This window comes from Lygodium microphyllum, chromosome 6, assembly GCF_053477565.2.
Source record: "Lygodium microphyllum isolate KBCC chromosome 6, Lygodium_microphyllum_v1.1.10, whole genome shotgun sequence".
NCBI lineage: Eukaryota > Viridiplantae > Streptophyta > Polypodiopsida > Schizaeales > Lygodiaceae > Lygodium > Lygodium microphyllum.
The window spans coordinates 104,761,914-104,906,092 of record NC_141140.1 but is presented as its reverse complement, the minus strand read 5'-3'; the positions used below and the strand labels follow the sequence as shown (position 1 = coordinate 104,906,092).

Genomic DNA, 144,179 nt, shown 5'->3' with positions numbered 1-144,179 from the left:
CCACCTTGTGTAAGCTGCATGCACATGGAATGATTGCACTACTTTAGTGGAGAATGCAAAGATTCTTCTCTTTTTGAATTAACATGTGGAGCTTCTACTCAATAGAGTTTCTCTTTTCACATGATCCTTGATTGGACACAAGACTTGAATTTGTGCATATTAAGTTTATATCTTCACTTAAGTTTTTCTAGAACTTATACAACTCAAAGGGCCTAGAGTATGCCACCTTGACATGTTGCAATTCAAAAGAGGCAACACTTTTTGTTGCATTAATATGCTATGACTTTTACATGTCCATAATATATAGAAATACTAGGCTAGTGTTGCATTTATACGAAAGATTTTAATATATCGATTTTAGGTGCAATCTACTACCAAGAATCTAATCATTTCATCGTTCAAGAAAGGATGACCTCAAAAGCTTGCTTACCATGATCAAGGACCCAACTAAAGGTTGTACCTATCAAAAGGCTTGATTCTATTAAGAGTTAGATGCTCCTCCAAACAATTTTCATTACTACACTTTCCAATGCTCATTACAATCTTTTGATACTATACTTTCTAATGCTCATTACAATCAATTGAGGTATAGGTGATTGATCATTATAATGTGCTCACAACTTGCATGATCAAGAAAAGCATCCTCATTTTCATGAAGGTTAGTAATGGTAAAATTATAGTACTCTTCAAGAGTGACAAAAAGTTTGAAGGTTTACAACTATTCATGATATTAGTTTTGTTAGAATAGATTTTCCTTTCCAAGGTTTGTGTTTGAACTTATAATATTTTGATATGCTATGTTATCAAATAAGGATCCATCTTTTCAACAAGACTTAAAGAGATTGTGCAAATCATCTTAATATATTAAGTCATCCTCTATAGATGTTTGAACCCCTAGTTAGCATTCATATGCAACCTTACAAAGTGTTTGGCACCAACACATGAGCATCCTCTCAAGTAAAGGTTAAGGATTGACTAGTCCGCAAATGGCATGTGTAAGTAGTGCTTCCATTTGCTTGATTTTCCATCAAAGTCCTCTACCTTGCATGGAAATATTGGAATGTCTTCATTAGTCTACTACATTTGCTTTATGCTTGGATTTCTTACTCTCTCTTCACTCTTGTAAGATAGGATGCAACTCTCTTTACTCTATTAAGGCAAAAATATCCAATTCTAATCATTAAATGAGAGTTCTCATTGGAGCATTGCCTTATGCTTGCTTTTTTCTTTATCCCTCTCTCGTGCTAAATTCAATGGTTGATAAGGGGTACCAAACTTTGAAAAAAGAAAAAGAAAAGAAAGCCTACAAAATGCTAGTTAAATAGGGGTAATAGAACATGCTAGGTTCCCATAATAAATAATACAATAGCATGCCCTATAGGCAATGCTTATAAAGGAAACTACAACCTCTACTTAATAAAGTCTTATAGCCCATTGCTATTGCTTTGCACTACAAAATTCCTTTTGTTTCTTTTATACTCATAACTATTGGACCCAAATACCATGTCTTATGCAAGCTAAAGTATGAAAAATATTGATTATATTTCTTTGTTGCCTTTGTCAAAGCATCTGTCAAGTAAATAATCTTAATGTAGTGGTTTCCTAATAGTTTTAAAACCAACATGATGATTTGTAAAATGTCATAAAAGGATAAAAAATGTTTAGTTTTAGTTCTAAAGATGGCATACAAAGGGAAAATTGGTGAATAATAGTTAGAAAACTTCAACCTCCATAACTAGTGTGGAAGTATTGTGCTTTAGATCTTTATCTTCACTTTTGCATCCATATGGATTTTGACAAATGTATTAAGGTACAACAGGGAGACAAAAACTTAAATAATTGGTTCTAGAATAAGGACAATAAAGATACAAGAAATAGGACATTTAGATGGTGGTTCTAAAAGGGGGGAAAAAAAAAGGTTTCATCAACAAATGTGTTGTGTTATGATTGCTACCTTCGATAGCACCAAGAATGCCATTTATAAATGTAGGTAGAGCAATTATGAAACAGTTAGGTAAGCCATATTAGGCTTGTAAAATAACAAATCTTTTGTGATGATAGCTTAAATGATTTGCATGAAATTTTAATACTATGTGAAAAGAAATTGACCCCATGTGATTCGGTAAGCATTGCTTATTAAAATGAAAAGACTAAATAGTTACAAAAAGGCAAAGAAATATGTTACTCAAATGGCAATTAGTGTTGCAAGTGTTTCACAAAGTAGTAGTGTGGTTACTGTAACTCATGAAGGGTATCCTATTATTTATTGCTATTATAGAAATTTCTCATGTTCATTCATGTGGACTGGTTCCTAGTTCTCTTAAAAATTTGTAAAGGGCATTTACAAGATTCTCTCAACCTTGTCTTTTAGCCCTTAAAGCTAAAGCTATAAAAAATTTATGAGCAATGTTTAAATATTATTCGAGAAGTTCTTCCAAGTCTCAAGGCCTATCTTTAATGGTAAATTTTTGCCACTCACTTGTCCTATATCCATCAATAGGCATGTAAGACTATGCTTTTGGCACTCACATGCACATAGTGTACCTTTTATGTGTGTCTGGATGTGTAATTAATCACATTAGAAGTTTGAAGATCTAGTTTCACTATTGGCTACATAAAGCATGACATGGGGTTTTGTTATATTTGTATACATGTCTTAAGAAGTGTGCTACAAGCTTGATAAGAGTTCTAGCAACTAATAAAAGATAGGCACCTTTTATGTAGAAGGATGGCAAATGCCTCTACATATGAAGTAGGCTTTGGCTTTGTTGGAGATGATATGCCTCCCAAGTCCTATGAGGATTATCCAAGTTCATTGATGGAGCAACTTGAGAATTTATGAAGTAGTCTTTCATACTAGCACACAACCAACCATTTTCACAAAGCAATCTTACCCTACTAGCAAACATCAAAGTAGAAAAAAGCACATGTTTTTGTGTAGATATGTAAAGTGTGTGTGCACGTGCCTCTTTATGTATGTTTGAGCACTTCATGTATATGTTGGGTTTTCCACCTTGGATCCTATCCTCTTTTGAGATTGAGCTCTTCTTGGCTCTCAATATCTTAAGAAAAATAGTCAATGGAAAAGACTACATGGAATAAATAAAAAATCAATCGAAAAGTGTTTACATATATGTTTACTCTTTGTCTCTTGATTTTCCTTCATGCTTGCTACTCTTTCAACTATTAATTTCTTTCCTACCACGCGCAATGTTTTTAATGCTTAACATCTAGAATCTTGTGCTCTTTAGCAAGAAGCACAAATAGATGCTATTATGATGTTGGAAAGGCCTAGAGTGGAGAAAAAAGCAACTTTTGACAATCTTACATTGAGAGAAGTATGTGGATTGGTTGTGAAAATCTTTCAACATATAGAGGCATATACACCATACCAAGCTCAAATAACTTGATATAGGACTAATGGTAAAGGAAACACACAAAGAAAAGTGTCATCGAGGACCACACATGTAAGCTATTGTGTAATGGCTTACTCACATTGTGAGCATTATTTTGCTACAAGTGGAGTGAAGTTGGTGTGGTACCTCAAGTAACTTTGCTTCACTCAGCAACAAAGAACCCCTTGTGTACGCATGGGATCCAATTTGAATCATATTCAACACATGTGTATCAGTGTGTGCCCACACCTATGTGTATGCACACACAGACACACACTCTCTCTACTTATCATTGTCTTCTTTGCCCTACATCAAAGAGCAATACATTGGATGAATACATGAAAAATCACATGATAGATGCATACATACAATAACCACTTAAGGCATATAAGAAGAATTAAAAAGATCATTACTTTATTCATACACTAGACAGAATTTTAGCGATTTTATTAAACTACATCCAAGCGAGTAAGCTTTAATAACTCTATTAAAGCACGAGTTTATCAATATGTTCATACATAGGCACCTTAAGCTAACACACTCAAATTTGGTCAAGAATGCATCACTAATGGACATTGCATGTGGAAGCATGATGTAGTTTAGATAATCTATGGGCTAGTATGATGAGCTAGAAAGGGATCAATCTCAATGGTTGAAAGAGATCTATAGTAGCATGTTTAATAGAGCCTAGCAAAAAGGTAGCCCAAGCTTAGTGCTACAATGTCAATCTAGGTTAGCCTTTTCCATATCCTCCATATCAATCACTTGAGGAGGTAATGAAAAGTTTGAAATATTTGATAGAGTACCTTTGGATTGGACTCATCCTTGAATTTAAGAGTAGAGCATATGCTACCTACCTACATGGAAAGGAAGAAAAAGATGATACGAAGTGAAGTTGCTAATGTGTTACCAACTAGAAGGAGCTAAATATGAGAGGAATAGAGCCAAGAATCTCTAAAAGAGAGAAATCTAGAGGAAAAGCAATAGTCGCCAACCACAGTGAAGAATCAACTTTGCCATACTATGCGTCTTGGATCGGAGAGCTACTGGTGGATTCATGGGAGGAGGCAACCCGATCGGATTTCGAGATAAGCTCACTACACTTGTGTGAGAGAGAGTGCACATGGCTATGTGAGAGGTGGCCATAGCTCTTGGCTTGAAATGCTTGAAGCAATAAGCGGTCAGTGGGTCTTGGCGGTGTGCTCACAATAGCATTGACAACCCTTCAAGGATGTGAACATATCCTTTACATGTATTTTACTTTGTTTAATATATCTATCTAAAAAGCCTAAAGAGGTAGAACTCATTGTATCCACACATGTTATGTCTGCTCTCCTCTCTCTCTCAGCCTACTGCATCTCCATTGAAGCATAGACGAAGCTCCATCTAGAATCCTTCACTTCAAACTGGTATTAGAGTTGGACATCTACAAGAGCTCACTAGTGGCATTGCTTTAGCAAATAGTTCAATGGCTAGAGGTCCACACTCTTAGTCAGTGTGGCCATAAATTATAGGTAGACATGGTGTGTAAAAAAGGGCAGTCCCTTGTCTTGAAGGTTCCATGCTCGTAGGTGATGCCTACATGATGCTTATTTATGCCCCCGATTGATGCTAGACACTTTGGGAATGTTTGCCTATTGCTTGGCCATCATTTTGACATTGTCTTGAGCATTCATTGGCTTAGTTTTGATAGTGATATAACTGCTAGAATACACAGGGCTGAATGTATCTCACATGGATTATGTTATGCCTAATGCCTATGGATATCATTTTTGGTGCTTTCTATGATGAACTAATGTCTACCATGGATGTTAAGCACTCAAAGGTGATTATGGGGATGTTTTGAGCTTGGATTTAGGTTTGCCAACATTGTTGTTGGTTGTAGCAAAATTGAAGCTTGCATGTACAATATCTAGGAGAGCATTTGGTACAAATTTATGCTTCCTATTGATGTCTTCGAGTACTGATTTTGTGGTGAATCATTGGCATACGCTTGGATGGTGATTGCACATGCTTTGTGTCTCAATTTCAAGTTGAACTATGTTACCTTTTGCAGAGATTTTCATGTTGTATACTGTGGACAACATGTCTTACATGCAGACAAGTCATCCATAATGCTATCAAATGCTATTTGGTAATGTACTAATGTATGGTTTTGAGCCCATATGCCTGGCTATACTTGGACATGATCAGTAGGTGGTACTAAGCCAAAGATTTCAAAAATATTGCTCGTTGGCACTTATCTTTCATCTTGGTCATTTGTGTGATAGATTGGGCTTGTATTTGGTGACATTTGAGTCATCTTTGGGTTGTAATCATGGTTGGCAGTAATGATAACAGCAACCTTTTGCACATCAAGAAGCTTGAGGGTGCACTTAACTTTGCTATATGGCAGAAGTAGTGCTATAATGTCTTGGTGCAGAAGAAACACATGAAGCCCATTAAGACAAGGATTACGACCACAAACATAAAGAAAGAGGACTGGGGAGATCTAGATGAGCTTGTACGCTCTATGATAGAGCTTTCGATTTCAGACTCTTTGTTGTCCAACATAGAGAAGTTGGATTCTACCTATGCTATGTGGACTAGACTTAAGGAGTTGTATGCTCATAAGAATGTTGCTAGCAAGGTTTATTGGTTGAAATTTTTGATGGAACTTTGCATGAAGAAAGGTATAGCCATGTCTGTACATCTCAATGAGTTTAACTTGATTTTTAGCCAGTTGGTTGCTTTGAAGTTTGACATTGATGATGAGTTCAAAGCCACTTTCTTGCTATGCACTTTGCGTGAAAGTTGGGATACATTCGAGAAGCCATGAGTAACTCCAATGCCATGCTGATATACTCTAATGTGGAGAGCTCTTTTCTTATGGAGGAGTCAGAGAGACATAGTAATGTAGCCAACAAGTCTTCTAGTGCATTGCATACTAGGGGTATATCTCAGCAGAAGGGAAAATCTAAAAATAAAGGATGCAACAAGTCTACTAGGGAAGATATAAAGTGCCATCATTGTGGCAAGAAAGGACACTTTAAGTATGATTGCTACAAATGGAAGAAAGAGAAGGGCAAGGGTAAAAATATTGATGATAGCAAGGATGAGAAAAAGGATAGCCAACCTGCAAAGAAGAGCGATGTCAAGATAGAGGAAGTCAATGTAGCCAGTCATGAGAGTGACAACAATAGTGATGTCCTCTTTGCTTCTTCTTTTAGTGCACAATATGTGATTGCAGATTCCAATGATGACATGCACACTTGGATTCTTGATTCAGGTGCTTCATTCCATGTAGCAACACACCATGAGTGGTTCTCTAAATACAATGGTAGCAGACATGGTGTTGTCCACTTGAGGGACAAGTATGCATGCGATATTGCAGGGATTGGTAGTAGTAGTTGAAATTTCAACATGGTTCAATGTTTACCTTGCATGAGGCATGTACCCCAAGATGAGCTTGATAAGCATAGGGAAGCTAGATGAAATAGGCTATCACACTACTTTTGGGGATGAGAAATGGAAGATATGTAAGGGATCTAGAATCATTGCTAGAGGCTCTAAGAGTGATACTCTATATCCATTGCATGTATTTAGTGTGCGTGACCATGGAATTGCCATAACCAAGCAACCAAGTGTTTCTTTGTGGTATGACCAATTTGGGACAACATGAGTCAAATTGGAATGAAAGTGCTTTCTCGTTTGGGTTATTTGCCATGTTTGAGGTATGCTGATTTTGACCATCATGTCATTGTCATTATGAACCTATGATGTGAGGCTTTGTGAAAAATGACTTTGTTTTATGGATACAAAAAGAATTTGTTATATTTAGTTCAAATTAATTTCTATGTGTATACCCTATTATTGCTTCTCTATATCTCTAGTTTAAAACACCAACAAAAAAGACAATATTTGATGGCAAAATTTTGAATTTTTTGTATGAAGCATTGACACATTTCCTATAGCAAGATGATGCAATTCCATCATTCTTACCCTGCATCTCTTATTTCAAAGCCTACTCTAAACATGCCTCTCATTAGGGGGAATAAGTATTGGATTAAGAGAATATTACTTTTTCTTATGTTAGAATTCGTAATTTAGCTTCAATTTTCTTAGTGAATAGTTGAAATTGAACCTTCCTTATATTTTCAATAAAATAAATTCCTTTCCACTAACCTAATCTATTAATTGTCTTTGTTTCCTTGGATCTTAGATGTAACCTTTTAATTGTCTTGGTACAATAAAGGAATGAGTACTTTTGCAATCTATCAAAATTTTGGATGATTCATCCATATAAATTGATGGAGTCTAGATAGTAGAACAATGGTAGTCCAATCTCTTGTTCTTGGCAATTGCATGTATGGATCCTTGTTCAATCTCCTCGCCTCATATGTTTTCTATACACTCATCAATCATAGGGTGGTGTACTAGGACTCCAATGGCTCTTCCATGTTTAGGGCTCAATTGTTATTATCTCTTGGTAGGCAAGTATTCTAAGAATAGTTTGGGCAATTAGCTCTTAGGTGTCATGCCTTTCTAAATTATTAGTATTTTTTGTTACCTAGCCTAATTGTTCCATGAATAATAGCATTACCTGTCTATTTCATCTAGTATTTTTCATATTAGCCACATGGTGTGGATAGTTTCTCCCATGATTGCTGCTTGTTAGGGCAGCTCCTTTGTTGATTTTAAGCAATCTCATTGGCTATAATTTTGCTTGCATGATCGCTTCTTCAAGAGTTGTTGGCCTCATTGATTCTACAAAAGTGTCCATGGGTGGATTCAACCCTTGATAGAACCTCACAATCTCTTGAGCTGTTATTATTAGTAGTGCATGCTTGTGAAGATTCATAAACTATGAGTAACACCCTTATAATATCAAGTTTAATAGATGAAGACTGTACAACTTGTTTATCTTAATGGATTTGAAGGATGGGGGCACATAACATCCTTCCACTACTATGTTAATCTACTCACAAGTTTGGGAAACCTCATGATCTCATAACACTATTGCTTCCAGCAGGGTTTGGCTTTGCTAGTGAGATAAATGCATGCCATTATGGATTGGTTGGAGCAATAATGGATCGATTGTTGGCAATAGTAGTAGAGGTTTCAACATCCATAAAATAATTATTCCTGGCTTCAGTCCAAGCTCCCACATCTTGTTCTGAAATGGATCCTTTTCCATTGAACTTTGATTTTTTCTTCAAAGGGAAAATTTCTCCTAGAGCTCCTTATAAGTGTTATCTAGTTGTAATCCTTAGTGATTTTGGTTAATAAAAGCAATTATTAATATTGAGCTACTCAAGTATCAAATATTTCTCTCTTACACAACCCATTAGTAGTAGTATCATATGTTTTTTATCATGTCAAAAAAGAGAGATATCTAGGTAAAATGAATTTTTACTCATGAACTTTGTGGAATGGCATTTGTACAAAGGAAAGGGGTTTCTCTAGTATTTCTAAGACTCTATAACCAATAGGAAAAGGAGGGTGTCCCCTGATAGCATATCCATTTAGGGCATATCTTGCAAGCATGGCTATATGGTCAAGAGATATAACTTGGATGACTTGACCATACACCCAACAATGCAAGGTTATTATCTCTCCATCTTTAGTTACATTATCATTAGTCCTTTGTTGTTCGAATTGGAAGAAATCGAGTAGCTTTAGTTCTTCCATTCGTTGGATTCTCCTAAGATCCATTTGGAGGTTCCCAACTTGTTTGAGATTGATTGCGAAGAGGTTATGGTAAATTTTCCATGGTGTTTAATGCAACCATCCCTATTGCATTTGGATATAATGCATGTTCAAGAGATTCTCAATGTGTTTCATGGAAAATATTCGAATATTGACAAGTAACCTAATATACTACTTTAAATATGATACATTGATTATGGACATGATCAATACATGTACGACAATACTACCACTATCGCAAAAGATATATTTATTTACCTTGCATAAGTACAAGAGTTCAATAATAAATATCATCAAGTTCTTTTGTTTAATGAAGGTAGGTGGATTAGCCTTAGTTTCTAGAAATTAATGGTGTTTTAGAAGATTGGGGTATTTTCATTTTTCTTGGACTTAGCTCACCCAATGAGAGTAATGCTATTAGGTGGGATAATAGTAAAATAATATTGATCATAGATCCACTTGTTTTTCATTTCAAACTTTCCATTTATGTACTTTGTATTATGTTTATAGAGGCTAGCGGACTTATAGATTTTGATTGGTTTAAGCTTAAAATGGCTTTCCGTGGCTTCATATGTGTGCATATCTAATTAAAAGTAAGGATCATGCCTTCCTTGACTTGGAAAGTCTCTTCATAAACTTAGACAAGTCTAAATACATATCTTCTTTAGGATAGCCACAACAATCTCTCAAAATTTCAACATAGGTGAATGGCAAGTAGTCCCATAAATAATCTCTAAGATCAATCACATATGATTGACCTCATCATTTACATGTCAAAATAATCCAATTATTAATCATATCTCACTTGTAGTGTAGTTAGTAAAAAAGACTAGGTGTTTATCATGGTGCACCTCATATCAGCTTGCTTGTAGATTGTAGTTTTTTGCAAGGTTGTTATTTTATCAAAATTTTTGAAAACTTTTATTAGATTATCTACAAGAAGCGTGATAATAATAATTATCCTACATGGAAGTCCAGGATGAAATTTTTCTTCAAGGGCAAAGGTATTTTGAATTACATTGAAGGAGACATGGCAGTAGCACCTAAACTTCTTGCGCGAAATGCTATTGTAGAACATGTAAAGGCTAGGAAAGATTGAGAGTAGACACAAAGTAAAGTCATTTATTGGCTATTTGTTAGTGTCATAGATAGCATGATGGGCTATTTGAAGGAATTTGATACCCTTGCTATTGCATGGAAGAACCTAGCAAGGCTATTCAAAGTAATGACAAAGGCTAGAAAGCTACAACTCAAGTTAGGAGATGAACTAAGTGAAAAGAGGAAACCTATCTCCATTAATGATTATACCTGAAGATCAAGATTATTGTGGAAGCTCCTAGATCTATTTGTGTGATAGTTGATGATACTTGAGGAGAAAAACCTTGACTTGGATTCCTCTTCTTCTCAAAGTAAGAACACATTTGAATAAGTATTTTTACTCTACTAGTAGAGGCAAAGGTTGTGGAAAAGGCCAAGGTGGTGGTCATGGTCAAAGTTATGATGCACAACAAACTAGAGAAGGACAATCTCAAGGAAGGGGGGAGTCAAAGAGAGGTGGTTTAGAGAGATGCACAATCTAGAGTCTCCAAGCTATGTGGAGATAGAAGATGACACAACTCACCCCATTACTTATATTGGAAATGTTCATTTGAAAATGCAGGATGGTTTAATTAAGTAATTGGCTGATGTGCTACATGTACCAAATATTACAAAAAAAATTGATTTCTTTGGTCAAATGGTAGAATAGGGAGATTGCATGTTGAATTTACATCTGATGGTTGTTATGTGGAAGCTCATAAAAATGATTACAGGTTGATTGCAAAAGGAAAATGTATTGGTATATTATTTACCCTTGATACAAATTTGCTTGAAATGAATGCTACCATGTTTGCATAAGGTTCATGTGTTGTGGTTGATATTGAAATTTAGCATAAAAAATATATGCAATCAAAATAGATTGTGGATGGTTTGCTCATCTTTAGAGTTGATGGGATACATAAAATATATGAAGCCTATCAATTTAGAAAGTAAGCAAGGTGAGTGTTTCCACATGAAAAGTATATATGAAAGAAGCCACTTGAATTGATACATTTTGATGTGTGGGGTCCAAAGATTCCAACTTTGAGTGGTTGCAAGTATTATGTTTCCTTCATTAATGATTATACTCGCAAAGTATGGCTTTACTTTATGCGTGAGAAAAGTGAGGTGTTTACTCACATTAAAAGCTTTAAGGCTTTGGTTGCAAGGCTATATGTATTAAATACCTAAGGTCAAATGGAGGGGGATAATATCTCTCCAATGTTGAGATATCGAGCTCCACTCGTGATATGCCAGAGTGACCATTGTGCATTTATGTCACCGACTTGTCAGTTTGCAGATGCGGTTGGTACACCGCCCATGAATAATAGCTAGATGACAGCTATCCTTATCTACTCTAGTTCATGGCTCATTTAGTATGCCACCTTAGTTAGTTGAGTTTGGTTTGAGACCCATATATAGGATTCTTCTATTTCTATGTACTAGACTTTTTTTGGCTTACACAACTAAGAAGAGGAAAACTGTTTTCAGCCTCCACCTTTGTGTGTATTCCCCCATTGTGCAAGCAAGAAAGCTACAAGTGAGACTCCTTCCTTCTCTCCCACAATCTTGACATGGTATCAGAGCCTTGTTCGTGGTAAGGAGCTCAAGAAAGAAAGCCAAGTTCGCGGTGTTTTGGTAAGAGGATCAGTGTTGCTTTCATTTTTCTGTTCTGGGAGCAAGTCTCTGCAGGTAGCACAGCCGGAAAGTGCAAGAGTGCATTGTCTCAGATTGAGACACCCTTCGCGGTGTAGGAGGAGGGCAGTATATGCTGCGGTAAGGGCTTTAGCTCTTGGTTGCTCTGTTTTTTTGATTTGAGGCCATTTCGGGGCCCGTTTTGGAGGCGAAAGTTTTATGCACGCACTCAGGAAAAGGCCCAGTTTTATGCTGTGCGACCACTATTCTACAGGTCAGTGAAAAATTACTGTAGAAATTGCATCGTATGCCTGTGCGCAGAGACATTGGGAGTTACAGAATCATCCTTGTTGCCTGTTGATGCAAAATCGTCACTAGGAAGTGACTGTGTGTCAAAAATGTATAGCACAAATACGCAAGCCAGAAAAATGCAGCTCAAGCAAGAGTTGCACAATGTGCAAAGAGAGAGCATGAGCATCAATGACTATCACATGAAGGTGAAGAAGATTGCAGATGCACTTGCTTCCATTGGGTCGCCAGTGGAAGATGATGATTTAGTTTCTGTGACCTTGAATGGTCTAGGAAAGGATTATACACAGTTCCAAATATCCATTTCCGTCCGTGAAAGATTTCCTGATTTTGAGGAGCTGATTACTCTTCTAGTTTCTGAGGAGCAGAGAAATGGTGGTGCATCTTCTTCAGGAGGAACTTTAAAAGAAGCTGCATTCTACTCAAATGCTGGAAGAGGTAGAGGAGGTTGATCTGGAGGCCGTGGTAGAAATCAGAATATGCAGCAAACTCAAGAAAACCAGTCCTATGGAGGAGGACCTGGTAACTTTAGATGTAGGGGGAGCCAAAGAGGTCGTGGTGGATGGCAAAGAGACCAAAATGCAAACAGTAATGTTGAATGCTACTACTGTGGTAAAATGGGTCATATGGCTAAAGACTGCTATAAAAAGCAGAATGACATCATGAATGGAAAATTGCAACAAGGGAATTATGCATCTTCTAGTAGACAGGGTGATGACATAAATGAGCATTTGTTTATGGTGCAGCACATGAACAATTCTGTGACAAGTGCAGAAGAAAGCAATGATGTATGGTATGTTGACTCAGGTGCATCAAACCACATGACAGGTCATGCAGAATGGATGGAGGATGCAAGGAAAATGGAAAAACCAGGATTTGTGGAGACAGGTGATGATACTGCACACCCTATTGTGCAAAATTGAAAAAATTCATTTGTCTATGCAGGATGGGAAAAAGAAATACATGTTCGATGTATTTCATGTCCCGAATATCACCAAGAATTTGGTTTCTGTTGGTCAAATGGTTGAGCAGGGCTTGCAGCTCAGATTTAATCCTCATGGATGCTTTGTTGAGGATATGAAAAATAAAGGTCGCTTGATAGCAAAAGGAAAGAAGAAGAGCAGAATGTTTACGTTGGATGCAGACATGCCTGAATTGAGTGCAGCAATGTTTGCACATGGGACCGGTGTAGTTGCAGATATTGATATATGGCATAAACGCATTGGTCATGTTAATGTACAATGACTTAAATCAATGCAGGCCCAAAATATTGTTGCAGGATTGCCTAAATTCAAGGTTACAGAAATGCATAAGGTATGTGAAGCCTGTCAATTTGGAAAACAGGCAAGGAAACCATTTTCTAGACATGTTCAAGAGAGTAAGAAGCCATTGGAATTAATTCACTCTGATGTGTGGACTACTAAAGCTGCATCTCTTGGAGGCTGTTATTATTTTTTCACTTTTATTGATGTCTATAGCAGAAAAATTTGGGTGTATTTTATGAAAAAGAAAAGTGAAGTTTTTGGGCATTTCAAAACTCTTAAAGCTATGGTTAAAAAAGAAACAGGCCTGCAAATAAAATGCCTAAGGTCAGATGGAGGGGGAGAGTACCTCTCAAATGAGTTTGCAAGGTTCTTGCAGGAGCATGGCATAAAGCAGCAATATTCATGCAGTCATACCCCACAACAAAATGGAATTGCAGAAAGGAAAAACATGCATATTGGAGAGGTATCTCGTGCCATGCTCAATGAAAAAGACTTGCCAGATTTTTACTGGGCTGAAGCAGTTACTACAACAGTCTACATAATGAACAGGACTCCTACTGCAGTAATACATGGGATGACTCCAGAGGAGAGGTATACTGGTAGGAAACCAGATATTTCTCATTTGAAGATTTTTGGTTGCATTGCCTATGTTCATGTGCCAGATGAGTTGAGATCCAAGTTGGATCCAAAAGCTGAGAAGTGCATCTACTCTCTGCAGCAGCAGAAAGGGTATAGATGCTATAACCCTTCTACTCGTAAGTTTACAATGAGCAGAGATGTTGTTTTTGATGAGATGAGTAGCTGGTATAAACCAGTAAATGTGATTGATGATGTAGATGCACAAAATGGTAATGCTGCACAGAATTCACAGCAGCAGTCACAAAATATTAGTGGACCTGGAGCGTCCTCTAGCAGTGGTTCACATTCTTTGCCATGGATAGGCAGATTGAGATCAGGAGAATCTTCTCAAAGCAATGCAGATAGTGGTATTCAGGTATCACGAAAAGGAAAAGAGAAGGTAGATCAACCCATGTTTGATGTGAATGCAAGTCACTCTTATGTGGATGGTGAATCTAGTGGCTCGGAACAGAGCATTGATGATGAGTTGGGTATTCCTTCTATTGTTATACCTGGAGTAAGGAAGATCAGGGATGTTTTGAGAGCACCTGGGAGCGAACCTACTTTGCACAGGTCTACCAGATCTAGGTATCCTGTGGATAGGCTGAAATATGATGGATTTACAGCCATTCACTATGCATATATGGTCAAAGTGATACATGAACAAGAACCCACTTCTTTTGAACAAGCCATGGGAAAAGAAAAATGGGAGAAAGCCATGGATGAAGAAATGGATGCCTTGGAAGCAAATGCTACATGGTAATTGGTACCTTTGCCTAAAGGTAAGAATGCAATTTGTTGTAAGTGGGTTTATAAGATGAAGCACAATGCAGATGGTTCTGTGAACAGATACAAGGCAAGATTAGTAGTCAAGGGGTATGCACAAACATATGGCATTGATTATGAAGAAACATTCAGTCCAGTTGCAAGGATGGCAACCGTAAGAGCAGTCATTGCTATGGCTACATCAAAGGAATGGTCTTTACATCAGATGGATGTAAAGAATGCCTTCTTGCATGGTGATTTGCAAGAAGAGGTATATATGGAGCAGCCACCAGGTTATGTGTATGCTGTTCATCCCGAGTTTGTTTGCAGGTTGAAGAAAGCCTTGTATGGCTTGAAGCAAGAACCTAGAGCATGGTTTGACAAGATAGGACAGTATCTTGTCACTATTGGCTTTCAGATTTCCAAGGTAGATTTCTCACTTTATGTGAGTAAAACAGAGAAAGGTATTATGCTACTTGTCATTTATGTTGATGATTTGATTATGACAGGTGACAGTGATGAAGATATCCTTCATGTGAAAATGCTATTGAAGCAGAAGTTTGAGATGAAGGATTTGGGAGAGCTGCGTTATTTCTTGGTCATTGAGGTGATTAGATCACCAAGTGGGATACGGCTCTTGCAGAGGCAGTATGGATTGGACATGCTGTCTAAATATGGGATGACAGGCTGTAAGCCTATTTCAGTTCCTTTGGAGCAGAATGTGAAGCTGAGCGCAGATGCAGGTGAGCTTCTAGAAGACCCTACTATGTACAGACGCATAGTAGGAAGTTTGATTTATATGACTATTACTAGGCCAGATTTGAGCTATGCTGTTGGATTGGTAAGTCAGTTTATGCAGGCTCCAAGGAAACCGCATTTGGATGCGGCTAGACGCATACTTAGGTATGTGAAGTCCACATTGCAGTATGGACTATTTTATGAGATTGGGGTTCAAATACAGTTGCATGGATACACTGATGCTGATTGGGCTAGTAGTATTTCTGATAGACGATCTACCAGTGGATATGTGTTCTCTTTTGGGAGTGCTGCAGTCACTTGGAGCAGTAAGAAACAACCTACAATTGCCTTGTCGAGCACAGAGGCTGAGTACAGGGGTGCAGCAATGGCTGCATGTGAGGTAGCTTGGTTGCATAAGCTACTTTATGATATGCATCAGCCTATAGATGGGCCAGTTGTCATTTATTGTGAAAGCATCAGCAGTATATACTTGGCAAATAACCCAGTCTATCATGCTAGAACAAAGCACATTGAGGTGCATTATCACTATGTGCGGGAGAGGGTTTTACTCGGTCTTATTGATCTAGTTTATGTCAGCACAGAGGATCAGGTAGTTGACATATTTACGAAGGCATTGGGCGTAGAGAAGTTGCGCAAGTTCAGAGACCTGCTTGGTGTGCAGGAATTGGGATTGAGCTCGAGGGGGAGTGTTGAGATATCGAGCTCCACTCGTGATATACCAGGGTGACTATTGTGCATTTATGGCACCGACTTGTCAGTTGCAGATGCGGTTGGTACACCGCCCATGAATAATAGCTAGATGACAGCTATCCTTATCTACTCTAGTTCGTGGCTCAGTTAGTATGCCACCTTAGTTAGTTGAGTTTGGTTTAAGACCCATATATAGGGTTCTTCTATTTCTATGTACTAGACTTTTTCTGGCTTACACAAGTAAGAAGAGGAAAACTGTTTTCAGCCTCCACCTTTGTGTGTATTCCCCCATTGTGCAAGCAAGAACGCTACAAGTGAGACTCCTTCCTTCTCTCCCACAATCTTGACATCCAATGACTTATGATTTCTTATAGAAAAATGGTATACAAAGACAGTATACATGTAGATATACTCCATAGCAAAATGGAGTTACTGTGAGCAGAAAAATAGGCTTATTGCAAAGGTGACTTGTACATTGATGTAAAAAAGAAACTTGCTTCATTACTATTAGGCGGGAGCAGTTTTTCTGATGTATATATTATGAATAGTACACCCAATGGAGACTCACCTACTACCACATAACTACCACACTATCAAGAAAAAACATGAATTTGCCTAGTAGATATTTTATTAAACATGCTAGCAGCCTGATTTGCATCTATATATCCAAACACACCTTGCTGTCTTTTAAAAAAGTTCATAATGCAAAGTGGATTTCACATACATCAATATGCAACTAATTGCATCCAAATGAGGGTTTCTAGACATTTGCATAAATTGATTGACAAGGCCAATGATATAGCTCAAGTTTAGCCTTGTGATAGTCATGTAAATCAAACTCCCTAATGTCCTCTCAATCATAGTAGGGTCTTCTATCTCATCTCCAACATTAGCATTGAACTTCACATTTTTTTCCAATAGCATTGTGAAAGAGGCTTATATGCTGTCATACCATACTTGGACAACATATCCAAGCCATATTGCCTTTGAGATAGCCATATACCATCATCACATTTGATCATCTCGATACTAAGAAAGTATCTCAACTCACCCAAATCCTTCATCCCAAACTTCTTTTTCAAAAGGTCCTTGGCTTTAGTAATTCCACTATCATCGTCACCTTAATAATCAAGTCATCTACATAGATAACTATGATGACCAAACTTGCATCTTCCTTTCTTACATAAAATGAGTAAGCAACATTAGAAACATAATAGTAGCATAGGTTCCTTTTATCAAAAAATGAGCCAAAAGACTATGTGAAGCCTCGAGTTGTGCCCACCAAAATTACATTTTAAAATATTCCATATATACTCTCTTATTTTTCAAAAGCAACTTCACAAGCAACACATTGGATGGTGTGGAGTCAATAGGGATGGCTATGACCAAATCAACACAAAAATTGGAAATGACTTGAGTGGAATCAACAAGGATGGCTATGGTGGAATCAACATCACAAATGGAGATAGCTAGGGTGGAATCAACATCACAAATAGACAAGGCGGTACCCCACTCATGATCAAAGAGATACAAGAGAGAGGTATATCACTTTCATGTTGAGCTTGACCATGACTATGAGACACTATCTAAGAAAAACAAACCCCATCTAATGTCTTCTACATTTAAAGAATTGTGTAGGTCACAAGGAAATAGGAATATAGATCTATGTGTAGATGGAAAATTGTATCCAAGAGATCATTTGATTGATTCTACGACTTCATTCAGGGACATTACATCTTATAGTGAGCTTTGTTGGAGATGGGTATAATGGTCTCTTGGGATACACACAACATTTAGATGCCATTAGCAATGTACATAAGTTGAAAAGAGATTTGTTAGAGAAGGAAAATAATTCCTTGAGACTAACATTAGAGCAATGTAAGTACAAACTATAGTAAAATAAATGGACTATTTTAGAGTTGGAGAAACAAAGAGATCAATTGAGGCTTAAAGAAATAGTATTGGGAGTTTGCAAATGGTGTAGGAAACTTCAAACTTTTTGAGATAAAAACTTATGAAGTAGTGGCATTAAGAAAAGTATACAAGCAATGAAGTAAGTAAGTTACTTGCTACATCTTTCTCTATTTCATAAAGTATTTGCAAACTATTTTAAATTAATGACTTACTATCTAATTATGAATGTAGAGATATCTTACAACCTAATGAAGAAAATAGTTCAAGCATGCAGGCATCACTTGCACACATTAAAATGCTTTTAAATAAGAAAGCTCTCAAAGTGATTCTGAAAGATCCAAAGTATCAAAAGATCACAAAAGAAGAGATTGAGGCCTTCTTGAAAGGAAACCAAGTTAGGTCAAGTGATATGCAAGTCTTGTGGATGAGACAGGTATATCCAGCAAGGGATACATAGTTGTTTACAAAGCCCTTGAATTGAAGATAAAGGAATCCAAACTATATAGATCAATATTGCTAAACACAACATCACTCAAAAGAATGTGAAAAAAAGTTAATGATGAAGTTCTACATGTCCTAGGATTTCCATTCCACATAGAGGATACATACTATGGAGCAAAAGGTGAGGCAATGGTTTATGACAAATACAATAATACATTTTACAGCTTGGAGGCCTTACAATCATATTATATTCAATTATTTGAGGTGAATCTAGATGAATGCAATGGTATTCTAAAATTTGTACTTAAGCTTGATGAGTGTCAGATTGTGAAGGATACAAAGTTGGAATGGATTACCATCAACCTAATGAATAGGGCATTTGATCCGAAACTTTCAAGGTAAAATCCAAAATGGTTTAGTGTCCAATCTAAGAATAATATATTCTCTCTAGGGTCCTTTGAGACAAGCAATGTACTCATATTGAAAGTTTACTTATGCTAATGGTGTGGTTGTGTCACATGTTTGTAACATATATGTGTGTATTCTAGGTTATGTCTAAGAATTTTGAAAACATTGCATTGGATTTTCCACAACATAAGTATACCCCAAATTATTAGTAAATAAAGGAACATGAGAATCTTAGACATGGAAGGGTTCGAAAGATTTAATGTAGAGTGGCATCTAATAGTTGATTTGAAGACCTGAAGTGCATGTATAATGTCTCTAAAAAGGAGCCAATTGGAAGAGCCTATGCACATATTGCATGAGTGCTGCAAAGGAACTTGATAAAAAGAATTGGAAAAGGGTGCTTGAGAGGCACCTCAAAGATCCAAATTTCAAAGCAATTGTGGATATTTCCTTCTTTAGATTCCATATTTGTACAATGCATGTCATATGCAAAATCGTTGAGAAATTAGTTTTCTTGTGTATATGTTTTGCCTAAATAATGCGACCTATGTCTGTGCAAGTCAAGGAATTCACAGATCTTGAGAAGGCATTATCAGACACTAGTTTGCATGGTGGAAATGTGAATATTGAAAAGGATAAGAAAAGTCTAAAGACAATCGAGATATGCCAAAGAAACTTTCCATTGGAGGTGTGAAAGCAAGAAGATTTATATATGCACCACCCTTTGATAATCCTTGTCAAGCAACGCAATTCACTTAGAGAATTTAATTCAATAAATGGAAGTGCACCGATAATGTGGTTATTGACCATACCGATAGTGGTGGAGCATGATCACGCAAGGCGAACACTTGGAAGTCTTTAGATACGATCATTAAGCTTTGTGATATGTGGGTGTGGAACTCATATGACTATTAGGCCTTTGAAACAACATTGGAGGAGTTTAAAAAGTCAATGGTTAGTATATGCACATATCAACACATTACCCAATATATGGTACATTGTCTTCCTAATGCTTAATAAAGTATGATCACTTAATTGAGAGTGCAACACTAATTTGGTATCCTTTTTAATTATTTGATAGCAAATTATATATAATCACACCCCTTGGTTTACCAAGGAATACGATAGTCTATTAGTGTGGTCAATTCAAGGTATGGAGAAAACCCATAATCAAGCTTGTACTACCTATTTCAACCATACAAGACATGGTTGAGGAGTGGAGAAAGCCAATAATTTGGAAGAATTACACCAATGGACATATAAAAAGCTTATCCATTTGAGCGAATAGAAAAGAAACGCTGAGAGCATTTGAAATCAATCAAATAATGTGACATTTGGAGAGATTGAGAAGAAAGTAATCATGGGAGAATTCTAATGCAACAATGAAACATGTTATGTGGTAACAAACTAGACAAAGACAATGAAAGGTTTAGATATCCATAAACAATAGTTCCTCATAAGCCCATACACAATGGAATGAATACTTGAGGCATTGTGGATAAATATCACCACAAAGGAACACTTATCAATCTTTGTATGAAATAATGATATTTTACATAATAGAATACATCTCATTTTAAAAAAAGGAACACTGTTTCTTGATTAAGTAACAAGACAATGCTCAATTTCACTAATCTACTTGTGGCCTCTTTGAAGATGGCCCAACTTCATCATGTAGTTGTTATTCTAGTTCTTTTAAAGCTTGCTTATTAAATTTTGGAACTAATCTACTTCCAAGTAGGTGCCTTTTTCTATATCATACAAGCATATTTGGATCCTTAATACCATTCATCAAGCCAAATATTGGATACTTCAAGTGGTATTTATCATGTCATGCCTAGTAACCACGGCCTTGGTTGAAAACTTGTAGAGCTTCTTACTTCTCCAAAAATATTATTTTCCTTGCATTCCATTGTTACACCCTTGGAAGATCAAGACAGAAAATCCAAAAAATCGAAAATGGAAGACAATCCCGAGGCAAGAGGAAAACAAAGAAGAAAGGCACACTCAGAAAAAAATGTGAAGACATGAAGTGTAGGAAAAAGTCTCAGATGTAAAAGGAAGCACATAATAATAAGCGCTCTATGATATGCTAGCAAGAAAAGCATTGGACATATTGCAATTCATTTTGCAAAAGAGTGTCGTGCTCTCTCCCATGCAAATTGTAAAGAATGAGAGGTGCAGGTTGATGCCTACGCTAATAGGAAGGAGAAGAAAAGAAAATAGAGGTGCAGGTTGATGCCTACGCTAATAGGAAGGAGAAGAAAAGAAAGTAGAGGAATGGAGAAAAACCGAGCAAAAAATGAGATGGCTGCCCAAGGGAGGGATAAGGGCATGTATAAAAGCCGAGAAATGAATAAAGAAGCTCATTCTTGTGTGTGGCCAAGCTTGTTCTCTTCTTGGTTCTTGCTCTTCTTCCTTCTTGTGCATGAGAGAGGGAGAGAGGGAGTGTGAGAGAGGGAGTGTGAGAGAGGGAGTGTGAGAGAGGGAGAGAGTGTGTGTGAGAGAGTGAGGGATCGTGGAGAATCTCTTCTTCTCCTCTTGCCATCGTCTTCTTCTCACTTTCCCTTTCTTGCATGCATGACTATGGAGGTCAAAGCTCGGAGCTTGGAGATGAAGCTTGCTTGAGGGTGCATCTTGAATCGTGGAGCCATCGGCAATAGATTCGTGGGAGGAGGTACTCAATTGGATTTGAAGGTAAGCTCACTACATTGGTGTGTGGAAGGGTGCGCACGGCTATACGAGAGGAGGTGGCCATAGCTCTTGACTTGAAATGCTTGAAGCAATAAGTGGTTTGTGGGTCTTGGTGGTTTGCTGCGAGAGTGAGACGTACAGACCACTTATTGCTTCAAACATTTCAAGGCGAGAGCTATGGCCACCTCTTGCATAGCTGTGTTCACTCTTTTATATACCAATGTAGTGAGCTTACCTTCGAATCAAATTGAGTATCTCCTCTCACAAATCTATCGATGGCTCCACTATTCAAGATGCACCCTTAAGTAAGCTCCATCTCTAAGCTTCGAGCTTCGACCTCTATAGCTGTGCGCACAAGAAGGGGGAAGAGAGAAGAAGAAGTTGAAGAGAGGAGAAGAAGAGCTTCTCTAGAGTTCCTCATTCTCACACACACACACTCCCTCCCTCTCTCACACTATCTCTCTCCCTCTCTCATGTACAAGAAGGAAGAAGAGCAAGAAGCAAAAAGAGAACACTTTTGTTAGAACACTCATCAATATCTTATTCATGGATTCGACTTGATTGTTGGCTTGAGGATAATATGGTGAGGAATTTCAATGGATTATTAAGAAGGTGGATAACAAGTGAGTGATCACTTCATTGATGAAGTGTGTGCATTGGTCATTAACCAACTCTATGGGGCAACCAATCCATGAGATTACTTGCTCCCAAAGGAACTTGGCCATGGTCCTAACATCATTTTTTGCGAGTTGCTCGAGCTTTCGCTCACTTGGTAAGGTAGTCTATGGCAACAATGATGTACTTGGCTTGGCTGTATTGTGCTACAGGGCTAATTGGACCAAAGAAGTCAATTCCCCACTTCTCGAATGGCTAGCAATGCGATCATCAGGGTCAACTCCATTTTGTCCTTATGAGTAGAGACTTTGGTCCCTTAGTACTCATCATATTGCTTCACCAACTTAGTTGCATTGCAAAATGGCATTGGCCACCGCAATTGAGATTGGAGCACCTTGCATGTTGTAGTATCTCCATTGAAATTTCCTCTAACAATCCCGCCATGTGCTTCCTTGAGCACATCATATATTTCATTTTGGTAATCCATTCTCAAGGATGTGGACTATGTCATCATATGGTGTGAGGTTTGGTCTAGACAAATCTCATTCATTGGACATTCTAAAAAGATATACATCTGGTAAATCATCACAGATTCCCTATCTAGTAGCTTTTCTTGTGGGTATGCAAGACATAAGATCCCCCATATAATGTTGTTTGTCCTTGTTTATGACCACAGAGAAGTCCAATTCCAAATGTAGGAGTAACCATTGAGCAATGCATCTTGTTGCATAGGGTTTGTTCACAAGATAAAGCAATGCTTGATGATCCACAAAGAAGGTAAAGGATATCGCTAGAAGATAGTGTCTAAACTTCTTTACAATGAACACCATGACTAACCCTTCTCTCTTTGTTGTGGAGTAGGTCTATATGAGTGAGTTGTTTGCTAGCAAAGCTCACTAGATAGTCTAGGTTATGTTCATTAGGTTGGCACAACACTGCCCCCGTGGTAAATTTTGATGCATCAATGTGTGCACATGAAAGGTAATGGACTAATCTGATGCTCTTAAGATAGAAGCTGAAGTTAGAGCCTTTTTAAGCCTTTCATAGGCCTTTTGACATTCTTCGGTCCACTCAAATATTATTCATAACTTGTACAAAGATCTAGCAATCAATGCATAGTTCAGCACAAATTGTCGGTAGTAGTATCTTATGTGACCTAAGAAATATTGAACCCCCTTGAAGTTGGTCGGAGGGGGAAGGCCTATAATCACCTTGACTTTAGAGAAGTCTGTGGCTATCCCAGTCCTTGACACAACGTACCCTAAAATACAACCATGCTTCACTCAAAATTGGCACTTTAAGGGGTTCAGTGAGAGACTATATTGTCGACATCGTTCAAAGACTATTCACAACTTTTCCAAGAGCTCTTCCCAATTGGTGTAGACGCATGGGCCATCAACGAAGACTTCCAACCATTTTCTGAGCATGTCCTTGAAGTTGGCACACATGAGGCACTAGAGGATGGAAAGAGCATTGGTTAGTCCAAATGGCATAATTATGTAGGCAAACATCCCCCATTCGGTAGTGAATGCTGTCTTGTGCTGGATGGACTTGCACTTGGTTATAGCCTGAGAAGCTATCCAAAAAATTGTAGTCTTTCTTTCCTACCACTCTCTCTAGCATGTGTTCCATGTATGATAACAAGTAGTTGTCTCTCTTTGTAGTTGCACAGACTTTATTATAGTTTATGCACACTTGAATCTTCCCATTCTTTTTCATGACTATGACTATGGTTGATACCCAGTCGAATATGCCCATTAGTTTTCATGATTATAACTATGGGTGATACCCAATATGTGTGCTCTATCTTCTAGATGAATCTTTCCCTCAATAGCTTATCAATCTATTTCTTTATTTCATGTTCATGCTTAGGATTCATTGCGTATGGTCATTGCTTGATTGGTAGTACTGCTTCACGGATCATGAGAATATTGTGAGTCACCATACTTGGATCTATTCCCTTCAGCTCACCCATGCAAACACATCAGGAAATTCCTGTAAGAGATTTATGAGATTGTTCTCTTCCTCCTCGGTTAGGTCATCTGCTATGTACATGGGTCAAGGCTTGTCCTCCTCTCTTGCCGAGTTGACCTACTTAATCTTGGCTGATGGGTTCACTTGCTTGCCCTTTTTGTTTGGCTCCTACTAGCACTACTATTTGATCACCCTTTTCGTACTTCGTGAAGTGCATGGGTAGTTCCTAGGGTTTCTTTGAAGACCTTTATGGTTTCTTTTTCTCCTCCTTTAGCCTCTTGCACCTTAGGTGGACTGGAAGGTTCCCTTTGGTGCATTGGGTCCCAGGTGGTCAAGGTATTTTAGGATCACTATCAGAGTTCACCCCTCCGACTTGGAGTTGTACTTGTCATCCTCACTAGAAGAGGTTGTGTCCCCTCATGGTTGCAACTTTGAAGCTGACTCCACTCTAAATAATGGTGTGGTGCAAAGTTAAAATAATCTTGCTCGCTCATAATCTACCACCTCTAGGCATTCTAGCCAAGCTCGATTGCAATCTACCTTGGAAACTCCTTTGCTCACTCGAAATGTGTTGACCTCTCAGGGTTTAGTGTGTGCTCTAATTTGCTCAATCACTCTTCCATCCATGTCACATTCTATGGTCTCTACTTCCTCTTTGCTCTCCTTACTAATGAAACAATAGTGTTCATTTGCATCATCGGAATCTTCATACTAGGATTGTGTGTCGCTTGTAGTGTTTCTATTCTCAAGCTCTATCTCATTTGTTATGAGAGTCCAATTATATGACAGGTTTAGGTCGTGCACCTTAGTCCATTGCCATTCCTTGCTTTCCATAAGATCCTTGAGAGGCTTTAAATTGGCAGGCTAGGTCACAAGATAGCTTACTTGAGAGGTACTCGAGGATTTTGTGGAGTTCCAATTTGTTTGCTAGGACACGATAGGTGATTGGCCTTGGTTGGATGATGAGAATCCTGGCCATCATGCATGGGGGCACTATGATTAGGTTAGAAGTGATGGCATTGTTAGGTTTGCTAAGCTGAGTCTACAACTTGCCTATATTCATCCTCATCCTCTGAGAATGTGAGATCAATGGTTGCCAATACATGCATCCATGCATGCTCATCCTTAGGGCAAGGAATGTACCTTGTTAGAGGTTCACAATCACTTCTAGTCCTCAAGTCACCCTTTAACAGGATAGAGATGGCATCTAAGTCCACTTGTGAGGTTTTCTAAGTGTCCATCTCTACACTACTTCTGATCTATTGCCTAAGAATATTAGGCCATTATCCTAGTCCTCTATCACTCTGGCATTCCTCATCCAAGGCTTGCCTAGTAGGATATCATAATCCACTCCCTTCATAACTATGAAGTTTACAAAGAATTGAATTCCCGCTATCTTTAGAGGCCAATCCTTCATGACTCTGAAAGGTCTAACCTTCATCCCATTCATTAGAGTGACATTGAATTGTGCAGTTTCCCTAAGCTTGTAGGATTATGTGACTATGTACACTAACCCTTGCTTCTGTGTCTACTATTGCCTTTCATGTAGTAACTCCCAAGGCAATGACAGGTAAGACTACGTGCATCTCAGTGCCTTCCCAAAAGGCATTCACTTGTGGGGACTTAGATATTGAATTCATCGTTAGGCTTGGTATGTGTGTCATGGCATTGTGATTTGGGAAGTCTTGCAATTTATGTTCACTATTGTGTTTTAGCCATCGCTTCAACTCTTGCCATAGTGCAGAGTTTTGCCTAAGCAATTCTCCCAATGACAATGTCATAGGAGTTGTTATTAGTGTGGCTATCAATTTTCCATCCATCTTTTCCTCAGCTTCATGGGCTTCCTGCCAATGCTCTTAAGCCGTTTGCCTAGTCATTGCCTATGCAACTGTTCATGCGGTGGTATTGTCTCTCATGCTCTTAAATATGTGGGAGAGATTGGTGGGCTTGAGAGTTCATTGATCTCATCCTCAATGATAGGCTTAGCTTCTTGCAAGTGAGTTTGTGCTTCCTTTATCCATTTCTTGACCTTATCCAAAGTCGTTAGCTATTGGTTGGGGTCAGGGTACTCTCCAACCCTATTGCTTTCCTTCCCTCTCATCTTAGGAGTAGATGTTTTTGCTTCAACATCAGTGACCTATTTTCCTTTTGTTAATGTGGTCTCACTCTTTGTGTTGAGCATTATTTTTTTCTCAGTCCTCTTTTTCCTCTGTTATCGTCTCTTATTCCCTATAGAGAATGCATCTAGGTTGTTAGGTCTAGGGAATGAGATATCAACTTGCTTTGTTTGAGCTTGTGTAATGACATTTATGGGGATAGGTGTGGCATTTTTGCTAGGTGACTCGACACAAAAGAGTCTACGTGGCACATATGGTATGATTGCTAAGCTAGTGGAGGGTTTTTGCCTAGGGAAATCGGCAAATAGGTGTGTGACTCGACATTCGAGGCCCCTCAAGTCAAGCCTTTTCTATATTTTCTTGCTTCTTTTCAGAGCAGCAAGATGATACATGCCTTGGATGGCCACACATCCAACATGCTATGGGCTCCTAGTTCTAAGTTCCTCCTAGACCTTTACCTCTCCCTCTACCTAAGGTCATAATCAACACAAATCTATAGTCCATCAATATGGGATTACCCTCTTTATCATAAGAGACATAAGGGTTCACGTATGAATCTTCCTCTAGTGGTTCCCCCACAAAGTACACTAGAGCATTGCTTGGTGGATGGGTCACAATCTTCCACAATTGGCACAAGGCCTTGATTTGTGATTGTGAGATTCAGATGGTTGATGGCTCCTCCACAGTGCACAGACTGCATATGAGGTCGTACTACTGGCCTTTGCATTAACTCTTGCAGTCTGGCCAACTCCTATTTTAGATTGGCTATAGATTGGATCTGGTCAACACTCTTTTCTTTTTCTTGTTGGTTGGGGGCTGCTCATTCACTAGTTGTTCTAGCTCTCTTGGCATTTCTAAATGTATTGCACCCTTGCTGTGTAGCCTGAGAGCTTCTCTCCTTGAGTAAGTCATCTATCCATATGGGTTCCTCAAAGACTCTTGCAAGCATATCCCTTTACATGTTTGAGTTTCTCACTAGGGCCTTATAAAGTTTTTCATTGTGCATCCCGTTAATGAATATGGTAGAGGCTGCTCTCTCATCGGGTCACTCAACTCTGGAGGTATCTTCTTATAGAGACTCCTCACATGTGTGATGTAGTCTCATATGTCCTCTTTGTCTTTTTGACTGACATTCATCAACTTAACAATGAGGTTATCAGAGTATCCTACCTCCGAGAATCTCTTGATGAAGAGATCCTTCAACTAAGTGAAGTTATTGCATTCAACATTATCTAGATTGGTAAACCAAATCCTTTCCCTATCTCTCAAGCAAAGACTGAATGTTTGTGCTCATTGAGTGGGGTCTATGAGGTTGTTAGCCTTACACACCTTCTCAAATTGCTCTACAAAGTTGTAGGGGTCATCACCGACTTGGTATTTATTGAGTTACTTTACAACTATGGGTATTTTTGTTTGGCTCTTGGTGTTTGGGGTAACTCCCATGGTTAGCAACACTGATGTTGCCAAGGTTGCTCACTTTGCTTAGTGATGGTATTGTTCAGCAATCTTTTTGTGAGTAGCTCAATAATTGTAAGGTTGGCTTCTAGGGCTCTATTCCTAAGCGGTATTACCTCCCATTTTGTTCCTTTGGCTAGGATCTTATGAACCTCATTGAGCTCTCTCTCTCGATGCAACCTCTAAGTCCTTTTCTCTTGGCTATAACTCACCATGAGTTGCAATGCTATCGTTCCTAGTGTCCTTGTGAGGTGCCTCATCTAACAGACCCAGAGGAGTCCTCTTAGTAGTTGATAGAAATTCATATCCATGCACATCACCATCCCGTCTCCCCATGGAAAACCTCGGACTTAGTTGAACATGGGAATCTCAGTTCTACTTCACATGGGAAGCATAGACAAGTCACCCCTAACAATAATCTAATGCCCACCTAAGAAAGAGCACTTTGTAATCAATCAAAGGCAGGAGTGAGGTTAACATCGCACTTGGTTTAAAGAGAGTGAGAGATGAGGGAGAGTGTAACTTGATCCCCCTACCCATAAGATAAAATCTCAGCTCCGGCCCCTTAAAATAATGTTAAATCTGGTAACTAATCCTACTGATATTGGGTGGATCACAATTTAATCAGCTCTATCTAGTGTTGGAAAGTTACTCGACTTATCGGGTTCACCTTGCCATAGGCGTCCAATTGTTAGGATCGAAGCCTCCCACTTTCCTCGATGGGGTTTGCTTAGTTTTCTAATTAGCAGAGCATACTACCACACTATTTGGACACATAAAATCAACTTCCTTTTATTACCTACATTAAACTGGGTTCGTTAAACTCAATCTTTAGCACATAACAAACAACTTGAAAATCAGATACTTTATTTCATAAGAACATCCAGAATCATCGGAGTGATATAAAACCATATTTCCACAGAAAGACACAGTCCAACCTAGGATAGGACATTCCAATCCCTCGGGTTTGGGTTGTATGTGATTGTACTCCATTCGTGGTCAACATGGAATTTATTGGCTCAGAGCCCCTCTAAGATTCCTTGAGCCTTCAGAGTCATCCTACATAATAGGGGCACTTACCACTCGGCCCTTTTCCCTCTTAGGTGCTTGAGTGATCAAAAACCAAAAACACCTACCTACCTTGGGAGCGTAGGACCCCTACCCATAGGTGAGTTTTTCCACACTACTCCACAGAGTGTAAGGGAGCATTGGGTTGGGGACCCCAATGTCCCGAACCACCACAATCCACAACTCCTCCGGTTGTGCAAGCCCGGAATCATAATAGCCATAACTCATCATTCACAAATCCAAAAGCTGTCATAACTATAATACATTTTAACACAGTTGTCAATGTGATGCATAGAATCTATCCCCTTCACTAATTTATGTGTTCCTTCCTAAAAAGCATTTGATAATGCTAACATGCTTTTACAAGTCTAAGTAAGTTCTAACTAATCGTGATCCTTTTCTTATGTATTAACCTGATTATCCCCATTTGGCCATCCATCGTGATTACAGTTTATAGCCGTGACCTCAATTTGTTGTGGGATGACTAGCTCTTCAGTTTGAATGGGTTTGGGGTTAACTTTCGCTTGTGCTTCTGCATCGTGTTGAGTTCCCTCAGCAGCAGTGGCGACCACTTTCTTGTGTTGGAGAGCTCTCTAAGCATGACCTCGCTCAGCATCTCGACATCTCTTGGGAGTCATGGAAGAAGCTTGATGGGTTTGGGCAGTGCTTCCGCGTAGGGGTGGAGAGAAATGAGAAATGATAGATTAACGTCTATAAAAGGCCAAAATGACCTATGAGACCATGAGTTACAATCATGTGTATGATGGTACAATTGTGTGGGCAAAATATGTATGTAGCACAAAGCAAAATAAGAAAGGAAACTAACTATGGCTATGTGTAAAAGATAGAGCTCTATCTAGTAACAATGAGCTCCAAATGGTACAATCTCATGTGGGTATGGAGGACCTAGCTCTAGCCTTAAGCAATAATCCCATGTATTCTCATATGAAGGTGTCATCGGTGTATGTCTCGAGAGAGAGAAAGAGAGGCTCGGCTGATTGTAGTAGAGCTTCCTTGCATCAATAGCAGCAGAGAGACATCTGCATGGATCATTGTGTGTGTTCTTGACGTGATGCTCTACCCCTGTTTATATAGAAACCCGAGGGGGGGGGGGGGGTAAAAGAGAGGGTGCCTATTTTTTAGCATTTTTGATGACATCATCGACGACAAAGAGAGAATGCTTTCTTTTAGTGTTTTTTGACGACATCATTGATGACATCAGGGAGGGGCTCCATTTTCATAGCGCGAATATATGGGCGAGCACTGCATTGTGTGCCGCGTGGCCGGGCGGGCGTCACTCCAAGGCAGCGACCAAGGCATAGACCTTGGCATACTTGGCAACAAGCTACAAAGATTTCGTTGGCGCCATTGGCTGCACGGTGAGAAGCTCAGTAGAGAGACATTTGAATGGATCGTTGTGTGTCTGTGTGTGTTCCTGACGTGACGCTCTACCCCTGTTTATATAGTAACTGAGGGGAAGGGTAAAGGAGAGGGCACTTGCTTTTTAGCATTTTTGATGACATCATTGACGACAAAGAGAAAACGCTTTCTTTTAGTGTTTTTTGACGACGTCAAGGAGGGGCTCCATTTTCATAGCACGAATATATGGGCGAGCACCGCAGTGCGCACTACGTGGTTGGGGCGAGCACCGCACTGTGCACTGTGTGATTGGGGCGGGCATCACTCCAAGGCAGCGACCAAGGCATAGACCTTAGTGTACTTGGCAATGAGCTACAAAGACTTCGTTGGCGCACTTGGCTGTGCGTGAGAAGCTCCCACTAGCTTGTAGGAAAATATTATCATCAGGAGGTCACCCATCCCGATAGTGTCGCCACCCGAGTGCACTTAATTGCCAAGTGACTATCCACTAGGCTAGTTCTTTTTGTTGTTCTATACTACAAATACAGTTTTAATGAGCTAGTCTTGGGAGGGAATTCCAAGTCTTTTTTTCTATGAAGTGGCATATAATACCTTATTAATAATAAAAATTATCTTCATAAGTAGAGCCAGTTTCATAATTTTTTTAAAAAAATATGCAACATAAATCAAATTTCTTTGGAATGTATACACACATTGTTTATTAAAATAAACTAAGTAATGGGGACATTACACTCATCTCCTCCTCAAGGTTGGCTATGATATTGGCTATTGTCTTCCATGATGTGCTATCCTTGTCTGCTAGTCGTACTGTGTGATAAGTCGTCGGATGTCGTCTAGGTACTTTGCCATGTTAAGGTTCACATCAAGGTCGTTCTCATTAGAGCTGGTACCTGCCATGATGGTTGTCTCTTGACCCATTGGTGCTTCTACGAGGTTAACTAGGCCGGCTAAAGATATATCCCTAATCTTGACTGGTCTATTTGCTAAAGAAGAGATCTAGACTATAGATACATTCCTTGATACTAGATTGTTTGCATGAAGCTACAAAAGACTTTATGGTGGAGTTCTTCTTGGATTTCTATATTCTTGCAGCTCATGCACATAGAATTACAATAATATAGAGGGACTTCACGTTCCTTCCCCTATATTGAGGTTCGGATACAACAAATTATTGAGCCTAGATGACATTTTTGATAGAATAATAAAGGGAATTTTGGAAATCCCTCCTCTTACAAAAGGAGCAGGAAGGTGAAGGTGACTGAGGTAACAGGAGAACCCTCACACTCCCACCAGACAAGGTTAAATGCTTAGAGGGTAACCAACCAAGAAGGAAGGGAGACATATGAGACAGAGGCCAGGGAGACCAATGCTAGCAATGTGATCAATGAGATTCATGAGAGACACACTAGTTTGCACAAGCAGAGTTGTGAGGTGCTTGATATGCTTGGTCCCTCTTTTGAAGCTCTTATTGAATTTGTTATAATGACAAATTGCTCCTAGAGCATTCGCTTGGGATGCAAACCAACAATGTAAGTTTATTTTTTCTTAAATTAGCATAGCATAGTATTTTTGTTAATGACTATATGATTATCCTCATTTTATACAATTTATTGTAGGGTGATCATTTGACAAATTACATGGATGATGACCTTCTTCTCTTTAGAGAAGAGATGGTTGAGAATCTAATTAATTGTGCAATGCATAGGAATGTCTCAATACCACTTGCATATGCATCTCTACTACCTTGCATATCTCTTAGTGCCAACCTTTGAGGTTTGATGGATATATATGTGCAAACATAGACACAATTTAACAAATTTGTGAAACATAAAATCGAGTTTAAAGCTTATTGAAATATTCTAGTAAACTTAAAGTTTGGTATATGGCATGGCATGCCAATGGGCTAGCTTTGCAAAGCACAAATTTGAGTGCATATATGCATGTGGTATAAGCACCTCCATTTTTTTCTCAGCCTTTTGAGCTTGAAATCCTTAACTCGCCTCTTGTAAGTGTCAATGAATTTATTTCCATGTTTTCTCCTCTTCTTTGTTTGTAACATGACCCAAGAACCAACATCAATGGTAGTAGAAATCCACCTATTGTTGTCAATGCCAAAATTGTTATATATTATGATTGCTTTGATAGAAGACGAAGAACATCGAGGATGTGAAGCTTCCATTGGAATAGAAGATGAAGAAGAAGAGGACATCAAGTGAAAAGAGAGAATAGAAAATCCTCTGCAAAAATAAAGGGAGGGCATAGAATTTCTTGAACCCTTTGAGATTTTTGAGAAAGAGAGAGGAATACTACAATGGAGGGAACATGTTTGGGTGTATTACTCAAGAATTTTGAAAAAATGACTGGGACACAATAAGGTTATATTGGACTAATAAGAAATGTCTCTATCTAATGTCTTTAATTGTACTAATACCTCCTATAGTTTGTCTCCATGAATTTTTGCTCCAAAAATACCTAAGAATTCCTTATTTTAAAAATGTCTAAATATGAGATAAAAACTTTAAAATTGAAACACCCTTATTTTACCATAACTTTAGCTCTTGCCCTATTTGTTGAGAGGCTTTCTCCCTCTAAGACTAAAAGGCCCAAACTTGAGTCCAAATCTCCCCTAATGGGCACTTGAATGGGGATGACAAAGGGAATATTCCTTGGATGAGTAGGGAAAGTTTATAATATACTAGATTAGAGAGGCCAATCTCATCACCTTCTTGGGCTATAAAAGTGACCCCTTGAAAGCCATCATCTATCTATCTTTCATGTAGTCTAAGTTATTAATGTTGGCCTTAATTTCTTCATCTATTATCTATCTAGATCACCACCTAAGCTTTACAATCAAAGTGCATGGGTGGATAGAACCATCTTCGATTTAATTTTTTGTAATTAAAGAAGTTTCTTTTCTAATCTTATTTGTTATATACTCTCTATTTCTCATTCAGATTCTGAATACTATATCATGTAATTTTTACACACTAACAAATCCTAGGGACCTCTAGGGATCACAAAGTATATGAGAGACATGGGCTTCAATAGAATGTCATTATTTGAAAGTAGTTTTGGCACATCAAGAGATGGTGTTGTTGCAATCACAATCAACACATTGAGGATTTGTCTACTAGCCTTCACTAAAATTAAGTTAGATGGTACATCAAGAGATGGTGTTGTTGTAATCGCAATCAACATATTGAAGATTTGTCTACCAGCCTTCACTAAAATTAAGTTAGATGGTAGAAACTATAGTTTGTGGAAGTTTAAAATCACAAATATTCTTAATTTTTATGAGCTCTTAGACATAGTGTTGGGGATGGACCCAAAACCACAACCTACTCCTAATCCATCAAATTTGAGTGTAATGATTCCTCCAAATTTTGATGTCTTATAGTCTTTGAAATGAGGATTGCTAATGCACTCTGTGTCTTAGTTACAAGATGTTTTGATAGTGTTTTACCTTGATTCAACATACAATAAAGGTATGAGAGGCTTGGCACATACTAAAGATCCAACACAAAATGTGAAACCAAACAAGAATTCAGACTTGAAGAGCGCTACAGTAGTGGGGAAGTTTGTTGAAGGAGAGTGAAGCATTCATCACTTGAATTAGAATTTGCACGATCAAATGGCTGGCATACTCACACTCAACTCACAACTTACCATGGAGGGATGGAGAAGAAGTAGAGAAGAAAGAGAGCTTCTCATTGCACATCCCTCATTCTCTCACAATCACAATCTCACATATTCACACTCAACTCACAACTCACCATGGAGGGATGGAGTAGAAGTACAGAAGAAGCATAGAAGAATAGTAGAGATTCACTCCTTATCCTTCACCCTCACCCTCACACACTCTCACTCTTCTCTATAACTCTCATACAATGAGGCAAGAGTAGCAAGAAGGTAGGAAGCTTGAGTTTGTAGACACATCAATAGTCTTTTCCATTAGATATCATCCTTTTTATATACATTTCCAAGGTTTCTCACCCTCGTGGATAACCTATCCATTTTCATGGACTGAGCGGTCATCTCAAGTTGTTGCACCATACATTGCATAAACCTTATCCCTAATGAATATTCTAACTAGTATATCTTCTAACATCCAAAGGATATACAACTTGCATTTGACCCTCAATTTTACATCAAAAAATTGTGCTAAAAATCACATCACAATAATAATAATATAATCCATTGCTGCATAGAAATTATCCATGAAAAACATAGTGTATTCATAGCCTAATCTCACATCTTGTTGCATATTGTAGCTAATATTATTCCCCTCTTGGATAAGTGCCAATCTCATGGAACCCATGTCAATGGTGGCATTTATTGCTTGCACCAAAGATGAGGAATGCTAGGATAGTTAATAAAGAAGTCATAATAGAGGAGGGATGTGTGGCTGATGAAGGAATGTTATTGATGATGGGGTGGATCATATGAAGATGAAGCTAACTAGTATACTATAAAATGATAAATGAAGAAGATGTGGCTTAAGGGTGGAGATATGATGGCTACTTGGAGGTAGTTGCACCATGGAAGAAAAAAACATAGATCATGACAATAAAGGGGTCATTGAGGTTGAGGAGCTTTTAGTGGAATTTGCACAAAACCCCTAAGTCAACTTGTGTTCTTCGTAACTGTGTGTCTAATTTACTTGTGTAGTGACTAGTATGCATGCAAGTGCAACTAGGAGATGGGTTGATTGTAGTTGATTGATTCTTAGTAAACTTGAAATCTTGTCACACACTTTAGGACCTACTTGGTGGAAGCTTTTATTATACAATGCACATCTTAGGGTGATAAGTTATTATAGCAAGCCCATGATTTCCTACCCTTGACATGTCTTGAGGTTGTGTACTAGGAGCAAGGTCTAGAGGGTCAAAAAAAAAAAGATTGATATTATCTAGTTTAAGAAGGAAGGATTTATAGGAGAGTCTTAAAGAGAGACTTATGATCACAATCAACCAAGGCCATCAACTGTGTCTAGCTTAGGGATCCCTAAGTATAGTAAATGTCTAGGTAGCATTAATCATCCAAAAAATGGTTTGGATATGGATAATATACCATCATTGGAATTTTAATGAATATATATCCAAACAAAAGTCTTTTCAAATGTATATTTGAAACCATTTCGACCACTCTAAAAACTCTAATATTTGAAGTGATATCTAGTTTATATACAAATTTTATCTAAAATTTTTAAGCTAACTTATGTTTATCTCTTATCAAAAAATCCTAAAATAATTTAGATTTATAATTAATTAATTAAGTAAATTATCTAACTAATTTAAACTAGTTTATCTATTTTTACTAATTTAACTCATCTAAGTATTTTAACCAATTTAACTATTTAACTTTTTTTCTAAAGTGTTAGATAATCTCTAAGACACAAAAACAAAAAATCCATTTTGAAATTTCCAAACTTTTAAGACCTTGCAAGTTTCATGCTAGTTGAGGCTAGATACTTGAAGCTTCATGCTAGTTGAGGCTAGATACTTGAAGACAAATGCTTGCAAGCTTGTGACAACATGATGATTTCTTCGGTATGTAAACATAGTTTGTTGATCAAAGAGCTTTCAATTTAAAATCCATCGATAGAATCGTAAGTAGTATTTGATAATTTCCTCAAATCTTGATGTGCCACCATATAATATGCTCAAGTCGATGTGAATTTGACCGTTATTTAGGTTAAGGATGCTCTTCGAATGCAACCTAGGTGAATGTATGGTGTGCCTATCTAAGTTGAGATCCTTGACTTTTTCCCTCTCTCTCTCTCTCTCTTTTCCTCCTTTCTTGGGTTACAAGTAGAGCTTAAGACCATCAAGGGAGAAAAGCATTTAATTGAAGGCAAATTTTATTAAAAAGATAATCTTTGACATCCTCATGGAGTTAGAATGAGGGGGTCTAAATAGAAGGGATGTGTGTACATGGAAAATCTATTGTCTACTATACATCCTTATCATTTTTCTATAAGCCTCTCTTTACTCTTGGGTGTCTTCCTCGATTTTCTATGCCTATTATTGTTCCACTATTCCTTCTACATCATAGTCCAAGGGCTTTGGTGGCTCTATGGGGTGCCATAACAATAGGTGGCTCAAGAGCTACAAGTATGTCTTGCCTTCATGTCTCTAATCACCATAACTTGACTACCTTCAATTCTTGGTCACCATAGCCTTTGTTTCATAAGTGGTAAACTAAAGCTTCCTTTGTGTGCTCAAGAGATATCAAGTTGTCTCACAAATTTGTTATGTGCTCTCTAGGGTGGAGGTGACCAACACCAATTGAGCCTTTTGGTCTTCAAGAACTTGTGTGTGTGGTGTATAAACTAGTAGGATTGCCTCTCGAAAAAGCTCTTACTACTTGGCCATTAAATATTTGCAAGTATCAACCTAGACCTTGAGCTTACTCTCATTATATAATGCTACACTTAAATTAATAGCTATTTTTGTTAGTATTTCTTCATAAAGTCTTTTGGCCTCATTCTTGACTAGGCCAGTGGCTCCTATTAGGCTTGTCTTCTCTTGTGCAAGTTGGAATGTGACTTGTGCTAGTCAATCCTTGATCTCTTCCTACTATTTTTATAGCCATTACACTTCTTCCTCCTTAGCTTTAGCTACTAAGTCACACTTTTTGTGTTGTGTGTGGAGGCTCTACATCTGCTAATCTAATTGTAAAATGAATTTCTTATAAGGGTTTGTGAGTTTCATCTAAACAATCCTGAAGTCCTTGTTTTTGCTTTGATAAACAAGAATATGATTTCTTCATGAACTCTTTGGGTCTCATTCTCCACTAGGCCAATGGCTCTTTCTAGGTTTGCTACAATGGTTTGTTATAAGCTTATGCATGCAACTCTCCATTGTCCTTGCACCTATTCATGCTTCCATTTCTCTCACTCATGTAGAGTTTGTCTTTGCTTTCTCTTGTGCAAGTTTAAGCATGACTTATGCTAGTTAACCCTTGATCTCTTCCTATTGTTTTTGTAGCATTTCACTTCTTTCAACTACTAAGTTACACTCTTTGAGCTGTGTCTGGAAATCCTACATCTAGTAATCTAATTGTAAAAGTAATTTCTTATGGGATTCTTGAGTTTCATCTAGACAATTCTGAAGTTCTTGTTTGGCTATGATAATTTTTCCTTTATCTATTCCAAAGTTCTTCATGAAGTTTCTCTAGGGATCATAGTCTTCTTGCTCTGTTTTGCCCTATGGGGTGCTCTAATGGATCCTTGGTGATCTCAACAAGACATTGTTCCTCCTTTTGAGTCTTTTCAATGGTCTCTTTAACTGCCTTAGCCGTGGGTAATTTAAAATTTTTTGTTAGCATCCTTTCAATTGGTGCTATTAAGATTTGAATGGTTACCATGTCAACTATTTGCAAGTTTTCTATTATTTTCTCTTTACATTTACATGAGCTTGAACTTCCTTTTTCCTCTTGGCCATGATCTCTTCTACATTTTGGGAGAGACTTCATAATCCTTTCTTCTAACTTTTCATGTCCTTCTTGGATCTCTTCTTTGCTAATCAACATGTAGCTTTTTACTCTTTCCCCCCCCCTTCAATAGATGTTTTAGAGGATAAAATTGATTTTCCCTCCTCTCTCTCTCTCTTTTTTTTGCTTTCTTTGTGGAGGACCTTATGGGCTTTTGCTAGGAGGGGCTGGATGATGCATTGCAACCATAGGGTATTCATGACAAAGTTCCCCATCATGATATCCTCCATTAACCATTTGGGTACCCTTTCCAAAATGGTTGTCGCCTTGTTTTATGTGAACAAGTGATGGAACACCTATGTTGTGGCCTTTGATTCTTCTTCTAGTATTACCTTTCGTCATTTCTTAGCTCTTGATAGTTCTAGTGTAGATGAAAAGTAGATTGCATAGTTACACCCTTTGGTCAAGGAGAAAATCACATTTCAAAGACTATTATTCCCAAGTATGAATTCTCTTCAATACCAAAATGAAACAAAAATTAGCAATGTTGGTAGTACCCTAGTTATTGTCATGTACCAAAGCATCACAAACCCTTATGGTATTGCCAAGCTTATATGACAACAATAGCTTGATTATGATTATGATAGCTCCACCTTTATCAAATCCTTTTGGTTCATAAACTCATTGCTAGCTTCATCCAAGGCTTCATCAAGGTTTAAAACTCATAAGAGAATGTAGTATATGTGTTTTTAGCAAAGGTACGTTGCATGTTTTGCCTCTTATTTGAAAATCTTGCTAGAAGCAACTCACAAACCTTGATAATGTTAGTCAATAATGCACCCCTTCTTCCCAAAGTCCCTATGTGCTCACATGACGTGTGTGAGACTCATTGCAAAATGACAATTTCCTCCCTTACACAAGAGGTAGCAATACACTGTCCTTTTTGTGTATTGTATCTAAACTCCTTATGAGTTTCCAATGCCAACAAAAAAACTTTTACACTTTGATACTTATTATTGAAGGAAGTTATTATCTTTGAGAAGAGCATATCCCCACTAAAACACATGAGCTCCTGGGAGACATTATATCTAACTTCAACAAGAATCCCAACCTTTGTAGATCTTTTGCCTCTTCCAATGATATACGTGTATCCTTATCAATAGACCATGCACCAAGATTTGGTCAAGGTGCTGTAATGACTCAATTGGTGTCTACACTCTAATGATGTAAAATATTAGGAGCACAAAACCATATGAATCCTTCACCAACACTACCAAGGAAACTTGTAGATCTAGGATAGGTAAACAAATCTAAAGCAACTTGGAATGACACTACTCAAAGTTTGTAACACTTCTAGAGTATGCACTATCTAAGGATATTGCGTAACAAGTATCCAAGTTTTTCCACAGATTGGATAATCCCTTGAACACACGGCTTGAAGGAATGTGTCCATCCGACCTCCAAGACGCATTGATAAGAGCAAGACCGATTGTACATGAACTCCAGTCCAAACTAAGAAACAATAAGCCTTGGAATAATAAGTTCCAAAACAGAAATATAACTAGGGGCTATGCAAAAAGAGCCCAAGGTCAATTCCAATCTGCTAATAGCAAGAAAGCTAAGACGTCGGTGGTGGAGAACTTTACTAGTGGTAATAAGAAAACTTTCAGGTGGTATTATTGTAACGAACCTGGCCACATCCAAAGGCGATGCCCAAAACTCAGACATAATGAATGCCAAAGCAAGTTTCGTAATGACTGGAGCCGGATAGCCACAGCTAGAATAAGAGTTGTCGGCATAACCCTCAAGGAAGTAGAAGATGATGAAGATCCCACCTTGGAAACCCACATGGAGAGAGCGAGAATTCACACCTCTCTCAACAAGAAGGGGCTGAATCGATAGTTCTTAGTGATTCAAACACAATCAACCTATAACGGTAAACCCTTTAAAATTTTGATTGATTGTGGAAGCACACATTCATTCATATCACCAAGGTGTGCTAGAAAACTAGGCATATACACAATGCATGCACCTTGCCTGATAGTTGAGTTAGTTGATGGAAAAGAAGTTTCCTCAACAGAGTAGACAAGTAAGGTGGAGTTTAATTTGGGTGGAAATTAGACCAATATGCAATTTAGAGTGATGAACTTGGGAACCTATGAGTGCTTGTTAGGAATGTACCAATTAATTCCCAGGGATGCTCATATTCATTGTGAAAAGGGCCAAGTCACATTCTTGAATATTCTAGGACAACAAGTGACGACACCAGGAGAAGCACGGAAACCAAAGATTCAATTAATGAAAGCTTCTCGAATTGCTAAAGGTTTAAGAAAAGGGTCACCTATATACCTAATCAAATTAAATAAGATTGAATAGGATAAATAAGCTGAAGATGAACCATCATGGCTTAGGAAATTTGCTGATGTATTTCTTGAAGAATTAACTAAACTTCAACCACAGAGAGAAGACTACGAAATCAAGCTAGTACCAAAAGCTGCACAAGTTGCAAAGCAACCATATCAAATGTCCATTCCGAAAGCCATAGAACTAAAGGAACAACTCAAACAACTCTTAGATGAGGGATACATTAGACCCAGTAACTCACCCTGGGGAGCTCTGGTGTTATTTCAAAAAAAGAAGGATGGGACTCTACGTCTTTGCATTGATTATTGAGGGCAAAATCAGGTAACAATCAAGAATAAGTATCTGATTCCAAGGATCGACGAACTGCTTGATCGACTACAAGGAGTGAAGTTTTTCTCCAAGATTGATCTCAGATCAAGGTACTACGAGATCTGAATCAAGCAAGAAGATATCCCAAAAACTGCTTTTAGCACAATGTATGGTCAATACGAGTTTATTGTAATGCGATTTGGATTAACAAATGCCCTTGCTACCTTCAATAGATTAATGCAAGATATATTCAGACCTTATCTTGATGATTTCGTCCTTGTATTCTTTGACGACATCTTAACATATTCCAAGGATGAAGGAAGTCATGAGTCACAACTGTAGACAATTCTTGAGACAATGCGGACTTACAAGCTGTATGCTAAGAAGAAGAAGTGTGCGTTCTTCAAGAAGCAAATCGAGTATTTAGGGTTTATAGTTTCACCAGAGAAAATTTCAGTAGATCAAGGATGTACAAGATTGGCCACCTCCAACCATTGTAAGTGAAGTTTGTAGCTTTTTGGGTTTAACATGATGGTATCGGATCTTTATCAAGAATTATGCTTTGATTGCTGCACCCCTCACCGACCTACTCAAGAAGCGAGTTGCCATTAAATGGAACCAAGTTGAACAGTCTAGCTTTGATAGGCTCAAGCTAAGTTTAGTCACAGCCGCGATCCTCAAACTACCCGATCTTAGCAAAGGATTCAAAGTGGTGAGACCAATGCGAGCTCTCTTGCTTTGGGATTTGTACTCATGCAAGAAGGACATCCAATAGCATATTCCTCTAGAAAATTGAAGACTCACGAGAGAAATTATGCTACTCATGACCTGGAATTACTTGCAATTATCCGTGCTCTTAAGTTATGGAGACATGATCTACTTGGGAAGAAATTCTCACTGGTAATCAACCATAAAAGTCTTAAATGGATCTTCACTCAACCAGATGTAAATATGAGGCAACGTCAGTGATCGAAGTCTTGAAAGAATATGATTTTGAGATCAAATGTAGACCATGCAAAGAGAATGCAGTTGCAGATACTTTAAGCCGCAAATCATTTCTCAATATAGTTATCTTAGAAGAGCCTCTTAGAGCTCAAACACTAACTACAATAATATCAATGCCTAGCAATCCCATCATCGAGCTAGCCAAGGAGAAGGCAAATAATAATCCCAAATATCAGCAAAATGTTGAAGGAAATTCAGAATAAAGAACAAAATTCTAAGCTTAAGAAAAAGTATCTTAACTTCTCTGTTGACAAAGGACTTGTCTACTTCAGGACAAGATTATGTATCCCTTCAGGTTAAAAACTTAAGAAGAAGATACTATGGGAAGCTCATGATTCCCCATTTTCAGGATATCCTGGCTATGCTAAAACTCTCAATGTAGTTAGGAAAAGCTATCATTGGGAGAAGCTCAAAAGTGACGTACTTAAATATGTAACCAAATGCTTGAGTTGCCAACGAATAAAAGCCGAACGAGTTAAGCTACAAGGAAAGCTATAACCACTTGATATTCCTACCATGAAATGGAAATTTATTAGTATGGATTTTGTAGTTGGATTATCCTCAATTCAAGGAGGATACAACTCGATCATCGTAATTGTGGACATGGTGACTAAGGTTACCCACATTATTCCAGTCAAAACTAGCTACAAAGCCTAAGATATTGCCAGGTTATTTGTCAAAGAAATCTTTAGACTTCATGGATTGCCAAAAAGAATTATCAGTGATCGTGATTCTCTATTCACTTTACATTTTTGGAAGGGATTATCTAAAGCTCTTGGTACACAACTTTGTTTTAGTACAACTTATTATCCTCAAACTGATGGATAGATAGAGCGTGTGAATCAAGTCATTGAAGATATACTTACGGCAAATTGTTGCAAAGAACCCATATGGTGGATACGATATCTACCTTTGGTGGACTTTTCTTACAATGCGTCCTATCATCAGAGCATTCAGATGACCCCATTTCAAGCTCTATATGGGCAAGAATGCCTAACTCAGCTAAACTTCTCCAACCCTACCTTGAAGGTTGAAGCTTCTAAGAAGATGCTTGAAGAGATGGACGAACAAGTCAAAACCATCAAGCAAGATATACAAGTTGCCAAGGATCGACCGAAAGCCTATATTGACCTAGGGAGAAAAGAGCGAATCTTCCAAGAAGGAGACAAGGTTTTTTATCTGTGTATGCCCAAAGAGGAGTTCTTTATCCTTAGAAAAATTCAGGAAGCTAAGCCCAAGATACTGTGGACCTTACAAAGTCATAAAGGCTCTTGGACCTAATGCTGCAACTTTCTGAAACCCTAAAAGTTCATGATGTATTCCATGTTAGTCTCTTGAAGCCCTATGTACCTAACGCAGATCATATTCTTGATGATCAACAAGTTATAATGCCGAGCCAAGTTTTACTTAAACTTTAACCTGATAGAATCTTGGATGTAAAAGAAAGAATCCTTAGGAATAGGACCCTTAGAGAATATCTCATCTCCAGTGGAAGGATTATCCTGAAGAGGATGCCACTTGGGTCGATGAGGTAACCCTTATGAAAGAATACCCCTAGTTTCTCTCAAGATGTGGATATCTCGATTTCTCTAAAGAAAGAAGAATGTAATGTCCCCATTACTTAGTTTATTTTAATGTGCATATACATTCCAAAGAAAATTCATTTATGAAACTGACTCTCATTATGAAGATAATAATTATTATTAATGAGGTATTATATACCAGTTCATGGAAGAAAGACTTGGGAGACCCTCCAAGGCTAGCTTATTAAAACTATGTTTATAGTATAGAACAACAAAAAGAACTAGCCTAGTGGATAGTCACTTGGTAGTTAAGTGCACTTCGGTGACGACACTGCTGAAATGGGTGACCTCTCAGAAAGTTTTTCCTACAAGTTAGTGGGAGCTTCTCACATGCAACCAACGACACCAATGAAGCCTTCGTATCCTATTTCCAAGTATGCCAAGGCCAAGATGCCAAGGTCTATGCCTTGGTCACCGCCTTGGAGTGACAATTGCCCAACGATGCGCCATGCGTTGCTGGCCCATAGATTTGCAAATTTTTATCTTCACACTGCAAAAATGGAGCTCTCTCTTTGATGTCATCAATGATGTCATTAGAAGCGCTAAAAGAAAGTGTTTTTTCTTTGTCATCGATGATGTCATTGAAAAATGCTAAAAAAGTAAGCACCCTCTCTTCCCCCTTGGCGAGCAAAACTATAAATTGAGGGTTTGGGGATGACCAGGAAGGGGAAGAAGAGCAATATTGACGAGGGCAAGATGCTGATCGAGAAGAAGGAGACTCTATTCCATAAGACAAAGAGACATCATTCCATTCAACCCAAGGAAGGGGATATGTAGAAGGTCTCTCATCCTCTTCTACTCTAATTCGAGAAGAGAAGACATTGAAGAACTTTATCCTATTCTATCAGTCCAGTTAGAAGTCATACCTCTACTCTTGTCCCTATTCCGTCTACTAGAGAGAGATAAGTATTGCTCTGCACTAGGAAAGAAGAACCATTTGTGAGGCCTACACCATTGAATCCCGCAATAACCATCATCATCATCGAGACTCTTACACCCTTGCCAACTGGTATTACTGCCATGTTTTTCTTCTTCTACGAATCATATTTCCGTCACGGCCCTGAAGAAAAAGAATTCAAAAGCGAAAATTGCAAATGACCCTACTAACATGCAAGCAACAGTTGGAGTTGCGAGTACGGGAGTCACTAACGGAGTCACATGCACGGATAACAACCCTTTACTAATTTCGATACCACAGGTTTTTCAAAAAAAAAAAATCTATCCAAATTCAATAGAAATAAAATAAGTCTATTGAGAAATACTGCGATTTTAGAGTATTCACTCGGTAAATTATTAGAGCATCTTATAGGCTAGAAACTGTTAGGAAAACCATGAAAACCTAGAACTCAAGAGAAATCATGAGGAATTTTAATGTTAACCCCATAGAAAAGAAGACTAGTGAATTAAAGATGAATTTACTAAGAACGAAACACTGAAGAAACTAGACAAGGATATAGTTTTAATCTAGAAGCTCTGTTAGAAGATTAAAATAAAAAACGAAAATAGCTCTAAGTTAAAGAAACTGACCTAAGGCCAAGAAACTTGGTTACAAGAATAAACTTTAAACTAGGAAGTTAGAGACCCCAAAATCTAGATACCCTTAGTTAAATTCAAAGGGGAAGAGTTGATGATGTGAAATTCAAGTATCGATTGCTACTAGATTAATCATCACTTGAAAATTGCATGATTGATTGAAGTCATAACTGCTTGAATACATCAATCTTGTTTGTGATTTTCTAGATTAGATCATGATTGAATTAAGTATTGGAACAAATAAAAATGGAGGAGCCCTATACCTCCCCTAAGGATAGGTGTTGAATTCCCATACCAAGAGGGGATGTTTTTACCGTCGCGGAAGCATGGATCGTCCTTTGATGGTGGCGAGAGGTCTCCCAGCAGGGATCGTATTAAGTAAGAGGTGGTTAAGGTGCTAGGGGGACATTTGGGATACCAAAAAATGCTAGCTAGAGGCAGATTTGATCTTGGTGGAGTGCAGATGCGTCGGATGAGGCAGTAAGTGAAATTGTAAATTTTCTCTTGTATGGAGAAAGGAGAACACACATTATGGAACATAATCAATGAATTTTTTTAATTCTCATTGTATGTCCGTGAGTAAATTACGCAAACGAATAGTTGCGCATAAAAAGATCATACCCTTGAGCATGTAGCAATGCTTTGGATATCCATCGCAGCATTGTGCTGGCTCTCCATCGATACCTTCGTCTATAAGGCTTGGGCTTCTTTTCTGGTCTTCTACGATATTTGTAAGTCCAAAGCCTGTGCTTGGCATTGTCTCCTAACCTTCTTGTTTCAAGCATGGCCTCACTCACTGGTTCTCTTTGTCCAACATGCGCTTGTATCAACTCTTTCAACAAGTCCTTGCTCTCGTTACAAGGCTTGCTTGATATGTTAGAATGTTCCTTGTCTTTCCCTCGAGGTTTAATGAGGTCACTCTTGCTAAAGCTTGTGATTACCCTCACACCCGGTAGTGTCAAGTGTATCCTCTGTGCTACATAATCAGCCTCACACTTCATCGCCCTTTTGAAGGGTCTTCCTTTTCACAATTAGCACTATTTTGAGGAACATGGAATAGGATATGCAAGCTTTCTGTTTCAATAGTTACAAGGATTTTGCACTTCCCTTTGAGTGCTTGTGAGTGTCCCTCGTAAGGACTAAGAGTTGCATTATTTGGAGGAACATGGAATATGATAGGCAAGCTTTCTGTTTCAATAGTTACAAGGATTTTGCACTTCCCTATGAGTGCTTGTAAGTGTCCCTCGTAAGGACTAAGAGTTGCATTAGTTAATGTGAGCTCTGGTTGGCCTAGTAGGGTCCATGCTTCATAGGTTAGATATAAAATCAACTCCTTCATCGATGAGAGTATAGACGCTATACTCTCTTTTTGCGGTGAGTTTGACCCTAAGATAAGCAAGCAGTACTATGTCTTCATCTTCTGGGTCTTGGCTTATAGATTCAAGCCTTTTGATACATGCCCTTGAGTCCCCAACTATACAACCAGATGTGGATTCTCCACTGATGTCTTGGGTCATCTGTGTAGTGCCGTTCAAGGTGCATCTATCTTCAAGATTGTCATGTCTAGTCATTCTCCTAGTTGTAGCTTGATGTTGTTCCGTTCCGCTTTGACTAGATGCAATATATACATGTTTTTGTGGTGTGGCCTTTTTGCCCTTGTTGGCTAGATTGGCCCGTTGAGGTTCTAGGGTCTCTGTTTGTCTTTGTTCGAGTATGGGCTTTTGGTTGCTGTTTTGCAAGTGAGAACTTATGCCTATGCAGAGCCCTTACTACACTAAGATCTAATTTGGAGGACCTGTTAGTGCATGTTTTCTCTCCAACCTACTTGGGGGAGGTACGCTAAATACCATGTGTGATTGGAAGGACCGTTCATAGCCAAGTTTTGAACTACTTGCTCTAGATTTCATCCCAGTGATAAGTCTATGATGTGATTTCGGCTCTATATAGTCTTTGAATCGGTTTCAGGGGTTAGATGTGTCAAATTTGTATTCTGTTCAACTGTCCAATTTTGACAGTTTTCTGTCTGATTCTCAATGGTCTGATTCTCCGGAGTTCGATTATCAGAATTGAATGTCCCATTCTAGGTTGGTCCGATTGATCGATCGGACGGTTGAGTGGTCCTTGGTGTTTTTATGTGTCCAATTTTTGTGCATTTGATTTAAGGAATTAGATTCCAAGAATAGGACGTCCGATTTAACAGGTGTTTGATCATGGAATGTTTGATTTTCAAAATCGGACAGGGCCTGTCCAATTGGACAAGATGGGTTTGTCCCCTTTTGTGATCTGATCATCGCGATCGGACGGTTCGAGTTCGAGTGGTTCGATTTTGGGTTGTCTGATTTTCAAAATTAGACAGTGCCTTCGATTGAACTAGGTGGGTTTGTCCAAGTGTCCGATTCTGGGAATTGAACGGTTCGCTTGGTTCAATTTTGGAAATCGGACACTATGGTGGGCGCCCTATTTCACATAGAGCGAAACGCGTGCCAATCACTTATTTGCCAAAAATCTAAATATAGATGTTGCTAGTAGCTATTAGAACTTCCAGGAATCAAGGAGGAGAGTGGGCCAAGGGTATTGGGCCAAGGGCATTCCATACCTGAATCTCACTGAAAGTCACGATATACACCGATCGATCTGATGTAGGCTTGGACCTGCAAGCTCTTCCTCTCTCTCTAGCTCTTCCTAATCATTGAAAAGCAAAATGAAGTCTCCCTTACCACTCCTGGCCTCTTGTTGCCCTACCTAGGTTTGCATTCACTTTAATCTTGCTCCTCTTACCAACATTTACTCCAAAATTTCATTTTTTGCTCTTCTTTTCCCTATTTTGGCATGTTATACATAGCAACAGAAACCCTACTGTGTGCTCACACTGTTTTGCTCCTATCCTACCTAAATGTAAACAAAAATCATAAAGAAAACACCTACACTACAACCTGCTTTTCCAAATCCAAAAAACCAAAAACCTACTCACTAAGGAAATCGAATACCTCTTCAAACTCCCTCGCTTCTTACCTATCTACCTCAAGTACCAGTTTGGGAACAACCCTACTTCAATACTCGATTTGACGCACGTAAATACTCAAGGCTTGAATCCGTTGGTCCCAGCACGAAACCAAAATGTAGAGGCGATCAATCGCCGAGACCCACAGACCACTTATTGTTTCAAGAGTTCCAAGCCGAGCACTAATGGCTATCTCTCACATAGCCGATGCGATATCCATCTCTATGAGTGTAGTGAGCTTACCTCCATGCCTGATCGAGTTTTCTCCTCTCCCGAGCACTCCGGCAGCTCCACTATCCAAGTGCAAGCTTCAAGCAAGCTCCATCCTCAAGCTCCACGCTCCAAGCTCCATTGGCGCGAGCAAGAGAAGAGAAGAGAAGAGAAGAAGAGAGGAGAAGATGTAGAGCTTCTCTACCATGATCCCTCACCCTCACACACTCACTCCCTCACACTCTCACACACTCTCTCTCAAGTACAAGCTCAAGCAAGCATGCAAGAAGAAGAAGAAGAAAAAGAAGAAGAAGAAGAAGAAGAAGAAGAAGAGGAAGAAGAAGAAGAAGAAGAAGAAGAGGAAGAAGAAGAAGAATGAGCTTCTCATTCACTTTTCAACTTTATATACAAAACCCTAAATCCCTTTTGGGCAGTCATCCCCTTATCCCCTTTTTTACATGGCCGGCCCTTTTTCCCATTGTCCTCCTATCTTCATAGCTAACTTCCTACCACCTATCTACCTTTACAAATTGCAGGGGTGAGAGCCCGGCACTTTAAAAATAAATCATGGTGCACCTTTCACCTTTTTACAAAAGTATTGACTTGCACTTTTTCTTGTGCGTCTTTCTCCTTGATTTAGGACTTTTTTACACTTCTTGTGTTTGCAGATTCTTCTTGGCACACCTTCCTCTTTTGTTTCACTTTTTCCTTGGCCTTGTGTTTTGCTTTAAATTTTCTAGATTCTCCACCTTGTTCTTCTAAGGGTTAACAAGAAGTGCAAAAGAAATAGAGCTTGTTAGTTTATGTCCCTCATTGTCTCACACTCTCAACCTCGCACACTCATACTTAGCCCATAGCTCACCATGGAGGGATGGAGAAGAAGTAGAGAAGAATGGTAGATATTTAATCCTTGTTCCTCACTCTTACTTATTCTCACTTTCTTCCTCTCCCTTGCTCTCACACAATGAGACAATATTGTAGCAAAAACATAGGAGGCAATAGTGTAGCAAAAACATAGGAAGCTTGAGTTTTAAACACACATGAATAGGCTTTTCCATTAGACCTCATCATTTTTATATTCAAGATTTTGTCACCCTCATGGGCATCCTATCATTTTCGTGAACCAATTCTATTCATCTCAAGTTGTATGCACCATATATGGCCTAAACCTTATCTCTAATGTACATTTTTTGGAATCTTCTAGCCTTATGGATCTATGAAAAAGATGTACAACTCACATAGAAGGGAGTTTGGGTCTTGATTCTACATAAAAAATTAATTGTCATAACGCATATTTGAAAGGTGAGAAGGATCAAAGATTGCTTGGAAGAGCTATGGTAGGAGAGTAAGAGCAAGAAAGAGAGAGAGATCAAATGGAAACTCCAACAGTCACAATGTGTGACCGGGCTTTCTTTATTCAAACAGTCACTAAAAGAATAAAGAATAAAGTGAAGGTGATGGGTGTTTGCCACCTATAGTGTGCAGTGGCTAGTACTCTAAGCAGAGGTGCTCGTATATTACTACAAGAGAATAGAGGTTGCTAGCCTTGGTACCTCTAGCAAGTACAAGTTTGCCATGTGTGATCTTTCATGCAGAATCCCCAAAAGAGACATGAAACCCAGCATCATCAAGCTGTCGATAGACATAAGCCTGTGTGTAATTGCATGTACACGACGTACATCCTGTAACAAAAAAGTACTGCCAGTAGAGAACTGCAGTCGTACATCCCCAATGCCAACAATAGTAAGTGACCTGTCATCACCCAAGCAAACTGAACCAGAGACAAGGCGGTAGGAGTGGAACCACTCACACCATGGTGTAACATGAAGCAAAGCACTAGAATCCAAAAGCTAGCATTGTGCATACATAGAGTGAACCATGGTCAATGGCATAGCATCACAAGAACTAGCTGTAAGTATGCACTCCCCATCGGAGTTCTCAGTCTTCATGACATTTATTTCCTCGATTTTCACACTGGATTTCGTAGGTACCATGCCGCGATCAGAGGACTTTTCTTGTACTTTGTCTTTCCCCTTTTCTTTGTGCTTCTCATTGTGCAATTCATGACACTGTGGGTATATATGACCCTTCTTGTTGCAATGATGACATGTCACATTAGCATTTTTCCCACAATATTTGTTGCGTGACTTACCACGCGACTTAGACCTAGACTTTTGCGAGTCTCTGTCATGGCCATTTTCACGATCATTCTTTCAATTACCATCTCTGTCTCTAATAGTCAAAGCATGCGACACATGGGAGGCATCCAAGTTTTTATGGTTGATCTCTTCCTACGGAAGAGCACTCTCTACATCAGGCAAGTCAAAGTAGTTGTAGGAGCACATAAGGCAGTGCAGAATACATCCCATGACTCACTCGGAGTTCCAAGAAAAAAAAATGGAGTAACCTTATCATTGAAGGTAATGCCTTGCAAAGTCAAGTTCTTGAGAATAGCATGGAACTGGCTCGAATGAGCAGACATTGTCATATTCTCCTTCATGCACAGGTCCATAAGTTGCTTCAGCCAATACATCTGACTTGCTGGACTTTTCTTGTCATAGAGGTTCTTAATCTTATCCCAAAGCTGCCAAGCACTCTGTGCTTTCTCAACCACATTGTAATGCACCTGTTTAGTGAGAGACAAGATGAGGGTGGACTTGCATAACTCATCAAGCTCCATCCATTCGTCATCAATCATAGTTTAAGGCTGCTCTCCATGTAATCTTAGTGGTTTTATGTGTAATTTCTGCACCAATACTTGCCAAGATTGACTCTTCCAATAGGCACAATTCGTACCATCAAGCTTAGTGATGTTGAAGATAGCACTATCAGCAGAAGAAGATGCCATACTGCAAGTTGAAACAATGCAGACAATTCAAAACTGCTTGTTGTTTTCTACACTAAATAACCAAAACCAAGGCAAAATGACCATGAATTGATAGCTAATGATACAACAATACATAAAATTAGAATGATTCAATATGAAAATTCCACATCAGTCCATACATAAATGCTTGCTGTAATAAATTACACCTAGGTACAAAGAGAGCAAGTTGTAGGCAAAATGAATACACCAAGTCAAACAATGACTGTCAAAGCATAACCACTATCAAGCGGGCATAAATCATCATGTGACAATCATATGGACATTGAGCAAACACCCAAGCATGTCAAACGAATCTGCTAGTAATCTGGCACACCCCTTGTGTAATAGGGAAAAGTGTACACAACACTGGCAAGACCTCACACAAATAGGTGTATGCTCAGAGAGTGCAAACCCCAAATCAGCCCAAGTACATCTGTGAGGAGCACGGGATATCAACCATGCAACATCCAAGTGAAGATCCCAGACTCAAGTATCCAAATGCTCAAGTAGCATAAACCCACATGCTCTATGTCTGTCAAGTGTATCAAGACGCTCCCACTGGCACAAAAGCTGTAAATGTCAAGCAAGAAAGCTCAAACAGAGCATGTAAGAGTGCACCAGTGACAAGTGTCCAAGATCAAGCATCAATGAGTCATCCTGAGCATATAGGCTCCGTAGCATCCATAGACATCACGTACATCCAAAGTGTAACTTTGATAAGCCAATGAATCACCAAGCTAAGCTCCAAACGTGTTAAGCCCAAGTAAGCCACAGTAGCAATCAACTCTAAGACAATGTAACTAGCACGTGTAGAGATAGCATAATCTAAGCATGTCAAGACCCGGTCGGACATAAGCAAAGTACATGCCATAAGTACATCAAAGATGGAGATCCAAATTCTATGCGAAGCAAGCTCAAGCTCAACCAATGATCTGAGAGCAAATCCAAGCTCTATGTCGATTCCCGAGAGTCACTACATCAATGTATACAGCCAAGACATAGCCCGAATCCAATAGGCATATCCAAACATAAGAAAATGAGCTTCCTGAATATTCTAGTTGCAAATAAATGTCCAAACTAAGCAAAAAATAGCTCAATCCAAGCTCAAAACCATAGGCATACTTTCCCATATATGTATAGGCATCGACCTAGCATAATCGAGCATCAAATGACTATGTAGTGTAAGCATAAAATGTAATGACAGGGGGCTGCCCTATTTTGGGTTGCTTGTGGACTTGTAAAACAGTCAATGATTGAGGAAATTCAGCCCCAAAAGCATCTCATATCATAGGCATACATTTCCCTAGCATTCGGGGAGCATTTGAGACCAAACCAAGCAACCAATGTCAATGTGCCAAAGTTGTCCAAACATAAAATGCTAATGTAGCACCGCTATGGGCTGCATGTAAAATGTATATTTCCCAAACCTAAAGTAAATCACATCAATGCTCAATGCCAAGGCTTGGGATCAAATGCCAAACATAAACCTAGTGTATAGTGCCCAAATGAGGCTGCAAATAATTGGGATGAGCTATCTAGGGGCTGCCATGAATTGGCATGAATTCACACTGATTTTCCTGGGTTGTTGCTCATGTTTTGGGGCTAGTCAGGGCGGTAGGAAGCTCAAGGGGGTGCCAAAGAAGACACACAACAAGCCTCAAGTAGCCACAAGAGGTCTGTACCAAGATATGGAGTCAGCAAGATACAATGGTGTTGGCCCCCTTCTTCTTAGACTTATAGACATGTAACCAGCATGAAGCCTTGAAGAAGATGAATGAATATCTTTGTTGGAATGCCCTGAGGGTGCCCAAAGGGGCCGGATAGGTGCTCGGGAAGCTGGGGAGTGATGGGAGCTCGAGAGAGTCGGCTATGGCTAATGGGAAGGAGACCCAATGAGTGTAGGTAATCAATAGGAAGTTGAAGGAGTCATGAACCAAGATCGAGTAGTATTAAATCCATGCTCTGATTCTAGTTGAAAGGTGAGAAGGATCGAAGCTTTCTTGGAAGAGCTATGGTGGAAGAGCAATATCAAGAAAGAGAGAGAGACCAAATGGGAACTCCAACAATCACAATGTGTGACCGAGCCTTCCTTTATTCAAATTGTCACCAAAAGAATAAAGAATAGAGTGATGGTGATGGGCGCTCACCACCTGCAGTGTGTAGTGGCAGGTACTATCAGTGTAGTAATACATAGGCAGCTAGATAGAGGCACCTTTACCCCCAACAATCTCATTACAAATCTCATGCACAATTCCTTGTTACACATTATAGACAATAATTCTCATAGCTCAAAAATCATTTGTTGAAAATCATAGGGCATTCTTTGCCTAATCTTACATTTTGTTGAATGTTGCAATTAATAAAGGAAATTTTAGTGCCAACAATGAATTCCTTGATGTAGCCCCTTATCATCTCGAGTCTTAAATAAAAGCAAGTACTCCAATCACAAGCATCACAACCACAACAACCTGTAGTTGTGGTCAAAGCCCCAACTATGAAAGAAAAGGCACCACTATATAAAAGAGAAGATCTACAAGGAGCAACAACTATTACCAATTACCATTATTCTTCTCATTCTTCAATTACCACTTCCTCTAGAAGTTGCGAACCATTGATCTTGGAACTACTCTTATTGTCATGTGCCTCAAATGGCTCGATAATACATTCACTTACTTTGCTCATAACTATGATCGAATGGATTTAAGTCTTTTAGCAAAATAACTGAAGAAGTTAAGTATTTCCATGTTTCTAGGAGAATTAAGATACAACATGCCTACCTAAATGAACATTGATAGGATGTATTTTAGTAGCCCATCAAGGAGCAATTAATACTACTACCATCCAAAAATTTTAGTATAACTAGCCATTCATAATCTTGAGCTACTTGAGTCTACATTACAAGGGAAGCTTCACCTCGACTCCACAAGGATTGACAAAAAAATAGGAACCTGAGTTATCTGCTTTAGTCTCCTATCCCAATCCAACAATATATGTCATCTGCATGAAAAAGAAAACTAGCATTCCCCTAGAAGAGAATGCATACAAGGATTTACTTTACAAGTATAGAAATTCATGGAGAACATTGAACCATTACCTCTACTCTAATATTGAATCTCCCATCTTCTACAACCTCCAATCCATTCCTCATGCCCATTCAAGTTCTTTTAGACAACAAGGTACCATCAATCAAATGTACCAACATCATCCATGCCATCCTTTGCAAGTCTTGTTAACAACAACTTCAATCCGATAACTATCACATACTCCAAAGAATTCTTCACATTAACCAACAATGAGAACTATCACTCCCCCAAAGGATCACCTCATAATTGTCCCAAGTATTTCACATCTATGATGCATACTATAACATGCTACCTTGATAATGAATGCCAAGGGATTGATAGTCAATAGTGAGAGGTAAATCCTAAACCTTTACATGGCTACTTTAAAAAGAAAAAAACAATGAATGTATAAGGACCAAAATTAAAAAGTAACCGCATCTAAGAAATAAAATTTGAAGCTGACAGTAAAAAAACACTTCAAAATGCAAAAAATCTATAAGTAGCATGAGGGCATCAAGTGCTCTAAAATAACTTAGGATATTAAATCTAACGTCTAGGATCCTTGAACATTCATTGTAATATTACTTTTGAGTTCTAGGATCACTCTTGTACAAGTTTTAAATTAAATTCACATAGACATAAAGGTGTCACATGTATATGAGTCGGTGGAACTAATTCCAAACATGCCTCAAGGGTCAAAAACCCTAGGATCGTATGCAATGGAGTGTCCAACCATGATGTTTAAGAGTAAGTGGCACTACCCACGTGTAAATTTGTCATTTCTAGCTACGTTTAGAAACTATGTGTCTTAGTGGTGTTTTCCTATGTGCTCCAAAATGCATTTGTATGGATTGAGACAAACTCTTGTCTCTCTACACATTTCATATATCTTCTTGAGACATTTTAGGTATTTAAATATGGCTAAATAGATAGTGAAGGCATGGACAAATATTGCCAAAAGGTTTCAAAGGAAATTTGTAAAGCTTACCATCACTGTTCTCTAGAAAGTGGATAGAGTATAATAAAGGCCAAAGGGCATTACTATATACATGAACATACCTCATTCTAGTATAAGCTTTCTTTTCTCTTGGTCCTCCAATGAAAGCAATTCCCTTGTATCCTTTCTAACCATCCAAGAAGCTATACATTTCATGGCATGCCACCTCATCCAATATTACATCTATAAATTGAAAATGGGTCCTTAGCCTCGTATTGCTTGATTGCATAAGCAATGAGAGAATACACATGGATATAGATGGATTTTATTTGAAAATTCACTTAAGCAAACCGTCTTCAATAGTCTTCCTAATTCTATCACATTTTTACATGTACTCTCCATTTAATGATGAAAGGCAATCCTAATTCTATCACATTTTTGCAATCCTAATTCTACTCTACATTTAATGATGAAAGGCAATCCTAATTCTATCACATTTTTGCAATCCTAATTCTACTCTACATTTAATGATGAAAGGCAATCCTAATTCTACTCTCCATTTAATGATGAAAGGCAATCCTAATTCTATCACATTTTTGCATCTGCTCTCCATTTGATGATGAAAGGAAATCCTAATGATTTGTCATTTGAGGAGTTAGTTTCTATTTTGCTACTACAAGATCTTGACAAAATAGGTCCATCATGCGTGTTGCACATGAAGCTTTTGTGACTATTCAAAAAGGTCAAGCAAAAGCTATTTTTTCTATTAGTAAGGAAAATTCTACCAGTACCTTTTACACAAAGAAAGATAATAAGGATGAGAAGAAAACTAAGAGTAAAAGCTTTTGTAGATATTATAAGGCTACCATGCCATTAACAACTTTCCTAAACTAGCTACGAAAGAGACTGAAAGCGACTAATGGCTATTGTAGATACCTCTTATTTTAATCCACAATCTACAAATATTATACAAGATATGGAATGGGTATTCAAAACACGATCTGTATATGATTATACAAGATATGGAATGGATATTTAAAACACAATGTAAATATAATTATTTGCTACATGATTCTTACATGTCTACTATGGATTCAAATGTGTGATACTTTGATAGTGGTACCACTTGTTGGAGGTTAAAGGTTGCCTACACCTAGCCACCTACATTTGCTTTGTACACAGTACATGTGCACATGTACACTGCAAGTGGTGGCCATCCATCACTATCACTTTATTCTTTATTCTTTATGTGACAAAAGAATAAGGCAATGAAGGTCACGCATTGTGACTATTGGAGTTCCCACATATCATATTGCTCTCTCTTGCTTGAACATCCATAGCTCTTGCTCCCTCTTACTTCTACTTATGCTCTCACTCCGACTCCACTTTCAACTAGTATTAGCGTAGACATTTGAGGAGCTTCACCAACATTCACTTTAGCCTAGGAAGAGAGCTTCATTCACTATTTTCAATGGTAGCCACTCAATGAGATATGCATCAATCATGTTACTTTCCTAATCACTTCCACCCTCTCCAACATTAGTCATCAAGACCATCTAGGGATTTCTTGGAGCCTTGCCAAATTGTCATTGAGCGCTTAGCCATTGCAACAAACAACCATTAACCTTAGCATGATTTGCACCTAATTTATTGCTCTTGATCTTAACATTCTTCATCTGCTCAAACTCCTGTTGGGATAAAGGCTCATTGCTAACTTAGTTGTTGTAGGCTCCCTCGCATTCACGGCTTCAATTTTGAGTATTAACTTAAGAGTTTGAGGTCAACCATTGATCTATTATTCAAGATGGACTTGCTATTCACTCACTATTTGGACAGCAAGTATTTGCTTATTTTATACTCTATTGATGCTTATGGGCCCCGTTTGTTATGTTCAGATGATATATTGATGCTCAAGAAAGACTTCTGGATTGATTAGAGCTTGTTTAGCTCAACACTTGAAGGGTTCTTTACTATAATACCCTATGACAACAGCAAGCATTCATTGTGGAAGCTTATGTATTGGATGCCTACAGATGCTTTGCGGATGCTACATGGATGTATTGATGCTTGTCATTGATTATTATGCTTGGATATGCTTGTGTTGAGCTCTTAGGTTTGGACTTGAACTTCGTTAGCTATTTGCTTCAATGTTTTCCTACTTACGAGCTTGAAATCTTATTGTTGGTATATGCTCCGAGATATATTACTTCATGTCTTTGGGCACCTGGATGTTATGAGACATATGTATTGAGCTTTGGTTGTGGCTCTTGGACATTCCAGATTTTCTTCCATGGGAGCACTTTGACATTTTCATTATAGAGCTTAGACTCTTGAGTCAATGGGAGACTCTTACATGGTTATTAGTTTATGTATACATTGTCTTTGTTGCAAACATTGATGATTTTGGGCTAATTTAGATTTGATTTGATACCTGGTACTTCCTCCTGTGTTCGATAAGTTTGTCAGCTTTGATGCATTCTTGGTTATGTAGTTGAGCTTCATTACTCATAAATAGTGACTTAGTTGCAGATTGGCAGATCTTCATTGCTTTTGGAGATCTCTTATGCACATTTGGCTTATGTACATGCTCCTCCTACGTTTGGGATTCCATCTATGTCTCTAACATCTTTAGATCTCTTATAGCATTTGGTACATTAGTAGTTTATGCTCTATTTTGCACTATTAGTTGCATTGCATATCCTAGTTGCTACCGAGATATTCCTCATAGTAGGAGCTTTATCTTTTGCTCATTTGCCTATATTGTGCATTCATTTACTGCAGTTTTATGAAAAGCCATGAAAAAATTAGTTTTGAGCTATTTCTTTGAGAGAAAACACTAGTGTTGCGCACTCTACTACTTCCTACTTGTGGATAATAATGTATTGGCTTGGTGTTTTTTGGCTTGGTTTTGGAGCTAATTTATTGTATTATTTTTTGCTGAGTGTTGGGACTGATTTATTATTATTATTGTAGCCCATATTCTCTTTGGTTAGCAGACATAATGGTAGGTTTTTCAAACACTTCGAATCACAATGCTATATTTAACATAGAGGAGCTAGATGGTAATGACTTCCAATAACAAAACAGTGAGATTTGGTAGGTATTAATGCAAAAGAAGCAAGTGTGGTCATTGAAAACCAAGGGAATAAAGTGAGAAGATTGAAATAGACATGATTGGGAAGAGCTTGAGGAGCTATGTAAGTCTACCATTATATTGTTCTTGTCTAAGTAGGTGTACTTCAATGTTATTGTGACTAAAGGTGGTGCTTATGCTTTATGGAAAAAGATATATGATGTTTATGAGAAGCAAAGTCCTTCACATTTCTATTAGTTGAAGAAGCTTGTTATCCTTCACATGAGGGAGGACACCCCCTATGCCACTCATTTGAATGAGTTCCACTTCATTTTCAACCAACTTATCTCAAAAGGCATTCAATTTGAGGATGACATAAGGTCGTTGTTCTTGCTCGTCACACTACCTAAGGCTTAGGATACATTCTGTACTGCTATAAGTGCTAAACCTCCTAAAGATGACTATAAACGCTTTGATATAGAGAGTGTATTGCTTACAAAATAGGTGAACAAGAAAAACATTGATATAGCCCATACTTCTCATGCACTTATAGTTGGAGGAAGACATGATAGTAAAGGGAATGATTGTTGTGGTAGAGACTCACTGCCCAATGGGGACAATTCTAAGTCTCGTGGATAATCACAAAGTAAGTACCATGGTCCTTGGTCCTCTCTTGTCATTATTGTAGGCATTAGAGTCACACAATGACACAATGCCATAAACTGCACAATGATATGAGTGAAAAAGACAAAGAAAAAGTGTATGATAATTCTAAGTCTTCTTATAATCATTGCATTGTTAAGTCCACTATTAAGATTAAGGAGACCACAATTCAGATGATTACATACTTGTTGCTTCTTCACTTGATGCTACTCAATTACTTAACGGTCAGTTTTCTTACTCTCATTATTGTCTTCTTGATTCACGGGCTTCCTTCCATATTACAATGCATCAACATTAATTGTATACCTATCCCACTATTACATGTTCAGTCACGATTGTGTATGTGATATTGTTGGCATGGGTGATGTGAGATTGCACCTTGGTATTGGTGCTCCATTTTTGTTGCATGATGTACGCCACATTGGTGATTTTGCATAGAAGATTATATGTGGCAACCTCATTTTTGCTAGAGATGCTAAGCATGGTAGCTTGTATCCCTTGTATCTAGATCTATCCATCATTTTTTGGCCATGACATAATCTTCCACATGTATCTCCTAGGCACATGTCCCTAAAAGGAATGAAAGTCCTCACTCATTTACAATTTTGTCTTATTCTACACATGTGACTAAACCGTTCACTTTTGTGCATTTAGATGTTTGTGGTCCCATGACCTGTTAGTTATTAGCTATTGCAAAGTACCATTACATTCATTGGATGATTATTTGCATAGGGTCTAGGCCTATCCCATAAAGAAGAATTCAAAAGTTTTGCATATGCTTCAATGCTTTCTTGCTATGGTTGAAAATAAATCTCAAAATAGGCCGAAATGTCTATGATCTAACAATGGGGCAAAATGTCTATGATCTAACAATGGGGCTAAGTATGTCTCTTCGACATTTAAACAATTTTGTGATGAGAGGGGTATTAAGCGCTAGTTGCCCACCCCTTACATCCCACCCCAAAAGTGTTGAAAAGTGCATGAATCGGTCTATTCAAGAATGAGTTCACAACGTGCTTAGTTAGGCAAGCTTAACACATCATTTTTGGACTAAGGTAATTACTACTGTAGTTTATTCACTCCTCTTGGTGGTAGAGTTGTAAAGGAGATATGGTGTGATAAACTCCCTTATATGCACACTTGCAAGTCTTTGGATATGAGTCTTTTTGCCATATTCCCAAAGACAAATGTAACTGCATCTTTCTTTAATATAGTGATATAGATGAGATGGAACATTATCTTGGGGATCCACAAGCTCGAAAGGTTATCTATAGCTAAGATGTTGTGTTTCATGAGGAAAAGATGCATATGAGACCAAAGAAGGTGGTTGAGGTATGCAAGGTGATTTTTTAGGAGGAGCCTCATGTTATAATACAACAAGCCTAGTTAGACAACTTGTAGCTACTAATGTTGTAGTGGCCTATGAACCACCAATTTTGTAGGATCATGATGTTAGATAGAGAGGGTAGGATTTATAAGCCCCAAAGCTAGTTTTGAGACATTTTGGTAGAGTCGTCCTCCTGATCGTTTTGATCCCTCTATACATTATATATTGGTGACAAATTTTGATGAACCCCTTACTTATGAGGAGGCTATGCATGAAGATGATAGTCACACTTGGGAGATGAAGGAAATCTAGCATACCTCTCACATACTTGGCATGCACATTATGCACAATCGCTCCAAGGGACTTCTCTACTTGTCCTAGGAGGAGTACATCCATAGAGTACTTGGGCAATTCCATAAGGATAGTGGTAAGCCTATTGGGTGTTTGTTACCTTCCCATGTAAAGGTTAGACTGGCACATTATCCCGAGTCAAATGATAAGAAGGTTGAGATGGCCAATATCATGTACACATCTACAATCAGTAGCTTGATGTATGTCTTGATAGGCACTAGACTTAACATAGCATTTGTAGTGGGAATTGTGGCTCGTTATATGGTGACACATGGCCAGTGACATTGGGACGCCATGGAATTATGAGATACCTTAAGGACACTACAAATACGTGCATTTATTATGTTGGCCAAGATATTGGAGTCATGGGCTACATAGACTTTGATTATGTCGGGCATGCATATAGTAGGAAGTCCACCTTTGGCTGTGTCTTCAACTTTGTTGGAGGTGATGTTTTATATATGTCCAAGATGCAAAAACGCATAGCCTTGTCTAGTACCAAGGTTGAGTACATTGCAGACCGTTGAGGCTTGCAAGGAGGCGGTTAGGCCATGTAGTTGTAAATGACCTCTAACCATAGGGCCATCTAGTTTGCAAACCTTAGTATGACTATGATTCCTATATTGCATTCAAACTCTATAAGCCATCCAGTTTTGGCATGTAATCTAGTCTTCCATGCAAAGACCAAGCACATTGAGGTCCGTTATCGCTTCATAAGAGAGGTGATTGAAGATAAGAAAATATAGCTTTGTCAAGATCTCAACTGATGAGAATCCTCATAATGGTTAAAATGTGCACCAGTTTAATATTATATATGCATTTTTGAATGGTCAATTCCATGACAAACTATATACATTTTAATATTTTGGTTTTGTTTAGAAAGGGAAAGAAAACAATGTATGCATATTGAAGAAAACATTGTATAGTCTAAAACACTCACCTTGGGTATGGCATCAAAAAACACATTCCTACTTAATTGTGCATAGTTCTCAAAATAGTCAAATTAAAACTACATTGTATATCAAGAATAAGGGTGGCATACCTCTAATTATTATGGGTTTTCTTGATAATATACTACTCAAATGATTTAAATTTTACTTTTGACATGTCAAATTTGGGCTTATTACATTATTCTTTAGGTATTCAACTTTAGTATGATGGAGGAATTTCTTTGTGCTAGACAAGACATATTAAGACATCATTACAAGTATTTGGTTTTGAGAACTGTGAGCCTATTGTTGCTCTTATGGGGACAATTTTGAAGTCGAAACATCATGATGTCAGAGACTATTTTGATATATTTCTCTATCAGCATGTTGTTGGATGATTGATTTATGTGTGTAGTACTAGACCAGAGGCATTCAATTTGTAGTCTTGCAAATAAGCAAGTTTACACATAGCCCAAGCACCAAGTATTGGTAGTTGTCAATGAATCATAATTTTTATTATTTGAGTGATACTCAACACCTTTTTCTCAAAATAGTCAAACTAAAACTATATTATATATCAAGAATAAGGGTGGTGTACTTCTAATTATTATGGTTTGTCTTGATAATACACTACTCAAACGATTTAAAGTTTACTTTTGACATGTCATATTTGGGCTTATTGCATTATTATTTGGGCATTAACTTTAGTATGATGGAGGCATTTCTTTGTGCAAAACAAGATATATTAAGACATCGTTACAAATATTTGGCCTTGAGAACTGTGAGCCTGTTGTTGCTCTTATGGGGACAAGTTTGAAGTCAAAACATCATGATATCAGAGACTACTTTGATATATTTCTCTATCAGCATGTTGTTGGATGATTGATTTATGTGTGGTACTAGACCAAAGGCATTCACTTTGTAATCTTGCAAATAAGCAAGTTTACACATAGCCCAAGCACCAAGTATTGGTAGTAGGCAACAAAGCATAATTTTTATTATTTGAGTGATACACAACACCTAACTATTTTATCCCAAGGGGAGATATATTCTCATTAAATTTATATGCTTTTCAAATTTTAGCTAGAGTAGTCATTATGATACTTATATACCCACAAGTGGATTTTGCTTCATGCTTGATAAGTCATGCATATTGTAGTTGAGCAAGAAGCATCATACTTATGGCTACTTCAAGTTGTGAAGCTAAGTATAGAGCTAATTTTTGCATCTTACCTTGTGCTTGTTTGGCTCAAATACCTTTCAACTAATTTGGATTTTGGATAGTCACCTTCCATTACATCTTCACTAATAGTCTAAATGCATTATTATGAGTTGTGCAAAACACAATGTTCTATGCTCACACTTAGCACATTAAGATGTAGTATCATTACATTAGGGAGGGATGCTTTGTAGGAGAGATCAACTTAGCATGCGTACCAACACAAGTCGACCTTACAAATCTTTCCACTAAGGCTTTGCATCGTGAGAAGTTTGATACTTTTCGTAAAGCATTTAGCACATATTTCACTTTGTGGATTGATCCTAGTCCATTGGACTTGCACTTTCCTATGTATGAATGCCAAGACTTGTTCATTACATCAATCCCATGGGAAAGAGCTATTATATTTTAATAGTGGTGTATGAACGCACTTAAGACCATCATGGCACTCTTTTTTTCTCATTAGGAGATTTTTTGCTTTATACATATGCCCATGCACTTTAGGGAAAATTCGGTCCTATAAATCTTCTACATTAATATTACTCAATACACTTTGTGTTGTATGCTCTCAACTTTCTTTTAATCCAAGGGGTGGGTGTGTGTGTGTTTTTTTTTTTTCTACAACCCTTAATTCAACACATAGAGAAGGTAGTATTTGTTGTGTCTAATCAAAAGAGTATACGCTTGGAAATTTTGTTCACCATTAGAATTGATAAGGAAATGTTTGAAGAAGGTACTCTTAGACTTGAGAATTAAGATGAGAGGAGAAACCCATCCAAAAAGGTCAAAAGGATCAAGGATTGTTAACACATCAACAAGATCAATATCATGGGTAACTTGTTGTATGTAAATCAAAAGTCACATGAATGCATCCACTTTAAACTAGGAAAAACTAACAACTAGAACTAGGTAAGTTAATAGATATAGATTATCTTAACAAAGTAGAAATATACTATATGAATTACATATAAAAGAAACTTTGTGCAAAAAGAGAATATAAGTGCCATTTAGTGGTGCTAAGGCCCAATAACAAATTAGGTACTTAGAGTTTGAAATGGAACCGCAACTAAGAAATTTCACTACATGGAGAAGTCCTCCCCAAATTTTCACATGAGATGAGAACCTTATCTTGCGCTAATTAGAGAAGAGATGTTTTTTTTTTTTTTTTTGAAAGGTAGTGCCATGAATAGCCAAGGATCTAGGAATGGGATTTCTTAGAATTCTATGCAAGAAAGAAACTTTGTAAAGTCTTTCATGATCTCTCTAAAAAGGTACTTTGGCTAATTTGCATTCAACACAAAGAATAGAATACATGAACATATCCAAAAGGGAGCTACATTGTTAGTAGCTTCAAAGAGGAAACTAGAAAAGGTTTAAATTAAGTGATATTATCTTATGACTTGAGAAAGGGTCTATGGGTGCATAAGTTCCACATTAACAATATATGATAGCTTATGCAATAGAAAATACAAGTTTTCAAGGGTAGAACTTTTCCCAAGTCTATGGAGCTATTAGATGTTTAGCTCTTGCAAAGAGAAAGACCATATACACATTAGGAATTTAATAAGCGAAGAGACCAACAAGGTAAAAACACAAGGCTTTTCAAAAATGTATCCATGAGTAATACACACATTATCCATGCATGACTACATACAAAATGGATTGTAACATCAACAAATTGGATGTCAAGATCAAAATCCTTATTATTGTGTGTCGATAAATCTTCCTCATGATATGAGTTGTCCTCACAAGTACACACACACGCACGCACACAGAGTATGATCAATGAGTAGGCATCTTGAATCATCTTCAACATGCACTCCAGCATGCTTCGGAGATGATCTAGAAGAGAATACAAAGATGCTATACGAAGTTTCCTTCCTCTACACTTTGGGATCTCAAATCATCAAGAGTACCATAAGAACTCAGTTTTACAACTCTTTGGCAAACTCAAATTTCTCTATCAATCGCTACCCCTAAAATGCAAGGTCAACCTCTAGTGCTCATCTTTACCCCATCTTTTTTGAAGATTTTGTAAGCATTTCCTACTATGCATGTACTCCTCGAACAAAGATCATTGTGAGTTCATAGTTCACAACAGGGGTGTTTTTTCCAACATAGAATCAAAGTCGATAGCCCCTCTATGTGTGTGTGTTTGTTTGTGTCTCTAGTGAAACCAACATAACCATCATTACAAAGTTGTCATTGCATGACCATCAAACTTTGCTAGCATGTTTTCCACAAAAACAAAAGAATTGTGAGTAGGTTGCGATTACACAAAGCCCATGGGAAAGGAAGAGAAGAGGACTCAAGACTCAAGAGCTTGAGGTGAGAGACACGTCTTCTTCAAGCAAGAGAGCAACCAAAAGTCACATTGCCACACTCCAATACAATCAAGAGAGCAACAAAGAGTCACATTGCCATTATTCCTTTGCTTTGGCAAGTACCTTTACAAACCAAGACAAGTTTATAAGAAATGGTGAAGATTGATGAGAATATTCACATTGCCATTATTCCTTTGCTTTGGCAAGTACCTTTACAAACCAAGACAAGTTTATAAGAAATGGTGAAGATTGATGAGAATATTCACATGCATAAAGTAACATCCAACTCTACATTCTCTGAAATGGGAATGATCAAAGGAGGCTCTTAACAATTTTCCGAGCTATGAGGGTTTTGATTCCATTTAGGTAACGAAAGGAAGCTATAGGTATTCTTTAAACCATGAAGGTTTCCATTTTGTTTATAGCTAGCAAGCGACCTTGCTTGGTTTAATAAAGGATGTAGACTAAGGTGGCTGTAAGCCACGTGTGGATATCAAGCAAAGGTGTAGTTGCTTACCATCACTTTAAGTTGTCCTTCAAATAGCTTGGTGTGCACTAATATATTTGATAGGTTACAAAAGGCCTAGCACATTGTGCAAACTTTTTTCAGCCACAATTCCTCACTTCTTCAACACCACTCAGACCTACCATAAACAATAACATGAGTTCTAATCTAACTTGGCCAATTTCCACTTCTATATCATCCAACATATGTGAATGATCTGTTTATCAACTCATTCATCTACCACCATATTGGCCCTTTTGATCAAATGATGTCTTTCATTCACTTGAGACCTCTAATACAAGCATATATTGAAACCAATAACAAGGATAACCCAAACTTTGAGCCTTAATTAGGGCTAGGCTCTACAATTTCACACAATGCATTGGAACCTTTTGATATTACTCAATTGTAGCAATCTTCGACCCCAACCTTTGATATTACTCAATTGTAGCAATCTTCGACCCCATCTTCTTCCACCTTATCGGACATTTTTAGACTATCAAAATGCTTTGAGAATATTGCTACTACTCACAAAAGAGAGGGCACGTATATTTCCCTTACATAAGGATGAAGAAATCCAATGGAGAGAGAGAGAGAGAGTACACTTTAGCTACCTTAACACAAAGCATGAAGAAACTCAAAGGAGAGGAATAAAGTTGAACTTCATAGGGTGTGAGAGCTTACCAAAATTGGAGGAGAACTTGACCAATCTTAGAAGAGGGACCATCCATGCCAATGACTTAGATGATCCTCAAATGGTTCACTCATAGAATGATGCCATTCAACTCAGTGATTTAACCATCCATTCATATCAAGACCATTCAATATCACGCACTAATTAATTCCTATTAGAGAGGAGGGCAAAAAAGAAAATGTCAACACGAAACTGGGTTTGTGAGTGAATACCTCAAACTTGAGATGCATATACAAGGATAACCTCCACCCCAAGGAATAGGGAACATGACAGTCCCCAGTCCTTACAAATTCCAAAGAGAATATTGCTAACATTATACATTTCGTCCGGCACGCAGTGTAACCTTATGCAAATTCACATTCATGGAACGCTAACCTTTTTGCTTTGCCCTTTATTTTGACAATTTAACCACCTATTCCGACGTTTTCATTTGAAGCAAAGGCATTCGTCCACGATTGGCTGGGTTCTAAGTGCTCATTCGTCATGATAACATTTCCGTGAGACATAATATGTACATGTACAACTCCGCAACTCATAATGAGAGAAAAGGGAGAGGCGATGGCAGAATTGAGTCATGCTCTCTATACTGACTCTCATAAGCAAGTCACACAGTAACACAGGTCAGATCGGTAGTCACATTGGTCACAGAAGTTTGCGAGGTCAAGAGTCCCTGATATCACATCGATCACGTTGGTCGTAGACCATTTTAGCCGCAAACGGTCCTGATTGACCTTGGCCTGATTTGTTTTTATTTGCGTGAAGTTCACCTGCTAAGGGGGGGTTGGAAATAACTACATACATTTAGGCATTTCCGTGAAATGACCAACAGGGAAACTCGGAAAATCCAACCTGATGCAGTCATCCATGTAGCATGGAGTACCAGTGGTTCTGTTGTCACCCTTACACGATAAATAAATAAAAGAATGATAATATTGCTCAAACTATTTACAACTAATGCCGACCGAACCAATGCTATCTACACCAAAAGCAATATAAATCGAATGTGCTCCGTCTGCTCGCATTGGGAATCTATATCTACGTGAAACTCTTGCTCCACAAGCTCTCCTCGCAAAAACTGAGATGTGTGTTTCATATGCCGTATTTGGGATCTATCCGAAGTTGAATCTCTTGTTTGACGAGCTTCGCCACCCGAGTCATCTGCCAGCACAAGGAGTAGTACTATCAGGGCCTGATTCTTATGTTCCTACAGATTATTAAGAGAACCACCAATTGTGAAAAATATGGCCCATATCTAGACATAACATGTTTGTGCTATTACACAGCCAAAGGCCTGCACGATCAATTGCTGATGAAGAAGATATTTGCATTGCAATCACCAAAACCAGATGCTAGTGGATATAGTAAGACAAGGGTAGTGAATTGCAGCATCTCAGATATGTCCTATCGTGCAAGTAAAAGCATGAATCCTAAATCTCAAAATAAAATACAGAATTGTATATCAATGCCAGAGTAAGAAACCAGAAAAAAACTAAATCAGGTATTCTACCCATCCCTAAGTACCATCTCCTTTGTGGGATGAAACCAATAAATAACCTGAAATGATACTACTTGGTGAAAAAACAAATGAGCAGCACTCTGTCAACTAAATAAACAGACCATGAGAAGTGAACAACTAACCCGGGGATGATGCTGAAGAATTGGTGCGTAATCTTCAAATGTGGAGTGTACTTCTTCTAAAACTTCCAAAAGAGATTCAACCTCATCTCCCAGTAAATCAACCTGCTCAATAGTCAAAATTATATCATGCACAATATACTTTGCAATCTGAACATCAAATTGTGTCAACAAGCTTGACTATATGTGATCAACTTATCTTCTACACAATTTCCACAAGAGTTGTGCAACTTGCAAAAGTTCCTCCTTGCTTTTCTTTTGTGCTGCACCGGCAACTGTACTTTGGACAGCAGCTGGTTAAAAATACCAGCAATATACAGCAAGCAATGGCAGCTCAGATTTGGCTTGTTAAACATGTTTGAGGACTCGGATAAAATGGATGGGACCAATTATCCAATGTGAGTGTATATGATGAAGCATATACTAGTTGCAAAGCAGTTGTGGGGTTATGTCTTAAGCACAGAGGTTAGGCCAAGAAACCCAATGGTTCATGGAATTGCAGTTACATCCAATTCATCCACTGTCACTAATAGATCGTCACCAATAGCTACTTCTCCTTCCACAGCTGATTAGCTAAGATGGTAAGAGGAAGGGATGCTCCGGAAAATGCCTTGATGGCATTGTCATGCAAAAAAGCAAATTGTTCCACACACATGGTCATGCACTACAGCCACACGGGCATGGGAGAAGCTTGCTTCTCTCTATCGGCGGCATAACGAGGCATGCCTTGCTTATGTAAGCTGTTAAAGATTAAGCACATGACTACAAGTGACTCTATTGAAGCATACAACATTTGCATCAAAGTTCTCGATGAGATTATACCTGACGCATCGCTTGTATCGACAGTATTGGATGGTTTGTGAGAGTCATCAGAATTTTGCTACTACTATTCATTTATTGGCAAGAATCAATTGTTGAATCATACACTTTTGATGCCATGGTCTCTTTGCTTTTGCAAGAAAAGCAATCTCGAGTTAATTGCTTGAGCATAATTGTGGGTAATCATGCGTTCACAGCCAAGCATAAAGGCAAAGGGGAAACATAGTAGCAGTCAAGTGCAAAGACAAACTAACCCTTTCTTATGATTCTCATATTGGCAAAGATAAGAATTAAAAGAAGAAGGGATGTAATTATTGCAAACAAAAGAGAGAAGAATGCCAGGAGTGCACAGCAAGCAAAAAAGGGAAGCAATTGAACATAACTGTGCTGAAAATTTAGCCAATGTGAAGGATGGAATCGCACACATGGCCCACTTGGGCATACATCCATCATATGCATTTCTGGTGCAATGCTCTTGTGATCCTTCATATGCATAGTGCTTATCCATGGTGGACGCCAAGGATACATGGTATCTTGATAGTCGTGCTTATAACCACATCACTTTCTTCAATGAGTTGTTTCTCTCTTTAGGATGCACCGAAAGGGGGTCAATCATTTGCGCAAATAATGCTTCCAATATGATAAAAGGCATTGGGCACATTCCTTATATTCTAGTGAATGGGGCTACCATCACACTTTGAGATGTATTGTATCATGTGTGCGCATGGCATAAAAAAGAACTTGCTTTCAATTTCATCCATTGCATGTGTGGGTTTCATGGTTAGATTCCTCATAGACAGATGCAATGTGCATGATTGTAGTGATGGAGAAGACCTTGAGGTCATGAGCATGCTATGCAATGGTCTCTATCAGCTTGACATGTATGAAAGAGTATCAAAGGATAAATTAGCCATGGATGGTAAAGTCATGAATGACACCGAACTATGACATGCTTGGTTTGGTCACCTTAATTATGGCGACTTGCTTCATCTTAGAAGCAAGGAGATGGTGCTAGATCTTCCTCCATTGAAAGCACTAATAAAATATGTATGTGAGAGTTGTATTTTGGGGAAAATGCATCATGCTTCCTTTCCTTAAAATTGATCTATCCATGCTGGATAAAAATTGCAGCTCATGCAAAGTGATGTGTGTGATTCCATCCACATCCCATCCATTGAATATACTTGTACTTTGACATCACTAGTTAATTGTATGGATTGAAGCACAAGTCAAAGGTATTTGCATGCTTCAAGACTTTGGCTAGGGCTGAAAATGCAAGTGCATGTAAGTTGGTCACTCTCCATACTGATCGAAGGGAAATCCATGTCAAAAGAATTCAATGCTTTTAGGGTTGAGTGGGGCATTGTCCATCAATCATCAATGACAGATGTACTCCACCTTACAAGCCGCAACAAAATGGTGTGGCTTAAATAGAAAACCAATCTCTCATGGAGATGGCACAATGTACGCTATCAAGCTTCCCCCAAAATTTTGGTTGGGGACATTGTGATGCATTCAGCTTATGTACTTAATCGCACCCTAGAAAAGCCTTAGCTGAATGTACACCTTATGAGGCTTGGAATGGTCAATCGCCACCAATGTTAAATATGCATATCTTTGGTTGTTTGCCATATGCTTTGGTGCAACAGCCACAAAGACACAAGTTACAACACAAAGTTGTCAAATGCATTATTATTGGTTATGTAGTGACGGGTTAGGCACAAAGATCAAGACAATAGGAGTTCCTTAGGCGTGAAGAGACAAAGAGAGTGGGAGAGAGCAAAGCAGAGAGTGTGCACGATTTTAGGTACAAAGACGAGTGTGTACCTTTAGGTTTTAGTTAGATATATATGTGTAAGTACAAGTGCTAAGGGTGTGTTCACACCTGAGCACATGAAAAGGCACAAGGGCCTTTATTCCCAACAACCTCCCACCTAAAGGCAATGTGCCTTAAGAAGAGAAAAGAATCAGCTAAGTCTAGGAATGTACAAAGCTGAAAAACATATATCTATCCAATTCCCATCATCTATCGGCAATGAGCAAACCGCTCCTCTGGGAGACCCTTCGTGAAAAGGTCTGCAGGAATATCATTTGTATGCACTTTGACAAGCTCAATGCTATTGCTATCAAGTACATCTCTAATGAAGTGATACTTCACCTGTATGTGCTTAGTCTTTGCATAAAAGACGCGATTGCGTGCTAGCATGATAGCACTCTGACTATCACAATGGAGAGCAGGTAACTCTGTGATGCCAAGCTCTCCCACTAGATGTGAAAGCCATAAAGCCTCCTTGCATGCCTCAGTGGCAGCCACATACTCTACATCTGTAGTAGACAATGCAACACACTTTTGTAGCCTAGAGATCCAAGAGACTGCTCCTCCTGTGAAAGTAAACATATACCTAGAAGTGGATTTTCTACAATATGTCTGCATGACCAGCATAGTCTGCATCCGTAAAGCCAATGGCAGATGTCTTCTTCTTTCCAAAGCAGATGCACAACTCCTTTGTGCCTTTGAAGTATCTCACAATACCTTTCACTGCTTCCAATGCTTTTTGACAGGGTTTGCCATGTGTCTGCTAACCACTCTCACTGCAAAGGCAATGTCAAGACGTGTAGCAACCATAGCATACATCAAACTGCCAATAGCTGAAGCATATGGTATCTTGGCCATATGCAGCTAAATGTACGCCTTATGCAGCTTGGAATGGCTGCAAGCCAATAGTTATACATGCATGTCTTTCATTGTTTGCCATATGCTTTGGTGCAACAACTACAAAGGCACAAGTTGCAAGATAAAGTTGACAAATGTACTTTTGTTGGCTACAATACAAAAAGTAAATAATATCGCGTATACCAACCATCTCTACAAACAAGGATTTTGTCAATAGAGATGTGATATTGGCTCAACATGCTGGTCAGCCCTTCATGGACTGCAAACATCAACCAAATGAAGGCCCAATGGATATATTTGACAATTTGCTACCATTATTTCAACTAGGTGCACCAGACTTTGGTTGGCTGATGAGAGGGCAGCTACTCGGGAGGCTAAAATAGTCCCTACATGGCTGTTGGATACATTGCTAGCTATTGCATGCAACAAGGAACCTATTTCTTTTCAAGATGCTTTAGAGAATGAGCATAGGATAGCAACCACATGGTCAAAATTGGATTCTATTGATAGTAATGGCACATGGCAGTTGTGCGACTTGCCTTGTCACAAGCATGCTATAAGCACAAAGTGAGTTTACGAGATTAAATTAAAATCTAATTAAAACCATCCTTCCTTCTTGGAATGGGTGGTGATAACCTGATTTAAGAGTTAATTACAGCAATAAATAAATGCACATAAAATGAAGTACACACTTTACCATAACATTCTTGGACAGTACGTACCCTTTGGTCCCAAAATTGGCACCCCTTGCGGTATTTCTTTAGCTTTCATTCAATTGGAAGGAGTACAACTTGGGATTCTACAATCTCCTCCTGCTAACCAATTGCTCTTGCTGTCATAAATGTCCAGCAAGCCATTTAGGTCATTTGCCCCTTGTTTCACCCAGGACTTCTTCTCCAATTTGACCCTTGGCTGACCAAATGCTGCCCCAAATCAATTTGGGATGGGCTGGCTCCTAAAATCCCTTGATAATCTTCAATTATCGGCTGCTAATTTCAGTCCCTTGAGCCTTCAATCTTTGGCAAGGATCCCAAGGTGGCTGCTAAACAATAGGAGCATCAGAGACTGTGATCTTCAGGAGAAAGTGCATCAGCAGCAATTGCCAGCTTCCCAAGGTCAAGAATATGCAATCTCCATAACCAAAATGGTCTCCAATGGCTAGGAAATGGCCCCAAAAGCTGGCAGCAACAGTCCAACACCTCTTCCCAACAGCTCCAAAATGAAAAAACGAGATTTCCCTCTCCCTTCATCCCTATTTAGCCTTTCCCCCACTTGCATGGCAAAGTTTTGCCAAGTGACAACTTTCTTAATCCATTTTCAGCGATTTCCAATCATTTAATTAATTTTCAGAATTAATTAATTCTGAAACTTAAATCAACTCTTAATCCATGCCCAAAACATTAACCTTGCCCATCCAAAAATTAATTGGCTAGGCCATTTGCAACCCAAAGTGGTCCCATGCATTAATTGACCCTTGGACAAGCATTAATCCATTAATTAATGCCTAGTCCCTAGTGTCACCAATGACACTTAATGCCCAATTAATAGTCCTTGGGGCAAACTGACACCAAAATTCACCTAGAATCTAACAAGTGTAACTTGTTACAACTTTTGCCTTTGACACCCATCTTTTTTACAGGGTCCTTCAGCCTTCAACTGTGAAAAAGTAGCTTGCACCTCACATGTGCAACACATGTGTATCTTTTAATTGCACATTTGATTAATCCTTTAATCAAATGTCAATTAAACATAAGCAAAGCATCAAATTTTCACGTCCTCGTGACAGACCACCCCCTTGAAATCCTTGCAATCGTCCTCGATTGCACTGTAATGTATCAAAGCAAATAATACTGCACTGGAATTTTCACAAGGCATCATAGTCAACACAACATTGGCCACTGCCACCATTTGCTGAAAATTTCCAGCCAGCATAAAGCTCAACAATAGTCCAGAACTGTTGCCAGAAACTCATCGGATGCATCCCAAACTCTTGTTTCTAAACAATGCTGACTACACAACCATAGTAAAGCATAAACCGAGCCCAAACTATGGCTGAATTGTCAATGACATTCGTTTACATGCGGCTGTCCATGGAATCAGCTGTAAACTATTAAAAATCTTGTTGTCCATGGAGTCAGCTGTTGCCAGAAACTCATCGGATGCATCCCAAACTCTTGTTTCTAAACAGTGCTGACTACACAACCATAGTAAAGCATAAACCGAGCCCAAACTATGGCTGAATTGTCAATGACATTCGTTTACATGCGGCTCTCCATGGAATCAGCTGTAAACTATTAAAAATGGAGCATGACCTGATCACAAACTGATCATGGACTGATATGAGAACTGATCACAAATGGCTGTAAATGTGACTCCAAACTGATCACGAGGTGATGGTTTTAAAAAAATGATCAGAAACTGATGCAAAACTGATCCCAAAGTGATCATAAACGGTTCTCAAACTGATCAAAAACTGAAATGACACTAATCAGAAATTGATCTCAACATTGAGGCAAAAACTCATGCCAAACTTGTCCAGAAAACTCATGCCAAACTGGTCCAAAAACTCATGCATAAGTATGGTCTCAGAACCGCGGTGACAACCATACTCATACACATGTATCTCACAGTGACAAGTACACCGAGTAGTGACCTCATGGCAGACATATTGTCAGCACAGTACCTTGGATGCATGCTGAATACATCTGAGATCCACTACATACGAGAGCTGTCCAAAACCGGTGGAGTGGAAGTGCTACCTCCCCCCTGAGCATCAGGCAATGCTCCGAACGCCCGCTCTGCTAAACCTGAGTAAGCTTGATCCAAAGTCCGCCCTAACTGAAAGGCATCGAGATAAAGTTGCAACAACTAAGGATGGTCTGACAAGTCATCCTCTTCCATCTATTTTGCATCCATTGGTGAATAACTTTGAAACTTCACCAAATAGCTTATGGAAGCTTTACCTTTGGCATTTTCTCTTTATGTGCCAAAATCTGCTCGGATACCAATATCTCATTCAGCTCCTCTACATTGGATTGAATTTCAGCAAATACATCCTTAGGCACATCAGCATAAAAAGGCCTCAACAAGCTCACATAAAAGGCATAGTGTATCCGCTAGTATAGAGGCAATTTCCATGATAGCCAGCATTAAACGGAGCATTTGTATGACCAACACTCATTCCTTGAGCCCCAGAAGCACGACAGGGTACCGATGCTTGCCCATGTGCGTGATTTTACACACCAAGCATCATACCGATGCCGCCATGCATCAAATTATGCATTCCATGAGCCATACCCGAGTACATTGGGTTAAGCAAGCCATGCATTGGTTGATGAAAGTTATGGGGAGGTGTGCCATACATTCCCACATTCGGTCGCTCACCCACCATAGCATGAAAAATTGTGCTACCACCAAAGTAAGCTGGCTGCCCCAAATTCTGATGCAAACCTTGCTGTCCAAAAACCATAGGATTAGCATTTACATCATGAACTTGCATTTGCATTTCTTACCCAACTAGCACCAACTACTTTTCACCATGAGCATCTTTAGGAGCATCTTGAGAAGGCTTTGGCTTGTTCTTCAATGCATCTTGCTGCCCCGAAGTTCTAGAAGAGGATTTTCTCTTCTTGCCCTTGTTGTCCTTTGTAGGAGTGTTCAAAAACCGAGTGAACTGAGGATCTTTTGCCAATTCAGCAAAGATACTGGCGGCTGCTCTCATTCGATTCTTGAATACATCGTCGAATTCCATTTCCCCTTGTTGATCATCATTCTCTTTCTGCATTGAGGGTCCAAAATCTTGGCCTTCAACCACATTTTCAGCATGCTGTCAATGATTCGTGCCTTGCCCAAGATCACGCACTGCATTTCCTTCTTCCCCATGTGAATGTGCATCATGAGAGGCACCATTACTGCTTGATTGCATCCCATTGTATGAAGACATATTGCTGTAATTTCTCAGCTGAGCACAAAGATCAACAATAGCACAAAGCTTTGGCTTGCAATCAGGTACCTCGAGCCTACCAAATCAAGAGATTTGATGTATCCCAGCAATGGAACCATGAAACCAGCCTTACTTCTTGGAATGGGTGGTGATAACCTGATTTAAGAATTAATTACAGCAATAAATAAATGCATATAAAATGAAATACACACTTTACCATAACATTCTTGGGCAATAGGCACCCTTTAGCCCCAAAATGGGCACCCCTTGCGGTATTTCTTTAGCTTTCATTCAATTGGAAGGAGTACAACTTGAGATTCTACAATCTCCTCTTGCTAACCAATTGCTCTTGCTGTCATAAATGTCCAGCAAGCCTTTTAGGTCATTTGCCCCTTGATTCACCCACGACTTCTTCTCCAATTTGACCCTTGGCTGGCCAAATGCTGCCCCAAATCAATTCGGGATGGGCTGGCCCCTGAAATCCCTTGATAATCTTCAATTACCAGCTGCTCATTTCAGTCCCTTGAGCCTTCAATCTTTGGCACGGATCCCAAGGTGACTGCTAAGCCCTAATTTCTGCTGTAAATTAGGGTTTACTGCAGAAATTACAGATCAGCCCACCTAAAATGGCTGAAATCTCCTCCAAATGGGTAAGAATTGCCGAGAATGGTTGAGCATAGGCTGAAGGAGATGAGAGAATGCTGTAGAGAGAGAATTCTGAGATTTGTCGCGAAGAACTAATCAAAATCAGCTGCTGCCCTGCTGTACCAGCCCCAAACGGATGCACCAAGAACAATAGAAGCATCAGAGACTGTGGTCTTCAGGAGAAAGTGCATCAGCAGCAATTGCCAACTTCCCAAGGTCAAGAATATGTAATCTCCATCACCAAAATGGTCTCCAATGCCTAGGAAATGACCCCGAAAGTTGGCAGCATCAGTCCAACACCTCTTCCCAACAGCTCCAAAATTAAAAAACGAGATTTTCCTCTCCCTTCAGCCCTATTCAGCCCTATTAAGCCCTATTCAGCAATTTCTAGTCATTTAATCAATTTTCAAAATTAATTAATTCTGAAAATTAATTCAGCCCTTAATCCATGCCCAAAAAATTGACCTTGCCCCTCCAGAAATTAATTGGCTAGGCCATTTGCAACCCAAAGTGGTCCCATGCATTAATTGATCCTTGGACAAGCATTAATCCATTAATTAATGCCTAGTCCCTAGTGTCACCAATGACACTTAATGCCCAATTAATGGTCCTAGGGGCAAACTGACACCAAAATTCACCTAGAATCTAACAAGTGTAACTTGTTATAACTTTTGCCTTTGACACCCATCTTTTTCACATAGTCCTTCGGCCTTCAACTGTGAAAAAGTAGCTTGCACCTCACATATGCATCTTTTAATTACACATTTGATTAATCCTTTAATCAAATGTCAATTAAACATAAGCAAAGCATCAAATTTTCACGTCCTCGTGACAGACCACCCCCTTGAAATCCTTGCAATCGTCCTCAATTGCACTCTAATGTGTCAAAGCAAACAATACTGCACTGGAATTTTCACAAGGCATCATAGTCAACACAACATTGGCCACTGCTGACTAACTATCTCATATGCCCACCATTTGCTGAAAATTTCCAACCAACATAAAGCTCAACAATAGTCCAGAACTGTTGCCAGAAACTCATCGGATGCATCCCAAACTCTTGTTTCTAAACAGTGCTGACTACACAACCATAGAAAAGCATAAACCGAGCCCAAACTATGGCTGAATTGTCAATGACATTCGTTTACGGCTGTCCATGGAATCAGCTGTAAACTATTAAAAATGGAGCATGTCCTGACAATAAACTCATCATGGACTGATATGAGAGCTGATCACAAATGGCTGTAAATGTGACTCCAAACTGATCACAAGCTCATGGTTTAAAAAAAACGATCAGAAACTGATGCAAAAGCTGATGCAAAACTGATCCTAAAGTAATCATAAACGGTTCTCAAACTGATCAAAAACTGAGCTGACACTAATCAAAAATTGATCTCAAAACTGAGGCAAAAACTCATGCCAAACTCGTCTAGAAACTCATGCCAAACTGGTCCAAAAACTCATACATAAGTATAGTCTCAGAGCCGCAGTGACAACCATACTCATATACATGTATCTCACAGTGACTAGTACACCGAGTAGTGACCTCATGGCAGACATACTGTCAGCACAGTACCTTGGATGCATGCTGAATACATCTAAGATCCACTACATACGAGAGCTGTCCAAAACCGGTGGAGTGGAAGTGCTACCTCCCCCTTGAGCATTAGACAATGCTCCGAACGCCCTCTCTGCTGAACCTGTGTAAGCCCGATACAAGGTTGGCCCTAACTGAAAGGCATCGAGATAAAGTTGCAACAACTAAGGATGGTCTGCCAAGTCATCCTCTTCCATCCATTTTGCATCCATTGGTGAATAACTTTGAAACTTCACCAAATAGCTTATGGAAGCTTTACCTTCGGCATTTTCTCTTTATGTGCCAAAATCTGCTCGGATACCAATATCTCATTCAGCTCCTCTACATTGGATTGAATTTCAGCAAATACATCCTTAGGCACATCAGCATAAAAAGGCCTCAACGAGCTCACATAAAAGGCATAGTGTATCCGCTAGTGTAGAGGCAATTTCCATGATAGCCAGCATTAAACGGAGCATTTGCATGACCAGCACTCATTCCTTGAGCCCCAAAAGCATGACAGGGTATTGATGCTTGCCCATATACGTGATTTTGCACACCAGGCATCACACCGATGCCGCCATACATCGGATTATGCATTCCATGAGCCATACCCGAGTACATTGGGTTAAGCAAGCCATGCATTGGTTGATGAAAGTTATGGGGAGGTGTGCCATACATTTCCACATTCGGTTGCTCACCCACCATAGCATGAAAATTTGTGCTACCACCAAAGTAAGCTGGCTGCCCCAAATTCTGATGCAAACCTTACCGTCCAAAAACCATAGGATTAGCATTTACATCATGAACTTGCATTTGCATTTCTTACCCAACTCGCACCAAGTGCTTTTCACCATGAGCATCTTTAGGAGCATCTTGAGAAGGATTGGGCTTGTTCTTCAATGTATCTTGCTGTCCCGAAGTACTAAAAGAGGATTTTCTCTTCTTGCCCTTGTTGTCCTTCGTAGGAGTGTTCAAAAACCGAGTGAACTGAGGATCTTTTGCCAATTCAACAAAGATACTGGCTACTGCCCTCATTCGATTCTTGAATGCATCATTGAATTCCATTTCCCTTTCTTGATCATCATCCTCTTTCTGCATTGAGGGTCCAACATCTTGGCCTTCAGCCACATTTTCAGCATATTGTCCATGATTCGTGCCTTGTCCAAGATCAAGAATTGCATTTCCTTTTTCCCCATTTGAATGTGCAGCATGAGAGGCACCATTATTGCTTGATTGCATCCCACTGTATGAAGACATCTTGCTGTAATTTCTCAGCTGAGCACAAAGATCAACACTAGCACAAAGCTTTGGCTTGCAATCAGGTGCCTCGAGCCCACCAAATCAAGAGATTTGATGTATCCCGGCAATGGAACCATGAAATCAGCCTTCCTTCTTGGAATGGGTGGTGATAACCTGATTTAAGAGTTAATTACAGCGATAAATAAATGCACATAAAATGAAATACACACTTTACCATACCATTCTTGGACAGTAGGCACCCTTTGGCCCCAAAATTGGCACCCCTTGCGGTATTTCTTTAGCTTTTATCATAGAAACACGGAACGGCCGTTCCGGCCTATAAGAACGGTTTAACGCGTTCCAGATCCTTGGAGGAGGTGAAACGGCCAGGGAACATTCCCTGCCGTTCCTTGTTTGGAACGGCCATTCCAAGCCTGTTGACCAAAAATTTACATTTTTCCATGTTTTTTCTTTTTGCTTATATCACACTCCTACTACATGTTCACCTATCTCCATTGCCTAATGTGCACACACTAATCTCTCTCTCTCTCTCTCTCTCTCTTTTGAATATTCAAAGTGTCAAGACAACCCACAAGCCAATTAGGAGTCCCTGCAAAGCTCAAATTTGATGTATTATGAACTCTTGCAAATCACAATCAATTTCAGCCTATTCTCAATTCCAAGGTAATCATCCATTTATATTGTCTAATTTCAAGGGAAACTAGAATAATTGGGGCAATTCATGAGCAATTTGGAGCTGTGGGGGTAATCGAGTCAATTTTGGGACATTTGGGTCAATTTGGAGCCTTGAGGGAAATTGGGGCAATTAGAGGGACATTCTTTGGGGCAACTTGGTCATGTAGGGCATATTTGGGGCACTTAAGATATGTGCCGTTCCCCCCCGTTCCCGTTCCCCCACCTTGGACGTTCCCCCCGTTCTAGGGGGTCCCGCTCCCGTTCCTGTTCCCCGTTCCAGGTAACTATGGCCTTCATTCAATTGGAAGGAGTACAACTTGAGATTCTTCAATCTCCTCCTGCTAACCAATTGCTCTTGCTGTCATAAATGTCCAGCAAGCCTTTTAGGTCATTTGCCCCTTGTTTCACCAAGGACTTCTTCTCCAATTTGACCCTTGGCTGGCCAAATGCTGCCCCAAATCAATTCGGGATGGGCTAGCTCCTGAAATTCCTTGATAATCTTCAATTATCAGCTGCTCATTTCAGTCCCTTAAGCCTTCAATCTCCGGCACGGATCCCAAGGTGGCTGCTAAACCCTAATTTCTGCTCTAAATTAGGGTTTACTGCAGAAATTACAGATCAGCCCACCTAAAATGGCTGAAATCTCCTCCAAATGGCTAAGAATTGCTGTGAATGGCTGAGCATAGACTGAAGAAGATGAGAGAATGCTGTAGAGAGAGAGAACTCTGAGATTTGTCGCGAAGAACTGATCAAAATCAGCTGCTGCCCTGCTGTACCAACCCCAAACGGATCCACCAACAACAATAGGAGCATCAGAGACTATGATCTTCCCAATTGCATCAGCAGCAATTGCCAGCTTCCCAAGGTCAAGAATATCTAATCTCCATCACCAAAATGGTCTCCAATGCCTGGGAAATGACCCCAAAAGTTGGCAGCATCAGTCCAACACCTCTTCCCAACAACTCCAAAATTAAAAAACGAGATTTCCCTCTCCCTTCATCCCTATTTAGCCTTTCCCCCACTTGCATGGGAAAGTTTTGCCAAGTGGCAGCTTTCTTAATCCATTTTCAGCAATTTCCAGTCATTTAATTAATTTTCAGAATTAATTAATTCTGAAAATTAATTCAGCCCTTAATCCATGCCCAAAAAATTGACCTTCCCCTCCAAAAATTAATTGGCTAGGCCATTTGCAACCCAAAGTGGTCCCATGCATTAATTGATCCTTGGACAAGCATTAATCCATTAATTAATGCCTAGTCCCTAGTGTCACCACTGACACTTAATGCCCAATTAATGGTCCTAGGGGCAAACTGACACCAAAATTCACTTAGAATCTAACAAGTGTAACTTGTTACAACTTTTGCCTTTGACACCCATCTTTTTCACAAGGTCCTTCGGCCTTCAACTGTGAAAAAGTAGCTTGCACCTCACATATGCATCTTTTAATTGCACATATGATTAATCCTTTAATCAAATGTCAATTAAACATAAGCAAAGCATCAAATTTTAACGTCCACGTGACAAACCACCCCCTTGAAATCCTTGCAATCGTCCTCGATTGCACTCTAATGTGTCAAAGCAAACAATACTGCATTGGAATTCTCACAAGGCATCATAGTCAACACAACATTGGCCACTGCTGACTAACTATCTCATATGCCCACCATTTGCTGAAAATTTCCAGCCAGCATAAAGCTCAACAATAGTCCAGAACTGTTACCAGAAACTCATTGGATGCATCCCAAACTCTTGTTTCTAAACAATGCTAACTACACAACCATAGTAAAGCATAAACCGAGCCCAAACTATGGCTGAATTGTTAATGACATTAGTTTACATGCGGCTGTCCATGGAATCAGCTGCAAACTATTAAAAATGGAGCATGACCTGATCATAAACTGATCATGGACTGATATGAGAACTGATCACAAATGGCTACGAATGTGACTCCAAATTGATCACAAGCTCATGGTAAAAAAAAACTGATTAGAAACTGATGCAAAAGCTGATGCGAAACTGATCCTAAAGTAATCATAAATGGTTCTCAAACTGATCAAAAACTGAGCTGACACTAATCAAAAATTGATCTCAAAACTGAGGCAAAAACTCATGCCAAACTCGTCTAGAAACTCATGCCAAACTGGTCGAAAAACTCATGCATAAGTATAGTCTCAGAGCTGCAGTGACAACCATACTCATATACATGTATCTCACTGTGACTAGTACATCGAGTAGAGACCTCATGGTAGACATACTGTCAGCACAGTACCTTGGATGCATGCTGAATACATCTGAGATCCACTACATACGAGAGCTGTCCAAAACCGGTGGAGTGGAAGTGCTACCTCCCCCTTGAGCATCAAGCAATGCTCCGAACTTGAGTAAGCCCGATCCAAAGTTGGCCCTAACTAAAAGGCATCGAGATAAAGTTGCAACAACTAAGGATGGTCTGCCAAGTCATTCTCTTCCATCCATTTTGCATCCATTGGTGAATAACTTTGAAACTTCACCAAATAGCTTATGGAAGCTTTACCTTTGGCATTTTCTCTTTATGTACCAAAATCTGCTCGGATACCAATATCTCATTCAGCTCCTCTACATTGGATTGAATTTTAGCAGATACATCCTTAGGCACATCAACATAAAAAGGCCTCAACAAGCTCACATAAAAGGCATAGTGTATCCGCTAGTGTAGAGGCAATTTCCATGATAGCCAACATTAAACGGAGCATTTGCATGACCAGCAATCATTCCTTGAGCCCCAAAAGCATGACAGGGTACCGATGCTTGCCCATATGCGTGATTTTGCACACTAGGCATCATACCGATGCCACCATACATCGGATTATGCATTCCACGAGCCATACCCGAGTACATTGGGTTAAGCAAGCCATGCATTGGTTGATGAAAGTTATGGGGAGGTGTACCATACATTCTCACATTCGGTCGCTCACTCACCATAGCATGAAAAATTGTGCTACCACCAAAGTAAGCTGGCTGCCCCAAATTCTGATGCAAACCTTGCTGTCCAAAAACCATAGGATTAGCATTTACATCATGAACTTGCATTTGCATTTCTTACCCAACTGGCACCAACTGCTTTTCACCATGAGCATCTTTAGGAGCATCTTGAGAAGGCTTGGGCTTGTTCTTCAATGCATCTTGCTGTGACGAAGTTCTAGAAGAGGATTTTCTCTTCTTGCCCTTGTTGTCCTTCGTAGGAGTGTTCAAAAACGGGTGAACTGAGGATCTTTTGCCAATTCAGCAAAGATATTGGCTGCTGCCCTCATTCGATTCTTGAATGCATCATCGAATTCCATTTCCCCTTGTTAATCATCATCCTCTTTCTGCATTGAGGGTCCAACATCTTAGCCTTCAGTCACATTTTCAGCATGCTGTCCATGATTCGTGCCTTGTCCAAGATCAGCCATTGCATTTCCTTCTTCCCCATGTGAATGTGCATCATGAGAGGCACCATTGCCGCTTGATTGCATCCCATTGTATGAAGACATCTTGCTGTAATTTCTCAGCTGAGCACAAAGATCAACACTAGCACAAAGCTTTGGCTTGCAATCAAGTGCCTCGGGCCCACCAAATCAAGAGATTTGATGTATCCCGACAATGGAACCATAAAACCAGCCTTCCTTCTTGGAATGGGTGGTGATAACCTGATTTAAGAGTTAATTACAGCAATAAATAAATGCACATAAAATGAAATACACACTTTACCATAACATTCTTGGACAGTATGTACCCTTTGTTCCAAAATTGGCACCCCTTGCGGTATTTCTTTAGCTTTCATTCAATTGGAAGAAGTACAACTTGAGATTCTACAATCTCCTCCTGCTAACCAATTGCTCTTGCTGTCATAAATGTCCAGCAAGCCTTTTAGGTCATTTGCCCCTTGTTTCACCCAGGACTTCTTCTCCAATTTGACCCTTGACTGGCCAAATGCTGCCCCAAATCCATTCGGGATGGGCTGGCTCCTGAAATCCCTTAATAATCTTCAATTATCAGCTGCTGATTTCAATCCCTTGAACCTTCAATCTCTGGCACGGATCCCAAGGTGGCTGCTAAACCCTAATTTTTGCTATAAATTAGGGTTTACTGCAGAAATTACAGATCAGTCCACCAAAAATGGCTGAAATCTCCTCCAAATGGCTAAGAATTGCTGAGAATGGTTGAGCATAGGCTGAAGGAGATGAGAGAATGCTGTAGAGAGAGAGAATTCTGAGATTTGCCGCAAGGAACTGATCAAAATCAACTGCTGCCATGTTATACCAGCCCCAAACGGATGCACCAACAACAATAGGAGCATCAAAGACTGTGATCTTCAGGAGAAAGTGCATCAGCACCAATTGCCAGCTTCCCAAGGTCAAGAATATGCAATCTCCATCACCAAAATGGTCTCCAATGGCTAGGAAATGGCCCCAAAAGTTGGCAACAACAGTCCAACACCTCTTCCCAACAGCTCCAAAATTAAAAAACGAGATTTCCCTCTCCCTTCAGCCCTATTTAGCCTTTCCCCCACTTGCATGGGAAAGTTTTGCCAAGTGGCAGCTTTCTCAATCCATTTTCAGCAATTTCCAGTCATTTAATTAATTTTCATAATTAATTAATTCTGAAAATTAATTCAGCCCTTAATCCATGCCCAAAAAATTGACCTTGCCCATCCAAAAATTAATTGGCTAGGCCATTTGCAACCCAAAGTGGTCTCATGCATTAATTGACCCTTGGACAAGCATTAATCCATTAATTAATGCCTAGTCCCTAGTGTCACCACTGACACTTAATACCCAATTAATGGTCCTAGGGGCTGGGACAAATGAATGAGTCGAAATGCTAAGTGACTGAGCATACCATCTGTTTATAGATGAGGAAGCAACCAAACTATGGAAGTTCGCTTATGAGACATAGAATATTTTTTAGCATTTAAGTTTAAGTTTTTGTGGTGTATAAATGATTTATTTAAGGTTTAATGTGAAGTGTAACTTTTTTAAGCTTAAGATCATTTGGAAGCATCTCAAACATTTTAGTTCTTCCACTTGCCCTAAGTCCATGGAAGCAAATGAAGTGCTATCCATTTTTGCTCCATTAAAATATTGGTAGCTCTAATACTATGACAAAGCATAATCATAGTGAGTTGAAGAGTAGATAAGGAAGAGCTATCTACAAGTTCTTAGAGATGAGAGTCTATGGCATCAAGAGAAAGAAAGGAAAGAGAGAAACACCTCAAAGAACAACAAGAGGGTAAGAGATCATGTAACTAACACTCTGAGACTAAATATCAGTCCTAGTCTATGTACATTATCCTCATCACTAGCAGCACTTTCTCCCAACTCCCATTGGATGCAAAGATATGTACATTTCAATTATGTTAACAAGTCAATAACTTTCTAGGACATAGAGGAGTTCATTGGCCATTTATTATGTACATTATTACCATTTGACCTAATTACAAGGCTGCTGTAGCTCTACCGTCGGGATCTCCAAGTAATAGGCGTCAATCCACATTGCTTGCTGGAGATGATCGCGCTCCACCCTCACAATGCTCTTGAGGAGCTATTCAATTGGTTTTTTCAACGACAACTTCAATGAATAAACGCAAAAAATGACAATGAATCCTTAGAATTCATACTATTTTATAAGATAGAAAAGTACAACGCTAGCTTTCAAGAGCTAGCTTTCATATCCTCTTCCTTCTCAAGGACCTTTTCTTTGTAAACAAAAAATTTCTTCTCTTGTAGTTATGGGTACAAGACTTAAGCAAGAAAACTGTAAGAATTTGCTAGTAATGTCAAAGTAGAAAGCCTATGGTAGGTTGCATGGTAGATGCACGGCCTGCATTTTCTTCCCCAAGCACATCACCCAAACTAAATTGTTAATAAACCATTAATAAAGTTTATCATAGTTAGTATCCCTAATTTTATGGCTTATGATGCTAAAGAATGTTGAAATTTGTGAGTAGAGAACAAGATCCAAGGACTGGCCATGGTCCTACCATATATAGAGAGGTAAATAAAGAGTTAAAAATATCATGTGGACAATAGTTACTTGAATGTGGAAATGAAAGAAATTTAGTGAAGTTTAAGTAAAAGAAGGCAAATCGGTAAAAAGCATTGAATGAAAAAACAAGTCAACAAAAACACAAAATAAAATCTCTATATGTAAGAGCAATATATGACATCATATAAATGAAATGATTACAAGTGGTTTGTTGGAAACTTATGGAAGACAGGGAGTGAAAGAAGTACAACCCCAGTTGCATAGTAAAAGGCCTAGACTAAAAGAAAAGTCACTAGGGGATAGAGGTGATTACACACCCTAACACTTGACAAGTCTAATCAAACTTTGAACTTAGTTTCTGAAAATGGAAAAACAAAAATGTTCAAAATGTATCAAATGAAAAGACCAATGTTATACCAACACCTTAAGCCTAAAAAGCCAATGTTGTACCGACGTCTAAGCAATTGAAGTCTTCATCTGGATCAAAGTCAATGACTTTGTCTAGATAAGGAGCATGTGATGCCTGTGTCCTACCTATATGATAGGACAAAAAAATGAATCAAAATAGCCTGCCTAAGAAATGATCATCGGCATGCTTCCCGAGCTGAAGCTTTCTGGGCTGCTATAATTGCAAAATCCAAACAGCCACATTTTGAAACATTGCTGACATCTTTTAGTCTTAAGTTTGAAACCCATAAACCTAGACACAACTCTTCCCTCCCACAAGTTCAAATATCCTACATTGATGTTAATAGGCTTAAAGTTAAAAAGCACATGTGTGCCCAATCATAGGCCCCTTTGGCTCACCAATAGCCACAAATCATTACCATAGTTTGCCACAAAGCTACCATATCCCCTGCTTTGGTGGAACCTAACATGCTCTGGCTCAACGAGTCTGCTCTCAAGCTTTAAGGGAAGATTTCAAAAATGGAACTAAGTATCAACTCTTAGAATACGCATAATACTTATATGAGTTGCCTAGTGTGTGGCAATTCAACTTGAACTTGCATATCCTGTCATGAGGACATTAAATTTTGAGATGCTTTAGTCTTATCAAAATGTGAAATTTTAAGGTGCTTTAATCTTGCCGATAGCATATTATTAAGAAGTTAATCAAATGTGCAAGGTTGTTTAGCACATGTGATGCACATGGCAGTTATTTCATGATAACAAACCAAGGACCCCAAGGATATTGTTTGGCCAATAAGTATCAGTGGTGACACCATGGACTAGCATTAATTAATTAATTAATGTCCATCTAAGAGTCAATAGAGGCTGAAGACCACTCCAAGTTGCAAATGGCCTAGCCAATTTAATTATCAATGGGCACATTTAACTTTGGGCAGGGTCAAAAGGGTTGAAATTAATTTAATGGTTGGATAATGCTGCAAAATGGGTTTAGAAGGCTGCCACTCAGCAAAAATGCCCATGCAAACTGACAAAACGTTTTGGGAGGCTGGGTCTCAGCCATTCAATGAGTTTGGAGGCTATGGGAGAGAGAGAGAAAGCTGCTGGTCTGATTTTTCTACTGTGGAGACATTTAGGAGGCTGCCAACTGCTGCAGACGACCCTGGTGATGCAAGCGACAGCATTTATGATGCCTACAGATGCAGTCGACAGCAGCTGGGCACTTCCCCTGGCAGTAGGCAACAGCAATCTGGGCTGCAACTAGATTGGGCAAAAGAATTTAGATGAAGGACATTCCCAGCAGTGACATAGCGTTGCTGGCACTAGACACTTGACTTGGATATGACAGAACTCTAATGACATGCTCAAGATGTGGTGTGATTTGAGGGGGGCAACAGAACATTTGAGAATATCCCAAAGCTGAGAAGGTTTGAATAACAGCTCTCAGATTTGTATTCTAGAGCAGACAAGGAAAAATAATGGGAGCAGTAAATTTGGTTGCAATGATGGGAGCTGCTTGTCAATTTGAAAGACTCTCAAGGGAGCCAATACGACTGAAGCGGAGTTGGAATTATTCATGGCGACCATTGAGGAAGTGTGCTCCTCGGCGCAAGAAGAATCTACCACTGACTCATGGGTGTTGGATAGTGGGGCCTCCCGTCACATGACCAACAAGAAAGGTCTATACAGTTCTATGCAGCCTCTACAAGAATCCATCACTGTGACGGTTGGAAATGATGCTAAATGCCCTGCTGCGGGCACAGGTACTATTTCTTTTATTGCTGCAAATGGTGAAGTCAAAAAGCTTTCAAATGTGTTGTTTGTTCCCGAAATCAGGAGAAATCTCTTATCAGTTGCTGCCATAACTGATCTTGGTCATGAAGTGAGGTTCAAGCAGGACACTATCACAAATGGGTGCTAGTATTATTGCTTGGAATATCTCGACAATGAGATGCCGTGAGTCAAGACCAGCAGCACACTTCTGAGAGTTCACATATCTGGACAAAGATCTGTGAACTCTAGTTCTGAGAGTCCACACATATGTAGACAAAGACTATTCAACCTCTCAGATGCAAATGAGGGAGAATCAAGCAAGTCAATTCTAAGCAGGTGATGAGGAGGTGAGAGGCCTTACTCCATATTTGAGATTCTGGTGCACTCTTTCATTTCTGGTTTTCTCATACAATTTGGCATTATAGACCGCCAACCTGGACATTTTATGAGCTTTTGAACCAGACCTTCTCCTTTGGACAGACAACTTAGAGATGCCGATCCTTGTGCTTATGTTCATAGCATGTACTTGGATTTCATAACCTCTTTGTCACCTTACTGATACTTATCACTAAGGGCTTCTAACAGAAATTATTTTTTCATGGGAAAAAAAAGAAAATCGCATATGCGACAAGAAAGAGCTTAGGTTGACTTAAACCAACTCAACTGCAAGAAAACAAATCATTAAAACATGATGTGGAAAGAAAGCCCACCTCAGCTTCGGCTTTTTGGAGGTTGCTGGATTCTTTTTCAAGTCTATGCTTGTAGTAGGACTCCTTGGTGGAAAAAGACTTAGCATGCCCTTTTAGTAGACGGCATCTCTCCTTCAAGGTATCCAAGCTGCCAGAAAATAGAGAATACATTAAATCATTTAGATACACATGTTTGATTCAAGAAAGCAGGAGTGCTCTGTACATAACGGGCCCTTGGCTATGACTAAGTTGCTGAATAGTGCACCTTCAGAAAACTTAAATGCAAGGAGAGGATTATATAGTTCCACATTGACAACTCACATTATGGCAGCAATACCAAACGAAAAACTGAAGGCCCCCTACAGAAAGGGGGTGCACTTTATAGGAAGGAATGCACCTTCGCATGTTATACAAAGATATTCACAAAAGAATGTGTTGGACCAGATTTTACTTTTTCAAAAATAAAATTTAAAAGCTAATTGCAAAATATGCCTCATAAAAACTCACCTAATTTGCAATTTTAGAGAACTAACAAAGACCTCTTCCCAAAATATCAGATGCCTAAGTAGACCCAACAAACCAATTCCACAATACATGGACATTACATTCTCTTCTCTGTGGCTCTCAGCCTTCAGAACTTCACATCACATACCCATTAAGTTCAAGGGCGACAAAGGCAGAACTTTACTTGTTTAGAATCTCAGAAAGGCATTCCTTGGTGCTTAAAAAGTTTGAATAAGTTCTCTTGATAAATCAAGAACAAGAAAATGCTACCAAACACAAGATTGACAAAAGATGGAAAATCTACTAGATCTGAATACATTCCTTAATAACCTGGGGGTGCAATCCAAATAACTCTAGTGAATTTGTAATGAAAGCTTTCAAATACAATGGCTAGCACATAGAAACATGAAATGGGGAACAAGAACGGGGAATGGGTACAGGGATGCCAAACCTAGGGAACGGGGACAGGGGAACGGGAACGGCATTTAAAAATTTAAAATTCATGAAAAAAAAATATTTCACTTATAATCCATGTGGACTCTAGAGTGTTAAAACCAAGGTATATAATCCACAAGGACAAATCATTTTAAGTTTTAACTTTAAGATATCATGCATCATTCTAAAACTACTCATTAGAAATTGAATTACAACTTACAAGGCTCAAGAGGTAAGCTATTCAATTATAAAATGCATAATACATATGCCATAAATGATAAAACAATGAACAATGAACTAAACTTTAAAGTCTAAGCTGAAAGAACATGCCCATGGTCCCATTGCCAAAAAACTTAAAATATTACAAATATGAAGTCTAATCTTTGAAAGAACATACTCATTGCCCCAAAAAAGACTACAAATATAAAGTCTAATCTCTAGACTGAAGCAAAATGTGGCATGCCAAAATAGCCCAAAGGGCAACTGCAAGACTGCAAGTACAAATATAATGTCGGCATGGCACAACAGCCCAAGTGTCACACTGTCATCAATGATCATAATATCATATACAATGTACATGTGTCATGTATCATGAGACTCATGATAAGTAAACTAAATCAAAGATCATCATCATGATCCAAGGCTACTCTAGCTACTCTTAAAGTGCTAGCCTCATCATCATGTGTACCATGAACAGTTGCATTTCCCTCAACATCAGCATGTGTCTCCTCTTCTTACTACATCTCCCACTCTGTGAATGGATCGGGCTTTATTGTCATACTGTTACATAACATCCTCAAATTAGCACTAACAAATACTAGATCGTTAGCCCTCTCCACACCAAGACGGTTCCTCTTCTTTGAAGCAATGTGAGCGTATGTACTCCACAATTGCTCCAAACAAGAGGAGCTAACTGACTGACTCAAAATACGGATGGCTAGTTGCTACAACTCAAGACCATCCGAACCATAGTCCTCCCACCACAAAGTTGCCCCAATATTACAATGATCCTCATGTGCATCCCCACAACCAAAAAAACCCCGAAAGATTTTATAACATGAAAGTTGCCCTCTAATCTTTCGTCTAGTGCCATGATCAGGCACTAGACGAGACAATATAAGTCTCCATGCATCCATAACCTTAGTATCATTCTCTTGACCCTTGCCTTTGAACTCAAGACCACAACAAATGCAGCTGCATGCATGGGTGAGCTATAGGAGTTCCACCTCACCACAACTAAATGGTGTATCTCCTCATATGCCTCATCATTTGGTGCCAACTCCTGCAACTTTTCATTCAACCTATCCATAGCCTCATATACCTTGCCAATGCAAGGCTGCATAGCATCCATTGTCAGAAGTGGAGCAACGGTGGAAGCATAAACATGTGCTGAAATAAACTGCTGAAACACGAGACAAAAAGAAAAGAAAGAAAGAACACGATACAGATGAGAACTCAGATGTATGCACGGGAAATGGAATCCATATATCTGAATACGAGACAATCGCATACAACAGTGAGTCACTGGCTGCGTGAGCACTGGCACTGGCACTGGCTCTGGCTCCTCTCTCCACAGAGTCTGCAGATGGTGAAGATGATGATGATGATGATGATGATACTGACTGAGGAGCACTGAGTATAAATAGGCTGAAAAAGTGGGGAGCAATAATACTGGTCGGACAGCATTAATGCTGGCCGACTGGTGCATAAAAATGCTCCACTGGCATAAAATGCCACACCAGAAAAATACCTAAAATACCTAATAAAAATGCCCAGCCCAGATCAAGCTCAAACTCACACATGAGCTGACAAATACTCTGCTAACATCCATAACCCTTAATAGTGCACAATAGGTGATACCATAGCATCTATCCACTTTACATCATCCCAAAAAGTAGAGTTATTTGCTTTCTCCAAGCATAAGATACATGTAGGAGTATCTGCCAATGTTGATGAGGTGAACTCATCACTAAGAAATAACTGCCCCAACGTACACTGCATTCTCTTAATCTTCCTAGCATCGAGAAGTTAAAGGCAAATCTGGTATCAAAGTATTTTAAAAGCGCCTTCTTCGACCGCAAAGAGAACTGATAGCGAAGAAACTGGTAATTCAGAACAAAGCTAATCATTTGAGCTCCTTGGTCTATGACGGATGCAATCCATGACAGGTTACCAATATCCTTTAGTAGGTTGTTCAAGCAATGAGCCATACAATATGAAACTGTGATATGCGCCCTGGATAATAGCACATGTTGCCCTATTTGCGGACTCTCCGTCTGCAACAAATCCCACATGTTCTGGGCCAATAAGCTCGATTACTGTCATCCACTCTGCTGCAAGTACATCTGCTTACTTTCCTATCCCCGATGTATCATGTGAAGATATGAAATATATTTCCCCACGAGAATAAGCAACCATACCATGAATGAATCGCTTGCATGTATCACTCCAACCATCAACAATCAAGGAAACTCCATTTTTAGCCCACAGGTTCTCTCTAGTCACTGTTGCTTGCTCAACAAGACGCTTTTTCTTGTCGAGCAAAGTGATGCGTTAACGTCTCTGATGATGGAGGTATATACGAAGGGCCATACTCACCAATCTTCTTGCACATCAATTTAAAATACTCTGACCTGGTTGCACGAAATTGAATGTGGTCATGATTAAAAAAATGTGCCACTCATGTATTCACCTCTTCCTTCTTCTTGGGATCCCAACTAGTATCAAGTGTGCTCTATCTACGTGCAACATGTGGCGTTGATGCCATGGCCGATGCAATGCCTGCAGTAGGTGTGGAGGTAGCACTTCCTGATATTGACCCTGCTCTAGACACATCTAATGGGAATGGTGTCACAAAGTTTCGGACAAAACTATACCTGTGACTTGGGCTCATATAGGAGATGAGCTCAGATCTGATTATGCATAAAACGGAACAAGTGGCAATTGGTATTCCATTTTTTAATATTTAAGTAACTTTAAAAAATTAAAATCAATAAAAATTCAAAATAGAAATGCTCGGCTCAATGGATTACCTTGTTTACTCCACTAGTTAGCTTGTATGGACAAAGCTTGCAAGCCCATGGCCGAGATCCTCCACCACTCGATGGGCGGTCAGCATTTACTTTTTCCCACCATGACCAATTATCGGACCTTCTTTCTCGACTACCAGCCCGACGAGTAGGGCAGGAAAATGAAGCCATTTCAGGGTGAAAATTGAAATAAAAATGGCTCGAGAGAAGTGAGAACTCGAGTCTCCTGAGAAGGGAGAAGGCTCAAGAGTCAAGAGAGAAGGAAGAAGGAAGAACAGAAGAGGAGAAGAATTGAGAACTTGGAACTTGGAGAAGAAGGAAGACTCAAGAGAAGAGGAGAAGAAGGAAGAGAAGGGAGAAGGAAGAAGGAAAAAGAGAGGTTGGAGGCAGGAGGAGATGGAGAAAGAAGGGGGAAGGGGGGGTGTAGACAAGAGAGAGACGGGCAGGAGAGTGCAATCGAGACTCGACGGGTAGGCAAGAGCGTGCAAGTCTAGGATTGACGAGTGGGCAAGAGTAGCAGGCGGGCCGAAGGTAACTGGGATGCCACATGGCGTTCCCTATCCAAAACAGGATAGAGAACGTTCCATACTTTTGGAACGTGTGTCATAACGGCTTCGTGCCGGGGACGGCGATTCGGCATGTCGGGAGGACCGTTCATGCCGTTTCCTGTTTCTATGGACCGCCACCACCGCTAACAATTGATGAAAAGGAATAGAGCAACTAAGAGTGTAGGATCAAGGGAGAAAAATCCAACATTGTAACGTTCCCAACCCATTAAAACCTTGTTGGAAATTTGAAGTATCATGGTGTAAGCCATATGTCAATTGAAGTATTAGTTTAAAAGAGTGCAGTAATTTGTGACAAGTCTCACAAGACCATAGATCATCAAACTTAAGACTTTTCTAAAGCCTTTGATAAAGCCCACACGATGAATTGTTGGGCTACAAGAATACCATTAGAGATGCTTTGAGGATTACTATACTATGAGTCACTTGATACAAAGTGTAAGTTCGAAAGGGAATGTTTGCCACTATATGAACCACCATTGGAGCATAATAGTTCGGCATACGTATGTGAGCAATAGTGCAAGAAAAAAAGAGAAATGAAACACACAACAAAATGATGATTAACCCATGTACTCAACTAAAGTGAATCAAAGTATGATAATCATTAATGACGTTGCACAATGCCTTCTATTTTAAATAGAAAACCCTAGGACTAGCAGCACTAAGCGTATAGACTATCCTAAGAAACCCTAGCCCTGACTCAGCTAGGTGTACTAATTGTCCTAGGTGACAACTAAAGTATCTAGGAAGCAAGTACCAATGACTTTTGGAAGGGTACATATCTATAAATAGGAGACTGCCGTTCCACTCAACCTATCTCAAGTGGAACTATCTCATTATTGCCGGTGGAGTTGGGACATTCTTCCCACTACTATCTATACCCCTCCGTGGCAGATACTTCAGCTTGTGGTGCTACCAGCTAGTGTCTAGCTCCTAGCGATCAATCTTCTCAGCCCAAATTGCTGGGTTTATTGTGATGGCACACTTCTTGAGACAAGCTCATAAACCCTAATTTCTATTGTTAATATGAAACAACAAATTAAGACTGAGAAGGTTCAGATCTGTTGAGAGAGAGATGACCAGCAAACTAGAGAAAATTCTCCAAATTTCCCGCAAGAGAGATGCTTGCACAATAGTCACCTTGCTGTTGCAGCCCCAAAAAGTGATGTAGATTAGGCCTCTTTGCCATGCTTGATGGCTCAGCTACTCTATCGCAGCCCACCACTCAATTATCCAACCTCAAATCTGCCTAAACCGCTCAGAATGGAGCAAAAGAGCCTAAAATGAAAGATGCACTCACATGCAACCCAAAACTAACCCAAACTTGACACTTGGCAAATTTCCATATTCACTAGAGCCTCCACATGCAAATTGGAGCTACATAGGCCTTTTGCCTATTGGGAATAAAGAGTCACCGTGCCTTTTACAATGTTCGGGTGTACACACACCCTTACACATGTACATATATATTATCAAAAACCTAAAGTGGTACTTGGAGATTGTACCCACATCAAGTCTTGTGTCTCTCTCTCTCTCTCTCTCTCTCTCTCTCTCTCTCTCTCTCTCTGTGTGTGCTCTGCACGCACTCTCTCACACTATGCGAACCACAGCATCGTGCGTCTCGATCCTCGCGCACTCCACTAACAAACTGGTCTCAAAGCTTAGGTTGCTGGAGCTACGTCAGGACAGTCAAACCTGTGTCAAGATAGTCATCGACACAGTCCGTCAGGCTGCGTCAAACAGTCTGTTAGACAGCATCAATCCGTCAGGCTATGTTAGATAGTCCATCAGGCTACGTCAGATTGTGACAGTCCGTCAAACTACGTCAGTCCATCAGGCTGCATCAGACAGTCCATTAGGCTACTTAGACAATCTGTCAGAATGCGTCAGTCTGTCAGATAGTACAGACTGCAGGCGGCAGTCCAATCAAGGTAACGGGACAAATTTTTCATTATTTTCCAGAATTTCAAAAGTTTTCTCAATTAAACCTTTGGCCCACTGAGAGGCATTTGCATGAGTAAGCACTGTGTGAAATTTTGAGCCAAAAATTTGGGGCTTTTCTCAGATTTGGGGATTTTGATGCAAAACACGACAATTTGATTCAAAAATTGCAAATATGGTGCACATTTGCTCAAGAAACTTGGGGCTTTTCACATTTTAGTGAGATTTTGTCACTTTCACTGAAATTTGTGCACAACGGACCCAAGAAAATTGAGGCCTTTACAGAATTTCTTCAAATTGTACAAGAATTTCCCAATATACACACTTGGGTACATGTATGATGCAATTTGGGCGGATTTGCCCTTGAAAATTTAGGGCTTTTGACCGCAATCGTCAAGTTTGTGCCCGAGAATGCATTTGGAACAGAAATTGCAGCAGAATTTTGGGGATTTCACATGCAATTGGTGCATTAGCCTATAAGTTTGGCTGTACTTGATAGTGAAGTGCAGTAGTAGACATTCTCTAATTCTGGAAATCAATTTGCAGATCTGAAATTTCTGCAATTTCTTGATTTTCACTGTTGGTTGGTACTTGCGGCATACCGTGGTCATTTGTGTGACATTTGGGCTTGCATTTGCTAACGTTTTGAGTCAACTTAGTGCTGCAAGTCATGGCTGGAAACAATAACAGCAGCAACCTTTTGCACATCACGAAGCTTGAGGGTGCACACAATTTAGCAACATGGCAAAAATAGTGCTACAATGTCTTGGTGTAGAAAAAACAAGTGAAGCCCATCAAAGCGAAGGGAATAAGACCAACAGGTATGGAACAAGAAGAGTGGGATGATTTGGATGAGCTTGCACACTCTACGATAGAGTTCTCAATGTCAGACAACTTGCTCTTGAACATTGAGAAGCTGAATTCTACATATGAAATGTGGTGAAGACTAGAGGAATTGTATGCTCAGAATAGTGCAGCCAACAAGGTTTATTGGCTGAAAAAGTTGATGGACCTTCGCATGAAGGAAGGTACAGCCATGTCTATACATTTGAATGAGTTCAACTCAATTTTCAGTCAGTTGATTGCTTTGGATTTCCACATTGATGATGAGTTCAAGGCTAATTTCTTGCTACGCACTTTGCCTAAAAGTTGGGATACTTTCAAGACAGCTTTGAGTAACTCGAATACTCAGCTGTTATATTCTGATGTGGAGAGTTCTTTGCTGATGAAAACAAGTATTCTAATGCATTGCACACTAGGGGCAAATCTCAGCAAAAGGGCAGTTTTGAAAATAGAGCATGCAACAAGTCTCATGGCAAAAATATGGAGTGTTATCATTGTGGCAGGAAAGGGCACTACAAACGGAATTGTTTTCAATTGAAGAAAGAGAAAGGCAAAAGAAAAAACACTGAAGACAACAAGGCTAAGAAAAAGGACAGCCAACCTGCAGAGAAAAGAAATGTGAAGATAGAGAAGGTAAATGTAGTCACTCATGAGAATGACAGTGACAATGATGTACTTCTTGCTTCTTCTTTGAGTGCACATGCATTGATTGCAGATTCTGATCATGACATGCACACTTGGATACTTAATTCACGTGCATTTTTTCATGTCACACCACATCATTAGTGGTTTTCTAACTACAATGGTGGTGCACACAATGTTGTCCACTTGGGAGATAATTATGCATATCAAATTGCCAAGTATTGGCAATGTGAAATGGGAATTTCAGCATGGCTCCGTGTTTGTTTTGCATAATGTGAGGCATGTACCTCAACTCAAGAAGAGCTTGATAAGCACAAGGCAACTCGATGACGAAGGGTACCATACCACCTTTGGGGATAGCAAATGGAAACCTTGTAAGAGCTCTTGCATTGGTGCCAAGGGCTCTAAAAGTAATAGTTTGTATCCTTTGTATATATCTAGTGTGCGTGACCATGTAGTCGTCATAACCGAGCAACCAATTGTTTCTTTGTGGCATAACTAGTTGGGACACAAGTCAAACTAGAATGAAAGTGCTTTCTCGCTTAGATTATTTGCCATATTTGAGGTATGCTGATTTTGAACAATGTAATCATTGTATTTATGGTAAGCATGCTCAAATGTCACATTAAAAATCTCTTTCTCTAAACTCTTCACCCTTAGAGTAGGTACATTCAGATGTATGTGAGATACCAGGCTATTCTAGGGGAAAATAAGTATTTCATTACTTTTGTTGATGATGCCACACACAAAGTATGAGTTTATTCAATCCGTCGCAAAGACGAGGCCTTGGATAAATTTAAAATTTCCTGGCACTTGCTGAAAAACAAATCAACAAAGCATTAAAGTGTCTTCGCTTTGACAATGGTTGGGAATATGTGTCCAAAGCCTTTCAGGACTTTTGTGATAGAAAAGGGATTAAAAGGGAGCTCACTGCTCCTCACAATTCACCCCAAAATGATATTCCAGAGCATATGAAAAAGATTGTTCAAGACAAGGTCTGTACAATACTGTTATATGCTGCTTTACAACATGGATTTTGAGCAAAGGCTGTTGTGACAACCGTACACTTGATTAATCAATCACCAAATAGGTCTTTTGTTGTGGGGGAAGGGGTCCCACAAGAAACATAGTTGGGCAACCCACCTTTGTATGCTCACTTAAGAGTGTTTGGATGCAAGGCATTTGTGCACATTCGCAAGGAAGAACGCAACAAACTTGAGCCAAAGTCCTACAAATGTATTTTCCTAGGTTATGGTGATGAGGATGAAATGGGGTATAGGTTATGGAATCCTGAAGAAAGAAAAATTATACACAGCAGTGATGTTATTTTCCGGGAAGATCGCATACACAAATAGCCTAAAAATTTTAATGAAGTCAAAAGGGTTGTATTTTGGAAAGATATACCAATAGGACAGTAAAGAATGCCCGTTAGACAACAACAAATACCTGCTATAAATGGCCATGAAAATGCAAGGAATGATGCTGAAAATGATCAGCAAGATATTGCCCATGATTTACCGCAATTTCAGCAAAAACAAGTGCCTTTGGAACAACCAAAACCAGCTGTCCGACATGCTGAACCTATAGAACAACAAGCTGTTAATGCAGATTTGCAAGCTAAATAGCCAACACACCTTAATCACTGGGTCCGTAGGTCAAGCAAAATGCTGGTGTCAATTATGTGGCTGATTATGTCATGTTGACAAATTGTGGTGAGCCATCATACTTCAAGGAAAAAAATGACAGAAAAGATAGCAAGAAACAGCATAAAGCTATGCTATTAGAGATGGAATCTCTCATGAAAAACGACACTTGGAACTTAGTTCATTTTCCTAAAGGGCAAAAATCGCTACCATGCAAATGGGTTTACAAAACAAAAGTCACTTCTAGTTCTTTGCCAAGGTACAAAGAATGACTAGTTGCTAAAGGGTACAAGCAAGAACATAGATTTAATTTTGATGAAATTTTTTCTCCTGTAGTCAAAATGACTACTTTGCGAACCATTTTGGGCTTGGTTGCATTTGTAGATATGGAACTCATGCAGATGGATGTACAAAAAACTTTCTTACATGGTGATCTACATGAGGAGATCTATATGGAGCAACCTGAGGGTTTTGTTACAAAGGGGAAAGAGCACATGGTATGTAAAGTCAACAAGAGTTTGTATGCGTTGAAATAGGTACCACGAGAATGGTATCATAAATTTGATACATTTATGCAATCTCATTGATTCCATAGATCTCAAGTAAATCACTGCTTATACACCAAGTTGATCATTGCATATACACCAAGAAGGCAACAGATAGCAGCCTTATTCACTTGGTTTTGTATGTGGATAACATGTTGATTGTTGCAAGCACGGATGTTCATGCTTTGGACTCCTTGAAACAAAGCCTACACAGTACCTTTGATATGAAGCATCTTGGTGAGGCTAATCATATTCAAGGACAAATCGCATGGTCTTCTCTATCTGTCACAGCAAGAATATGTTACTAAGTTTTACAGCGTTCAATATGGAGGGGGGGGAAACCATTGGTATATTGTTGCCTCCATATATGAAAAAACTTAGTGCAGATGACAGGATGATGAAAAGGCTGAGATGACCAAGATTCCTTATGCTTCACCTCTTTGTAGCTTGATGTATACTATTGTTGCTACATGCCCTAACATTACATTCGTCGTGGAAGTAGTTAGCAAGTACATGGCATATCCTTGCAAAAAGCATTAGGAAGCAGTGAAGGCTATCATGAGATACCTTAAGAACACAAAGGACCTGTGCATCTCCTTTGCGAAGTAGAAGTCATCTATTGTTGGCTTCACGGATGCAAACTATACTAGTCATCCTAACTATAGGAAGTCTACTTTAGGATATGTTTTCACATTCACAAGGGGAGCAAACTCTTGGATATCCAGGCTGCAAAAGTGTATTGCATTGTCTACTACAAAGGCAGAGTATGTGGCTGCCACTAAGACATGCAAGGAGGCATTATGACTTTCACATCTGGCGAGAGAGCTTGCCATTACAAAGGTTTCTATACTCCACTGTGATAGTTAGAGTGCTATCATGCTAGCACAAAATCTTATCTTTCATGCAAAGACAAAGCACATACAAGTGAAGTATCATTTTATCAAGGATGTACTTGACAGTAAGAGCATTGAGTTTGTCAAGGTACATACCAATGATAACCCTATAGACCTTCTCACGAAGAGTCTTCCAACACAACAATTTGCTCATTGCCACTAGATGATGGGGATTGGATATATATATATATAAAGAGTAGAGAGTGAAAGAGAGAGAGCAAGCACAAGACTCGATGTGGGTACAATCTCCAAGTACACTTTTGTATGAACCACAACATCGCGTGTCTCGATCCTCACGCACTCCATTGACATTGCCTGGCCTCATTAACGTATCTTTAAATGTTGCCAAACCTCAATTTTAAATTCCTGACCTCTTTGAATCCAAAAGTATTGAAACTTTCCATAAACCTTAGTCTAGGGCATTAAACCATGTACATCTCTAAACCCCATGATACCAAAATTCATTTCGGGAAATTCAACGCCCTGACCAAGATTTCTCCCATGTACCCCACTAGCACCTATCCAGAACAAAACGTTTCCCACTGCCTAAGCTAGGATAATTTGTCATCGTGACACATCCCTTGATTTTTTTTCCTTGGTCCTTTGAGTTTAAAATCTTTGACTCGCCCCTTCTAAGTGTCAATGAATTCATTCTCATGTCTTCTCTTTTTTGTCACTAACATAACCCAAGTACCAATAGAGATGGTGGCAGGAATCCACCTTTGGTTGTCAAGATCAAAATTGTTATGTATTATGATTACTCTAATAGAAGAGGAAGAACGCCGAGGATGTGAAGCTTCCATTAAAATAGAAAACGAAGTAGAACAAGATGTTGAATGAAAAGAGAAAATAGCAAATTCTATGCAAAATGGAGGGAGGAAATGCACTTTGTTGAACTATTTAAGATTTTCCACAAAAAGATAGGGTTACTACAATGAAAAGAAAGTATATGGTGTTTTATTCAAGAATTGCAAGAAAATGATTGAGAGATTGCAAGGTACAATACTTATGCGCAACTTGAGTATACACTTGAGTATCGAAAGAGCATGAAGTTAAAAGTTCACATGCTCATCACAAGCATCCTCCATAAACCCTTGCAATTGCCCTCGATTGCTGAGCAATGACACAAAAGCATTAGTTTACAATTAGAAATACATGTTGGCATCATAGTCAAATAACATGTGCACCTATTGCATACCCATGTTCATGGCCTTTGCATGTCTAAAATTTGAGTCACTTAAACCGGCTACGATCCCCACACATGAATCATAACCACTTTCAGAACGATAAGAAATGCATCCACATGCTAAAAGGTAGCACTATTCTATCCAATATAGCAAAGTAATGTTTATGCCTCCTAGCAATAATGTACCACATGATACTCATATAAAGCATGCATCAGCTGTAAACCGCAGATAACTCATGCAAAAGTATTTTTCTTGCATCACCTTCACTTGTTCTCATCAATTACCACACCAACCTCTAATAAGCATAGTCTTCTAAGATTCATGTCTACCTTTCCATACTTTTATCAATGCTCCTTATATTTTGTATGGAAAAATCTTATCTTCTCAATGAAGGACATTTTTCTCCTAAAATCATTGTCATTATTGTAATCTCAAGCTAAAAGCTTCACTTCTTTAAAACTCAATCTTGCATATACTTTACACTTCGCATATTTAAAGTGATGTGTCAGTGATGTGTCTACCTATAAACTTCTCTTCGGGTGTCATACCATGTACAACAATAGTGGGTGTCATGTTCATAATGTATACAACAATAGCAACTGCTTCAGCCCAATAGTAATGAAGCAAGTTTCTTTCTGATATCAATGCACGAGCCACCTCTATAATATGCCTATTCTTTTGTTTAGCGACTCCATTTTGATGCAAAGTATATCTGCATGTATAGTGCCTTTGTATACCATTTTTCTGCAGAAAATCAAAAAACTAATTTGTTTCCTCCTCTTCACACTTTGTGCCCTAGCTACTTGAGGGGCAAGCAGTATCAACAACCACATCCCCAGGTTGCCACTAGGAGGGCTTCTACACCTCTGGAGTCGATGCACACCGACCTTTACGGGTCTATGGGCACGGCCTCCCATGGGAAGGCCAAGTATTTTATGTTGATTATCGATACCTTCAATCATTATGTGCGGCCTTATTTTCGGCAATACAAGAGCAAGGAGTACTCCCAACTCCACAAGTGGAAAGCATTTGTGGAGACGCAAACTACTTCCAAAGTCTATGGTGTACAAGCAGATCATGATGGCGAGTTTACTTCTCATATGTTTTCTCAGTTTTGTAGGGATCATAGCATTCAGATGGAGTATACCCATCTGAACATACCTCCGGAGAATGGTGTGGTGGAACGTGCGAATCTGACCATAATGGAGATGGCCCGATCGATGTTGAAGCATAGAAGTCTTCCACATTCCCTTTGGGGTGAGGTAGTGGCTACTGAATTCACATCCACAATCGATCTCCAACTTCAGCTTTATAGGACATGATTCCATATGAGGCTTTCTTTGGTAAGAAGCCTTTTGTGTCTCATTTTCGCACCTTTGGGTATGATGTATTTGTCCATGTCGACAATAAGAAGAGGAAGACAAAGCTCAACTTGAAGTCGAGGAAGCTCATCTTGATGGGCTATAGCACTACCACGAAGGGATACTGGCTCTATGACCCACAGACATGAAAGATTGAGGTGAGCAACGTTGTGATCTTTGATGAGGCTGCAGCCTCAAAGGATCCCATTGATGGTTCTTTTGCAAGTGATCCTTCATCATCCATTGACTCTCCCTCATCTTTAGTACCTCTCCTTCCTTCCAAGTTGCCTCTTAGCACCCCTTCTTCATCTTCAACTCCTCCCCCTCCTATTCCTCCTCCCTCTTCATCCTCTACGGCGGCTTCCCTTCCACCCCTAACGGATGCAACCACTTCTTCGCTGGGTACTTCCACCCCTTCAGCCTCCCTTTAAGAGTCTTCGAGCGCTACTCAACCATCAACGGGGGAGCCTTTCTTAAATGAGGAGAATCTCCCTTCCCTTGGTGAGGGAGAGTCCCTTACCCAAACAAGTGCCTTACAGGTTCCAGAGACTACTCGATCTCCCTCACAGCTAGAGTCATCTATTCAAATTCCTTGTTGGTACAAGCAGCTCATGCAAGATTCAGGTATTAGCTCGATTCCATCGCGAAATCAGACTTGGGATTTGATTCCACATCCCAAGAAGCGAAAGATGATAGGTGTGAAGTGGATCTATAAGACCAAGTATCTTACAGATGGTTCCTTGGACAAGCATAAAGCTCAGCTTGTTGCGAAGGGTTTTGCACAAAGAGCAAGTTTGGACTATTTTGGGACTTTTGCACCTATGGCTTGGATATCTAAAATTTGGGCTATTTTGGCTCTTGCAGCACACCATAACTGACTTGTTTATCAGATGGACATCAAGTTTGCCTTCTTACATGGCGTCCTTAAAGAGGAGATATATGTCTCACCTCCAAGTTTTCTTGTGCCGAGGAAGGAGGACCATGTCTACAAATTGCGAAAGGCCCTCTATGGCCTAAAGCAAGTTCCCAGAGCTTGGTACCAGAGGATTGATCGCTTCTTTGTGTAGAGCGGTTTTCATCGCTCAAATCATGACCCCAACTTGTACTATAAGGATAAGGGTGTCAGACGTGTTTTGGTTATCTTGTATATGGATGATCTCATTATTACAGGGAACGATACTCAGGATGTTGACCCCAACCTGTACTACAAAGTTGAGGGTGTCACGTGTTTTGGTTATCTTATATGTGGATGATCTCATCATTACATGGAACAATACTCAAGAGGTTGATCATTCTCGAGACATTTTGAGACGAGTTTGGCATGACGGATCTTGGAATCCTACACTGCTTTCTTGGTTTGGAGATCTATCAAATGGCACAAGGCATTTTCATTTCCTAACACATGTACATCTCCGAGCTACTTTCGGAGTTTGGTCTGGTGGCCTATTTCTTGCCCCATGGACCCCAAGTCCAAGCTTGTGGCACTAAGAGATCCCCTTCCAGATGCTACCTATTACGGATGCCTTGCTGGCTCTCTTATCTGGCTCGCTCACACTTGGCCAGATATTTCTTTTGTGGTGGCTTTGTTGTCTTCTTTTATGTAAACTCCTACACAAGATCACTAGAGGGCACCCTTACGTATTCTTTGGTATTTACGGGGGACTCCATCCTATGGAATCATATATGGAGAGGGGGTTACCCTTTCTAGATGGAGTGACTCTAATTAGGCAGATCGAGATGGTCCACTACAGGTTATGCCTTCTCTCTTGGATTGGGAACCATCTCTTGGAGTAGCAAGAAGCGGCCTATTGTGGCCCTTTCTTCTACAAAGGCTGAGTATCATGCCTTATGTTCAACCGTTATGGAGGCAATTTGATTCTGTCGTATGTTGGTGGAGATTGGCTTTCCACAAACAAAATCTAAAGAGCTTCACGTAGACAACCAGAGTACCCTTACTCTAGCAAAGAACCCGATGTTTCATGCTTGCAAGAAACACATTGAGGTTCAGTATTACTATGTTCATGAGCAGATTGTGGATTCTGAGCTAGCGGCCTACTGTCCCACAGAGAACAATGCAGCAAATCTCTTCACAAAGCCTTTGCCCAAGGCTTCTATGCTTCATCACATGAGGTTGTTGGGTTAGACACTCCCAGGATCTTAGAGGGGATGTTAGCCTACCTATTTTAGCCATGTCTATCTCTCATCTCCTGGTCGTAAGCTCCTATCAAAGTCTGATGGAGACATGGGAGCTCTGGTATTCTAAAGTGCATTTCTTCTATTTTAGACACATTTATTGTACATTTTCATGGTCTGTCATTTGGTTGACACGCCCTACCACTGTCTTTTTTATCCACAATTGCCTAAGAGAGATTGCCATCATTTTTCCATTTTTTCTATGCAGTCGGACTGCATTTATTGCAGTCATACCTTCATTTGCTGCACTAGTTCAGATTTAGGATACACTCCTATATGCAATTGGCCAATTTTTGGTGGAGGTGGCTATATATAGCACACCTCCCAAACTTGGCAGATCACTCTTTTGCAGATTCAGCACACCCCATCTCTCAGACAATCTTCGACACCAGTGCTACCATCATCTCAACCTGATTTGATGCCTTCACTAACGCCTTGGGCTGCATGCAAGGACTGATTAGTCCTCATCATTGTATTCAACATTCATCTTTGGTCAATGCAGTATTTCTTCCTTCATCTTCTGCTTTCTCTCTCTTTATCTCTCTCTATTCATGTTCCTTCTTCCGTTGCACGCACTCACAGGGGCTCCCTATGCTACTTGGCCCTTAAGCAGCTAGGGCAAAGAGTGTGAGCGAGAGGGAAATCTAGAAATCCCTCCATAATCTACTTTCGAGAAGCCTTTCATATGGCGTTGAAGTTGAGGTGCCTATAATGGGCATGCCAAAAGGAGCCCAAGTCATGAAAAGCCCGCATAGCAAGGGCTATGAGCTTATAAAGCCCACCCTCCTAAGTACCTATCCAAAGAATAGAGCCTATAGAAAAGTCCCAACAATCACAACATCCTAGGTAAATACCTAGCTAAGGTCAAAGCCCAAATCTTGAACATAAAAGACTTTGGCCATTGAGACATGAGTATCAGGCAAAAGGAAAATACTCCCCACTCCATGCATTGGCACGGAAGATTTGTCACCAATGGTGACTGAACCCCCTTTGGAATGAAGATCCTAAAGCCAATCATGATGGTAAGTCGCATGGGAAGTGGCCCCACTACCAGTGAGCCATGACTTCTTCTCAATGGAGGAAGCAAAAGCAATATCCCTTTATTTTATTTTATTTTAATGGGAAGTAAAAGGGAAACAAAGGGTGGTCATACCTCACCTTGGAAACCCTACTGCTATCAATGCCTTGCTAAAAGGAACTATGCCCTACTCCAGCTATATTGGCATCAATCTACTACTCGTGATCATCACTCTACTCCAACTCTTCTTTGCATCAATTTGCTGCTTACCATCATCACCCTACTCTAGCTATTCTTCAGCATCAATTCATTGTTGTTCATCATCATCAACATCACCAGGCAACCTCTGGCCATCAACAATAGCACCATCAAACAATTCATTTATAGTAAAGCTTTCAAGACTCAATCATCTGGCAAAGCTCGTTAATGCGATTGTACTTGCCGCACAAGGCCTTAATCACAGAAATAATCGACACGAGCTGCAACAAAAGGCGCCTATTGAAGCTTGCAACCATACAATTTTCTTCATGAATCTTCAATGAGCCTCATAGTTTGAATAGAGGCATCACCTCGTCACCAATAGTAGCAATTTAGTTCGATTAGCAAACGCACCCATAATCACCACCCCTCAACCAATACCTCCACTTTAACCCTTCCAACAACGCCCTTCTCCACTACTCCTCTACTCACTCTTCACCCATAACCCCCTTCACAAACACTTCACACCCCATCCCCACCACTACCTCCTTGTATCCACCCCCCAACCACCACATAAACACCAAGAAGAAAACTGCAAAACGCAATAGCACCAACCTCCAAATGGGCAAGTGAAGCTAAAAATGATGACACCAAGGGTTGAGGATGAGTGATAGTAGCAAGCGATGCAGCTAGCAGCCATAAGTAGTGTAGATTGGATGGGACAGGTAGAGCTAAATGAACAAGGATGCCAAGTAATTGAGCGCACCATCTATTTATAGACAAGGAACCAACCAAACTATGGGAGTTTATGGGACACGGAAACTCTTTTTAGCATTAAAGTTTGAGTTTTGGAGTTGTTTAAATAAGCAGAATGGCTCTACCCCGATGATAGTAGACAAGTAAATCCCTCATCATCAATGATAATGGCTCGAGGAAATCCCTCAATGTCAATTGTGGTGGTGGGCTTTGGCTCTATTAAAAACTCTATTGTCCACCCTAGTACATCTCCTACCGGGTGGCCTTATGGCCAAACCACAAGTAGTGACCAGCAAGATGGCCAAAAACGTGACACTAAAGACATCAATTCAACTGACTAGTGATCATGATCATTTGATCAATAATAAAATCACTTGCTACAATATCCAAGGCTAATGATATCCTAGGGGTGGATTTGACTACCAGAAAAACCTTCTGCACCCCGATGCTAGTCATCACATTTGTAAAGGTGGCCTAAAGTACATGCCCAAAATACAATTGAAGTCCTCTATCAAACAATCCACCAACTCCCAATCAGCCTCCAACATTGAAAAATTTTCCCTATAAAAATGGACTCGACCACCTACAAGGTGCTTGAGGCCAGTGGAGTGAACCCATTCCCAAACTTATTTGCACAAGGAGAGTGTCCCACAAGTCTAAAAGCCATTGTTTCAAAGTACTACTCGCACCACCGACTAAATTGGAAGGAGCAAGCACACAATAGAAGGCTGGGGAGAGCAATAGGTTGCTCCAATGCTATATGAGTAGTGTCTATCTGCTATTTGAGAAACTACTTGTTTGCAACATCCATGCTGAAGGTAGAAGGAAGAAAGAACCTGGAATTGGGATGATGACAATGCATGGAAAGAGGCAAACAAAAACACACAACACTTTACCACTTTAATCTTAGACATTGAACACCCTGTTGGCCTAAAAATTCGCACCCCTTGCGGTATTTCTTCATCTTATATTGCAAATGGAAGGAGTACAACCAAGATCCTCTAATCTCCTCCACTAATCCAAGTGTCTCTTACTATCAAAATTGACCAACAAGCCTCTAAACCAATTTGCCCCTTGGTTTGCTTGGGGATTGCCCTTCACCCTACTCTTTGAAACACAAATTCAACCCCAAATCTCATAATGGCTGGATGGCCTCTTGAATCTCCCTAAAATTCCTCAATTTCAGCTACTGGAATTCAAGTCCTATGCCCTCGATTTTGAGCATGCATCCCGAGGCAATTGTCAAACCCTAATTTCTAATGTAAAATAACTACCATGTGCATCACATGTGCTAAACCCTTGAGCATTTGATTAATATCTTAATCAAATGTTATCTGCAAGATTATAGCATCTCAAAATTTTATGTCCCCGTGAGAGCAAGACTCACATGCAACTCGATTCTTACTCATAATGTCTTAGGCACCTTCTTCTTCAGATCCTATGACACCCTATCAAACTTCTCCATCATTGAAGACTCTAAGAAGACGCTATGGTCTCAAGGAGGAGATAGACACACCTTTACCATTACCATCTTCTTCTTCTTAGTTTGTACAAAAGAAGAGTTTGAGGAGTACTTGCACATCACGTATAGTTTGGTTTACACTCCTCCAATGAGTGCTACTATTCTGTTTGAACCAATTCGTGAGATTGGCCATCACCCTAATCTTGGAGAGACCACGACATTCAACACGTCTAATGAGCCATCTTCTTCATCACAACCAAGCCTTGTGTCACATTGATATAACCGTTTTGAGTCATATGAGCAAAACCCTCTCCTGTTTCTTCTTTTGGTGAGAAGGATACAAATGATTTTCAGTATGTTAACTATAATAGAGAAGGCTCTCAAGGCAAACACCCTTCATCAGGTATATCTCTACCATCTATTTCATTTAAGCACATAAACTATACTTCTCAACTCCCTCCCATCTCACCGCTATCTTCTCCGCATTCTGATCTACTCACATCTTGATTCAAAAATCTCGTATTACATTCCATTTCCGCTCAAAGCACGCTAGGGATTGAATCTTCTATCTCCGCTCCTAGCTCCTTCTCTCTCTCCATCTGACCATCTATCTACCCTTCATTCAATCCACCTCTTGGCGCAACCTTAGGGAAACGCCACCCTTTAACATTGTACCTTCCATATACCCCCACTTTACCACATCCTTCCACTCTGGGACGGCTGGGATAGGCATCCCCCTCACTACCCCCCGACACTCACTAACCCCCAAAACAACCTTTCAGACACAAGGCTATTCATCCTTTGCTTATGGACTATCATCACACATCCCTTGGGTCACTCCTTCGCAAGGATTTCCATCCTCTACTCCTCATGTCCCTATCCCTCCATCTTAGGCTCCACACGTAGTTACCATGCCCATACCCAATCTACCCTTACCCACATTTGGATTGTTGAGTGCGTGGATAGAGGAAGTATGAAGATTTGCAGAGCAGAAGTGTCAAGATGAGTGAGAGCGACATAGAGGAAGTATGATCTGATTTGGATGTACCAACAATTTGTTGGTACATAAAGAATAAAATGTATTTATACTTAGGGCACGTAAGGATGCATTCACATGTACAACATAATAATACCCGTATACAATACACGGAGGTGAATAAAGGACCTTTACATCCCAACAACCTCCCACTTAAAGGTCCGAACTGAACCTTTAACCGACTCCTACTAGTCGTATACAATGCTCATACTATACCTTTCTTAGACTTTTAGTTAGAACATCTGCAAGTTGTTTTATGTTTTGATTTTGGTCAATGTGATTAGACCATCTTTCAAAATCTGTCTAATAAAGTGATATTGTCATGAGGACATGTATTTTTGAAACCTCACTTAACATGTGGATTAATTTTTAATCACATGATTAAGTAAATATTGCATATGTGAGGTGCAATTGGGGTTTTTAAGTAAATTTACGAGCTTAGAACTCGAAGAAATCACGGGATGTCAAAGCTCAAAGTTACTATAAGTTATGCCGCACAAGTACTCGGTGGTATCTGGTGTCAGTTGTTAGCCTAGGTCATCTATTTGGCAATAAGTGACAGTTGGTGACACTAGAAAGTAGCGTTTGATGGTACCTAACGCCAATCTGATGGTCAAAGATGGCGAAGGGACACTCGGGAATGAAAGTTGCCTAGCCAATTTAATAATTGGCCAGTGATATTATTTTTCAAGGCACCGAAATAATTATTATATTACTTTTCAGTATTTAAAGGTTGAAAATTAATATTTAATCTTAAAAACTGCTGGAAAAACCATTTGGAAAGGTTGCCACTTGTCAAAAATGCCCATGCAAGATTGAAAAACGTCTTTAGAGGCTAGAGAGAGGCATTTTTATAAATTCAGCCTGCAAAAGAGAGGGAGGAGAGGCTACTGGTCTGATTTGCAGCCATTGGAGAACCTTCTGAGGCTACCAACGGCAAGAAAAGACCAATCAACAATAGAAGACGGCATCTACAGGCTATTGAGACAAGGCAACAACAGTAAATGACTGATTTTCTTCAGTTCTTTGCATCTACAAGCAGTTGCAAGGCAGCAACTGCATTTGACTAATTTTCAGTCATTCTTCGCGACAAAACTCTGAATTTTCTCTCTCTACAACTTTCCCTCTCATCTCCCAACCATTTCATAGCTTTGCTCTGAAGTTCTCAGCATTTGGACCCCTAGAGGCTAATAAATTTCGGATTTCTCTGCTGTAAACCCTAATCTGCAGCAGAAATTAGGGTTTAGCAGCAGTCTCAGGAAGCGTGCTAGAAATTGGAAGCTCCAAGACTTGGATTCAACAGGGCTAAAGCTATTTTTAGCCTATTCAAGTGGAGGAACCAGCAAATAATTGAATTTGGGGCATTTTCCATCTCCATCAAAGTGGGTGAAGGCCAATTGATTGTCCGAATCAAGGGGCAAATCGGATTAAAGACTTGTTGATGATTCATCACAGCAAGGGGAGTTGGAATATTGAAAGGATTGGAAAAATCCCATTGTAAATCAACTTTTTCTTCAATAAAGCTAAAGAAATACCGAAAGGGGCATGGGGCCAATTAGGTGTGCATTGTCCAAGATTAGTAGGTAAATTTGTATTTTCAGATTTGCACTAATTGTTTGCTGTTGTAATTAAGTTGTAATCAGGGATTTACCACCCATCCACGGAAGAAAGGCTGGTTACAGATATCGCACATCTATATGCTTTGTGCGTGAATGATACATGGCATTCTTAGCCAAATACACAGCACTCTGGCTATCACATCCCAACCCTGGAGTACTTAGATGTATACCAAGATCCTCTACAAGTCCGCTCAACCATATAGCTTCCTTAGAAGCTTCAGTAGCTGATATGTATTCAGCTTCAGTAGTACTCAGTGCTACGATGTTCTCGAACCTAGAGCACCAAGAAATGGCCCTGCCAATAACTGTAAAGACATACCCGCTAGTGGACCTGCAAGTGTCAAAGTCACCTGCCATGTCTGCATCACAATAACCCTACAAACTAAGTGCACCCTGCCCATAGCAAATACACTTTCTTTGTGTACCCTTTAGATATCGAAGAATATACTTGACAGCCTCCCCATGTGGTTTGCCAAGATTTGACATAAACCTACTGATAACTCCCACTGCATGAGCAATGTTTTGGAAGCAACCATAGCATATAAGAGAGCCACAAGCTGATGCATAAGGGACTTCCTTGATATCATTGGCTTCCATGTCATCTTTTGGGTTGTTGGCTTTACTAAGCTTAAGATATGGAGGTAAGGGTACCCTGAGAGGCTTAGCTTCAACCATGTTAAATCTGTCCAGTACCTTTTCAATGTACTTCTCTTGAGATAAGAACAGCAATTTCTGTGTTCTATCCCTGTGAATCCTCATGCCCAATATATGCTTTGCATTCCCCAAATCTTTCATGGAGAAAGCTGATTTCAGCTGATCTTTAAGAGCATCAAAGCTAGTCTTTCTTTTCCCAACTAGCAACATATCATCCATATACAAAACAAGCATAATGGGGTTGCCATCTGTATCCTTTTTCATGTACAAACAATGATCTACATGGCTACGTATAAACCCATGAGAGAGCATAAAAGTGTCAAACTTTTTGTACCACTGCTGTGGTACTTGCTTCAGCCCCTACAAGCTGCATTTTAGTTTACACACCAGCTGCTCTTTTCCAAGAACTACAAAGGCCTCGGGCTGTTTCATGTAGATCTCCTCATCAATGTCACCATGCAAAAAAGTTGTTTTCACGTCCACTTGGTACAGCTCTAAATCCAATACAGCAGTGAGAGCAAAAAGCACACGTAGAGTGGTCACCTTCACAACAGGTGAGAAGACCTCTTGGGAGTCAATCCCTTCCTTCTGTGCGTACCCTTTGGCAACCAGTCTTGCCTTGTACTTGGGTTTCCCATCAACTGTCTTTACTTTGTAAACCCATTTGTTTGGAAGACGCTTTCTTCCTTTGGGCAACAACACAAGATCCCAAGTATCATTAAGATACAGAGATTTAATCTCTTCCTACATAGCTAGCTCCCACTTACTACTGAATTTGCACAACTTGGCCTCTTTATATGTAAGATGCTCACCCTCATCTATAAGCATCACATAGTGTAGACCTGCATACCCAATGATCTACATTCTCAGGAATCGGGTCTAAATCTGGAGGCATATTATTTTCAGCATTTATTGGGTGCTGTAAGCCATTTTCAGCATGTTGTTCATGCTGTACAGCACCTTCATTTTCATTTCCAGCACTTGCACTTTCATAATCAGCAAGTCTATCTTGTTGTCCATGACCTCCTTGTGCTTCTATTTGCTGTCCATCATCATCTGGCTCAAAAATAAACGGCTGATCATCAGTTTCAACATGTGGTACAGCACCATGAGGCTCATCGTTTGAAGTAATAGATGGCTACAAATTCTGAAATTTGCCCTTTTTCATGTCTTCATCGAAGGCTAAAGTACTCTTCAGTAACTTTGCCTCATTAAACACAACATTACGATTGCGAACAATTTTCTTGGACTATGGTAACCACACTCTATAGCCAAATTCACCCTCATCACCATAGCCCATGAAAATGCCTTTGGTGGATTTCCAGTCAAGTTTACTCCTCGGCTCATCTCTAACATGCACAAAAGCGTCACAACCGAATACCTGTAAATGGTCATATGAGGCCAATTTGCCAGACCAAACCTCCTTAGGGATGCCATTATTTAAGGACCGGTTTGGAGAGTAGTTGCAAATGTGAACCGCGGTTTTGAGTGCCTCTCCCCAAAATTCATGAGAGAGATTAGCAGTGGACAGCATGCACCACACTCTCTCATATAAAGTCCTATTGTATCTTTCAACCACACCATTTGAAGAAGGGCTGTAAAGAGTTGTTAGCTCTCTCTTGATTCCATGCAAGTCACAAAAAGACTTGAACTCAGTAGATGTGAACTCACCAAGCATTGGTGTTTTCTACATGTTTGAGTGGTCACAAATGCATGAAAAGTTTGAAAAACAACAAACACTTCACTTTTCTTATTCAACAAATAAACCCAAATCTTCCTGGAACAATCATCAATAAAAGAGACAAAATATGCAAGCACCACCCAACGATTTCACGGGCATACTATATACATCAGAATACACTAAGTCCAAGACATTGGACTTATGAGAGACACCAAATTAAAAGGAATTTTTCATTTGCTTTCCAAACTAACAGTCATTACAAAAATCAAGTTTAGGGCCTTTTCCGTCAACCCTCTTCAAAGAAGTAAGGACATCAAGTTCTTTTTGCCTCATATGGCCTAATCTCTTGTGCCACAACTCCAAATGACAAACAATTTCAGCAACTGCAAGAAACTTGCCATTTAAAGCTTTACAATGCAGACAATACAAAGTGCCCTTCTTGGTTCCTTTTGCAATTAGCATGGAACCCTTTTTCAATTTCCACATATCACCACCAAACAGTGTAGTGTAACCATGCAAGTCAAGCTGTCCAACAGATAGTAAACTCTTCTTGATGCCAAGCACATATCTGACGTCTTTCAACACAAGCTCTAGCCCATTATCCAGAGACAAGTGAACAATGCCTATCCCATCAATGCTGCAAGCATGGTTATTTCCAAGATATACTTTTCCATAACTGCGTGCATTGAACATAGCAAAACACTCCAAGTAAGGAGTTACATGGAAAGAGGCACCAAAGTCTACAATCCAAGTCTAGATGACACCATCATCAACTAACAAAAGTGCATCAATCACATCAATCTTGGTAATCTACATATCCTGCATGTGACATACAAGGGCATCATAATCTACTGCACATAGTACATCAGCCTCTGCATCCGAGAGCTCCTTCATGATACCAAGTGGTGAAATTCGACCTGATAAAATAAGTCTTATTCGTTAAGGCATTTTTTGCCATTGCAATAGGAGTGGTAGTGCTAGGAGATGGAGAAGGTGTGTGATGGGGATAGGTTGAATATGGGGGATAAGGTGGGGGAGTGGAGTGCACTTGTAAAGGAATCCTAGAGTGCCCACCATATATATAAGAATTTCACCACTTGGTCTGCATCCGAGAGCTCCTTCATGACTACCACTACTCACATCGTTAGTATCAAGCCGACCCTCAATTAGCTCACCCTACTCACATCCATCAATAGAAAGCCTACAATGTCACAACCAATGTTGAATTAATGCAAGGATTGCTTCCTGAATTCTACTCTCAATTACAGAATTTTCACCTCGCATCTGAGCATTGGAGTCATCTCATTAACCGCTATGTAGGCTCGAGATCACGCTCAACATATCAATCTCGATTTTGAGCTTCAAGAGTTTTTCATTAAGGGGATGATGTGAAAGTTGAGTTGACTAAATATCGGCAGTTACTCACCAACTTTACTACTATTGGCTCCCCGAAGTCAAACAACGATCAGGTTATGTTCTTAAACAAGTTGCCCAACAAATACTTTCATTTTATCCAACGCATTATCTCACTCTCTAGATTGCTGGCCTTCTACGAGTTTAAGTGCTAGTTCTTGCGTTACGCAAGACTACACGGTCAAGTCTACAAGAAGGTTTCTCACTCTACCATGCAGATTTCAGCCATCAGCCACCTACCATCTGCTGTCTGGTCATCATCGACTATAGTCCATCACTTTTCAGCCCTAAGCAACCAATTTTCAGCCATCACCCTGCTGTTTGGAGGTCTCCATTTGCTGCATCATCATAGCACTTGATCAGCCTGCGTTTTCAACATCTGGTGCCAAGCAACAGGCTGCTGCCATCTCTCCCACCAGGTGACTGTTGCAGTACCTGCGTTTTTGCTGTCCACCACACCATCTACATCAGCAAACACCCCTTTTATCGTCACCTCAGTTCCCTGACACTCTAGTGATCGGCTTTGGTGTTTCCCACACTCCAATTCGTGCTCATTGCACTTGGGATCCATCTCCGATGGACATCACTCTCCGACACTGCATTGCTCTGCCCCTCGGCATTCTATACACTCTTACATCCATTTACAACATTCGTTCACTTCAAAGTTTCTTCTCTCTGTGTTTGAGTTTTGAGTTTTTGCGTTTTGCGTTTTACATTTAGGGCTTGAGTTTTGCTTGTCTTTGTCTGAGTCTTTGTGTTTCAATCTTGGTCGTATATGCTATGTTTCCTCAGTGCAAACCCTAGCATATCTTCACATGGGGGACAAGGAATGGGCAATGGTGGCAGCGGTGGTGTAACAAGACAAGGGCACCAGTGGTGGCAATGAGCAGTGGACTGATGACAATGCATGGAAAGTGGCAAACATGAACACCAGCAAGAACACACAACCAACTTAGAACGTGTGTCAAAGAAGAGGGAGCAACAGTTGCAACAGGACAGGGAACAAGGAACAGGCAGCAGCAGCATACGAGACAAGGGTAGATGTGGTGACAATGAGCAATGGCAACAGCAGTGATGGCAGCTATTGAAGGGTACAATGGTGATGCTGCAATGAGCAGGGAGGAAGCAGGCAGCCACATGAGTAGGGAAGGGAGTTCAATATGACACTCAAGAGGGAGGTAGACCAAGACAAGCAGGCAGAAGGCAAAATCCCCCCCAGGTGGGAAAAGGAAGAGGGAGGGGGAGGTGTGGGGAGCTAGCAAGGAAGAGGGAGGGGCTGGCAGTAACAGGCAGGCTAGGATGATTGTAGGATAGGATTTGATCCAAGAAGTTGAGGTAACCAAGTAAGTTTTCCCATCATCCCTCTCAAGCTACACAGAAGAGTTAACTCAGCCCTTAGATGCAAATATTCTTTGACAATTTTAAGGTTTGTTTCAGAGTGATGACCTCACACCAAACATACATCGTCAAGCCAAAAGTCCCAGGCATAGTCGCATGCAACAGAAACGGCAACCTAAAGACATTAGAACAGCAATGGCTTGAGGCTAGGAAATGGAAACAGCTAAGTGAAACAGAGACACGTGAGAAGCACACAAAGACAAATTGACAAATGTAGTGACTCGTGAGGAAACCAGATGGAAGAAATCTATCAGCAATATTTGTACTAATATTAGGAAACAGGCAGAACAGCAATGGCAACAGATGCGCTCAGGAAACAGAGATTCTCAATTGTGAGGCCAGATATCAGCCATTTCCTCTACTATGGTCTCAAGAGCTCAACACCAAATACATTCCTCATCAGTTCCATGGCAGTTAGATCCTTTATTTGAACCAGGACTAAACCAAACAGAAGAAAATAAGCAGAAGCAATGAAGCATATGATATAATAGGCATACACTGCACAAAACTAGATCACAAGCATAGAATGGAACACTATCCATGAGCAAGTGACAAAAACATACCTATTACCGTGCCATAAGCAAGTCACAACAACAGACCTTGCCAAAAGCAAGTAACAACATCATACCTTGCCACTTTTTCTTGCATTCCATTAATAGTCTTGCGTTCCATCTCCTGAGAAGCTTTTACAAACTGATTGATCTGCTCTGCAAGCTTTGATTCAAGCTGCCTTGGAACTGATTCCAACTTGTTTCTCAAAGCTGTGACCTCATCATTCAAGCCTTGCAAATTTTTTACTTCAAGCTTCAGGCCCTGCAGCTGAATTTCCAGAATTTTCCTCCTCTTTTCTTCCTCCTCCCTTTCTTTTTTGGCCAAAGCAAGGGCAATCTCTGCTTCTTCCAAAGAATTTGCAGGTTGCACCTGGACCTTTAGTTTATTTAACTGATTTCTTTCATTCTCTAGCTGTTCAATTTGTTTCATGTATGACCTCACTGTCTCAGACAGATTGGTCAGCTTGGAATTGGCTTCCTCCACGGCTTTTTCTGCCTCAGAAACCTTCTCTAGAAGATAGTCTCTCTCTGTCTGCCATTCTTGCTTACACTTCAGATACAGCGAATCCTGATCATGCCTTTCAAGTATCAGTTTTTCCTTTGCACTTTCTAGTTCGGCAACCTGGGCTGACAAGCAACCTTCTGTTGTAGAATGAACTCTCTCCTTCTCTACAAGCTTGGCAAGCTCTGTTACCATGTGTTCTTTTTCAGTTTGGAACTCTTGTTTCAGTCTAGCAAGAGAAAACTCCTGGTTGAGGATCTCACAAGAGTGGTTATCCTTTTCGATCTCTAAATCTGCAATCCGTGCCAAAAGTTGTGCCTCTGTTGTGATGCTCCTTTTCTCTTTCTCATTGAGTATTGCAAGCTCTGATCGCATGTGTTCTATTTCCCTATCTCTCTGACTGATGACCTCAAGAAGCGTGGCTTTCTCTGCTGTCCACTCTCCTTTCAATTTCGAAACTAGAGAATCAAACCTGGCTTTCTCCAGTTTCCTGAATTCTTCCTCTAACTCAGAAGAAATTGAAGAATGTCGAGACAAAGTCTCCACTTCTTTCCTCTGTGGTTGGGACAATTTCGACATCCAAACTTCCTTCTCTTTCCAAAACAGTCTCTTTAAACTATACAATTCCTCTGTTCTCTCATCCAGTTGGTGTTCTAGCATAGCCTTTTCCTTCCTCATCTCCTCAATGTCTCTCTTTGGTATGCAGATGAGCTTGTCTTGAGAACGTGTTTTAGAATCCAATGCCTTGAAACAAGTTTGTTGCTGATACTCATCTTCTATTTCAGGGTTGATAATCCCAGCCTTTTGCATGAACAGTGGGGAGTCTAGACCTCTCCCTTGATCCAGTAAGTCGCTGACAGGAGACTTTCTGTTCACAATTTGAATGTCCTCCTTGAAACTTAACAATTCTGGTTTCCTTTCTGTCTGCTGCCCAAGGGCAGCCTGCAACACTGTCAATAAAATATCATTTTCAATTATGTGTTTCCATTCCTGTTGTTTGATGGCTTCCTGAACAAAAGATATTTTTGTCTTCATTTCATTCACCTGGTCAGACAAGCTCTTCATCAGATTGTCCAGCTTGAATTCACAGTTGGCAATCGATGTTGAGCAACCAGATTTGATCCTTTCAAGCCTGCAAGCTTCAAGCTCCAAAAAGGACTCAAGCTGGGCTTCTAGTTCCTGAAAATTGCCAGCTGGCACCTTCATCTGTTCACCTGCTTCATTACCATCAAATGTACCTTGACTGCAAGACAATGTGAAATCTAGATCTAGGAGGCCAACTACATCCTGGTGTTTTTGCCTTAGAACTTCTGAAATGATTTCGAGCTCAACCTCATGTTGGAACTGTTGACTGACAAGCTCCTCCTCTAGATCCAGGACAGTACTGAACCTCTCTCCTTGACCTACTGTAAACTCCCTGGAATTGAGAAGCTCACTTAATTCTATCAATTTTCGTCTTCCAAAATCCACTTCATGTGCTGAATGGCCTGCAATTTCTTCTCTCATATCATTCTGGTCCCTTATCAGAGTTAAGCAAATTGACATTAATGTGGCATAGTCATTCTCCAATTCATCAACTGCCTGTGTCAACCTTTCCACTTCCCTGTCACGATAAAATATGGTTTCATCTCTCCATGCAAGCTCCAAGGTTATTTTCTGTAACGTATCAGACACCTCCTTGTGCCAACCATCCACAACTGTTTGGAAAATCAATGATTCAGCATCAGCTTTCCAACTTGTTTCCTCACTCAGCTGTCTGAAATGAAAGAGCTCATCTCCACCTTCCACATCACAGTGCTCCAGCTTTGTTCTTGATGCATTATTTTTTTCACTGCTCAAAGCATCTGCCTGTGATTTGAGCACATGTTGTTCAAACATTGTCATCAGAAATTCCCTCTCCACCTGCTGAATGAGTTTTTGTTCTTCCACACGTTCATTTAGCCTGTGCTCCAGTGTGGAAGATATGGTCAGCTTCTCAGCAAGTGAGCTTAAGCTGTCTTCCAACTCGCGGCAGTGCCGCTCCAGATTGGACAACGCCAAGCTTCTGGCTTGCAGTATCTTTTCCAAGGCATCCTTTTCCTCCATCACTCTACGAGTTTGGAGAGACTGCTGCTGACTCTCTGCCTGAGCACGCTCTATGCTTTCACCAAACTTAAGCTCTTTTAACCGAGCCTGTCTTTTTAATCTCGATTGGTTCAAGTTGAGCCTTTCCACCTCCTCCTGCAGAGCAGAAATCTGAACCGTCTGCTTTACTTCCCGTTCCCGCAACTCAAGAAGCTGCTTCTCCAAAAGGGCCGCCTTCCTGTATTCAATGTCCAGAAGAGAAGCCATGTCTGCCATGCTGGCAGCTAAGTTCGCCAGGTCCTTCTCCCTCTCCTCGAAACTGACCTCGCTTTCACGCCATTTCTTCTGGCTTTCATGCACGAATTGCCACAGCTTCTCAGACTTGCGGAAACTCTCGCTCTCTTCAGGACAAGGACCGAAAAATTTATCCCCGATAGCCTTCTGCAGTTCGGACAAAGCAGCGTCCTTCTCCTTCAACGCATCTCTCAACTGGCAAATCTCTTCGTCCTTGGCAGCCAATGCGTTGGCGGATTCTTCTTCCAAAGCCTTGAGAAAACCCTTGGCAACTGCTTCTTGGACCATACTGGACACCAAGATTCTGCGTTCCATGTCCTCGTAGGGCATCTCCAGGGTCGCAAACAAGCTCTCAAAGTCGTTGTTGGCAAAGGCCAGGAGAGCCTCCTCATCCCGGAGCAGCTGTGTAGGGTCCTCCCTCTCTCCCTCATTCATCGCCTGGTGAAGACTAGCTTCCATATTCTCTAATAGAGATTCCACTCTTTCAGCAACCGGACTCGACATAGGGAATGTTCAAACCTTCCCTGCTGGGTATTAGAGACCCCAGCAGGTCTGTCAAATGCCTTAAGCCTCTGAAATTATGGCAATCTGGACCTTTGCTACAGTGGAGCAGTGGAGTCGCTTATTGCAGCAAAATCCCAAAGAATCCCAAAGAAATAATCGACAGGAGACTTTCACTGTGTGTATGTGTACAGTGTGAGAGAGAGAGAGAGAGAGAGAGAGAGAGGCTTTTACAGTAGCTCGAGAGTCGACTTTGAATTCTTACCAGCTAGATGCCATAGCTTGAATTGTGAGAGAGAGAGAGAGAGAGAGAGAGAGAGAGAGAGGGGGGGGCGTCCAACGGAGAGAGAAAAATGGAATCAAGAAAGCTACAAATAAATTTTGGAAATTGTATCGAAATGGGAATGCAAGAAATGTCATCCACGTGCCACGTCTTGAAGAATATGCCAGCGTAGCATCACACGTAGCTGCTGACTGGGAGCCTACCATACATAAATGCAAGGTGTACATATTGTGTTATGAAGCACGTCAAAAAGTACTGATATAATTACGAAGGGTCTACATACACACAACAACACGAAAGCTCCACTATCTAGGAGTCACGAAAACACTCACAACCAAGATACACTTCTTAGAGCTAGGTCACCCCCCGCTCTAATCCGGGAACGTAAAGCTTCCAACTCATTGTAGTTTCATGTAACCACCAGGGACAAGAGCTGCAATTGGTGGATGGCCGATTCGACATTTGGTGCAACTAGTAGAACTCATCGCTCCCACAAACCTTGCATTAACACTTGCCTTGTCGCAATGGTTTGTGGAGTTTGTGGAGGGTTAGTGAAACCCCACTGCCCCTTTCCTCCATGAGTGCAACACAAATTTTGTAGGGGGATGGGGTTCCCTTCCCTCCATTAGACCCAAGTGCAACTTGACTCTTAAAGGGTGGGTTTAACCACCGAACAAGTCCACAATAGATGCATTACATCATATCCAAGAACCTAGCTATTCATTTCTATTGGTTTTTCATCATTCTTGTTACAAAGTGGCAAGAATTTCTTGAACTTGAGTTTTTGCTTCACTAGAAACCTGTTCATCAAGAGCAAGTTCCTTTACGCTTGGATCCAAACAGGTTTGGTTTAAAGGTCGAGGGAAGCTTAAAGATGGGCAAATGAAGTATTGGAATGTGCTTTCAGCAACAATTTTGAGGGAGGTATGGAGCTCTAGAAATGCTTTGATCTTTTAATGTTTCCGAAGGATCACTTTGGATCAACATCTACTATACTTGTTGAGTCTTCGAAGGAATCAATAGCCATCCTAAAGCGCATTTAAGGATGTATGGTTAGGGTTGTAGCTAAGTTGCTAAAGAAAGCATTATAAATCTATACTAAATGCACCTATGTTCTTTCCTTTGGAAGCTATATTCACATTAAAAGCAATACACTCCTTCAAAGGAATGGTTATCAAACAATATAGTCAAGTATGGCCAATTTTTTAAGTGTCAGATTTGGTGAAATAAAAGGAATTTAAGCTATTTAAAACATAGGATTTTATTTGCCAAGCCTCTAGAAGCAACCAAGCAGCTCCTGTAAGCATCTTGGAAAGACCTCTCATAAGCCCTATCCATACCACATGTACCTATCCCTTCCATGAAGCCTTGCATCCCCATGAGATCTTTTTGACTCCACAACTGAGCCACCTTTATGCATCTTGGGCTTAACCCATGGCATTCCCATACCGAAAGTAACACTTACTCATCATCTTTTATCTTTTATAGATTTTAACAACATGGTACCAATTTTCAAGTCCAAAGCTCTAGAAGCTTACCAAGCCTATTTCAAAAGAAAAACTCATAGATAATTCGATTTATAGAAAAGTGAAAGGCTTAGGAGTTTATCTATAAGATGCATCATACAAGGCATGATTCTAAAGGCAAGGCAAGATTCTAAAGTTCCTCCAAACAAGAAGGATGAGGTTCACAAGTAAACCTAGCCTCGTGTGGCACATTCTTCAACTCTCCTCCCTTTCAATCTAGCTCACTTTAATTAATAGACCCTAAAAAAGTCTAGCAAGCTCTATTATGGCACTACCGAGAGAGAGAGAGAGAGAGAGAGAGAGAGAGAGAGAGAGAGAGTGTGTGTGTGTGTGTGTGTGTGTGTGTGCGTGCGCGCGCATGCATGTCTCTATCTATGTGTGCGCATGTGTGTGAGTGTGTGCATGTCTGTGCGTGCGTGCGTGCGTGCGTGCGTGTGTGTGTGTGTGTGTGTGTGTGAAGCTTATTTAGCTAAATTGTTATAGCTGCATTCAGAAATGGTGGTAGTGGACTAGGTTAAGGATCCAAACCATTGTACACCATCCCATTTTGGGCAACTTACACTCTTTTAGGGAATCTCTTCGTGTATAAGCAATGGAAGTGAGCTCACAATACGAGACTACCATGAGGGCACAATTGCCCCCCATATTTATCACCTTCTCCCCAACATATTTCACAAAGAAATGCCTCCGTTATTTTTAGAGTCATAGTATTTTTGGGAAATTTCTTAATTTCCAATGTATAAACAATTCAATAAATGATGTTGTCTTGGTGTGTGATTTCATGCAATCCATGTGGAAAGTTGTTAATGCAAATGCGTGAACTATGTGTGCGGCCACTTTAGATACCACTAATCACTATTTTCTTCCTTTATTTCAAAGACAATAACAAAGTTATCTTTAATGAAGCCTTACTATCCTCATTTGAGATATTTAGATAAATAGTTTCACTTAATACTAAAAAAATGGTGAGAACATTGATTGGTATCTTCCTTTGAAGCATAGTAAAATATTTGTTCTAAAAGTGTTTTCCTTCATTTAGAGTTCATGCATTTGAATGATGATAAAAGAAAAGTCATGGTCTCCCAAAAGATATTGTCCTTTCTTTCTTTATAAACGGTAAAAGAATCTTGTTTTCCAAATGAAATCCATCCCCTTTTCACATATTTTTCACATTTACCTAGTGTCTCTCAACTTAGACTTTTTTTATTGCTCTAATATACATATGTTTGTCTTAATTGTTGTGATATTTTCTAAAGAAAAGGGTTCTTAGTCTTTAGAAAACCTATGCATGCCATACTTTAACATTATCCCCTTGGTGTGATGGGGTGTAGCAAGTTCAAGTATAATATTCTCATAATGCATGTTGACATGTATGTCAATCCACCAAGTATTTAAAAGCCTAGATTTAGTGAGGTCTAAATGTGTTTCATGGCTAGAGAAGTGACAACTTTAGGGTCACTCATTGATTTTGCTTGTGAGATCTCGAATGGGTGCAAATGACAAAAGCTCCTAAAAGTGTGAGTTTATTGAGCTTCTTTATTCTTCCTAGGTAAGGCTAGCCGTTGGAAGTTGGGATTGGAAGCAACACTTTATGAGAGAGAGAGAGAGAGAGAGAGAGAGAGAGAGAGAGTGTGTGTGTGTGTGTGTGTTTTAGTGAGTGTGACTAGGGCTTGTGAATCCCGATACGTATATATCATGCAAACCTTTCACTAATTAATTTATCCCACAATTGGAAGAATTAAAAGAGATTGGTGATTGTAAAGTGTTTTATGCTTAAGTTACTACATTTTCTTATTTGGCCAGATTAAAGATAGCATTTGAGCTCTTTAGCTTTTGGAAATTCCCACGTGCTAGCGTGTCACTTGATATGTTTAATGTGACATCATGCTTGATCATTGTTTAACAAATGATTTGCCAAATAAGAACCAACATAACTTTGATTCTGTCATCCATCACGTCTAAAGGACTACCATTTTGAGTGAATTAATGAGGAATTAATATGGTGTCGGGATAGGTCACACGATCTTGCTATGTAGCTACAAAATTGAGCTATTAATTCTACTTTGTCACGCCTCTTGAATTACATGTTTGGATCCAAGACATGGGCTTTGTTGCAGTTGGTGCATTCATTACCTTAAGAAATAGTTTATGAAAACGTATTCTCAAACCCATCCTCTATTCTATTTTTTGACTTGGCTACTCTCCCCTCCACCATGTGGGATATTGAGGTAACTTACAATGTTTGAAAAACAAAAATATATTTCCCCATGATGAGAAGCATGAGAGAGAGAGAGAGAGAGAGAGAGAGAGAGAGAGAGAGAGAGGTGATAAGGTGTGGCCTACGTGTTAATCTTGATGCATTTATAAACAAAATGCGTGAATCTAATGGGAGCTTGCTAGACAACTCGTAGATTGCCACTATATAATGGCTTGGAAGCTCAAAGAAATCATATAGTATTTTGAACCTTTAGATTCATAGATTATGAGCTAAATGTTAGGCAGCTACTATCATACTAAAAATCAATCATGTATCTAGCTTAAGGGGTTGATGTTTTTAGTCAAAACCTTGAAAATTGTTTAAAAATGGGGTTTTGAAGGGTTTGATATGATGTGGATGCTCTTGAGGACTAGATTGTCAATGTTAAAAGTAATTAGAAGTTTGTGCAATGAAGCTTATTGTCAACCCCACCAAGGGAGACCCTAGCTATCAAACCTATAGGAGAGGTCCACGTGCCAAAGGTCTCAAAACTTTAAACCTTAAAACTCATATTTGTAGATTGTATCCCTTAAGATAATGATTACATTGCCATATATATATATATATATATATATATAGGAGAGGTTAAGAATCGAACGCCAAGAGAATAACGAAAGAATCAAGTTGTCTCTTCCCTACGAGTCTTTTAGAAATCATGGGTTGCACTAATGTTAAAGGCATCTAAGTCTAGTCCCAGTCCCACCAGTCATGCTACCTTAAGTGGGGAACAACTTTTAAGAGGTTTGGCAAGGTTAGAGGGGAAGTTCCAAAACTTTCCCACATAAATAGAGCCCCTCCAATGCATGTCAAAAGGTCGTTCCTATATATTTTAAAATGTTAACATCTTATTGTAACCCAAACTAATGGTCACTTTTGACACAATTGTCCACGTCACTTTATTATTTAGTCTTCATGGAATCTCTTTTTTGTCAAATTGGGATAATATATTTTGCCCAAGTCACTAAAAAAGGGCAACCTATTAATTTGATCAAACTACTTACACCTTGGAAGTTCAAACAAAAAGTAACCACAATATTATGATCATTCAAAACTTAGAAAGGCTACTTGTTCTACAAAGGTCTATCATATTTTTTCTCCCCAAGTTCAAAAGTTGGTGTTTTTGTGACTCAAGTACAACAAACAAATGTAATGTGCTTTTTAAGTACTAATCTATACTATATAGTTATGGCTGGTGTTTTGCTATCGTAAGGTGTTGATTAAAGTACCAAAATATTACTAAGTCTATGTTGCACTCATTTATTCATTGTCTTCCTCCACAATTTTGTATAAACATTGTTTATTAGACAAATATTTTGATGAATACAATAGCTAAAATAAGTTAAAGTCTATTAAGCATTATAAGAAAGAAAAAATTTATTTCACAATGGGAAATATAAAGTTTGAAATTTGAATCCAAAAAGAGCACTATGCTCTCTTATTTTAATCACCCAAGCTAAGCAAAGGAGATTTTGAAATTTTTGGAATGCCCTTCTATTTAAATAGAACAGTGCAAAAGAAAAAGAGAGCATGAAATGCAATGTGCTTGCTACTCTCTCTCTCTCTATATATATATATATATACATATATATATATATACATATATATATGTATATATATATATATATATATGTATATGTATATATGTATATATGTATATATGTATATATGTATATATATATATATATGTATATATGTATATATGTATATATGTATATATGTATATATGTATATATATATATATATATATATATATATATATATATATATATATGTATATATGTATATATGTATATATGTATATATATATCTATATATGTATATATGTATATATATATGTGTGTGTGTGTGTGTGTGTGTGTGTGTGTGTGTGTGTGTGTGTGTGTGTGTGTGTGTGTGTGTGTGTGTGTGTGTGTGTGTGTGTGTGTGTGTGTGTGTGTGTGTGTGTGTGTGTGTGTGTGTGTGTGTGTGTGTGTGTGTGTGTGGAACATAGGATAGAGCATTAATGGATTCAATTTAACTTGGTAGTAAGAAGGAAGGGTATGAGTGTCGAATGTGTGCACTAAAACTTCACTATTACCATTTAGGTATGTTGTCCACATGGCTTCCTACCTCTCCTACAAGCTTGTAGGAAGTTCTAGGTAACAAGCATCCTTCGCAGGAGGAGGCTTCAAGCTCTAATGGCTATGATGACAATAAATTTCGAGTATTTTTAAATGATGTTATGAATGATGAGTATGTTGAAGTTGTTTCAATTGGAAATTTTGACATGGAGAGATTGGAGGAGATGATGTGCCAAGATCTTAAGTGCTTCAATGACAAGCACATGCTTCAGGTATCAGAGCGAGGAAGTAAAGCTTGGTGTGTGATGTTGACTTTCTCTCTACTAAAGGCCGAGTGTAGATATCTCAATTGCTATTTCATTAGGATGTACTCCTATTTCACAGGAAAACCTTCAAGCAAGTACAAGTAAGAGTGCTAGTTTGCTAAAACCTGTCAAGATAGAGCCATTCTTAGATAGTTTTGATTCATTCATCATAAATTTTAATTTGTGCTAATGGACTTTGTTACTTGGATTTTTAAAAGTGTTGTCAATGTTAAAGACAATCTTGTCAATGTAGTGCAATGGAACATGAATTGCGAAATTTTCTCATTATCACAAGCACTTGCAATTTGAATGTCCCATATGGATCACCTTCCGCTCTATTTTGGATTGGACGAATGGCAAAGTAAAAATTCTAGGTAACACCTTCAGTAGAATTATTTATGTTTCTACTTATGCTAATGATGCAAAACAATCGAGAAGACTATGTGTAAATTGGGATTGCTGTTAAAAACATTTTGAGTTTATTAAAGTATATGGATCTCTATTGGTAACCTCTTGAATTTATTGAATTGTATTGTGCAAATGGGATCTAGCTATCACAAAAGTTATTGATTTTTCCTCTTCCCTAAATCTTATTGCATTTGTAGAGGTGTTAGACATTATTTTAAGGATTGTCCAAATGAGGTTACTATGGAAGAGACTAAAGTTGAAACAAGAAATAATTGTCCTCTGTCTAAGAAGGAGAATAGACCCAAGTGGAGGTCAAAGGTAAGGAGGAGAATAAACCCAAGTGTAAGGAAGTGGTGAAAGGTTTTGCTAAGGTGGCTAAAGATTAAAACAAAGAGGCCTCAAAGGCATAGAAGGAGGGACGTCTCTCTAAAGAATCCACCATGCTAGACCATGTTAATAATAAGAACATGCAAATTGAGAGATGAGTAAGAAGAAAATGCAAGATGGTTAGGGAAAGAAGTATGGCAATCTTAACAAGCTAGCAAGGACATTGAAAGGAATGTAGAAGCAATGCTTGCAAAATAGAAAGAGAAACACTTTATTGATGTGGAGTAGAAAAAAGCTTCATATACTTTAAAACATTTCTTGGAATATTAGGAGATTGTATTTGCAAAGAAGACAAGTTGCACCTAAGAGATTATAAAGAGTACTAAAGCTAATATTCTAGCACTCAATAAGTGAAGATCAAGGGGGGGGATTCTAAGAGCATCCCTATTGATGGGCATGATTTTTTTTGTGATCTTGGCCCTATGGGGAGGGGAGAAATCATCCTTCTGGTTAGAGATGTCTAAAGCCTGAGCTAGTAGGCTATCATGGTGGAGAAGCTTTTGTTTAGTCATGTTGCATGCTAGTCCTAAAATATTCTATGGCATTTTAGTTCACGCACCTAAAAATTCTACTAAAAATATGTTATGGAAAGACATGTTCTATTGTAATGATAGTAGGTGGTGGGTTGCACTAAGAAGCAAACTTAATGTTTTTAGCGATGTCCTTTACTTAGACCATTCTCTTTGGGTTTTATTATTTAAGATGAACACTCCCTTTATGGTTAATGATTCCCCTATTCCTTTTCCTCTTAATACCTCTTTTTGGGATGAGCCTACCTTTATTTATACAAGGCCACCTTAGCTTGGTTGAGGGGTTTAGCTAAGGTCATTTTGATAGATAGTGAGCTGTTTATATGAGATTTTTTAAATCTTTAGCTCTTCATGCTCGTTTTATCCCTCGTAATGACATGTATCTTATTTAGCTCTTATGTGATGCTAAAACTTTTCATCAAGGATAATAGGATATTAGAGTTGAAGTTGTAAAAGTGCAAGTAAGAGCTAACTATGTAACGTGACCGCTCCTCAAATTGCGGGACACGTCTTAGCAGTCCATCGAGAGATATATCCAGAAGATGCCGCCCAACACTCCCAAGGAATGACACGGGGTTTACCAACTAGGGTCTCTCGAGTCTGCCCCGCAACAGAAATTATCCGTCCATTCCCACTAGGATCGAACCTGAAGTCCGGGTTCCTTGTAATCGGGTCTTCCTAACAGCCTTCTAGCGTCGGTCTACAATTGCTCCACTTTGCGTAGATACAACTGGACCCAAGTAGACTCGTACCCACTTGGTTCAAGGAGAATGGGAAACGAGAGGGATGCATCGCTTGACCTCTCTGCCCATAGGGCATAGTCCCATTCCGGTCCCCTAAAACGGTATGAATCAAGGTTCTAACCAACATTTTCTAAGGTCATCGTCTGACCTTTCCTAACATTCCTCGTTAACATTTCCTTTGAGGAAAGCTCTCGGCTAACCAAGACCACCCTGCCGTAGGATGGACCCATTGGTCACATCCACCACGCTTCCCTCGGGGGTTGTTTTAGTTATCTAATTACCTACCACATTATGTTTGACATATAAAAGTAGCTTCCTTAATTACTCCATTAGTCACAGGTTCCTTTACGTAATTTAGGGCACAGACACAAAGACAATATAAAACAAGATCAAACACTTCCTTAACTTATCTTCAGATTAATGTTTGTCTCCTGCCCATACAGGAGAATTAAGTGTTCATTTTTGCCTTCATAGAAAAAAATCCTTCCGTCTTCCGGTAATAAACCCGAAGGTTTATCCTACGAAGATTCCGCATTGTAACTAGTATCAAGGCCTCGAGATCCCATCTCGAGTCTCACGTAGAATACTTGTGTAGGGCCCAGAGGCATTGGGATTTACAGCCAGAGCCCCACTAGCACCCAAGCGTTCTCCTACGCCAAGTAATTTCCACAGAGAGACCTCTCGTGGCGGGTTCGGTCCACATTCCCGGCGCGGATTCATAACCCCCTTGGTTAGGGTTTGGCAGTTTGCAAGGGGTAGCTAGCGCCATTCTTCCTTAATTATCCCTTTAGGAAATCATCCTCAACTGAAGCAACTAGCTTAACATCATTTAACTAGGAAAACGTCCTTTTGTTCCCATGGCAATCAATCATCACAGACCTGGCCATGAAATCATCAACCACACCCCACTTGGGTTAACATCCAAAACCACATTAACAAACAGTTGAATGCACAACCTCTTGCTTCCAGGCATCGCAATCCCATTGCATGCACAACCAATATTTACTTGGATGTATCAAAACACTTGCTCAAGGGATTTACAATCTTTTCAAACAACCAAGCATAACTTGGGTCAACATTCCATCTTTAACAAGATCAACCCTCGTTAAAACCATTTCAACAGTTCCAAGCAACATGCTTAGCATAAATCAATTACCCTAAAGTTCGCTCTCCCCCTTGGGTTAGGGCTTCACAAGGTCGATTTCACAAGTTCCTTCTAGATCCTCTAAGTGATTTCATCTTGACCTTTATTAATCATGGCTACCTATTTAGGGTAGAACATCAACCCAATTCCTAGAGTAGCTATCTAATATCACAAGTCACCAAGTGCTAACCCATATTGCTAGTACATCACCAAGAGTACATTAACAAGATTCCAACCTGATTAGCCATAGGTTATCCAATCTTCATCTATCGGCTAGAGTTCGACGCGGACAAGGATCTCTAAACGGAATTTCTTTTAGAACTACTATTCTAACAATGTTTATCATGCAATCCCATCGTGTGTGCAAGTTAACATATATTGACATGTGCATGATCTAACTGTTACTTTAATGTACTCTATCATCCTTACGCATGAAAAACTGGTTTGCAAATGTCTTATCACCCCATTAGGATGTTGCTAATCGATTGATTTTTATGCATGTAGGGAAATGTGATTGCTCGTGGGATTATTGAATGGTGTGATGGAGCACCTCAGGTAAGGAATTCTACAGTTGGCAAATGAAACTTGATTCTGCTCAAGCTAGAAAGAAGACATCTCTGAAAGAGTTGACTAGTTTTTTTTACCATTGTAGTTCAAGGTACAATGTTGCACTTGTTGCACATTAGCAAGAAATGGATCCCTTTTAAAGACTTTAAATTAGGGTTATCTTCCTTAACTTATCTTCGGATTAATGTGTGTCTCCTATCCATACAGGAGAATTAAGTGCTCCTTTCTACCTCCGCAGAAGAATCCTATCGTCTTTCGGCAATAAAACCCCAAGGTTTATCCTTCCAAGATTCCACTTTGTAACTAGTATCAAGACCTTGAGATCCCATCTCGAGTCACGTAGAACACTAGTGTTGGGATTTATGGGTGGCCAGAGCCCCCATTGGCACCCAGGCGTCCTCCTATGCCAAGTGATTTTCACGGAGAGACCTCTCACGGCGGGTTCGGTCCACATTCCCGGCACGGATCCATAACCCCCTTGGTTAGGGTTTGGCGGCTCGCGGGGAGTAGCTAGCGCCATCCTTCCTTAATTATCCCTTTAGGAAATCAACCATAGCTGAAAGCAACCAGCATAGTAACAATTGCTAGGGAAGACATCCCTTTCGTTTCCATGGAAATCAGTCATCTCAGACTCGGCCATGAAATCATCAAACACTCCCCACTTGGGTTGACATCCAAAACCACATTAACAAACAGTTGAATGCACAACCTCTTGCTTCAAGGCATCGCAAACGCATTGCATGCACAATCAGAATTTTAAATGGATGTATCAAAACACTTGCTTAAGGGATTTACAACCTTTTCAAACCACCAAGCATAACTTGGGTCAACAATCCATTTAGGGTTAGGTCACCAGCTTTAACTAAGCTAGGGACGTATCCATTTGCGATAATCCACAGCAAGATCGATGAAACAATTCGCAGGTAATTTATACTTATTCCTAATGCCCGGATCACATGTGACTTGCATCTATGAAAGTCTAGGGTTGTCTAACGATGCAAGTGTATCTCATGAACAGAAATTAACATTTCATGTGTCTCTTTTAACCATGATTGCGAAACGTGAATTCTAAATGACTATTCATGCACTGAACTGGTTAAAAAGCTATCATTTTATGTGAAGTAAGGCGATAACCTTATCATTTTATGTGTGTAAAATCTATCATTTTGTGCCTAAAATCTTGTGCGAATTCCAAACTCTACCGTTTCGCACATGCAACTTAGCTCGTAGAGTAAACAAAACCCTATGCACGACATCAATCCTTTCATCCCTTCCACGAGAAATAATTCCTAAGTTACTTTTTTTACGCTTAGAACTTGGGCTTGATTCGTGTGTGCTACATTGGTCGTTCCGCTCACCCCTCCAACATTAACGGTGGCTTGGGCGCCTACGCTTCCCGCGACTTTCTTCTTGGGAGCCATTCGCCTCGCGGAGATTGGGCAAACCGGACTTTGATGGGTTTTGGGTTGACACGTTCATTTGGGAGAGACCATCGGATGGGGCCCTTCGCTAAGAGGGTGGTTTGGGTGTGGCTCCTTGCAACTACCCACCAACTCCCACTCCCTCTCCTTTCCCTCTCCCTCTCTCTTCCTCTTCTTTTCTACTATCTCCCTACTCTTTCTCTCGCTCCTCCACTTATTCATTTTTTTCTCTTATTCTCCTACTCTCTCTCTCTCTCTCTCTCTCTCTCCTTCTCTTCTTTTCCTCTTGCGACTTCTTCTCCTTCTTCTTCCACTACTTCTCTCTCTTCCCTCTTCTCCTTCTCTCTTCTCTCACTTCTCTCCCTCTTCTCTGCTTCTTCTCTTCTCCTTATTTTCTTCTCTCTCTCCCTCTTCTCTCTCTCTTCCCTCTTCTTTCCCTTCTTCTTTTTCTCCTTCTCTGTTCTCTCTCTTTCTTCTACCTCTTCTCCTTCTCCTCTTTCCCTCCCTCTTCTCCTTCTTCTTCTCCTCTCTCTCCTTCTCTTCTTCTCTCCTTCTCCTCTACCTCTTCTCCTTCTCTCTCTTCCCTCCCTCTTCTCCTTCTTCTTCTCCTCTCTCTCCTTCTCCTCTTTCCTTGGCAGCAGGGCGGCATGATCACAAGGTGGACGAGGGAAATGCTGTCGCAAGGACATGTAGTCCAGGGAGGGGGCGCACTGTGCTGCTGCTGCTGCTGGCGGAGGGCTGGAAGGGTGCACTGTGGAGTTGGAGGGGGGGTACGCCGCCACCTGGGCAGCATGCACCCCCCTTTCCTACTTCACTCCCTCCCTCTCTCTCTCCCTGACGTAGTGTTGGGGGGGAGGGAGAGGGAAAGAAAAAATTGAAAGAAAAGAAAAGAAGGGGGGGTTCCTATGGGCATGGGGAATTTACATTAGGGAGCAAAGATCTTCTCCAAATTTGACCTCAAATCAAACTACTACCAAATAAGAATCAAGAAAGAAGACATTTCAAAGATTGTTTTCAACACAAGATATGCCCATTACGAGTTCATCATGATGTCTTTCACATTGATCAATGCTCTTGCAACCTTTAACATGCTAATGCAAGATATCTTCTAGCCCTATCTAAATGGCTTTATCCTTTTCTTCTTTGATGACATGCTAACCTACTCTAAGAGAGTTCTCTCTAGTCATTAACAACAAAATTCTCAAATGGATCTTCACTCAACCAGATCTAAACATGAGACACTATCGATGGATAGAGGTCTTGCAAGAATAAGATTTGAAATCAAGTACGTTTTGGGTAAAGAAAATGCAATAGCGAACACCTTAAGCCACAAAAGGAACTCTCTAAACCAAAATCTCTACATGCCATGGTGTTAATACCCAAGGAATTCAATCATAGAGATGGCCAAAGGGTAGGCAACTAAGGATCTAAAGTATCAATAGATGCTAAGGGAGATCCTAGCTAAAGAGATAGCCCCTATACTCAAGCTCAAGTGTCAAAACTTCTCAATTAATGATGAAGGACTTGTCTACTTCAAGACAAGGTTATGAATATTGTCAATTCAAAAACTCAATAAGAAGATACTTTGGGAAGCTCACAACTCCCTATTTTGAGGACACTCTAGCTATACAAAGACTCTCAATGCCATAAGGAAAAGCTATCATTAGAAGAATCTCAAAAGCAATGTACTTAAGTATGCTACTAAATGCTTAAGCTACCAATGGGTAGGAGCTGAACGTGTCAAGATGCCAAGAAAAATATAGCCACTTAACATACCTCAAATGAAATGAAAATTTATCGGTATGGATTTTGTAGTTGGGTTGCCCTCGATACAAGGAGATACAACTCAATTTTAGTGATTGTGGATATGCTGACAAATATTTCTCATTGTTATAAGACTTTAGATATCACAAGACTCTTTGTTAAGGATATCTTTAGGCTTCATGGGTTGCCTAAGAGGATTGTCAATGATCATGATTGTCTCTTCACTTCTCATTTTTGTAGGAGCTTATTTGAGGCCATTGGTACACAGTTTTTCTTTAGTACAACTTACCTTCCCTAAACTTGTGCACAAACCAAGTGGGTAAATCAAGTCATTGAGGATATACTTAGAGCTTCTTACTATAAAGAACCCAAGTATGCATGCAATATCTACCCTTTGTTGAATTTGCCTATGATGCATCCTATCATCATCAAAGCATTTAGATTACTCCATTTCAAGCATTGTGTGGGCAAGAATGTATTATACCGCTTAACGTTTCCAATCCTACCCTAAAGGTAATAGCTTTCAAGAAGGTGTTAGAAGAAATGGATGAGCAATTCAAGGCTATCATGCAAGATATCCAAGCTACCAAGAATCAGAAAAAAGAATATGCTAATCTAGATAGGCAAGAGTGGATCTTCAAGGAAGGAAGCATGGTCTTTGTCCATGTGTTCCTTAAGAAGATTTCCTTTTCCTTGGGACAATTTAAGAAATTGGGCCCAAGATATTGTGAGTCATACAAGATCCTCAAGTGTCTAAGACTCAATGCTTGTAATTTACAACTCCCCAAACACCTGAAAGTTCACAATGTATTTTATGTTAGCCTCTTGAAAGGGTATGTAGCCAACCTTGATTATGTTCTTCATCATCCACAAGTTGTAATGCCATGCCAAGGAGTCCTTGAGCTTCAACTGGATAGAATACTTGATGTAAAGGAGAGAACCTTAAGAAGCAAGACCATTAGAGAGTGTCCCATCCAGTGGAAGGATTATCCTCATGGGATGCCACTTGGATTAATAAAGAAGCATTGTATAAGAAACACCCCTAGTTTCTTTTGAGATAAGAACATATTGATTTCTCTAAGGGCAATAAGATGTAATATCCCGCAACTTTTCTCCCAACTATAAATGAGTGAGTGCTTGGGGGAATTAACCAAAGGTTTTAACCCTTTCTCTAAAGAAAGTTTCAAAGAATTACATCTCTATCAAATGTTCATCATTTCACCGCTAGCTCCACAAATCATCACCATCCAGGCCACCAAATTGTCATCAAGTGATCCTTTTCTCCTTTCCCCCACCATCAGATTGATGGACATTATCACCCCAAACATGTGATTGGCAACCAATCAAATGCCAAGGATAACAAAAGTAAAAGAGAGAGAGAGCCGCAACAATAATGATGAGAGAGAAAGGAGGGGCTATTTTCCTTCCTTAAGGCTATAAACCATAAGCCATGCCCCTAAGGTTAGTTTTTGGCTACTAATAACATGCAAATGGGAGAGAGAGAGAGAGAGAGAGAGAGAGAGAGAGAGAGAGAGAGAGAGAGAGAGAGAGAGAGAGAGAGAGAGAGAGAGAGAGAGAGAGAGAGAGAGAGAGAGAGAGAGAGAGAGAGAGAGAGAGAGAGAGAGAGAGAGAGAGAGAGAGAGGGGGGGGAGATAAAGATAGAGAGAGACAGAGACAGATAGACAAACAGATAGAGAGAAGAAGAAGAAGAAGAAAAAGAAGAAGAAGAAGAGAAGAGGGCAGGTAAAAGAAGAGAAGAAGAGGATAGAGGGAAGAAGAGAAGAAGGGGATCAAGATCACCTCCGACAATTCAAAATGCATCCAACTTGATCTCATAAGGGGCCCTCCATCACCTTACAAAGACATACCTTTCCACCCTATCTTGCAAAGGTTTTGCACCCACTCTCTTACAAAGGCCCTATCAACTCTTACAATGACCCTAGCATCCCTCCTAAGGTCCCTATCTCACAAAGGCCTTATCCTAGCCACTCAAGACCAGATAGAGCATCATCAAGTCTGCTAAAGTTAGGAGTGTTGTGCTTTAGAAGCTATCCATCCGCAATGGCCTCAAAGAAGTAAAGCTTTAGAGCTAAAAGTGCTAGAGTTTAAAATGGAATTGCAAGAGTGGATAATACTCCAAGCTTGATCAATTAATATCAAGTTCTCTCATTATTGATTCATTAAAGGGAGATGAAATAATAATTTCCTTCATCATTAAAAGGGTTGCCTTTAGAAGTAAAAGTTAGAGGGTTTAGGGAATCTTTTGATAAATAGAGGAATGAAAGAGTAATCAATGATTATTTAATCAAAGAAAAGTCTAAATTTAAAAAGGAATCTTTGAATTATTTATGTGAAATTAAAAGTAGGATGTAGCTTCAGTAAGACAAGTTTAATTACTCCATATTTTTGGGCAAGTAAAGGAACAAAACAATAGGAAAAGTCTAAAATCTATGATCTAGAAAAGAGAAGTTCACTTAGTTAGATGCATCTAAACTTAGGAATAAATGGTCCCTTTAAAAAATCAAATTAGTTTTTTTGCATAAAGTCTCAACTTATTAAAATTGGAGCATCTTAGATTATCTAGAGAAAGGAAAGGGAATTTTACTTTAGTTAGGCATATTAACATAATGTTACAAAATATAAATAAAGTTCTTACCTTATTGAAAAATAAATTAAATACTTAGATTCTCTTTTTCAATGAGTTAATTTGTGCTTTGTAGTTGAAAGAAATTTAAACAAATTAGATTCTTTCATAAGAGTTCTTAGACGCATAAATCCGATATTCTTGTTAACTTAAACTCATTGGAAAGCCCTAAAGTAGGTAGGATAGACCTAATAAGGGCATTATCATATGATTCTAGCCAACAAGAAGGAACAAATAGAATGATCCATTGGCCCTTTTCTCAAAACACTAAAAGACATATAAAAGATCCTCTAGGGAATAAAATAATTATTCGACATTAGAGAAACCATTTAGTGTGTGTGATGACGTCTAAATGAACTATGTGTCTAGAAAGATATTCAAGGTCTTGAATAGTTTTATCCAAAATAAGTCAAAGACTTGTTATTTTTTTTCAAAGTATTAAAATACTTCTTAAAAACCAAAAACCAACACAATAAAACCTTTATAGATTGGCTATCCAATCTTTGACAACTCAATCTAAGCTAAAGGGGTTGTTCAAACAAAACCCTAACCACCGAAAGAATTGATTGTTTGCTTTCCTGGTAAGATAGGGGAAAGACAATCAAAGTTATTTAGCTTGAAAACCCTAGTAACTTCCAAGGGGAAGAGAAGACCAAAGGAATTTTGAAAAGATTGCCATGATAAATCCTACTTGTGATTTCAACAATGCATACAAAGGACTGCTTCATGCACTGGAAAAGAAATGTTGTGTTGTAAAGCTTTAGGATTCTAATTGAATTTAATTGCAATAGGTTAAAGGGAAGGATTGCACTAGACTTCTCCCAAGTCTAATTGTGAAAACCCACACCAAGGGGGTGGGTTTTACCTCTTCAAAGAGCTCAGACCAATTCAAATGGTGAGAGATTGCTTCATACAAAAGTGTTAATAGTATTTTGTGATTGCTAAAGTCCAAGAAGATCAAAGCAAAGTGAAAGCCAAAGTGTCAAATTGATTTGAGCTAAAAGTACTAGATTGATTTGATGGTAGATTATATATTAGAGTGCTTTAGTGATTATTTTTGGGCACTTGTATTGTTCTATATACTTCATGAACATCGTATTATTATGATTGTATGATTTTGTGAGAGTTGGGCTCACAATACCTATGCACATTGTATCATCACTCACAATTAACTTAGGAGGCAATCTTTCCAACATGGGTTCCAAAGTTACAAACTTGGGGACCTATGAGTGTTTGTTATGAATGGATTGGTTGATTCCCAATGATGCTCTTCATTATGAGAGAGGCCGAATCATTTTGAGAAATAAGACATAGGCTAAGGCATATCCTATCTATACATACATAAAGTAGAGGCTGTGTGTGAAGTGACTTAAAGGTCAAAAGGTATCTATCACTTTAGAGGATACTTTATGGTCTATCAGTTTTGACAATGAGTGAACAAGAAGAAAGATTCTTGAGTCTCCATATCTTGTGCCATTGCTCCTTCTGCTATGCATCCTATTCTATTCTTTTCAATTGGTATCAAAGCGGGAGTGTAGAATCAAAAGCTTCAATCGATGAGCATGGCCAATGGAGGTCTACATCAAATTGAAAGCTTGTTGTCTACCATTAAATCATGTACTAATCTTTGACCAATCCACCTAAAGTAGGTACATAGGTTCAAGAGCTATTGCTGCTCAGATTTGGGAGCTATTGAGCTCATCTTGAATGCATTTTGGGAGCCATGGAAAGCTATAGAAGGACGTATGGTAGCAAGATTCAATCAATTTTTAGTTTTGAATTGGCTCATATATCAATTATCAAAAGTTGGGGGGCAACTTAAGCTCATGGCCTGCTTAACTAAAGGGCATGCTTAAGCCTAAAAGGGCATGGCCTACTTATGGAAAGTAGAGTGCTTGCTTCAGAAGAAGAAGTAGGGTGTTTGACTCACAATGGTAGAGAAGGAAGAAGAATATTAACTATAAGTTATTAAAGAGCTTAAAGCTCCAAAACTCATCAAATGGTATAGAAGGATGTCCTTGATCTTGTCGATGATGAGAAAAACTACTCAAAGGCCTGATGTGATTGAGAGCAGCTGCAGATGGCACAGTTGTTATCCTTTTGATTCATTTTATAAAGTTTTTTATTAAGCTTCTCCAAATCTTAGCTTAAAGCTTAATGCAAAATAGCCCCTTTCACACTGAGATGCTTCTAAACTAGTTCCAACTTCTATATTCACATTGAGAAGAGGTGAACTGGTTATTTTGACAACCCTATATTCACATTAAATTGGTTCATTGTTGGGTTGTTTGCACTTCAAAAGGTTGATCTAGTTTTTTTGTGAGTTAAAGGCCAATATTATACCTTGACATATGGGCATGATGTATAGATATGTGTAACAATAGTTGGACATGTATTGCAACCATTGCAATGGAACTCAATTTATATGTATTTTCTTGGGCATTTTGAATGCATCTCAGTTTTAATCAGTTAATGCTTCTACTTGTTCACATGCTTGGATATTGACTTGGAACATTATATATAGTTGGTTTTACTAAATTTGCAACCATTATAATGTCAAAAACTACATAGATTATGTAAATTTTAGGTGACATACTAATTAAGGACAACTACACTGTATGGTCCTACCATTTGGACAATTTTCTTGATGCGGAGAGGTCTATGGGACCATTACATATGAAGATACATTCCCAAAACTACTTGATGAGTCCACTAAAGAACAAAAAGAGGCATTCAAGGATCCGATAGGCAAAAAAAGGAAAGTCTTGCATTGGATTTCTATATTATCTCAAAGACACTGATTTTACACATTAAAAAAGTAAATACATGCAAAGATGCTTGGAAAATCATCAAGAATATGTATGATACTTGCACAGAGTCTAGGAAGATACAGCTAAAGTAGAGATTACATGGTGCATGGTGAGGAAATAAAAGTATCAATGACTATGTGGTAGAAATAAAACAGGTTGTAGAAGAATTTGCTTCAGTAGATGCATCAATTGATCATGATGATTTGGTATCTATCACTCTAAATAGACTTGGACCTCCATGCAAGTCCCTTAATACCTCCATTTCTATGAGAGAAGACTTTATGCCTGATTTTGAAGAGTTAATTTCTTTGCTTATTAAAGAGATTAAGGTAACGTGCCCGCCTATTGACCTGTCTAGGCATGTTTTTAGCGGTCCATCGAGAGATGAGTCTAAGCGATGTTGCCCACCAGCACTCCCACAAAATGTCACGGGGTTTGTCACCTAGGGTTTCTTGAGTTCACCCCACAACAGAACGTTCACGACCAAACCCACTAGGATCAACTTTAATTCAACTTGAGTCCCTAGTGGTCAAGGCCTCCTAATAGCATTCTAGCATTGGGTCCTGGAGATCCTACTTTACGCAAAGATTCCCAAGCCAAAGCAGACCCATACCTCACTTGGTCCAAAGATGATGGGAAGCAAGAGGGATGCATCGTTCAACCTCTCTATCCGCAGGGCATAGTCCCATTCCGATCCCCTAAAACGGCATGAATCGGGTTCTAACCTAACAATACCTAAAGGTTGAACGTTGATAAAACCTTGTGAGAAGCCTCCTAGTTCTCTCGGACCACCCTGCTCCCGTCAGGGGTTCCGCCCACCCGCTTCCCTCAATAGGCATTCTTTAGTTATCTAATTAGGTCCTATCACATTTATGTGCAACACTTAAAATCAGCTTACTTAATTAAGCCTTTTAGGGAACATGGTTCATTTGCGTAATTTATAGCAATGACACGAATACATAGCAAGCAATCCTTTGACAAACACGTTCAAACAATTTCCTTAATTTATCTTCAAGTTAATCTTTGTCTCCTACCCATACAAGAGAAAATATATATTCCCTTCTTCTCAGCAGAAGTACTTGGTCCAAATTATTAAAGTACGCGAGATCTAGAGCATGGTAGATGCGGAAGCTATGGATGTTGAAATAGGAAAAGGAAACTCATGAAGACATTGACCCTGACAAGGACAAATTGTTACACAAGTGAATTAGGTTCCAAGATTGAGACTTGGACTCATAAACACAATCTTGTGTATTGACAGTGACATGACACTTTACTAGAAAGAAAAGAGTACTATCATTGCATTAGAAAAAGAGTGCAAGTACAATGCTTTATAGGAATTGAGTGGTAGTACTTTCTCCTACTGTGCATATGGGATTCTAGTCTTGAGCCCTCACTAATCCTTACAAAGGGACTGAAGTAGGTGTGATTACAAATATCTCAACACCCCTACTCAATCACAACCAGAAGTACAAAGTGTGTAGAGGCTTTAGTGAAAGCAACACCTGCAAAGTGTGGGCACACCATAAACATGGTGAAACTCGAGAGGGTGTTGCAAAAAAGGCTAAGTGTGGGTACCACAAACATGATGGACATTCAGAGGCTATAGTAGGGGCCTCACAAAGTGTACAAAGGCTATAGTATAAGGCTTATTTGAGGAGTTTATAAGTTTATGTTTGAAGCACTAGGGCTAGGAAATACAAAGCTAATAAAGTCTATCTGAATAGAAGGACTGATGAGGTTTTTCCTTCTCCTAGTGGTCTTCTTCTTCTTTTGCTTTGTTTTCTTCTTCTTCTTTGATTGCAACTAGATAGGCCTTTTGGGACCTCTTTTTGGCATGGAAGAACTTCTCGGTGTGTCTAGTCCTTTTGCAAAAGTCATAGAATATTTGATCCCTCTTGCCTTTGTAGCTATTGCCAATATATAATGCATGTTCATCTCTAGAGATGCTTGGTTCTTCCTTAGTTTTTAGCTTCTTTTCCTCCTCTAACAGTGATGCCTCGATATCAACAAGTTCAGGATTTGGCATGTTGATTAAAGTTGTTGATACATTATTATATTCAGGAGGAAAACTCTTAAGTAGAACATCAATGCAAACATCTTCTTCCATTTTAATGTTGATTCCTACAAGTTGGGTCAGAAGTCCTTCCATGTAATTTAGATGTGTGGCAAGTGATGTGTTGGACTTCATTTCAAGCTTGAAAAACTCAATCAGGAGACCATACTTTGATGATTTAGACTATGCAGCACTGAACAAAGTGTCAAGTCTCTTCCATGTATCTTGTGAGGTCTCATAGTTATCCACATGGTGGATATAACTGTCGTCTAGCTCCTGTTTGATAATGGCCTGAGCCTTATCATTGTTCTTTTGCCAAGTGACAGCAAGATCCGCATCACGAGGCTTCTTTTCTTTTCTAGTGGTAATGGTCCAGAGGTCCTTCTTCATTAGGATGAGTTTGATGCGGGTTTTCCAGGTGTGAAACCCGACTCCTTTGAAGCGAGCAGTTGGAGAGTCTTTGCCCACGTTAGACTTGCGGGAACAGCAGCAAAAACCTTCAAGTTCTTTCAAATCCAAATCTTTCCCTTCTTGATTTGATGCTGAGACAGTAGATTGGACTGGCAATGGGTTATTCTAATGGCAAAACATAGAAAATGATGAGATTTTTTAGCTTCAGTGAAGTTTGGCTATGGCTTCCTGGATTAGGGTTTTGACCTAGCCTTGGTTTTTTGTTGATTGTGGGAGCTACAATGGATCATTTTTAAAACTTTTTTTAATCAAAATGAAGCTTGAATGATGGCTATCAATGCCCTATGGTGGTCGTCAACATTGCAACCTGTAGCGATGGCAGCATCAGCACGAATGGCCAGCAGACACATTCTGGACAATGATCACAAATTTCGTCAATGCTGGGCTTTGGAGTGGCCAATGTCAGGGTGTCAGGTGATAGGAATCTTCTCCCTAAGAAAAGGCACAACTCTCTAGAAGGAAGCTTCCAAAGATACGAGTTCTATTATGAGATATAAAAGCTCCAAGTGCAACATATCCTGTCTGGCTATGGAGGCCACACAACAGAACTTGAGAAAATTGACAATGTTGAGTAGTGGATGAGGCAATGCCAAGTTCTAAGATGATACAGAGAAGCATCAGTAGCGGGGGAACACTTCTCCAGAAGGAATCTTGGTAAGATTTTTCCTATGGAGTGAGATACAAGAGCTTCAATTTGACAATTTGCTGCTAGCTATTGCAACCATGAAGGCAAGCTTGAAGGTGGAGATGGAAAGTGAGTTCATAGACTGAGACTAAGCTGAGCAGAGACGGGCCAGAGGTGAAGATCTAGTAAAACAAGCTAAGCCATGCTCAGTTGCGCTCTAATACCATGTTAGAATACACGAGATCTAGAGCATCGTAGATGTGAAAGCTATGGAGGTTGAAAGAGGAAAAAGAAACTCATGAAGACATTGACCTTGACAAGGACAAATTGTTACACAAGTGAATTAGGTTCCAAGATTGAGAGTTGGACTCATAAACACAATCTCATGTATTGACAGTGACATGACACTTTACTGGAAAGAAAAGAGTACTATCATTGCATTAGAAAAAGAGTGCAAGTACAATGCTTTATGAAAGGTGAGAAGGATCGAAGCTTGCATGCGAGAGCTATGGCGAGAGAGCAAGAGCAAGAAAGAGAGACAAGAAATGGGAACTCCAACAACCACAATGTATGGCTTGGCCTTCCTTTATTCAAACTGTCACTAAAAGAATAAAGAATAAGTGACTGTGACGAGCGCCCGCCACCTGCAGTGTGCAGTGGGAGGGTACTCTCAGTGTAGTAATACATGGGCGGCTAGGCAGAGGCGCCTTTACCCCCAGCAACCTCCCACTTAAAGGTAAATCTGCCCTAGTGAGAGAGAAAAAAGAAAAGACAATACAACATGTACACATGTACAACAGGATGAGGTAAAAGGCATCATCTCATCCAATGCCCATCAATCTCTTGAGGAAGGCAAAGTGCTCGATAGTGAGGCTTTTTGTGAGCAACTCTGCACGATTCTGCTCAGTCAGAATCTTGACAAGGTCAACAGACCTGTCCTCAACAACCTCGCGAATGAAGTGATACCTTACCTCAATATGTTTCTTCTTCGCATGGAAGACCGGATTCTTGGCCAATTGAATAGCACTTGTAGAATCCGAATGCAGTGTAGGCATAGCATCTATCATACCAAGGTCTGTAATCAAACAGCCTAACTAGATAGCCTCCTTGTAGGCCTCTGTGGCTGGAATATACTCGGCCTCTATAGTAGAAAGATCCATACACTTCTGCGCCCTGGACATCCAAGAGATAGCCCTTCCAGCATAAGTGAACACATAGCCAGAAGTGGACTTCCTACTATCTGCATGTACTGCATAATCAAAGTCAGTGTACCCCACGACTCCTATATCCTGGCTGCCATAACAAAGACAGATATCTGTTGTGCCCTTCAAGTACCTCATGATACCCTTCATAGCAGCCCAAAGTTTCTTGCCATGTGTAGCCATATAACATGTCACAACCCCAACTGCAAAAGCAATATCTGGATGGGTGGCTATCATGGCATACATAAGACTGCCCACGGCTAATGCATAGGGAATATTGGCCATTTCGGCCCTCTACTCATCTGTCTGTGGTAGACAATCGGCCTGTGAAACCTTCATATGAGAAGGTAATGGACAGCCAATAGGCTTAACATCCTTCATGCGAAAGCGCTCAAGGACTTTATGAATGTACTCCCTCTGTGATGACAGATAGAGTAGTCCCTGAGATCTATCGCGCGTAATGCGCATACCAAGTATATGAGAGGCAAGTCCCAGATCTTTCATCTCAAAGATCTTCTTGAGCTGAGCCTTAAGCATCTAGCTCCTCATGAGCTGTCCTTGCTAAAAGCATATCATGCACATAGAGTATCAAAATCAGTAAAGAACCATCACGGGCTTTCTTCTATACAAGCACGGATCCATAGCACTGCGACTATAGCCCTGTGACTGCATGAATGCATCAAATTTATGGTACCATTCCCTAGGTCCCTGCTTCAAGCCATATAGACTCTTTTTTAGTTTGCACACTAGGTGTTCCCTGCCAGGGTCTGCAAAGCCCTTAGGCTGCTCCATGAAAATCTCATCATACAGGTCCCCATGTAAAAAAGCTATCTTGACATCCATTTGGTACAAGTCTAGGTCAAGCTGTGCAACCAAGGCCAAGATTAAGCGTAGGGTGGTCATCTTGACCACATGAGAAAAAACTTCATCAAAGTCAATGCCAAGCTCCTACTTAAACCCTTAGCAACCAATCAAGCCTTGTATGACGGCTTGGGGTGTCCAGGGGTACTTTTCAACTTGTACACCCACTTGCATGGCAAAGCCTTCTTACCCTCAAGCAAGGAAACCAAATCCCAAGTCTGATTCTTATGCAATGAGTGAAGCTCAGACTGCATAGCCCTCCCCCAAGAGTGACAATCACCCCTGCACATAGCCTCATCATAAGTGAGAGGCTCTCCTGCATCTGTAACCAATACATAATCCATAGAGCGTGCAAAACAGTCAGGAGGTCGTCTATCTCTAGTAGAACGCCTCAAGCCAAGCTCCATTACCTGACCAACATCCTCTCTAGCATCAGCATGTCTAACATCTGGGCCATGAGCATCAGCTGATGCTGCACGCTGTCTAGTTGGCTGTGAAGCGGGCTGAATGGGAGCAGGTGGCTCCTCTTGAAAGATAACTCTACGTACCTCAACCACTTTCTCAAGTTGCATATGCATTTTGTTCTCATGAAAGATGACATCATGACTGCGGATCACTTTCTGCACCTACAGATCCCATAAATGGTAACCCATCTCTCATGCATCTCCATAGCCAATGAAAATGCATTTGACACTCTTAGGATCCAAGTTATTGCATTTGTCCTTGGGCACATGGTAGAAGGCCTCACAACCAAAGACACGCAACTAATCATAAGAGGGGGGTTTGCTTGTCCATACCTCCTTTGCAACCTGAAAGCCAATGCCACTACTAGGTGACCTGTTAATTAGATGCACTGTAGTAGTAATTGCCTCAGCCCAAAAGTGCTGCAGTAAACTAGCATGGCTAAGCATGCTACAGACACTTTCTTGAATGGTCATGTTCATGTGTTCAGCCATACCATTCTCGGGTGGGGTGTAAGGGGCACTCAACTGACGCTTAATACCTTTCTCATCACAAAACTGCTCAAAAGCATGTGATACTTACTCACCCCCATTATCTGACCTTAGGCATTTGAGCCTTTTCCCAGACTAGTTCTCTGCCAATGCAAGCCAACGTTGAAATGTGTCTAAGACATCGGATTTTCTCTTTATGGGATAAGCCCAAACCTTACGTGAGTAATCATTTATGAAAGTAACAAAGTACTTTGCCCCACCAAGTGAATGGCAAGGCATGGGCCCACATACATCTGAGTGCACAAGAGCCAAGGGCTCACCCATGCATTTCTTACCAGACTTTTTATGGGTAGTTCTAGTCTGCCTGCCATACAAACAATGATCACAAGAATCATAATGCGAAGAGTCAAAAGGCAGAAGATACTGCAAAGCACGGAGCATTTTCATTCCTTTAAGGGACATATACCCCAA

The 144,179-nt window shown here is 39.6% G+C and overlaps 1 protein-coding gene across 1 annotated transcript; it reads right to left on the bottom strand.

Moving 5' to 3' along the window:
• Positions 1 to 65,752: 65,752 nt before the first annotated feature.
• Positions 65,753 to 118,983, bottom strand: LOC148034898 (uncharacterized). The gene is made up of 4 exons (XM_087679845.1): positions 115,408 to 118,983; positions 87,784 to 87,910; positions 67,295 to 67,396; positions 65,753 to 66,814 (listed from the first exon to the last, which is right to left on the bottom strand). The coding sequence occupies exons 1-4, from the start codon at positions 118,692 to 118,694 to the stop codon at positions 66,746 to 66,748; spliced, it is 3,585 nt and encodes a 1,194-aa protein (XP_087535971.1). The 5' UTR covers positions 118,695 to 118,983; the 3' UTR covers positions 65,753 to 66,745.
• Between the last annotated feature and the right edge of the window lie 25,196 nt (positions 118,984 to 144,179).

What these genes read in the sequence shown, in the direction of transcription:
- LOC148034898 (XM_087679845.1), bottom strand. Translation starts at nt 118,694, where the DNA reads ATGTCGAGTCCGGTTGCTGAAAGAGTGGAATCTCTATTAGAGAATATG. An exon ending in ATGCAAGAAAAAGTGGCAAG is followed by an intron (nt 87,911 to 115,407) that starts GTATGATGTTGT and finishes ATTTTCTGGCAG; the next exon opens with CTTGGATACCTTGAAGGAGA. An exon ending in TTCTTCAGCATCATCCCCGG is followed by an intron (nt 66,815 to 67,294) that starts GTTAGTTGTTCA and finishes TTGTGCTGGCAG; the next exon opens with ATGACTCGGGTGGCGAAGCT.